This window comes from Heptranchias perlo, chromosome 24 (genome assembly GCF_035084215.1).
Source record: "Heptranchias perlo isolate sHepPer1 chromosome 24, sHepPer1.hap1, whole genome shotgun sequence".
Taxonomy (NCBI): Eukaryota; Metazoa; Chordata; class Chondrichthyes; order Hexanchiformes; family Hexanchidae; genus Heptranchias; species Heptranchias perlo.
Genome location: NC_090348.1, coordinates 23,902,324 through 24,046,502, shown reverse-complemented (window position 1 = coordinate 24,046,502; position 144,179 = coordinate 23,902,324). Strand labels below are relative to the sequence as shown.

The following is a 144,179-nucleotide window of genomic DNA, read 5'->3' as shown; positions in this document are numbered from 1 at the left end:
TTTCAAAAACTACCTAATAACATGTTCAGATGAAAATTACATGAAAGAACAATAAATCTTTGTTTAGCTCTGGATCTAGCTCTTATAATATGTCTAGTTCAGGTAGAGTATGTCTCCAAATTCTTCATAAAACTGGCTCCATTTGCTGTTAAGACTTTAATCATCCTCAAAGCACCAGATGTGATTTGGAGACTAACAAACTCAGTGCAGGTGTTTATAGTTACTTCAACTTGGTCTGGATTCAGTTTATTCAAACAAATGAAGCCAATAACTGAAACCAGGCTCACTGTGGGGCCAGGTAGAATTCCAAAGGTTACTCTGTAGATGATGTTGGCACAGTGCTGTGAAGGAGACACCAGTGGTGATAATGTAATGCTTACTGCCTGACTTAAAGCTGTAGAATATTAAACTTTGTATTTTCAAGTTTTATCAGCATGGTACTTAGAGAAATATATAAGAGCCAACTTTTATTGGGAAAAATTGGAGGTTCTTACACTTTGTTTAATTGAATTTTCCTAGAATAACCCTGTTTGAGTCCTTTTAACTTCAGTGTCTTCATGCAAAGTAGCACTTGTACATGTTATAATATCTCACAACTCTTGTTTTGAAGCTCTTTAATGGTGCTATAATACTGCACCTACTGGTTTTATGGTTTTCAGACAAGCACCAGGTTACATTGCCTGCTCCACACTACTGAAGAATCAAAGGAAAGGTTGCCCTGCTTCCAAATGCTGGTGGCATTTTTAATGCTGCAAAGTGCTGACCATTTGGATTTCAGTAGAGGAACAGGGAATATGATGGCTGCTTATCATCAAGGTAGCAGAGAGAATTGGTGATCCTATCAATTTCCCGGTGAAAGTTGGAAAATGATTAGGAACATTTTACAAATTCAGAAAAAAAATTGGCAAAAAGAACCTTGATATTAAGGTGATCATAATTATACTTATAATTTATGAAATGATTATATCAAACACTGGAGTCAGATTTCCGGTGTGCTAGCAGTAGTACATTTGTAAGTCCGTTCTTTATAAACGCATTTATGATTTTACTACAGATAATACACAAATGAAATCTTCCCTCATGGTGTTTAAAGCAAGACTTTTTCTGGGCTCGAGCACTGTTATGTGACAAATATGAAGCAGTTCTATCTTTTTTTTTAATCTGATAGCTGTCCCTTTGAAATCAGGCACAATACATGAGATTTTAAAAAGTCATCTGCCACCGCAAACTATGTTATTACGTTTTGCAAAGTTTGTTATTATGGTGTCCTGGTAACAGACTTGACAGGGAGTCTAACACACAAATAAATGCTTACTTCGTGATTGCTTCAGTTATACAGGGATATGCTCAGGATACGGGGTAGGACCTTTAGGACTGAGATGAGGAGAAATTTCTTCACTCAGAGGGTGGTGAACCTGTGGAATTCTCTACCACAGAAGGCTGTGGAGGCCAAGTCACTGAATATATTTAAGAAGAAGATAGATAGATTTCTAGACACAGAGGCATCAAGGGATATGAGGGGAGAGTGGGAATATGGTATTGAGATAGAGGAATAGCCATGATCATATTGAATGGCGGAGCAGGCTCAAAGGGCCGAATGGCCTACTCCTGCTCCTGTTTTCTATATTTCTATGTTTCTATGAATCGAACAAACTGGGAAAGGATGGTAGATTTTAGCCAGCTGATTATGTTGTTACATATGTATTTTTTCATTGTTTGTTTAAGAATTCTGCTTACTAGTTTAAACTAGAATTAGTTCTGATGTGATTTTCTATTGCTTAAGGAGGACTGGAAAAGAAGAGAAAAACTGATGAAATGAAGACTATAAAAGATTTGGCTTTAATACACATTCTTCAATAACCTATGTGAATTCACTTTGTTTAAAAACATACCCCTTAAACCAAAATCCTTTTTTGTAATGAAAATAATAATCAAAAATCCCAAAACCTGACAATGGAAAAGATAGTGAGAGGTTAAAAGAAAGAGAAATAAGGGGTAAATTTAGGAGACTCTGCTCCCAACATGAAGCCTCACTAGACAGAAGCGTGGGTTACAGAATCAGCTCTATTATGCCACAGCCCCAGCTCTAACCCATGGTCCTGTATAGCAAGACTCTGTGCCTCACAAAATTCACCCTAAAATGTTTGATTGTCCATGATCAATTAAATGATGACATGTGTTACATGGCATAACACTTCTATCATTTTTAAAGCATATCCTCCAACTCACCATGAACAATAACAACAACAACTTGCATTTATATAGCACCTTTAACGTAGTAAATGTCCCAAGGTGCTTCACAGGAGCGATTGTCAAACAAAATTTGATACCGAGCCACATAAGGAGATATTTGGACGGCTGACCAAAAGCTTGGTCAAAGAGATAGGTTTTAAGGAGCATCTTGAAGGAGGAGAGAGAGGTACAGAGGCAGAGCGGTTTAGGGAGGGAATTCCAGAGCTTAGAGCCTAGGCAGCTGAAGGCACGGCCGCCAATAGTGGAGCGATTAAAATCGGGACTGCGCAAGAGGCCAGAATTGGAGGAGCACAGAGAACTCAGAAGGTAATAGGGCTGGAGAAGGCTACAGTGATAGCGAGTGACGAGGCCATGGTGGAATTTGAAAACAAGGATGAGAATTTTAAAATCGAGGCATTCCCGGATCTAGGGAGATCTGCTAATAAAATGTTAAATGTATAGAGAAGGCAAATTAAGTCAGGCTATTCAGGCCAGTGGATAGAAATGGAAATTAGTGAAAGGTCATTTTATAACCGTTATCAGGGATAATTTCTTTACTCAAAGAATGATAAATGTTAGGAATAATCGGCCAGGTAGGGTAATAGAGAGAAAAACATTGGGCCAATTCACGGTCCTTTAGGATGCTATAATGGGAGAGTTAGGGTGTTAGACAGAAAGGCAAAATGGTCTTTTCATGTCCATGACTTTTCTTATGTACTTAGTCCCCTCAGGGGTACAGATTAGGCAATAAATATAGCATTAACCATATATAGCATGTAATATATAACATTAGCATTATATTGTAGTATGCATGAATATGATTTCCACTGTGTGGTTAGTCAGCTGCACATGAATATAAATTGTGCAGAGATTAGGTTGCAAGTAGTATTGCATTTGCCAATTTGTGAGTAACAAGTACTCAATACATAGCTGGAATATTCAACAAATACACTACAACAAATTTCACTTGACTAAGTTTTGGGCTACTCAATAGATTTTATGAATTAACACTTCCAGCACAGAGCATTGCAGAGCAACAAGAGGACATGTCAGGAAAGCAGACATGGAGGTCAGGGTGTCCTGTGGAATTGTCCACCCATTAATGGGTGGAAAATGGTGTAGGGGCTCTGAACTCCATGCCCAAATTCCCGATAGGTGCTACTGTTAGGTGATGCTCTTTACCAACATAAAATATAAGTTTGGTTTAAATTTTTAAAATCTGTACATTGTAGCTGAAGCCTGGAATACTGCTCTGATAGTTATTACCAGTAGAGATCTCGCAGTCACTTGGATGAAAATATAACTTTTATACACCACTGGTGTTCTATGCATGAATTTTTCAAAGGATTTTATCCAGTAATAGGAGACACAGGTCCTTTCTAGCTTAATTTTCTCCTTTACCTTGTTTGCACTGTACAAAAGACAGGAGACCAAGCCCAGGGGGTCCATTATCACATTGTGTCACAATGTGCTGTTCTACAGATTTGTCAGACTTCCCCACAGACTCCAATGTCTTTGTTCTTTATTGGCCCCATCAGCTACCATCTGCTTTTAATATTTCTTTTTCAAATTAAAAGCACTGTGCTTCTGTTTGCTGCCTGGGTTTTTGTTAGTCATATGCTTTTTTCCCCCTCCGTCAGGAAGTAAAAGAAAGAAAGGTTGCATAGTCATTTCACAGGCAGATTTCCTTTCTATAACCATTTGTTTCAGTGGAAGTAAAAAGGAAGAAACCCGTAGACAAAATCAGAGTACAGCCGCTGCAATCCGGTCAATCTTTCTTCTACTTTATCAAACTTCCTGAAGATTTAAGAAAGAAGTGAAGGTTTCCAGTTTAATCCAAAGATTCACACGAGCCACATAAATTCTACTGTGCTTCTGCATTTTCTCAAAGCCCTCTCACAGTAGAGTTTTCTAAAAATTTTCACGGATATTGTAGAAAAAAAGCACTAGTTGATCTCCTTTGGTGTTGCTCGCAGACAAAAATAAAAACATTCTCACTGCTTGTTTTCCATTCTAATTCATTGTCTGTTTTTCTCTATTCTTCTGTTTGCCTTCTACTCTTTTTGTCTCCATTTCTGTCTCTCACTCTACTTCTCTCTGTATGAGCCTCACACATGTCTGTAACTCTGTTAATCTTCAGGGTACTTTGGGAATTACTCTAGGGCATCACTGTCATTTTGTTCTGCAACTGAATTCTTACACGTAGGTTGGATTTTGCCACATTGACTTTCATTAACTTTCCTTTTGGAACGCCACATTAAATTTGCAGGGTTTTTTGTAGGCCATTTACTTGGCCAATATTGGAGGTTTTCAATATTTAAAGTACTCTATAGCCACTTGAGTCTATAATTATGTTATGGTAATCATACAGTTTTCATAATATTTATTTCAGTGGCACATTTTGCAGCTAGTGAAAATTGGGCCAATATTTAATGTTAGTCTTTTGAGATTCATTCTTCTGAGAGTCACTGTACCACTTACCTATCTCCGTAAGTAGTGCGGAGCTTAGCAGTTTGCGAGGCTGAGTGAGTATGACTCTCGGGTCAGTGGTGAGGATCTTCTGTCACTTTGAACTTTAGGAAAGACTAAGAGCCATTAGCAGGGAAGGTGAGGAGGGTTGGATTAAGCTGAGACTCAAGAGAGGGCTGTAGTACTATTAGAATTGTAAAGCAGTAGAATCATTTGGTTTTCCAGTGAAGGGCGGCAGGCAGCCAGTTTAGCCCAGTGTTTGATGCCAACTGTGGTAGTTGGCATCAAACACCGAGTGAGAAGGATGAGGAGGAAGCAGACGTGCAGAATGTTTGGAGCCAGCCTGCAGAATGGAGAAAGATGGAACTGGATGCATGCACATGCCTTTAGTTTGCTTACACATGCATCTCATTGAAATGTATAAAATTCTGACAGGGCTAGACAGACTGGATGCAGGGAGGATGTTTCCCCTTGCTGGGGGGGGGGGGGTCTAGAACGAGGGGTCACAGTCTCAGGATTCTGGGTAGGACATTTAGGACAGAGATGAGGAGAAATTCCTTCACTCAGAGGGTGGTGAACCTGTGGAATTCTCTACCACAGAAGGCTGTGGAGGCCAAGTCACTGAATATATTTAAGAAGAAGATAGATAGATTTCTAGACACAAAAGGCATCAAGGGGTATGGGGAGAGAGTGGGAATATGGTATTGAGATAGAGGATCAACCATGATCATATTGAATGGTGGAGCAGGCTCAAAGGGTCGAATGGCCTACTCCTGCTCCTATTTTCTATGTTTCTATGTGCTTATGAACGCTCCTAAGATGTTGGGCCTGAGTTGGGCAAGTTTCTGGTGGGTGTGATGCTATCTAAGAGTAGGGTAAGTATTCTTATTCCACTTACACAATCACACGCTCACTCATTTATGCAAATGCATACATTCCAGCACACCACCATGGCACATAGTACCATGACTACCAAGAACCAGTTCAACCTGCCACACAAATTAAACAAACTGGCACCCCATTGCAGTCTGCATCACTCACTCCACCTTTCATAAACACCAACAGAGGTACATCCATCCTTGGGGAGGGGGTGGGGTTCGAGAGCTAGTTTGAGGAGGATGCACTGGATGAATCACGGAGTATAGGTAAGAAAGAGCATGTCGCGGGGGCACTGGAGGAGCAGGAGTTTGATGACCAGAGGACTTCCTTGCATCCATCGCCAGCTGCAGAGCTTTTAGGTTTGAGACTTTGTTGATTCTGCACCTAAAAGAAGGCTGGTATGTGAGCATTACCATTTTATGCAGCCATTTGAGGGTATACCAAACACCCTGCAGGGGTGTGTCTAACTATGGACAAGTTCACTACATCCATCTGTGTAGTTGCACATGACTGCATAGCTGAACTACAATTCACCATGTGTGTGTGACAACTTCAGAGTCACATGCCATGGAGGCATCAGTGTCAGATGTCCTCTACACATTAGCTGTTTCTCTTGTGAATACTCACACTGCCGTTTTAGATTCCAATCTCTAAGAGGCTCTCTGCTCTTCAACATCCTGAGGAATTGAATAGTGAGGGACACAATGCTTCGGTTTAAAAATATTTTTTTTAAATTTTATTTGTTTATTTTTTCCTCATCAGTCTGCTGCCCTCTTCTCCCAAAGGCATTGACGCCTTGCTGAGATATAATTCCATGGGCTCCAGTCATGTCCCATGCCTCACTCAACTGGCAATTATTTATGTCTGAGTTTTGACAGTGAGTGTCATCAAGTTATTCAACCATGTGGACCACCATAGCCAAGCCAAGCACACTTCCACCAAGTATTGGCCAAATGCATGAATTTAGGCCAACTCTGTTTTCCTATCCCAGGAGCACTGAGACCAATTGTGGTGTCCTACCACCATCCTGGCTGAGATCAGCTAGCTCAGCACAGGATTCACTGGATAAAAGTGAGGAGCCTCAGGGAGCCATAAACAACAGTTTCAAAAATCTCTAGCCTCATAAGAAAATATTATTTTTAACATTATTCTCAAAATCACCTTGGAAAACTCTATAATCGGTCTTAAACTCAACATAGTGCCTCTCAGTTGAGGTCAGCTGTGGACTTTTGACAGTGAATGACTCTATAAAGTTCAGTGAAAATTGGTGTCCTTTTTAGTTTTGGATGCCAACCAGGGAGTATCTGAGACCAGAAAACGCAGTAACAACCAAGCACACAGCATCTCAATGCCTAGCCAGTGCTGAATTTTGTCAACTTGGATATCCCCTGATGGTCATGATTTGAGCTGGATCAGCTGTAGTAAGTTTACAACTTGAAATGCCATTTCTGTGACCTACATGATTAGAAATCATGGCCTTTTTAAATAATGTTTAAGCAACCCTCTCATCAAACATGACAAACATTAGCTAGAACTGTGAAGTAGACAAAATATCTAATTCACTGTGCCACATAGGTGCTGGAACCTACTGATTTACCAAGCATTTAACTGATTGCTCTTTTGGCCAGCCAACTTGGACAAAGTTGGAATAAACAGAGAATCAATGCTGTTGATTGATTTTGTGAATTTTAGCTTGCTGAGCTACTGCTAAGCCAAATTTATCAAAAGCAGTTCAAAGATTCATTATATAACATCAAAGGACCCTCATATTCAACTCAAAGTTAACATTACATTTCATAAAAGCTTTCACTACCATTGCAAATTGCACTTATCCCTTCCATTGGCTTCAACCTTTTATTGAGGAGGTTTTGTGTGAGAACTGAGTGCTGTAAGCCTTTTCATGTGCTTTATGGAGTTTACAATGCCAGTAACCTAGTATTCAATTTTTATTCATGGTGAACCCCTACCCATTTATCCCACTTTCCTACAAACAATGGTAGAGAAGGACATTATTATATGCCTGCTTTGTACTTCACCACTCTGTTCACTGAGCACTTCTCTGTGATTATCAAGATAATGGATTGCAGAAAGGATCGTAAAGGCTGTGGCTGGCATTGTAATAATCAGACTATGGTCTTTGGGATTAATTAGGAACACCTACTCCACTCATCAAAGTATCTTAACTTAATTGGAACAGTCATGGTGCTACACTGCACTACACCAGAAATAAGAGAACTACATTACTATATTTACAAAAAAAAAATTAAACTGCATTAACACCGAGCTTAAAGCAGTTTAAAGGGGTGACTGCTGAAGAATAAACTTATGAGGTAGAAATTCCATTGGGATATGATTCAGGTGGGAGCAGTGCTATGCAAAAGATGTTGTGTCTTTTCTTGCATGGCCGTTCCTGCCTTAAATTCATGATTTTCCTTTTGCTTGGCAAGCTTCCGCTAGCTCTGCAAGCTGTCTGTATGAGCACGCACACACGTGCTAGGAATTTTAAAGCACTGCTGCAGCTATTTAAAGGATGCATTCTGTGCTAAGCAGGAAGCTCAGGCCACTGAAGATAGGACAATAGTAAAATGGAGGATTCCGGACAGGGCACTCCCAGATTTATTGAAGACGCCTTTGCGGTGATGTTCCATGAAATGAGGTAAAGGAAGGCTGCCCTGTTTGGCACTCTAGACCACTCTCCCTAGTTCAAAATAGGTCACATTGGTTTTCAATTGGGAATACCCCTGATTTTCTTTTGGAGGAAGAAAAGGAGGAGCAACGGAGAGGAGTGGTTGCATGAGTCAGGCACCTGCTAGTATCCTCCTTCAGAATATTCCAACCAAGGTGTTCCTACCTCCAGCTGATCGAGGTGCAGTGCTTGTGAAGGTTGCATTTTACAAAGAAATCTGTCAATGAGTTATGCTACATGTTGCAACCCACCCTACAGCCCACCTGCACCAAAGGCATAGCATTGCCAGTAGCTATAAAAGCCACAACCCCCCTGAACTTTTCTGTTACATTGTCATTCCTGGCTACCAATGAGTACATCACTAACATTAGGCAATGGGTTATGTATAGAGCGATAAATCAAGTCACAGATGCAATGTTTGCTAGAATAAATCAGATCATCATTTTCTGATGAACATCCAGTGACTGCATGCCAGGGCACTGCAATTTGTCAGCATGTTAAGTTCCCCAAAGTCCAAGGAGTCATCTCACATGCCTACACATGCTTCCTTGAACAATTCCATTACCTGCATCAGCAGGAAATTATTTCATTTTCACAATGTCCAGCTCATTTGTGATTAGCAGCAGCAAATTAGGCAAGTGAATATTTGCTTTCTTGACAGCTGCCACCATGCCTTCATTTGAAAGCAGTCCATCATGCTGGCAATCTTTGACCAAAAAACGCAAGTGCCTGGATGGATCTTGGGAGATCAAGACTACCTTCTACAGTCTTGGCTGATGTCACCTGTCTGCTTACTCAGGACACCAGCTGAGCTCCATTATAACAAGACCATTCTTCCACCATACTCATCATAGAGCATAAAATTGGAATTCTGAAGGTTTTTTTTTATTCGTTCATGAGATGTGGGCATCGCTGGCGAGGCCAGCATTTATTGCCCATCCCTAATTGCCCTTGAGAAGGTGGTGGTGAACCGCCTTCTTGAACCGCTGCAGTCCGTGTGGTGAAGGTTCTCCCACAGTGCTGTTAGGAAGGGAGTTCCAGGATTTTAACCCAGCGACGATGAAGGAACAGCGATATATTTCCAAGCTGGGATGGTGTGTGACTTGGAGGGGAACATGCAGGTGGTGTTGTTTCCATGTGCCTGCTGCTCTTGTCCTTCTAGGTGGTAGAGGTCGCGGGTTTGGGAGGTGCTGTCGAAGAAGCCTTGGCGAGTTGCTGCAGTGCATCCTGTGGATGGTACACACTGCAGCCACAGTGCGCCGGTGGTGAAGGGAGTGAATGTTTAGGGTGGTGGATGGGGTGCCAATCAAGTGGGATGCCTTGTCCTGGATGGTGTTGAGCTTCTTGAGTGTTGTTGGAGCTGCACTCATCCAGGCAAGTGGAGAGTATTCCATCACACTCCTGACTTGTGCCTTGTAGATGGTGGGGAGTCAGGAGGTGAGTCACTCGCCACAGAATACCCAGCCTCTGACCTGCTCTTGTAGCCACAGTATTTATATGGCTGGTCCAGTTAAGTTTCTGGTCAATGGTGACCCCCAGGATGTTGATGGTGGGGGATTCAGCGATGGTAATGCCATTGAATGTCAAGGGGAGGTGATTAGACTCTCTCTTGTTGGAGATATGATGTGGAGATGCCGGTGATGGACTGGGGTTGACAATTGTAAACAATTTTACAACACCAAGTTATAGTCCAGCAATTTTATTTTAAATTCACAAGCTTTCGGAGGCTTCCCCCTTCGTCAGGTGAACGATTTCACATCGTTCACCTGACGAAGGGGGAAGCCTCCGAAAGCTTGTGAATTTAAAATAAAATTGTTGGAGATAGTCATTGCCTGGCACTTGTCTGGCATGAATGTTACTTGCCACTTATCAGCCCAAGCCTGGATGTTGTCCAGTTCTTGCTGCATGCTGACACGGAGTGCTTCATTATCTGAGGGGTTGCGAATGGTACATTTCAGGTGCCTGAACAGTCTCCTGCCTAGTAATTGAACACTTTTACTTGTTTTGTCATCAATAAAAAAAATTTGGACCTCCTTCCTAGTCCTTCTGTAAGTTGAGATAGTATTCAACCACTTTGTAATTTCCTACCAGGTTTGCTTCACTCCATATAGATTGCAGGTGGGGAATGGGGCTGCATTCCCATACCAACGATCATCGCTCTCTTCAACAGTATCTCTTCTACAATGATTCTGAGTTTCAAATGAGAAAAGCGGCCTTTCATTTTTAATATGCCATTATATTGCAACGTTCTGAATAGCACATTGGGATTACAACTCTCTTGATGTCTAGTGTGGGGAAGAGAGTCATTTCCTGACAGCTAATGTGCTAGACTGTTATTATTGTGGTCGAATTCTAATTGGGTGACTTAACTTCCTGCCAGCTATGAATCATCCTGTTGCCGCATCCCCATATTGGCAACTGTTGAAGGCATGTATTAACCAATAATTACATAAAGGTCTTTAATGACAGACAGATGAGAAATTACCCCATAATATTTGGCTACACCATTTATACTTTATGCTGCAGAAATACAAGTTTTAACTTTGTGCCTAAAGCTATTTAATAGAACACAAATTAAAATGTTTCCACACTTATTATCTTAGCACATTGGACCTTCAATTAGCCCTGATCATGCACTGTCCAAATTTGTTTTCATGGAACAAAAAGCTATGAAGAGGCTTTGTATTTTCTAAACACTGCTTGATCATGTCAGTAAATCTTCTGGTCCTCTCGGTCGGCAGGTGAGGTACTTCCCCTCTGGCGCAGATGCGGAAAATGTAGGCTAAGTCGTCTCTGATGTAAAATCACTGTCCAAAGTCCAGAATCTAGCATTAACTAGAATAATAAATATTATAGATTGGCAGATTTGGGAATATTAGTAATAAATGCAATGGCCCTGACAATCTGCAGTTACGCCTTGATCATGCCCGCTGCAGATCTCCACTGCTGACCCCTTCGTAGGAAGAGGCCTCGAACGGTGCCTGAGCATTGGGGGGAGTGGGGTAAGCTGTCTTCCCTCCAGAAAGCAGTAGTTGCATCAGGTGGGGACATAAAAAGTTTTATATAGAAAAAAACGTTCCCATTGATCTTTAGCAGTCCAGCCCTGGCCCCAGCCTGGACCCCCTAGTGGGTTCACTCCTAAAGAAGGAAACTGAAGGTAAGGCTGGGGTCCAGCATATCCCGGTCCTGGCAGAGTTTTTGGCTATTCCAGCAGACTGTCGCTCGAGTTATGGCAGGAGTTTTCTAGAATTGCTGTGCAAATTCAGGGCCACTCGACAGTAAAAATAACTTTATACTTTTAACCTGCATTTTACCTCAGTGTGGTTGAAATTCCTCTATTCATTACATTTAGTGCACTGATTAATTTGTTTGTATCAAACTCTTATGTATGACAAATGAGATGCTGATACTGGAATTTCATGCAAATGATTTAACCAGTGCGCTAAGAATAACCCATGGAGAAATTTCAATCCAATAGGTCAATAGTCTACCCAAATGTGCACTGAATCACTATCATTTTTACATGTATAGGTACTTGAAAGAAGGGAAACAGTTGGTCTATTCCCCAAACTAGAATGAAAGAAATGATAATGAATGGGATTAACAGACAAAGGAAATAATGCTGTTTGAAATAAATGAAAACAACTTATAGTTTTAGTGCCCCGAATGTAGCAGAATGTCTCCAGATGCTTCACAAAGGAGGAATGGACACAAGAGGTAGGAGTGGCGACTGAAAGCATGATTAAAGGAGATTTTTAAAGCCAGATAGAGAAGCAGCAAGATGGAAGGATTTAGGGAATGACTTACAGAGCACTTAATACCCTGACAGGTGATAAGAATCCCTACATTATGGGGATATTGGGCAGCACTGGTGTTGGCGAAGGTTCCTCACAATCACCGCTTTCTCAGAAAAATGAAAAGTGTTCAAAAATATTAGCAGAAAGTGTTAAAAACCATTTCACTTTGATTTTTGAAGTTATCCAACCAACCATCTGTTTCTTTTATTTGGCTGTCAGGAAACAGTAGGGACAAAATATAAAGAGTCAACAGACCATTCTTCATTAATTATTTCTTTGGAAACAGGAAAGAAAATACTCTACATTTGGTAAAACAGATGATGTTTCCACAAAATGATTTAATGACTGGCTCTTCTGTACCCCTTGAGGGCTTTCATATGAAGTTGAAGGAAGTGGTAAGAGTTGCAATGTCAAACCTCCTGAAAAAAACAGATCCACTAGGTTCTTTGTAATGTTTTCCCTCTAAATTAGGACTATCATTAGGCAGGGGCTCTGACCAGAATTCATAGGTGGTTGCTTATCCTTTGACCTGTGGTTGCTATTACAAGGTAAACATTAATTCAACCAGTGGACATTTGCAATCCATTAAGGGGCATTATTAGCGTTTTAAGAGTAGAATCATAAAGACGCAGAATTAACTTTGCAAGGCTGCGCTCCTGTCAAAGAGCTTCAGTGGTGATGAGCGTGGGTTAGAAAATCAGGCCTACAGTGTTGTGCCCATGTTTCTGCTGCCACACTTGATACTAGCCAGGGGCAGAGGTTCGCAAAATTACACTGTTGTTATTCTCCAATGCTTCCATTTTGTCAAAAGATGTTCAGCATTCCACATTTTTGTCTATTTAGATTTTTTCCATATGCATTTTCCCTACTTTTTCAACTGGGCTTCCATTAATCACATTTGTATTTCATTTGTCTTTCAGGGTGTGGTGATGATGGCAAGGCTACATTTATTGCACATCTCTAGTTGTCCTGAGAAGGCAGTGATTGGCCTCCTTCTTGAAATAATTGTATAATGGAGTGGCTTCCTTGACCACTTTGGAGGGCATTACATGTCAACCACATAGTGGGGATTTGAGTCATGAGTAGGCCAGACCTTTTTCTGAAAGACATTAGTGAACTAGTTGGGTTTTTACAATTTGGCAGCTTTCATGTGCTAGCCCATACATTACCAGCTTTATTTAATTCAGTTTCACATCTTTTTACGGTGGGATTTAAACTCACAACTTCTAGTTTGCCAATCTGGTATCATCACCGCTAAATTACCATACCCATGACCACATGAAGATGGCTTATAGCAACAAAGTTAATAAACCTTTATCAATCTCGATTAAATGTTTACCTTTTTTTACCTGCTGTAAAAACCATGGCCCTGAATTTACTCGGCCATTCCGGTGGATTGCTGCCGTAACTTTGATGGGAATCTGGTGGATCGGCTGGAAATTCTTCTGGGTTCCAGATTTGCTGGTCTTGGCTTACCCAGGAGTTTTGAGTGGCCTTGTTTAGGGGTAGAGTTACCAGCTACCCAAAATAATTCCACTGATGCAATGGCAGTGGTCCTAAAGTTGGGGACTCCTGCTTCTTCAGCCTTGATGTGACCCATTGTATGTTTGGGACCCAGTGTGGCAAGTGAATGAGGTAGGGTGCAAGTCAGTCCCTCCAGGAAGTCCAGGCCAGGATTGAGCCTGCACCACAAAGATCCCTTTTTTTTTTAAGTGGCCCCTGACACATGGGGCACTCCGATTCCTCTTTAGGGGGAGCAAGAAACCCCCTTCCTTCCCTGGAGCCAGAATCTTACACTGGTATTTCCAAGGTATTCGGTGGGGGTGCACTGCAGTTACACCCCACATCACGAAGGCCTGTTCCTGCAGCCTTCTCTCCCCTGACCCATCAAATTTTGGCAGGGCCAGCAGTGGAGTTCCACGGTGGGCACGATTCCAACGTAACTGCTGGGATTGAATCCCTGCAGATATTCACGGCCTATTTGTCCTCCGCCCTGATACACTTTTCCTATTGCTATAAACTATCATCTTATAGAGCATGGGGAGATGATTGCCATTAAGGGCTAAGAGCTTTCCATAAATTGGAAGCTGAAGTGAAAGCTTAGCTGATTGTCTGGGCTAATCAAATGGGGCCGACAATCCCTAGAAATCCAGGCCAGGTAACTCAGTTCTATCACCACTTCTACTTCTTACTTCTTGACGTGCTCCGTTAGAATTTCATGGGATTAAAGGTTTGGGAAGGGCTGTACGTAGCACTGTTATCTCATTGTCAGATAAATCCTTAATCTGATGACTAGAGGGCTATTAATATGAGATTGTACTGGCGGCACAGAAACTCAATGGCTGGAAATGCAGGTTATGCATTCGCAGTGGGCCACAGTTTGCTGTAAATAAAAAGGCCAGGATCTTTTGAGGCTTGGCTGATGGCCAGTGTACACCTCCAAATTTGATGTAAACAGATCTCTCGCTAGACCTTCCTTGTCACTTTCTCGCTGGCGGTGCTACTTTCCCATTTGTAACAGTGCTACAGTGTGTGGATGATCCTGACCTGAAGGGAATAGGTTTCTTCACGGTGAGTATCACTTTAATTTCTGGTTGGCACGTTTACTTATTACATTGCTTTGTATGCTTTTTAAAATTGCTGTGTAAATTTTTGTTACTGTCTGCACCTGATTCTTTTTGCATTGCAAGTCTTTACTTCCAAAACTATTTCTTACAATCCTTTGCATTCAGCAGTAATTTCGCTTGCAGCAAGCAAAGTGAGCAAGTTGGAAATTCCTTTGGGTATTTCATAAGCAGTCCTAGATTTGGAGAAGGACGAGTAGCTGCTGAGAGGATAACAAAGGCAGGTGTGACTGCACCTCATGCCTTAATTACGCACTGTCCTTACCCTATTTACTGGCCTGGAAAGTCCTTCCTGGCATGTCAGAGGAGATCTGTGTTTGGTGCCCTTGCTTCATTTAGCTGTGGTATCTGTTGAAGGCTGGCCTGAAGACAACTTGTATCACAGGAATGGCTCCTCCTATGGGCATGCATTTATGCCACCAGATCCTTCCAAGGCACCACCGATGACATATGTCAGTTGACAATCAGTTGGCTGTCCATAAATGCATCAAGCAAGTGACAAAAGTTATGTTTGAAAGGGGAAATACATTTATCACTTTACCTATAGAAAGTAGGCATTAGCTCAACAGGACATGGACCTTTTCCCTGGTGCAAGGATTCCCAAGAGCTCAGAGCTTAGTAGATAGCACCCATGTACTATACCAACCATTGATGTGGATCATCACCTCCTGACAGGTAAGGTATACTGTTGTTCTCTGGGGATGATGCCGTGAAGTGCCAAACAGGGCAATCCTCATATTTACCTCATGTAGTAATATGTACATTTTGCCAGTTGTCAAAAAGAGAGTTGAAAGCTGCACCACTCCCTTGCTTCTCCATATTTAGATATGTGCCAATTAATGGAAATATTGATTAATACTTTCTGGGCCAACAATGCAATCCCAGCTGTACAGTGGTGGGATCGTTGATCCAGTGGTGCTGCGTGTGCCTGTGCTTGTGTGAACCACCCTTCTCCACAATGCAAAGTCAGATCAAATTAAAATTGAAATGTTGTTCCTGGTGAATAGCACATTCTGTGCTGAGAGTGTGCCGAATTTGTAGGAGCAGGATTTCTGGTGCCAGGAAAACATAAAGCACTGCTGGTGTCTATGAAGAAAATGATCTTTTTGGGGGGAGGTGGGATGGAGCATGGCTTTCGAGGAAAGTTTTGACACCCAGCAAGTGAGCAGGAGGTAGGCTTGTTGGCCACCTGCAAGGTCAGGCCACCCAGGAAAAAGTGTAGTTTTTAATTGAATCTCCTGTTCAGTAGCTGATGTACAGGTGCCCCAACCACATTATGGGGAGCATCCTAATTTGAAAAGGTTTTGGGTTTATATAAGCTTAGCATACTGTTGGTGCACAGGTACCCTGCTTGCCACATGTTGGCCAAGATGGGGCACAGGAGGAGACCAACCCTGATGCACCCCAATATGTAGAGCAGGCTGTAGGTTTCCACCCTGATATTACGAGAAGCTGATATCTCATGCATTTCAGTGCAATGGACACCAGCCTTTACATATAATATGTGACATACAGGGCTCTGTGGTACTCACCTAAATGACCCTTTTTTGGCCATGTTACCATGTGAACTTCGATTATTGATTGAAATAATGTTCTCTCTTTTCCCCTCCTTTCCTGGAGATAGACAATGTTTGCTGTGGTATGTTTCAATGGATAATGGCAGCTCTTTGGTACTGTGCCTATGTGACTGGATTTGAGCTTTGAGTGTTGGCAAGATGAAGAGCCAAACCCTATCCTTTTCTCACCCAATGTTCACAGCACTGGCTAATTTTCCCCTCCCTAACCCAGAAGCTCTGGGGCCAATTGTAGTGGACCAACTGTTACCCAAGCTGAAATCAAGTAACTCACCACAGACCAAGGATCAAACCTGAGGTCTTTGGTCTCTGTGACTTAGTAGTACACTGGCAGAACTATCTAGGGAACATGAAATCATTTTGAGTAGGAGAATGTGCTTGATACTGTTTTTAAATTTTGTTTTCAATGGTGATGCAAAAGAGAAATATTTCAGATACATATTGCTATGGGTTCAGCAATATAAACTTAAATTGGGATTAAAAATATGAATTAGGATTAAAAAAGATAGTTGCCATTGCTAAAAATATAAGCCAAATGACTTACTCCAGTTGGTATAAACACTGAAAGCACAATGTTACACTTCTCCACCATGCCATTCTTAAAAACAAGCTGGTTTTTGGAGCCACAGGGGGCTTTTTGTCACTAGAGGACTTAGAAAAGTGATGTGGAACTGCCACAACTGCCCCCTACGTTTTACTGACCCCCTCATTACTTTAAATGTGCTGCTACCAGTGCCCATATCTTCCCATATTTATTTGATCTATCAATTAATAAGAAAACTATTCATTCACCTGCAGCTTTATCCAATGAGGGCAACACTCCAATAATATGTGGGTTTGGTTGCCTCATAGTATATTTTACTGAATTGCTATAAAAATGAATATCTGATCTCCTAATGGATGACCGCATTGCCCTGTATGTTACTTCACCTTACAGATGAGGATGGATCCTCGGTTAAATCCCTGGCCTCTGCTGAATAGTATCAGTAAAGTTCCTACAATTGGCCTCAGCACTTGGGGTTGGGAGTGCAAAAAGCAACCTATGCCTATTACTGATGATTATCCTATGACCTCTGGTGGAAGATGAGTAAGTGTGGATGTCAGCTAAGGACAGGGTCAGCTCAATTGTGATGCCCACTGTGATTAAATAGCTTGCCAATACTCACTGCCTAGCATCATACATGAAAAATGGTACCTTAGACAAGGCATCAGGGGGATCTACTGTCTGACATCATCGGGACTCGACTGCAATCTTTACAAGGAGACCTGTGCAGGAAATGGCAGTGAGCTTCCCGACAAGCCAACCCAACGAGGCCCAAAAGTTAGATTTTAATTTGTTTCTACTTTCCTTGTGGCCTGCTCCTCTGGGCCCCATAATAAATCTTAGGCCTGCCCTGCCATGATCTCGCCTCCTCCCCCACCCCTCCACCCCGATTGCAGGGACCCCCATAGGACGGGCCAGCAGCCTATCCTGCCACTTACCTGGTTTTGGCGTGCAGCCTCGGTGTGTGCAAATTTCCGCCGCTTCCTGCCGACCTCTCGCCCAAAACAGGTGGAACGTCGGCCGGCGGCAGTTAAAATACCCTAGGCCTCTTTTTCGTTGCGGCGGGTGAGCTTTGGTGAAATCTGGCCCACAGTTAAAATCGGAGCTTCTGATTTCAGAAGGAAACTCCAGGAAAACTTATTACACGGATTTGTTCTGTAGTTTTTTTTTGATGAAGTAAAATCGCTGGTAGTGAAACTGTTGGAGAAAAACTCACTCTGCAGCAGCTCCAATCATTCCACATTTCAGACGACCTACTGCTGAGTGAAGAGGAGGGTAAAACTAATTGGAAATCTAATAAAGAAGCGGTATTACTGATACTTGTGAAGTGCTTGCCAACCCAGATTATCCCATTCTCTTGGCTGAAGGACACAACAAACAGCTTCCATGGCAATACATAAAGAGAATGTTAGATGTGTGTGTATATATATATATATATATATATTTATATGTGCGTGTGTATGAAAATATTACATATAAAATGCCTATCATTACACTAATGGACTTTTCCCATGTTTGTAATGCAGTCAAGTTCAAGGCTAGGAGGAAAGATCTTGTAATTCTACCAATACTGGTAATTTTAAGATAAGTTATGTGGAATACATATGTGAAGATAATACATTTTAAAACCAGATGTACAAGATGCTTTTGTGCTACAGCCTAGATAGATAAGAAAAGTCAAGGACCAACAAGAAGCATTAAGCTGAATGAAGTTCATCTCTCTAGTACCCTAACTCTCCCAACCTAATATTGAACTGCACTTTTAACATCCCTATTATTTTTGTCTCCATTAACCTCTTTGCTGGATTATTTGAAATATTATCACTCTTTTTGAATAAAGGGGTTCTTCCTAATATATGGTTTCAATTTATTGTTCACTAATGTATTGTCCTCTGACCCTGTTAGCCCGACTCCCTTTGAAGCAGCATTCTCAGTTTACTTTATCTATATACCATTTAATATTTTATATACCCCAGTGAAGTTTTTCTCTAAACTGTCCTTTCTATAGACTATAACTTCAGCATCTTTAACCTTTCCTCATAGCTCATCCGCTTTATACATGGGATTATTCTTGTTGCTATTATCATCATCTGTTCCAATTGACGTCGATCTTTTTATTCATAGATAGGATATCTCTGCCTATCCTTAACGTTCTGCTTGTCTAATACATGGAATTCTTCACTTGACTTCCTTTTTTTCAAATCATGGTCTTACTATTATGAGTTTCAAAAGCCAAATTCACATTTTGTTCAGGCAGCAGTAACTGGCTGCAAACTTCAAAGGGTGCAAGGATTTATTAGTCTGAAGTAAAACCTTAGATGTTGAGTAGCCACATCAGTTAAACAGTGGATAGCATCATTTGCCAGTTCATTACTACAGGGTCAATTCCAATTTACAGATACTAACAGTTTTATGAAGAAACGACAGCTGAAGATAAACTCCACCCATCAGTACCCGTGAGTAGCTCTCCTGCACATATTGTAGGAGCTTTCTGGCAGTGTTTTTCTTATTGTGGCATGTGGTGCAATAAATTAATAATTTTTGCCAGTAAGATGACTGTGAAACTCATAAGTGATGAAATGATAGTTCAGGCTCACCCTCAGGATCTTTAATAAATCATGCACTTCATTTTTAATAATTGTTCCTATTTTACACAGGATTAGGGGAAAACCACATGTGACATTCTATGTTTTTGATCATTATTTATATACCTACAAGTTTGAGACCATGTGGTTGTTACAAATGGATTTATAATATATACAGGAACATGAGAGCTCTGCAAAATATAGTGTTTTATTTCTTATTAAAATCCTCTCTCCTGCCAGGTAAAACCTTGTTTTAATGCTGTAAAATACCCTCTTACAACATGACACAGAACCATGTAGAAAATGTGGCAGGTACAATGGTAGCTGTTGGCAACATTAGATATAAACTCTGATAGTTACTCTCCAAAAGGGAGGGTCTGAGGTATTATTCTTCTCCCTCCCCACTCTCCCATCCTCCCTGGCACTCTTCTCCCCCTCCCACCTACCTTGTGCTGACACTCTTCTCACTGTCCCCCTCAAATCAAACTGCTACATTTCTCCCACTTCCTTTGGTTCATGCCGGAACCTTTCTCACCTCTCGCCAACTCAAAGGGGGCGCGCTGTTTCCTCTTCAACTGTTGCTGGCACTTTTCTTTATCTCCCACCCGCCCCCCCATTCATGCTGACACTCTCCTTCCGTCTTCCTCCCTCTGATTTCATGCTGACACTCTTTTTCTTCCTAGCCTCAGTTCACGCTAGCACACTTCTCTCTCACAACCCTATTTAATGCTGGCATTCTTCTACCGCTCCCCCAACCCGCCCCCGCCCGTTCTCTCTTCAGTGCATGCTGGTGCTCTTGCACTCCTCCCCCTCAATTGATACTGCTATTCTCCTCACCTCTTCCCTGGTGCTGCTCCTGCCCCCCACCCCAACATGCCAGCAAAATTTCCAGTTCCTCCTTCCTGTTGCTGCTCTGGGAAATTGAATGCCTCTGCACAGTGTGGGCAGGAATTCCTGGTCCCGTGAGAATTCCTGCCCTCAGCTCTTGGAGCAGCAAAAAGAGGCTGAAGCTGAGAGCTGTGTTGGGAGGAGGAGCTGCAAGTAACAGTGAGGGAGGGGGCAGGGAGCGGTGCTTATTTTTGTCCACGGACGCAGTCAAGCAGACGGTGGTGGTGGAGAATTATTTTCACTTTTGTCGCCGGGCAACAAACAGGCGACAGCTAATCGGCCACCCGTTTTACACCCCGTCTGATTTGCTCTTCGATTGACTTTGATGGAAAAGCAAATCGGGCAGGGTGTAAAATGGACGGCCGACTCGCTGTCGCCCATGATTTCACCCGGCGATAAAAGTTAAAAATGACCCCCTGTCTGTGCGAAACATGGTCTGTTGGCAGCGGAGTGACAAGAGGTCATTTTACAACTTCACGGTGCTGTGAGGGAGATTCATTCGCCAGCAGCGCACATCGGAAATTTGGCCATCTTTTCCCATGATTTCCTGATTGCTATGCCCAGATAATCATGGCAGTGTATGAGCTCAATTTTCGCTATGTAGCACCGCTGGCAGCTTGGACTCATCATCAGCCCCGTGGAGACAGCTTTCAGGTTTTCACTCTGTATCGAGATAGAAAAATCTCAAGTTTTCTTTTGAAACTGTAATTATGGTGCTATGCAGAATTGAAATGTATGTTACCATTTTGATTCTGTAAGCAGGAATCAAGTGTTCAAACTCAGTAGAGTGAACCCATGGTTTAACTTCACTAAGTATATTTGGCAACAGTGAATAATCTATTTTAAAGGCAGACATCTCTCTGAAGAGAATGAACCCCAAACAAGTGAACAGTTTTATAAAAATTAATTTAATCTAGGGAACATTAAGACACACAAACCAAGTCTTGGAGCTAAAAGACTGTGCTGCAATCTGTTCTTTTTAGACCAGAGATGAGCCTATCAATTTGTAAGATGAGTCTCCTCATAGCTGGAGAAGCAGCTTGCAAGAACCACTGAGGAGTATTAAAGAGCCTTCTTTACTGTAATAGTCCTTATCACAGGTAAAATCGGAGTAGTTAATTTAAATTGAAATGATCTTAGTTAATAAAAAGAAAGGTATATATGAATATTATGAGCAGAGTGCTCAATGGAAAACTGCAGTATTTAGCTTATCCATGGGTGAAACATATGTAATAAATCACAGTAAATTCTGTATCCCACTGTTTTCCATTGAGTATCGTCTATTTTTATCATCGGTGTTGAGTGTAATGATTAATGTGCCAGCCAAACGACTCTCTGTAACCCATAGTCCAGCTGAGCCAACACAAAGTAGATGTGAATTCTGAAACAGGCTCTAAGCCTGTGACCATATCTGGATATTGATTCATCTAGACACAGAAATCACAGACTCGATTAAAAGAATGAAAGTGGTTGAAAAAGATTTTCCGCTTTACCAGTCCTGGTACTCGCTGAGAGAACGTCAGGAAATTTTACACCACCCACCTCCTCTCACCCCACCCCCCACCCCAGCCCTTTTCTGTCCTGCGAAATAATGGGCTGGGGCACACGATGATATGAGCCCCTGTATGTTCCAGGATCGCTGAAGTCGAAAATTTTCTCTCAAACTTCTCTTTTGTTTTTTTCTGTGTGAAACGTCTGTCCAGCCTTTGCCTGGCTCCTTCCCTGGTGAGATTGGAAAGCTCACCATGGGGAAAGTAATGCTGCCCACCAGAAAATACAAAACTCTCCACATCATCCTTCCATCATATGCCTGAGTTTGAACTGAACATGTGTGATAAATTCAGCTCTTGACTTATACAGACAGTCTGATCCCTGAGGTGGAAAAAGTTACACAACAGCTACAGAGTTGCCTTGCTGCCCCCTTTATAATGAGCAATACATTCACCTTACTTGAAGTGGAAACCAAATATAAGTATTAAGTGTTATATGCTGACCTGACTGACCAGCGGTGAGTTATAACTGAGTAGAAGCCACTGTGTGTTTCCGTATAAGTTTATTTCTCTCTGCATCTGGTGGCTCTGTTGAATGAACTGCTTAGCAGGAAATGTGGTGCTGAGGTTTTGGAATTAGGTATAACAGTTGCAGCATCCGTGTAATTCTGATGGGGTGTGCGTTGGGGGGGTGGAGTGAAGTGTTGCCCCGGACTCATCTAGAAGGAAGATACTCATTATTTCTTCTACCCTGCTGATGTCCTGCACTATGGGTCTCGGACCTTCACTTTGGTCTCTCAATATAACAAGAAGAAACGCCTCTGTAGGCTGTACATGAGGGCAGTGTGTTTCAATCAATGATTTTTGGAACCCCTTTCAAATAATCACACAATAAGTTAAAACTGCAGCTACGACAGCTCCATAGAAACATCTCCTACAATATCAGAATGAGGAAGTCCTGGGCAGGAGTCAGACATCTGCCTGAGGAGGATGCACCTCAAACAAGTGAAAACCTTTTTTAAAAAAAAATTCTAGAGGGAGAAAATTGAATTAAAATGTACGTTTTACTAAAATGGCACTCCCCGTGCAGAGCTTCACTCAATAGGAGCAGATTATCAGGAATTCAATCACAATGCGGGAATTGGAGCACAGGGGCCAGTAAACCTGCATTGGTAAATCAAGTGGGTTGTGCTGACCTCGGTGCCCAAATTCCTGATAGAAGCTCTCATCGCGTGAAGCTCTGCGCCAGAAACACTAATTCATAAAATCTAATGTATACAGATTACACAGTGACCATTCAACTGATTATGAGCATAGGTGGGAAGAGTCCTCATTTAATATAGTCTACAAAACTGACTCATGTATGGTGGTCTGGTTGGTCTGATTCATAGCCCTCATTTTTATTCAAATTATACTTATAATCTGCTTTCTAATTAATGGAATATGACTGACAATGGCCAGAATCCTGTTAAACTAAAGACATGTAGCTGTTCTAATTGTTGCTAATTGCTCACTTAAAAAAACCCATAACTAATAGGACCGAAATTGAAAAGCTGCAATGAAGGACTGTGGGAGAAGTCTTGGGTTAAGATGTGGAGATGCCGGTGATGGACTGGGGTTGACAATTGTAAACAATTTTACAACACCAAGTTATAGTCCAACAATTTTATTTTAAAATTCACAAGCTTTCGGAGGCTTCCTCCTTCCTCAGGTGAATGTCAAGAAATCCTCGAACCTCTCGCATTTATAAATCACAGAACAATACCTGGTGATTACAGATAGTCTTTTCAACTGCCCGTTGCCAAGGCAACCAAAGTGTTCAGACAGATAGGTGTTACCTACAGGGCCACCGAATATACAAACGGCCAGAACAAAAAAAGAAACAGAGAGAGAGAGGCAGAAACATAGAAACATTCGGAAGGAAAAGACAGCAATTGACCCGTTATATTAAAAACAGTTAACTTTTGTTCGCTGGTGGGGTTACGTGTAGCGTGACATGAACCCAAGATCCCGGTTGAGGCCGTCCTCATGGGTGAGAACTTGGCTATCAATTTTTGCTCGACGATTTTGCATTGTCATGTGTCTCGAAGGCCGCCTTGGAGTACGCTTACCCGAAGGTCGGTGGCTGAATGTCCTTGACTACTGAAGTGTTCCCCGACTGGGAGGGAACCCTCCTGTCTGGCGATTGTTGCGCGGTGTCCGTTCCTCCGTTGTCGCAGCGTCTGCATGGTCTCGCCAATGTACCATGCTTTGGGGCATCCTTTCCTGCAACGTATGAGGTAGACAACGTTGGCCGAGTCACAGGAGTATGAACCATGCACCTGGTGGGTGGTGTCCTCTCGTGTGATGGTGGTATCTGTGTCGATAATCTGGCATGTCTTGCAGAGGTTACCATGGCAGGGTTGTGTCGTGTCGTGGACGCTGTTCTCCTGAAAGCTGGGTAATTTGCTGCGAACGATAGTCTGTTTGAGGTTGGGTGGCTGTTTAAAGGCGAGTAGTGGAGGTGTGGGGATGGCCATAGCGAGGTGTTCGTCGTCATTGATGACATGTTGAAGGCTGCGGAGAACATGGCGTAGTTTCTCCGCTCCGGGGAAGTACTGGACGACGAAGGGTACTCTGTTGGTTGCGTCCCGTGTTAGTCTTCTGAGGAGGTCTATGCGATTTTTCGCTGTGGCCCGTCGGAACTGTCGATCGATGAGTCGAGCGTCATATCCCGTTCTTACTAGGGCGTCTTTCAGCGTCTGTAGGTGTCCATTGCGTTCCTCCTCGTCTGAGCAGACCCTGTGTATTCGCAGGGCCTGTCCATAGGGGATGGCCTCTTTGACGTGGTTAGGGTGGAAGCTGGAAAAGTGGAGCATCGTGAGGTTGTCCGTGGGCTTGCGGTAGAGTGAGGTGCTGAGGTGCCCGTCTTTAATGGAGATTTGTGTGTCCAAGAAAGAAACTGATTCTGAGGAGTAGTCCATGGTGAGCTTAATGGTGGGATGGAACTTGTTAATGTTATCGTGTAGTCTCTTTAGTGATTCTTCGCTGTGGGTCCATAGAAAGAAAATGTCATCGATGTATCTGGTGTATAGCATTGGTTGGAGGTCCTGTGCAGTGAAGAAGTCCTGCTCGAACTTGTGCATGAAAATGTTGGCGTATTGGGGTGCGAATTTGGTCCCCATGGTTGTTCCGTGTGTTTGGGTAAAGAACTGGTTATCGAAGGTGAAGACATTGTGATCTTGGGTTAAGGACATTGATGGTCAATGTTGCCTTTACATTGCATCTGACCAATGCAGCACATTACCTCATGGGAGGAAATCAGGCAAATCTTCCATTTTCAGTGAGGACTGTCATCTCTCACATTCCTTAGCGCACGACCTATGGCTTCTAATATTAGTAAACAGGGAGAACAAGAGATCAGGAAAAATGCATCTTTCCCTGGGAAAGAAAATTTCATGACCAAGTCAAGCCCACTTTCCTTCCATCTCCATATAGCTTCATGCATCATTCAGCAGTTTTCACCTCTTTCCAACTTTTCATAAAAGACTGTTTGAGCATTCAACCTGTTATTTCTCCTGCCCCACCCCCCCCCCCCCCCCCCCACCCCGATCCCTGCCTCTTTTGTTCAGTTCCATTAAGGAGCTTGTTTATCTTTCACTTTCCAGTTCTGGAGAAAAGTCTACACCCAAAATGTTAAATTGTCTTTTCTCTCTATCAAAGTTGATGGATCTACTGTATATTGGCGATATTTTTTGTTTTTAATTCAGATTTCCAGCATTTGCCAATCCTTTCTCCTTTTTCCTTGTACTCTTTTAAACAATTCAATTTAAATAAGATTTGAAAGGTTTCTATGATGAGTCATGTACATTGCTAAATGAGCTTCGGTGATTTTGAAATCCTAGGGGATGACTTGGGGGAAGAGGCCAGTCGCTCAGATGAACAGGGAGGTTCAGCAAGATCGACAAGTCATGCCCCATTCTCACCAACTCCGTCATGGACCAGCACCAGCTCAGATACACATGGTCAGGAGGCTGTAGTAGTGGAAGGGGAGAGAGTGCTATTGTTCATGGTGGTTGGAGAAATGATTGCCCTCAGCTGAGGAGCCTAGGTCTTCAGGTCTCAGAGACCCAGTCCTCCAAAGAGCAATGTTTTGGGAGCACAGATCTCATGTGCAGGCAGTGGAAACAGTTTCAATGTATATTTGGAGAAGACGGAGGATTCACTGCATGCATCTGCAACATATTGTACGAAGCTTCTCACAACCTGCAGAACACCCTGGTGAAAATGACAGACCAGGAGATTTCAGCAGCAACCAGGCAGCAGGAGGAAGTTTCAAGGGCATTGATGACTTCTGGAATGGCAGCTACCACTGTTTTAACAAGTTGCATTTATATAGCACCTTTAATGTGGAAAAATGTCCCATGTGCTTCGAAGCATAATCAAGAAAATGAGCAGGTGCTTTGCAGTTCAGCCTGAACAGGACACTGTCATAGGACTTCCAAGACTTGATTGGGACTATTTGACTAGTGATGACGCCAACAAATAGCACATCGGAGCCTCTGCCCAGCAGCAGTGGGCTGCAAGAAGTGGTAACAGAGTTGCCATCTCTCATGATAGTAACAGTCTGCATGCCTCTTTTAAACCTCCGCCAATGCCAACACATCTAGGAGCATCAGATCTGGACCTGGCACCCTTTGATTACTTAAGAGAATGGCAACCACAAACATGAGCCTCATGGACAACAGCTTCAATAAGATAGGAGTCACTTCAGTTCTCAAAGACTCCAGAGGAATCTTCTCAGCCACCCACCTCTCAACTTCACATCACTCATAGAGCATCTCGTAGAAGTAGTGGTTTAGGAGCTAGAGCATGTAAAGAGCTAGCACAAAAGCTGGACACAAGGTAAGACATAGTTGCAGTCGGAGTGCAAGAAATTATTGGAACCTGTTGAATTTTGTTCTGGAAAGTAAAAATTGTTTGAACATATAGACTTCAGAGTTCATTTATGTGGATGATTGCAATGGATGATGACATGTGAGAGTGTGACTTCTGTATTATAAGTAGTTAAGGTACAGAAACCTTTGGGAAACATATGTATTGTGGGTACGTAACAGATAGTAAGGACATTTTATTCAGTTTTCTCCATTTTTATTTACTGAAAGCAGTCAGTGGTAAGTTGCTGATTTCTTTGTCTGGTTTTAGGCTGATGGCTCTTGCTCCACCTCCTCTCCTTCCTATGCACCTACTTCCTGATGTGGGGATGGAGGGCCCTCTCTCCATCTTCTTCATCATTATCATCCTCTTCAGCTTCAAGAAGTAGCCTCCCTTTCTGTATGTTGCAGCAAGCTACAATCATTCTGGAGACTCGTCCTGGGCTGTATTGCAGTGGTCCACCAGATTTATCTAGGTCTAAAATGAGACTTCCTATGGTCTGCCCTATTAAAATTCTTGCAGTGCCATAGAGTTCAATATATTTATGTGTCCCCCCCCCCCCAAATGAATGTCTTACTGGAGAAATAAGCAAAGACTGCAGGGATATCCCTGATCACCAATCAACCATCCTGATACATGGTTCTGAGTCATAAAGGCTAATATCCCATTCACCAGACTTGAACAAAGAAAAGCAGATTGACCATTTTATTTTGTACAAAGCTGGCCTCATCAGAAGCACTTTAGAAATATCTGTTATTGGATGCTAAAAAGGAGCCCAATAGGCAAGATAACAAAAAATGTATACGGATGCAATCAAGCTTAAATTTCAGAGGAACCTAAAACCACTTACAGAAATGGCAAACACATCTGCATAGTGCACATGAGGTTTGTCGTTACATTTTCTAATCAATATTACTATTTTAAAGTGCATTCAAGTTAGCCACAAATACTTCTTGGGTAGTGCATTAGCACAACACCACCAGCAGAGGGCACCATCAACTTTTTACAGTGATATTTTGATGATGACCTGATTGTAGAGTAGGAGGCAAGGCATTTGAGAGCAGCAAGATACGCTGCAAGAATGTAGGATCACCATCTTCCTCAAAGATTTTGACAGACTTTTTCTTTGCATCCTACAGCTGAAAACAATCAATGATATAAATGATGTTGAAATGTGTTATCACATCTCTTGTATCTGACGGCAGCGAGTTAAAAATGTCGTGAGGCTCTTCTTATCCTTACTTACGCCAAAATGCACCCGCTGGGATCCTCCGCTGCTGACATCACCAGATTTTCAGTGGCGGAAAAGGATCCCTGATTAGGGCAGCAATGGCAGGCACTCAGCCAATAAGAGCCAGTCAGAGGAGGCCGCAAAATGCAGCAGAGCCTGACCGTTATCAGAAGATGCCCAAGAGATCTTTTCGTTATGAAATAAAAAATTTATGAATCTTTTCTTTGGGGTCTAGCCCATGACCCAGGCCTGGAGAGTGAATGGGCCCCACTTGTGCCCAACAGCTGGTACACCACCTTTTCCCAGGCATACCAGTCACTACTATTCTGCCAGCCCGGGCCCTAGGAACCTCCCAGCCTGGGAGTCCCCTCCCCCTGGACATGCCACTCTGACATAGGGGACCATTTTAGGGGTAGGCGATGTTCTGCCCCAAACAAGGCCTCACAGAAACTGGGCACAGGTGGTGGGACCCAATGTATCTGGATCCCGACTGAATTTACTGCCCGTCACTTGCACTGCCACCTGATCAATTAGTTATTAAGGAAGCTTAAATATGCAAGGGTCTAAGGGACTGAAGGTAACTACTGCTTTTCACCAAGGCACCAGCAATTGGGGACAGAAATTCTGCTGAGTACAACACAGACATTTCAATATCACTACAATATGAACACTCCCAACCTCTGGTGCCCAGCCGTTTCTGCAACAATTTATCCTGCAACATTTACTTACCATACTTCCTGCGAACCTCAATTCACTGGCACCCAAACCCATACACATGGCATTGTGCATGTCATCAGCCCTCCCAGGAGAAGCCAGCTCTTGCATCCTGATATGAACCTTCACAAATGCCGAACTCATGTTCCAGCTGCATAGCAGACTTCTGATAGTCCAACTCAACAACAGGTTCTGACATTATTTACCACAGGCTCAGCACACACAGCTAAGTGCTACTTCAATGCCTGTGGTTACCAGTTGACTTCATAGGGTTCTTTATAGTTATACAGGCACAAAATCATGTCCAGCTGGTTAAGCATTTTTACCACATGGCTCTCACCAGCTCTAATAGATTCAACACAAATGAATATAATCCTCTGTCCATCTTATTTACACAATGGCCCCAATTTTAACTCCGGGCGGATTTTGGGCAGAGGGGTGGCAAGGTGAGTCCTCACCCGTTATTGCAGAAATCAGCCCTGGGCTATTTTAACTCCCAGGCCTCATTAACATGCCACCAGTCCATTTCGCACCCATTGCGTGTGGCAACGTGGAGGAAAATCACTCAGCCCAGAGGCTGAGCTTGACACCAGGTTGGTGCTGGGATTAGGTTCTGGGGACATCTGCGAGGGCCTCAGGTTTGGGGACGAGGGGGAGTCTGGGGCAGGGGGGCCTAAGCTTTCCTTATGGGGAACGGAGAAGCACTCCTCCTTCTCCTGGCCCTACAAAGGAAAGAAAAACACTTACCTTTTTTGGCCTCTCACGAGGCTGATCCTCTCTGGTCCCGGGTTGGCCTGGCGGGAAACCCGCAGTGGCTTCCCGGCTCATTCCGGAGTTAAAATTGCAGATGGTGCAGGCTGTAACTGCATCAGTAATATCTCCCTGGCTGGTTAGTTTCTAAATTCAACTGTGCCAAGTAAGAAGTCTAGGCAGCTATCAATGGAGAAATAGGGAAACCCAGAGGGCAAGTTACCCAAAACTCCTCGTGAACTTCGCTACAGCTGGCTAAGGAGTGGCACATTGAAAGGGTACAGAATGGCATGTAGCAGAGGGGTCGTAGAAAAAGGTAAGAAACATAACATCATAATAGCAGCAGTGATGTTTGTGCACCCATGTTACTGAATTACAAGGTAGAAGGACAGCGCTGGAAGATTACAGATAGAGTTCCAAAATCACCAGGTAGATCCTGGAAAGGATTAAGCAAAGGAGAGAGTAAAACAGAAACAAAAATTAGGACTGGTGATGGACAAATGAAGAGAATTCCAAATAAAGGGAATAATCTCATACAGGGTAGTTGTAAGGGAGCAGCAATCCGATACAGTGTCCCACAGTTAAGGAGAGTAACATTATCCTGGGTTCCTGATTTCTATCCAGTGGTCTATGCTTTAAGTGTGCATGTGTGAAGATCAGTAGGGATAGGGTTGAGCGTAGCTGCGATGGTCCACATGGTAGAAAAGTCTGCTGGCATTCACTGTCAAAAATCTAAATTGAAAAGAGTCACTTGGACAAGATACTGAGGGCTTCTGCTGTCCCCCAACAAGAGGCACTGCCTTTACAACAGGAGCGGAGAAAATGAAAAAAAAAGAAAACGAAAGAGAAACAAAGCATGAAACAGGAAGAAAATAACTAATAAAGCAATGGAGAAAGAGAAATAATTTATGTTGGTTTTTTTTCCTCCACACAGAATTAGACCTAACTATGCACTGGTATTAGGGTAACCTGCTAGTAATTGGATGCTAACTAGTTAGTGAGGAACTAATAGAAGTACTGCCATTAATGCAGATTGATAGATTCCACTTTGAAGAAAAGCAAAACTCTTCAGTATCATTTCAGTTAACAGCTAAGTATCTCAGCCAATCTCAACACTTCAAAGAGAATGGCCTGTATTATGTAGAGATAAACAGAAAAATCTGCAAATGCTGAAAATCTGAAATAGAAACAGAAAATATTGGAAATACACAGCATCTGAAAAAAAAACAGATGTGTGTTTCAGGCAGATAAACCTGCAATACTGATGCCGCATCTCTCCCCAAAACATTAACATGTCTATTCTCTTTTCAGTTGCTGATGGACCTGTTGTGTATTTCCAGCACTTTTTCTTTTATTTCAGCCTGTACTATGCGATGCGATGCATATAATTAAAATGAATACTGAAATGTGTCACATATATACCATCATACAATAAAACCTAATGCAAATCACAAAAACTTGTAATCTTGGTCTCTGAAAAAACTTACTTACCCTCAATAATATAAATGAGCCTAATATTCATTGGTGTGGTGACACATCCCCACTAAAGACCTGTTGCCACATAACAGAGCTGTTACTGTAGCCTTATATTTGAGTTGTTGATGTATGATTCCTTTTATCAAACAGCAATACTCCTACAGAAAAACGGTGAAAAACCAACCCAAATTTTCTACGTTTCAAAAGGCCGATTACAAAAGATTTAAGTGTCAGTTTGCTTAGTTGGTAGCACTTTTGCCTCGGAGTCTGAAGATTATTGATTCATAATCTAGGCTGATACTTCAGTGCTCTACTGAGGGAGTTTTACATTGATGGAGGTGCTGTCTTTTAAATGAAATGTTAAATCGAGACCTTGTCTGCCTGTTCAAAAGATCCTTTGACACTTTGAAGAGAACAGGCAGTTCTAGTGTCCTGGCCAACATTCCTTAATCAACCAAACCCGACAAAAACAGATTTGCTGGTTATTCATCTAATTTACTGTTAGAAGGATCTTGCTATGTACAAACTTGCTGCCACATTGCCCTACCATAACAACAATGGGATGGATAATGCAGTCCTGAGACCACTGTATGTGCATTAGGACTACAAGCTGATCTTGCTCCATGATGCCAATTTAAATATATTGGCTGCATTCCCAATGTATAGCACATGATGTAGGTGTGTGCCAGTCTCAGGGTGAGGTTTCTGGCACAAATATCTGTTGGCAGCCCTTAAAGCTGTGCCTGTTTTTTAGCCAAATAAGAAATAGCTTGGGGTAGAATGGCTCAATTTACAGATTAGGCATTGGAGGCCATGATGCCGCAGATACTGCAAGGAAGGGTGTTCCTATTTGAAGGAGAGGACCACCCAACTATAAACAGTGTAACTTTTGACCAGGCCTCCCTTGAAGCACCCATTTCAAACATCTGGTCAGGGGCTTTGCCCCGAACATAAATAAAATTGAGGCCTTAATAAGCCTTACACATACTCTGCATGCTCAAAGTGCTTCCGAGACACATTGTCGTGCGCTATGCGCAGAGTAGGCCTCAAGCCTGCTATTGTGTTACCGGCCCCAGTTACCATACTTCAAAATTAATTCACTGGGTGTGAAGTTCCTTGGTTTGGGATGCCCGGAGGATGTAAGGAGACATTATATAAATATAAGTTCTTTCGTTCCCTATCCATGGAGTTGAATTTGTCCATAGTGCAGACTCACTTGTGTAGGCAGCACAGGAGGTGGGCTGCACTGAATTGTACAATGGGAGTCCCTCCCTTTAATCTGAATAGACTATTGGCACATGAAAATCTTGCACTAAGTGCCTGGCCAGCAGCAAACTCAGCTGAGGAACAAAAAAATGCTTTAAGCTATCAGTTCTCAAAGGCTGTGGCTCACCATTAAAGGGGACTGCATGGCAGTTCCAGAAAAGCAAACCAATTGTTCACAACAGAATAGAAACGTGGGCAACACTACTTCCGCTGATGCTGAAGACTTGGAGGTCCTTCTGGAAGCACTTAGCAGGTTATTGCAGCATGTGTGGAGAGAACAGGCAAGTTAACTTTCCAGTTCTGACGTCCAGGTACACGTGGTGGGGTCTATAAATGCGGGCCTTAGGGTAGTGTGGACAAAATGCTTGATGGGGAGGGTATATACCCCAGATCATTTGTACAATGCATTTGAATCACTAGTGGCTGCGTAGGACAGATGCATATGGCCAGTCTAGTTGTGGGTGCGTGTCTAAGCAGAGTGTAATTTAACTATACTTCTGCCCCAGGAGAGGCTTACAATCATACTGAACAAGGAGCCAAGGTCGTTTCATAGATTATGAATGAGAAATCTTGCCTTTGAGCAGTTCACTCTATGTTCATTGAAATTGATAAAAATGTTTTTCAATTCTTAGTTAAAAAATCACAAGTGGAGCTAATTCCAGGTCTGTGGGCCAAAAGCAAAGTACAAATCTAAATTGATTCATGTCAGGCTAATTCAGTTATGCTAAAAAAAAAATCAAAATTTTGGATCCAGAATAGCATGGACAACATATCTGAACTGTACTAAGCAGAAGCATGCCATGTGTTCTTTATTCACTGCAGGAGCTTAGATTATACAGACATTTTTTTGTAAATATGTAGTTCTTTGCATCCGTTTTGATGGTTTTAATCGTTAGACATCTGTTTTCTTTTGTGGTTTGGGTGTCCATTTTTACTGGAAGTTCAATTATGGGTAGCAGTCCATTCCCTTTAACTATGCATGTGACTCACTGGTGGTCTCTCCAGTCACAGTACTATCTAGATTTTGTGTCTCTGAATCTGGTCTGAACAGGGGAATTTATTGTTTAGCAAATGTACTAAGCAGCTATATTCCCAGATGCAGGGTAAGGACACCACCATGTGTTGATATGTGGGTACTGCTTTCTCACTGAGTTTAGCAGTTCTCAGATACATGCTCTATTTTAATGTTCCTGCATTTAAAATACTTGAGTTATTTTCTTATTATCTACAACAATCTTTCTTTTATAACACTAACCTTTCAGTTGTATTTTTTACAACTGAAGGTGCTCCAAATAGTAACATTACTAACAGCTATAATTAAATGCTAAAGACATGGACAATTTTAAATGAGTAATTTTTGCATGTAAACTAAAAAATAACAGCCCAGAAATTGGGCTCCGTTTCACCCGTTTATCAGGCGCTAAACTGCCTACTAAATCCCCAAAATGGTGACCAGAAGTGTGTTACCTGCTATGCCTGAGTCAGAAGGTTGTGGGTTCAAATCCCACTTGAACACAATCCAAGCTGGCACTGCAGTACAGTACTGAAGGAATGCTGCACTGTTTGAGGTGCTGTATTTCGGATGAGACATTAAATTGAGGCTCCGTCTGGCCTCTCCAGTGGACAGAAAAGATCCCACAGCACTTTTTGAAGTGCAGTGGAATTCTCCCCAGTGTCCAAGCCAATATTTATCCTTCAACCAACATCACTAAAAAAAAATCTGGTCATTATCACATTGCTGTTTGTGGGACCTTGCTGTGTGCAAATTGAATGCCACATTTCTACATTACAACAGTGGCTATATATTTTTTTTAAAAGTACTTCATTGACTAAAGCGACTTCGGAGGAGCTGAAGTCCTGAAAGGCATTATATGGCAAGAAATCAGGAAAACCCTGTGGAAATTCTACCCCGAGGTGATTTATCATCTATGATTCCTAGCACCCTTAACCAGTTTTACTCGAGCACAAATTGCAAGAACCGAACTGCTTTTTTTTTGAGGAAGTAGTGTTTAGGTGGTGCCAAGCATTAGTTTTAAAAGCCTGAAGATTGCAATAGGAAGGAAAGACTGAGGTAAGGATTCCACAGAGAATGAATGAGTAAAAAAAACAATTTGAGTTCAGCACTGTAGGGAGGAGGAAGAGAATGTAGGACAGTTGATGCGGTTGATGTTTTTTTTTTATTCGTTCACGGGATGTGGGCGTCGCTGGCAAGGCCGGCATTTTATTGCCCATCCCTAATTGCCCTCGAGAAGGTGGTGGTGAGCCGCCTTCTTGAACCGCTGCAGTCCGTGTGGTGACGGTTCTCCCACAGTGCTGTTAGGAAGGGAGTTCCAGGATTTTGACCCAGCGACAATGAAGGAACGGCGATATATTTCCAAGTCAGGATGGTGTGTGACTTGGAGGGGAACGTGCAGGTGGTGTTGTTCCCATGCGCCTGCTGCCCTGGTCCTTCTAGGTGGTAGAGGTCGCGGGTTTGGGAGGTGCTGTCGAAGAAGCCTTGGCGAGTTGCTGCAGTGCATCCTGTGGATGGTGCACACTGCAGCCACAATGCGCCGGTGGTGAAGGGAGTGAATGTTTAGGGTGGTGGATGGAGTGCCAATCAAGCGGGCTGCTTTATCTTGGATGGTGTCGAGCTTCTTGAGTGTTGTTGGAGCTGCACTCATCCAGGCAAGTGGAGAGTATTCCATCACACTCCTGACTTGTGCCTTGTAGATGGTGGAAAGGCTTTGGGGAGTCAGGAGGTGAGTCACTTGCCGCAGAATACCCAGCCTCTGACCTGCTCTCGTAGCCACAGTATTTATATGGCTGGTCCAGTTAAGTTTCTGGTAAATGGTGACCCCCAGGATGTTGATGGTGGGGGATTCGGCGATGGTAATGCCGTTGAATGTCAAGGGGAGGTGGTTAGACTCTCTTGTTGGAGATGGTCATTGCCTGGCACTTATCTGGCGCGAATGTTACTTGCCACTTATGAGCCCAAGCCTGGATGTTGTCCAGGTCTTGCTGCATGCGGGCTCGGACTGCTTCATTATCTGAGGGGTTGCGAATGGAACTGAACACTGTGCAGTCATCAGCGAACATCCCCATTTCTGGCTTATGATGGAGGGAAGGTCATTGATGAAGCAGCTGAAGATGGTTGGGCCTAGGACTGCCCTGTCCTGCAGCAATGCCCTGGGGCTGAGATGATTGGCCTCCAACAACCACTACCATCTTCCTTTGTGCTAGGTATGACTCCAGCCACTGGAGAGTTTTCCCCGATTCCCATGGACTTCAATTTTACTAGGGCTCCTTGGTGCCACACTCGGTCAAATGCTCGGTCAAATATAGGTTGATGTGGTGTATATGATTTCCAAAAGGCGTTTGATAAAGTGCTTCATAATTGGCTTGTCATCGAAGTTGAAGCCCATGGAATAAAAAGGGACAGTATCACCATGGATACGAAATTGGCTGAGTTACAAGAAAGAGTAGTGGTGAACATTTGTTTTTCAGACTGGAGAGAGGTATACAATGATGTTCCCCAGGGGTTAGTACGAGGACCACTGCTTTTCTTGATATATTAATGACTTGGACTTGGGTGTATAGGGCACATTTTCAAAATTTGCGGCTGACACAAAACTTGGCCGTTTAGTGAACAGTGAGGAGGATAGTAACAGACTTCAAGGAGGACATAGGCAGGCATAGAGTACAAAAGCAAGGAAGTTATGATGAACCTTTATAAAACACTGGTTCGGCTATAACTGGAGTATTGTGTCCAGTTCTGGGCACCGCACTTCAGGAAAGATGTGAAGGCCTTAAAGAGGGTGCAGAAAAGGTTTACTAGAATGGTCCCAGGGATAAGGGACTTCAGTTACGTGGATAGACTGGAGAAGCTGGGGTTGTTCTCCTTCGAGCAGATTTAATAGATGTATTCAAAATCATGAAGGGTCTAGAGAGCAGGTAGAGAGAAACTATTCCCATTGGCAGAAGGGTCAAGAACCAGAGGACATGGATTTAAGGTGATTGGCAAAAGAACCAAACGTGACATGAGGAAAAATTTTTCAAAAAAAAAGTTTGGAATACACTGCCTAGTGTGGAGGCAGATTCAAATTGTGGCCTTCAAAAAGGAACTGGATAAGTACTTGAAGGGAAAAAATTTGCAGGGCTAAGGGGAAAGGGTAGGGGAGTGGGACTAGCTGGATTGCTCTTGCAGAGAGCCGGCACAGACTCGACAGGCCGATCAGCCTCCTTCTGTGCTGCAACCATTCTATATTTGGAGGTTAGAATGAGCAAAAGATGAAAATCCTCAGGACCACTGACCAAGAAAGTTTGTGATGGAGACAGTTTGGAGGCTACAGTTGAGAAACATCTTTTCTTAGACCCTGTCCAGGAGTGAGAAATGCGCTGGAAGGGCCTTTCCAGATATAGGAGCAGTATTCAAGACTTGGGCTTAATAGAGAGCTAAGTGTGTAAAGGAGAAAAGTTATTAGCATGGAACAGGAAAGAGTTTTATCAATATAGATGTGGGAGTTCCATTTGAAGGTGGAGGAGATGATAAAGTCAAGATTGGCAATAGAAGAGTAATGATGGAGCCACCAAAGCAAGTATGTGGTAATTGTTGGTTAGACCTCCAACTGACATGCAGAAATTGCCTTTGGAGAACTAAAAGAGGTCTTCATTGCCCCATTGAAGACCACGGAAGAGATCACTAAAAGGATGCAGATGAAGGTGGTCATTTGGCCTATCCTAACTCATCCATCTAGAAACGCAGTTTATCACAGCAACCAACTGTTTAAATTTTCCACGGTTTTAGGAATATAGGACTGGACTAGTCTCTGCATTCCACCTCATTGGTCCCTCAATTTCCCCCTCCATCAAATTCTTCCTTAAACATTTTCACATTATCTCCACTGCCTCTCTGAGCAGTGTGAATCAGATTCAACACACTGCCGTGTTACCCCTTCAGTGATATCTTTCTTACCTATAGCCTCCAACCTGTAAGACTAAAAGACTGAGATGAAAGAAACAAAAGTAATTTTAAAACATTTAAACTTTTTATTTAAATGTCCAAAAACTCTTAAAATCTGAAAAAATGAGACACTTTTAAAAGTTAATTTTCAGTGCCAGAGAGGTTGTTTGGCAGTGAGTAATACTTGCACCATTAAAAGTTAGTTTAGACCTGATGGAACTCAGCATTACTTTTTTCTGGCGAGATTAGTTAGTTTCCAGCTGGGCAAGAGAGCAAGTTCGTATTGGTCCATTGGTTCCTGCCTGCGATATCCCTTTAACGCGAAACCGTCAGATCAGCGGGGAATCAGGAACAGCAAGTTCCAGATTTCTGCATTTGACTGCGCATGTGCGTTCTCCGGAACTTGCTTTTTCACTTGCCCTGAAATAACAGAGCACTGTTAACCTCACCGTTATTTTACAAGCAGTTTCCGGCCTATTATTTTACTGGGTATTGATGTGAAACTGATTGGACTTTATTTGCCTGGATTAGTTTTATCACCTTTTTGAAAATGACTATCAACTAGATGTAGCGATTCAGCTTTAGTCCTCAATGTTTTACAGCAAGATTTACATTAAATCTAATTCAAAAAGTCTGAAAACTGCAATGTAAATCATGAAGAAAATAATTTGGTGCATCAGATATAATTGGAAACATAGTTTTGTCCTCTTGTCATGGTAGTCCTCAGCGCTTACAAGATCCTCACCATGGCAACAGTGCCCCTTTAGTGAACCTCTTTGGAGGTTCTCTAAAAATGTAACTGGATTTTGACAGTACTTTAATCTGCACATGTTGTATTGATTTTTCACGAAACCAGAGACCTTAGCTGCACATTTACGGTAATCCAAGAATCTGCAGATATAGATCTAAAAGCTAGAGCACAGGAGAGAAATAAGTTAAAATGAGGAGTGGTAATCGGATCTGCTTTTTTAAAAAAAGTTTTCTTCAGAGTTCAATAAAATGGAAAGGTTTTACATGTTCTTATTGGGAGTCACACTGTCTGATCTTTTAGACTTTACGCCCCCAAAATCAATATCCAAGGAATCTACAAATCCTCAACCAACAACAGAGTGGAACAGTTACTTATGTTCAACAGACAATCCTGACCCTTCGACACATCAACAATACTTACCTAACTGGTTAAAGGGCCATCTGTCAAAAAACCCAAGAGAGTATGGTGAATACACTATGCAACCACAGCCTGCATCATTGACAGTGGCTTACATTTCATTACTGTGCTTTTAGTCTTAATACTCTGATAAAGCAGGCTTGTCTCCAGACTAAAAGAATTATGGGGCCTATTTTCCTCCAGTCATTTACTCTTTAAAAAAATTGAATTAAAAGATAATAATCTCTAAATTAATTTCCCTATGGAGCACAACACCTTGTAATCCTGAACACCCAGTTTTATACAGGTGGATAAATGAAGCAGTGTGAAATGGGCAGAAATTACAGAAAAATCCAATGTTTGACAATCACATTATGCACTGGCCCACAAACTTACTTCCTGCATCAATTTAAATGCTGCTTAGAGAATCGAAATGGGCAGCGATCTGGTGTTAACAGATCACCACCTAATTTTCCAATCAGCAACACCCAATAAAGAGCATTCCCAATGGGGACATATAGGCCTATATATCTACAACATCTTTGGTGCAATTCCCACATATTAGGCAATGTCATTGGAGTGCAGGAGGGTCACAAAAATTAACTGAAAAAACAAATCTTAATAATCAAACACAAAGATCATAGATCATAGCTGTTTTTAAAATAAAACTTAGTTTTTATACTCCAGCCACATTTTTAAAAGAGTGTCTTTTTGGGTTAGATTACAGAGATAGAATCTCACGTCATTGAATGATCTCTAATTCAGAAATTAAGGGTAAAGTACCAATAAATCCTGAAAATACCAAAATCTGAAATGAGACAATACTGGAAGTGATCAACAGGTAAGTTGACATGAGGAGAAAGCGACTGTTTGGATGACGACCTTCATTTAAGCTTAAATCAGAATCCAGAGTAGATGTAGCGACAAAACCAAAATGTTTCCATTTTGTAACACCCATTTTAAACAAAACTCTGACCTGCAGCTAAGATATAAAAATCACTTTTTAAAAAAAAGTAAACACACAAAGGCCAACTGAAAACTGTTTAGAATTTTAAATCTTTAAATAAGAGGCTCAGTGTCACTACACAAAGATCATGTATAAATGTTAAAACTTTTCAGCCTTCCAGGGATCAAAAGCACTACAAATAATTTTTTTTTAAATTGACAAATTTGTTCACATAAAAAGGATAGACAAGGTGAAACTAAATAGTTGTGACACAGAAATAAGCAAAGAGCATTTTGACCCAAGGAGTTTAAAATGGATACAGGCCAGGAACTGGTGGCTTTTGATCATGTAAACAAATCACATTGGCAACATGTTTAACTTTCCAGTTGAAAAACAACTGCCACATCTTTTATAAATGGCAGTCCTTTTCAAAATATACCCACAGATTTTTGTGCAAGACAAACCAATATGTTGAACTGCAGGTCAAAGGTCTTCATGTGGGTCAACATCTGCTAAAGCTTCAGGTTCAACATCTTTTTGCTCTTCAGAATCCTCCATTTCTACTGCAGAACACAAAAGATGAGTTATCAAACTGAAATCCCCAGTCAATACTGGTTATGTCCTGGCCTCAACTATTTTTGTAAAGTCAGAGTAATTTTGACAGTTAGTGTAAAACGATGAAAGCGATTCAGCAGCCTGTTTTACATCTCTAATATTTCTTCCCATGGAGTTCAAAATTTCTCTTTTCAGTAGTGGGCCATTCGTTGCAACCAAATAAAGTCACTTGCATTGGGGGATGCCATCATTTTCAAGCACATTTAATTGCATTTTTGCATCAATGTTACCCCTTTGGTAACACGGCCAAATATGATCACTATGCACATGCTGCAAGCAGGGCCTTCCAATATTTCTCCCGAAAAATCTCCCGCCAGGGCATCTCTTTATTGATTCATAAGAGGCTCATTCAGCTGAGCAGGATATTCTTGTAACATTGCATTAATGGTCAATCTCCATTCCCTTCTACCTTCACTATTTTAATCAGGATGATAACTAGGACTGGGAACACCAGAAGGCCCATGTGCCAAAGAAGGCACACCACAATGAGAGATGGTTTGTGTTGGCACCTCTGTTGGCAGCACTACTTCTGACAACACACTGGACTTGCTGTTGGAGGCAAAGACAGACTAGCTTTTTTGTTCAGCAGTGGGTGGAAGAAGCTAAATAGCTTCCACGCATCTGGTACAGGCCAGAGATGCAGTGCTTTGCTTGTTGATTTGTATGGACCTTCCCAGTCTTTCCTTCCTTGAGGGAGGTATGGTGGTCAAAGCAAACTAAGATTCACTTTCAAAATAGCAACACATGCAAACTTCTGTTGCTGTTTCTTGAAGTGGTTCTGCAAGAGGCAATATACAGAGGCTTCTGTGACTAGTGGAAAAAAAATGCCAGACTCCTAAGTTTGCACATGAATTGGAAGAAATGTAATAGTCAGTTTCCCTGCTCCTCTCTTTAATGTCATGATTAGAACTTAGGGTTTTTATTACTTTCCTCCTCAAAAAAGCCAGGGATGCTACCTACACAACTGTGGACTCAAATTCAAATGAACAGATTTCAATCTTACATTTTATATCTAAGTGGATGGAAAAGGGTAGACAAGGGTAATGCAGTAGATGTAATACATTAGGATCTTCAAAGGCCTTCAACAAGGTACCGCATATTGACTCACGACTCAGGTCCCTTGACTCCACATGCTCTTACAAGTAGCAGAATGGATAGCAAGCTGGCTACAAAACAAAGGGTCAGGATTAAGGGTAGCTACTCAGACTGGCAAAAGGAGGGATGTGGTGTTCCACATGGATTGATGCTGGGACCACTGTAGTTCACTATTTACATAAACGATTTGGACTTGGGAATCCGATGTACAATTTCAAAATTTGCAGAAACACTAAATTGGGGTGTATAATTAATACCAAGGAGGAGTGTGACAAAATACAGGAAGATATTAATAAAATTGCAGAATGGCCATGTAATTGGCAAATTAATTTCAATATAGATAAGTGTGAGGTATTACATTTTGGTAGGAAGAATAAGGAGGCCACATACTGCTTGGATAATAACTGTCTAAATGGGGTAGAGCAGCAGAGAGATTTGGGCGTACAGATACACATATCACTAAAAAGTAGCGATGCAGGTTAATAAGGCCATTAAAAATAAAGCAAACCAAGCACTGGGGTTCATTTCTAGAGGGACAGAATTGAAAAGCAGAGAAGTTATGTTAATCATGCATAGAACCTTGGTTAGACCACACTTGGAGTACTGTGCACAGCACTGGAGAAAGTGCAAAAAAGATTTACTAGGATGATACCAGAACTGAGAGGTTATACCTATCTAGAAAAGAAGACTGAAGGATGACCTAAGAGAGGTCTTTAATAGGGTAGCTTAGACAAGATGTTTCCACTTGCAGGGGAGACCAGGACTAGGGGCCATAAATATAAGATAGTCACTAATAAATCCAATAAGGAATTCAGAAGAAATTTCTTTACCCAGAGAGTGGTTAGAATGTGGAACTCGCTACCACAAGGAGTAGTTGAGGCAAATAGCATAGATGCATTTACGGGGAAGCTGGGCAGGTTGCAAATAGCTGTGTGTGCGTGTGAGAGAGAGAAATAAAAAATGATTTAGCTGAGGGGACAGAGTGTAACGTATCCAAATTTGCTGATGATACGAAGCTAGGTGGGAAAGTAAGCTGTGAGGAGGACACAAAGAGGCTGCAATGGGATATAGACAGGTCAAATGAGTGGGCAAGTGGAGTATAATGTGGGGAAATGTGAGGTTATTCACTTTGGTAAGAAGAATAGAAAAAGCAGAATTTTTTTTTAAAAAGACAAGAGACTAAGAAATGTTGGTATTCAGAGAGATTTGGGAGTCCTTGTACATAAAAATCACAAAGTTAACATGCAGGTACAGTCAGCAATTAGGAAGGCAAATGGTATTTTAGTCTTTATTGCAAGAGGATGGCAGCATAGAGGTCTTGCTGCAATTATATAGGGCTCTGGTGAGATCACACCTGGAGTAATGTATGCAGTTTTGGTCCTCTTACCTAAAGGAAGGCTATACTTGCCTTAGGAGGGGGTGGGGTGCAACAAAGGTTCACAAGATTGATTCCTGAGATGAGTGGGTTGTCCTTTGAGGAGAGATTGAGTAGAATGGGCCTATATTCTCTGAAGTTTAGAAGAATGAGAGGTGATCTCATTGAAACATAAGATTCTTAGAGGGCTTGACAGGGTAAATACTGAGAGGCTGTTTCCCCTGGCTGGAGAGTCAAGAAGTAGGGGTCATAGACTCAAGATAAGAGGTCGACCTTTTAGGACTGAGATGAGGAAAAATTTCTTCACTGGAGGGTTGTGAATCTTTGGAATTGTCTACCTCAGGGCTGTGGATGCTCAGTCGTTGAGTATATTCAAAGCCTGAGATTGATAGATTTTTGGAAATTAAGGGAATCAAGGGATATGGGGATAGAGCAAGAAAGTGGAGTTGAGGTCGAAGATCAGCCAAGATCTTATTGAATGGCGGAGCAGGCTAGAGGGGCCATATGGCCTACTCCTGTTCCTATTTCTTATGTTCTTATGAAAAGGTTTGATCTGAGTCAATCTCAACTCTTTCCCACTCAGTTGCCTATGCATTCCTATAAATAACTTGCAACAAAAGTACCTGTCAGTAGTACCTACCATTGCCAGGATTCTGAATGCCAACAATATAGAAAGGCGTTCTAAACTAGAAGAATCAAACCAGCTAGCTATTTCCATCTTAAAAAGTTTACTAACCTTAAAAGGGTTCAACACTGTGACTCAATTTTAGAGTAGCAATATTTTTGAAGTGGTGATAAGGATCTGACTCAGTTCTGTATATTCTTTTAGTAAAATTAAAATACTTCTTCAATTTTATTATTAAGCAGCTTGTTCACATTAGTTTCTGAGTTAGATAAAAACAACCACATGATTTAAGTGGAATTTGAAACGGATCAGCATACCTGGTACTTTAACTTCTACACAGGCGCCATCTCGGTCTTCGTGGCCTTCAGCACAGACACATTTAAAGCTGCCTTCAGTATTAACACAGTCTTCGTTTTCACGTGAACACACTTCAGACAGATTGCATTCATTTATATCTAAACAGGAAAATGGAACAAAATTCTAAACATTTTAGCATTGCATATTTTTTCAAGTTAAATTTTTTTTGGAAGCCGAACTCTAAAATTAGCATGAGATGAGATTCCCTTCTCTCCCCTCCACAGAATAATCCAGTGGGGAAAAAAAAAATTGAAAGAAAAGGTGAATATGACTTAAGCTTCTAAGCAGTTTCAGTTTTGTTCTGTATGTTATTTTTTGTATTAGGAGTATATCACAGTTCAACATTGCTGTGAATCACCTAAACTCAACAGGGGACTGAAACACATTGGATTTAGGGCTATATTTATCAAAGTCCGCACCGTGGTAAAACCAATTTATTCAGCATGCTTTTTTATTCCTATGAAAGGGATTTTAAAAGTTTCAAATGGTACGACAGCAGTGTTGTCCAATACATTAGCCACACATGGCTAATTAGGAATCCAGATGTGGCCAACTACATTTCTGATTAGTAAATAATAAATGAGTAATAGGACATAGGATCTCAAATACTCATTCACATGGCATGTGCATATGTACTTTAACCTTTTTGCACATTTGTTAATATGGTAAGACAAAAAGCAGAATTTTGTGATCATTGTAAGTGCTTTACTTCCTTGGTTACTGAATGGTGGCAGATGTTTAAGTAAATAGACACAAAGTATACTTACCTGTATTGTGCGAGTGTATGGAAGGCATTTTCTACTAAAATTAGTGCACGTGGCTAAAACAGTGTCGCTGTAGCCACGTCTGTGGCTAGTCAGCAATTTCTATTGGACAACAATGGGATAGCACATCACTTTGCAGGTCTAACAGGCTGTACATTGGAGTGGGAAAAGGTCTTTGGTTTCTACCTACTGTTTTCTATATGTAGGAGTTCCCAATCTCTGATGCGCCAACATGGGAAGGCACCAAGCAAAGGCCAAATGCTTACCTATAGAAGGATGGTGGGGGAAAAAAAAGGGGGAAGTCAGAGAGTCACCCTGGATCATTCTGTTGCACTTTCTAGTGGCCAATTATATTATTAGCATAGGCCTGGGAATAGGCTTTTCTCAGCCAAACAAATGCATGCCACAGGGAGGGAATGAATTAAAAAAAAATGTAGCCAAGTGGCACTAATGGGTTTTGATATCAAATGTTTGGGCAAGCATCTCACCTACCCCACCGAGCACCAGGGAGTCACTAGGCACCATTTTTCTAAGCTACAGATGTTAGTGCCCACGTGTGTGACTTTTCTTATCTTAAATGCAATAACTGAACAGGCTAACTATGGGTTGGAAAGGAGAGAAAGGGGCAAGAAATATATTTTACAGCCCAAATATTCAGCAATCTCAGAACAGGCTGAAGTGAGAAAGAAAAACAGCCAGAGCCAAGCTGGTAAACTGAACCTAGTGTACACTGTATGCAAATATTACATGTATTCAAATGCATCTTTTCCTGAAGTGATAGCTTCTAAATTGATTAAACTTCTGGCCCATAGCTAGTTTAGATGATTGGGCAGCAGGAGGTGAGATTAGGTCCATCAATCTACATTAATAAATGTTTTATTTTAAACTTAAATATTTTCTCTACTTCCACTATTTTGCAGTTGATTTTTTTTAAGCCAGTCACGTGCTCTCCTGAACAAGAGTTATGCTATCATGCAACACAAATACACACGCGTTCTCCTCAATTTTCAAGTTGCCTGCTGGAAATGACAAGTTTAAAATTTAAGTTTAAGAAAAAGTGATCTCTACATTTTAGGAGATTTGATACCAAAAATCATGCACATCTAAGATAAGCTACAAGACAGAGATTCCACCATCTCCTACACAATTAATTGAAAGCTGATCTCACCAGCCGTAAGTACATCACATCACATACCTATGCATTTTTGCTCCTCCATTGTGTACCCAGTTGTGCAGTTGATACATTCTTCTGGGCCTTCTCCAGTACATGCATCACAGGCATCATCACAAGCTGAACAGTGTGGCAAAGAAAGTTAAACTGGCAGATTGCTATTACAGTATATTACCTTATTGTAAATGTGACCTCTAATAGCATACATTCATGGAACTCCTGGCAATGGGACTTTAAGAAACTAATAAAAACAGTTTTCATTATTCACAATCTCTTCTTTCTGGGTTATGTTTTAATAACTCTTTTTCCCCTCATTAAAATGACATGAACCTACCTGATCAAGTCATCGGCAAGAGTATATAGAAAAGCTCCCTTTTTAAAAAAAAAAGTATTTTTTCATTGCAGTTAACATGCAATGATTCAGAAGACAATGATCACTTGAACTTTAAGACAGAGGTGCCTAACCTGCTACCCTAGGGTCACATGTGGCTCTGAGTTCTGGCAATCAGAACTTTGAAGCAGAGGTTACTCAGTTCAATTTGCATTTATATATATTTTATTTTGTGGGCCTGGAGGTTTGGAAAGTCTTGTTTTTAGTCTGTTGCCACACTGGTGGATAAACACGGACTCAGAACACCAAGATCTGTTCGTATCAGTTACTTGCAAGTAACTGATAACAGGGAAATACATTTTAAAAAGGGGTAAAAGTTCCATGTTATGGGTCTCAGATGAGAAGATAAGGTGTAGATGTGATGCCTCTGGCAATCAAATAGCTAGTGAGCACTTTATTTATCAAATAAATTTAAAACAGCCATTATATCGCTTCTCTGGAGTTTACGCCCAAGTTACAGCAGGAGATCGGGAGAACCCCGGTAGAAATTCTACCCCTATATATTGCCTGAGGCCCCATGGTATGTACCTATGTGGCCCTTGAAAACAAAAGCTTCGACATCCCTGCTTCAGGACAGCAGAAGTTCAGTTGTTGACACACTTCTCTATGATAATATTAGTACTTCTTCATACATTTGGCTTTGATCAGTTGTGATCAGCAAGTTCTTCTTTAAATAATCTGCTGGCATTCGTGTTTTCGTCACTAATTTCTGTCCTCTCCTGAAGAGGTTGATTTCTTGCTAAAAGGCACCGCCACAGGCACCAAGCACTGTCTGGATATGATGCTTAAGTAGCCATTCTTCATGTAAACCTAAATAGTGAGTGCCCATTAGCTATTTGACTGCCAGAGGCATAGTTTATCTTCTCGTCATCTGAGATCATGTATTTCCAGCATGGGTTAGAGTCAGGAGAGAGCGCCTTGGGCAATTTTCCCTTGTCTTCCCCAATCCAGGGATGTCCTGACCAATTGTAACATACCAATTCTCTTTGTCTGAGACCGATCAACTCAACACCCAATATGGATCGAGGCAGAGACCTTCCTACTTTGTATTTTGTCTTTCTTGGTTCCATGTTTTTGAACACAAAGATTATAAAAACCACACTTACACTGAGGTTTTTTTTTTATTATTATTAAAAGAGCAGATAGAGAAACAAAAGGCTGCAAAAACATGCTTGCTCCCTAGTGAAGGGCTGAAGCATTTCTGTACAAAGTTGCAAGGTGTTTTTAAGCTGTTTTCACCTGTACGGAACCTCAACAATGCGAGACATTGAAAGAACCAAAGAGAATGACTTTATCTGCAAAGTAGTGACTTCCACATGTGCTTTGAAAAAAAAAGTTTAAACCTGTGTGTTGACTCTCTTAGCTGTCCCAATAGCTTGGCAAGCTCTTTTAGGGGCAAGTGATTCCGAAACCTGTATAGAGGGGAAGGGGAAGAGTACGTCACATCTTCACCCTGATGGGGGCCATATTCTTCTTCACCTCTGCCTCCAGTTTCTTATGGTTTATATTAATAGGAGGTAATCCTGCTATCAGAGGAATAAGTTAAGACTTGTGGCGCTTGCTGCCTCCAAATTCCAATTTTCCAGGTTGGGGAGGGGGGGGGGTAGAAAAAGGAGGATAGGAGGGGAGAAAGAAGTTATATGTACTGTCCGCCTTCATCAATACTACTGGTGCCAAACTGATAGTGTAAATAGGTTATTAGTGTGACTATAACCAGATACTTGAAAATGTAAATGAGCTTTTAATGGTGTCCAGTGAAACAAAGCTCAAAAGTGAACAGACATACCTTTGCAGAAATAGGACCCTTCTGTGTTTGAACAGTGCTCATGTTGTTTGCAAGGTAAGGTCTCTGCCGCACACTCATCGACATCTACAAGTAATTGGAAAGAATTAGTCGTACAGTTGATATGAGAGGGAGGACAGAACAAAAATCTTATTTGCTGCAAGAAATCTTTCTGAAATGAGTTTAATCAAGTTTATGGATCCAAGAATAAGGAGAGCAGTAAACTTAAAGAATGCTGTGAAACATTTGCAAAGGTGATTTACATCAGCTATATAATTGGGCAGACACTTAGATTCAAAAAAAATATAGAATAGGGACATTCCTTTTTCATAAGTGTTTTTTTAAATAAAAATATTAATTGGAAATGGTCTCCCTTACCAAAATTCAAAATGGAGGGTAGCAGACTGTTTATGGGAAAGCAACAAATGCCATTGTTCAGAATCCAATCAAGTCAAAAGATTTAATTTAAAGGGATGAGCTGCTTTGGGATGAATGGCTGGTCTCATCCCTAATTTTTCTTTTGTGTTGTAATCTTAATTCAAACAAGATCACCATCAATTCTGATCTCTCGTTAAAGACATTGAGGAACAAACATTCAGAAAGTGTACCTTTAAAGACAATGTTGGTGGTAATTAAAAGATGATGGCCAGTAAGATTCAGACATTAAAAGGTCATATGACCCACAAGGCTTTGCCTAACCAGTTTTTGGATTATAACAAGACTGGAATGTTTAAAGACACTGTTCTGTTTAGATTCTCTGAAATGAAGGTTTAAGACAATGGCTTTGCAAGTCTTGAATAGAAAACTTTGCCTCATTATAAAGCTTTTAAAAAACTTCCACTTACCTAGTGATTGATGTTTACTATTTAACAAATGCTACATTAAATTGAATAGAAGTGCACAATAAACACATGGGGCTCTTTATTTTATTACCAAGATATATTATTAGGATCGCCCCTGATGTCAGTGAGCCAATGAGTTAGAATTTGGCACTTTGTGAATGCTTCTGTAAAGTACATTAATGTCATCTGCTGGTAGAAAAATGGTACTACAGTCATTTCCAAATTAGTCTGTACTGAATATGCATTTAATAGCACTTCAAGGTAAATGAGGTTATTCAATCAGCTACCAGTCCAAAGACACTTGTCACCTATTTGTCTGCTAGAAATGCCAAATGGTGGGGGAACAAGTGTATAGTAACATTTTAAAGCAATAAAAACAAGCCAAATTACTCGTGTGGGGAACTATTAATCAGCCACAAAGAAACATTTGGAGAGATCTTCAGATCACGTTACTCACAGGACCTACCAACATGTGTCTTCTTCAGGAACAATTGAAAGTTTGGTGACTGAATATTTGTGCTGTCCTTTGAATTTACACAAACATCCTTAAGAGTAAAATAAATTGTATCAGCAGCATTGAAGGATTTATTTTGCTCATGTCTACGGTGCTAATGAATTCTGGAAAAGAGACTAAAAGAGGACTGCACAATGTTATGCACTGTATCAATAAGCGTACTTACCCACACAGACGACCCCATCTTCATCAGTGACTGCTTCTACCCAGCCGCTTGCACATTCAGTGCAGTTCTTGTTCGACAGGCCAGTGCACATTTTGCAGGCAGGGTGACAGGCTGTACAGAGTTCAAAATGTGTTATATAAATGACTGCAGGGCAACTTTCACACCTTATAAAACTTGCTATGTGGCACATCTGTCCAGTTACATTGTTGATTTGTATCTATGACAAAGATTGAAATAGTTGGACAGAAGGAGGCCGTTTCACCCATCATATCTGTGTTAACTCTTCAACTTGAGCTATTTATTCTAATCTTGTTTCCCTGCCTTTCTCCTCCTCCACCCCCCCAAATATAGTCTCTGCCTCAATAGCCAACTTGTGGTAAAGCTTTCCATATTCCAATAATTCTCTGCGCAAAAAGAACTCCCATTTCTAGTGATAATCTTCAGTCTCTGGGGAATTGGTATCAGCAATCAATAGAAACAATCTTCACTATTTGCTTCTCAAACTTTCAGAATTTTGAAAACCTCCATTGATCCCTGCTTAACTGTCTCTGCCGCAGTTGAAATATTACATGCATTCTTCCTGTAATGGGGTGCCCACTATAGGAAGAATGAATGTAATATTTCAACTGTGGTCTAACCAATGTCTGACGAAAACAATTTCCTTACTTTTATATTTAATGCCCCAATGTATAAAATTTAGGACCCCACATGCCTTTAAGGCCTTTTTTACCTGCATTTTTATCTTTAAAAAGTTCCATGCCTGCACCTCTAAATCTCTTTACTACTCCATTCTGTACAGCTTCACATTTCTCTGCGTCTGCCACCTATCTGACCACTCTGCAAACTTGTTTTTCTGTAATTTCTTGCATTTTTCCTCAGATATGCCTATTCACCTTCTTGGTCTCTGACATTAGCCAAAGTCACCTTTAGGAAATTGTTGCTGCATTGGAGTCAAGGGCACACCAGGTACAGCTTCAGAATGGGAACAGAGGTTTTAAGCCAGTGCACAGGCTTGCCCAGCATTGGGTTTGGAAGACTGGTTGATTTCCTGAGTGCTGAAGCACCTGTCCTTCTACAAATTAAAGCAAAGTAGCAACATCAGCACTGAATGTCAGAAGATCTACTGCTCCCACATTGAGCAACACTGACCCATTAAAAGCTCTTCTCCCAATCTGCAGTCATGTCCTGCTGTATCCGAGTCACTAGCAGCACATCCCTGGGCACCAAGCACAAAAGTAGCACACTTCTCAGATTGCAATTCAGCAATTTGTTGGAGCAGAGTTAAGGGATCTTCGTTCTGCCTCTAGCTGTGCTATACTTGACCTGGGAGTATTTTAATGCAGACACCAGATGACAAAAAGCATTGTATTCCCTAACACTCACCTTGAGAACTACACCAAAAAAAACCGTCAAAGTTTGAAGAAAGCAGAATGTCAACTGAAGCATTTTCCTCACAATACAAAAACTATTAGTCTTTTCCCTTTTAGGAAAACAGGAACCTCAACATGTTGCTTTTTTGAATGTATCAAATGGATAATTGGGTACAGCAGCATCAATGACAGCACTAAACCAAATTAACTAGTCATTATCTCATTGCTGTTTGTGGGACCTTGCATTGCACAAATGGCTCCACGTTTGCCCACATAACAAGTAACGACAAATCAAAAAAGTGCCTGGCAGCCATTGAGTATGTGAAAGAACTTTCATTTTCAGCTCAGAAACTTACCTGTGCAGACTGAATCGGTTTCATTCCGGAATTCACTGTAGTAGCCAGCAGCACAGTCTAAACATTCTTCTCCTTTGTACTCATTTGTACAGCTGCAAGAGCCATCACCAGTCCGTGTACCATCACCATCGCATGAACCATGCCCATTGCAGGGCCTATCTGCACCACCAGGACATCCTAAAATAATAGGTAGCTGTATTAGACAAGTAGTCACTTCAGAAACACAGGTTGGATCCATCAAATTACCCTTTGCCATAATTTTAAGCTCTGCAGAGTGGGGTATAGTTCCAGCTAATGACAGATTTTTTTTTTTTTTAATACCCCCTCCTAGTGACTAGTCTTTGAGTTCACAAGAGGAGTAGTGGCAACTTTTTTGTTTGACTGTGGGAAATATTACAACTGAACCTGATCCTCATTACTTAACATGCACACACATGCAGTTACCAGCAGAGGCCACTAGACAGTGATCAAAAGCAGAAACCCAGGTTATTGCCCATGCACACTGAAGCTAAATGTACTGGGCTCCCATGGCTATCCTAGCTGAAATCAGCTTAGCACACAGAAAGGGTTACTTGATCCATATCACTCAGTACTACAACACACTGCATTTATCCACAGCCATCAGGAAGGCTCACTCAATCCCATCTAAAGAACATGGAACTGTTCCACAGTAAAGCTCAGGAATGTCTACTGTACTTGCATCAATAGACAGGAAAATCACAAATGTTTCTGCTCAAGTCCTAATTTTAGGATTCCCATTTCTGAAGTTGCAGCAAATATGAAGATCATACAGGGTAATTTAGGCAATAAAAATATTTTCCATGCCAATATTTAGATATTGCAGATATGTTTTAGTTCTGCAGATTGTTAGCAATGTACATTTATGACTATAAAGATTCTAAATGCATAAAACATAGAAGCAGCTCCACTGATACCTCATTTAGGAAAATATGACATTTGAGCATACAGATCTGTCTGCTGAGGAGGGTGATGAGTGCAATAGGAGTGTTTCAATTGGCATCAATGCCCCTTGGATAGGGAAGGGGTGGGAAACACTGCTGCTAATTACTATCCGGTGACCCCTGCTGGAAAGTGTGCAAGTGCGTACGGCTAAGAGGATCAAACGGCCAAGCTGACACTCACCATTGAGGCTCATACCTGAAAAAATGGCCACATGGATGAGGTACTGAGGGCAGCCTGCACCTGTGAAACCGTACCCCAGCATGAACCAATGCCCCCTGGAGAGGATGTCAGAAAATTGAAGTGAGAGGAAAAAAAGAGTTCATTCATAACAAGTGTGACCAGTCTTCATAGTTATGGAAAAAGACAACACAGCAAAAGGAATCTCCCTCCCCAGTCACTTCAGCAAGCCTGCTCCAACTAGTTGAATACAGTTCAATAGTGAGAACTGTAATCAGCTTCTATTTATTCAGGGGGTATGACCTTACAGGTGGCCTACACCCCATTTTAAATTCTACTCACTTTCAATGATCGCGTGTTGAAGTGATCTCGTTTTGATACATCAAAAGCATGCTGTATGTCAAAATTTCATACTAGGAGGCCTTCCATAGCTGTTTAGGAGGGACTTGGGTGGCATATTAGAATTTGGATTGAGGAAGAAGTGGATGAAAGTACAGAGAAGTTATACATTATTTTGAATTGAATACTAACTCCTAAATTGATCCGTAGGCCTGGTCTGCAATGTTGTATCTACCTCAGTTTTGCTCTGGTTGGCTTTGTAATGCTTTGCTCTCATTCTCAATTCTTTTGTCAGTTTAATTTATCAGTAGATCAAGTGATTTTGGGGTGGGGGGTTGCAGGAAAACTTCTTTTAAGAAAAAGTGGAAGAATGCTAATTTTTCTCCATAAATCACCCCCTAATAGATTTGTAGGAAAATAAGGCTTTGAAACAAGTGGTTTCGGAGAATGATGCTTGATGGACCAGCTGGTCTTTTCCAGACCACTCATTCTGGGGGAAAATAACCATTTAGTATTTTGTTCAGAGGAATTTTGCTCCTGGGTTTCACTGAAACCTCATTTGACTGCCAAGAATTTCATGTTTCAAGGACTACACTCAGGTTGCCTTTAATAATGTGTGGTCTTCACCCTGGAATTAATCTACCTCTAGTGCAGTGTCTGCCAGTCAATGTCATGCTTTGCACACAGCTCAACATAATCAAATGGCTCTTGGTAACACTATTACATTATACAAGGGGCCCACTAAACTATTAACAGGTTAGTTAATGCATTAACACTGTAAAAGAAATCATTTTGTTAAAATGTAACATGCAAGCTTTTTACATTGGGAACATAAGAAATAGGAGAATTAAGCTGATCTACCTCAACTCCACTTTACTGCCCTATCCCCATATCCCTTAGTGTTCAAAAATCTATCAATCTTAACCTTGAATCTACTCAACGACTGAGCATCTACAGTACAGAATGCCAAAGATTCACAATTCTGAGTGAAGAAATATTTCCTCATCTTGGTCCTAAATGGCCAGTCTCTTATCTTGAGACTATGACCTCTAGTTCTAGACTCTCCAGCCAGGGGAAACAATCTCTCAGTATTGATCCTGTCAAGCCCTCTAAGAATCTTATGTTTCAATGAGATCACCTCTCATTCTTCTAAACTCCAGAGAATATAGGTCCATTTTACTCAATCTCATCCCAGGAATCAAGCTAGTGAACCTTCGATGTACCCCCTTCTAAGGCAAGTATATCCTTCCTTAGGTAAGGAGATCAAAACTGTACACAGTACTCCAGGTGTGGTCTCAAAAGAGCCCTGTTTATTTACAGCAAGACCTCCTTACTCTTATACTTCATTAAAGGCCAACATAACATTTGCCTTTCTAATTGCTTGCTGTGCCTGCATGTCCACTTTAAGAGTCGTGAACAAGAACACCCAAATCTCCCTGAACACCAACATTTCTTAGTCTCACCTTTTAAAAAAAAATATTCTGCTTTTCTATTCTTCCTACCAAAGTGAATAATTTCACATTTCCCCACATTATACTCTGCCAACTTCTCGCCTGCCTACTCACTTAACCCGTCCATATCCCTTTGCAACCTCTTTACGTCCTCCTCACAGCTTACTTTCCCACCTAGCTTTGCATCGTCAGCAAACTTGGATACATTACACTCGATCCCCTCATCTAAGTCATTGATATATATTGTTAACAGCTGAGGCCCAAGCACTGATCCTTGCGGCACCCCACTAGTTACAATCTGCCAACCCGAAAGTGACCTGTTTATTCCTACTCTCTTTTCTGTCCGTTAACCAATCCTTAAATCGATATAATATATTACTCCTAATTCCATGAGCCCTAATCTTGTGTAACAACTTATCAAATGCCTTTTAAAAATCCAAATATAAAGGGTTCCCCCTTATCTACCCCTCAAAAAACTAAGATTTATCAAACACTATTTCCCTTTCATAAAACTATATTGACTCTGCCTAAAATCATTGAGTGCCCTGTTACTATGTCCTTAATAGAGTCTAGCCGTTTCCCTACTACCGACGTCAGGCTAACTGGCCTCTCGTTCCCTGTTTTCTTGCTCCCTCCTTTCTTAAATAGTGCAATTACATTTGCTACCTTCCAATCCACAGGGACTGTTCTAGAATCTAGGGAATGCTGGAAAATCAAAACCAATGCATCCACTATCTCTGCAGCCACCTCTTAAAACCCTAGGATGTAGCCCATCAGGTCCAGGGGATTTGTCAGCTTTTAGTCCCATTAATTTCTCCAGTACTTTATCTTTACCAATTTTAATTACTTTAAGTCCTCCCTCTCATTAGACCCTTGGCTCCCCACTATTTCCAGTATGTTTTTTGTGTCTTCTACGGTGAAGACAGATACAAAATATTTGTTTAACGTCTTTGTCGTTTCCTTATTTCCCATTACAATTTCTCCGTCTCTGCCTCTAAGGGACCCACATTTACTTTTGCTAATCTCTTCCTTTTTACATACTTCTAGAAGCTCTTATGATCAGTTTATATTTCTTGCTAGTTTGCTCTTATTCAATTTTCCCCCTCTATCAATTTCTTGGACATCCTTTGCTGATTTCTAAATACCTCCCAACAAACCAAATATACAGAATTTGACCAAATTAAGTGCATCGTGTAACACAGCCATCAAAATTATTGTGTCAACAGTTATACTGTGTTTCATACACTGAAGTTCATAATGGTCACAAAAAGTAATTACAGTACCAACACAGTCCACACCAAAGGTTCCATCAGGGCAGCAAACTTTAATCATATCCACACAGAACCAGAGGAAGAAATTAGGATGATTTTTCTGCCTGCAATTAAAAAAAAATTAAATTTATCTTCCACGTATTTAAATTTGAATGCAACACAAACTGATCATGTTAATAGAATTTTACAGAACAGAAGCAGACCATTTGGCCCATTGTGTCTATGCTGGCTTTTTGAAAGAGCTATCCAATTAGTCCTGCTTTTTCCCCATAGCCCTACAGATTTTTCCTTTTCAAATATATATCTAATTCCCTTTTGAATGCTGTTTTCTGGTAAACAATCAATAGACTTGCAGCAATTACAACACAATCATTAATCCTTCAGGTGAAAACATTATCTGTTCAATTTTAATTAAACATTAAATTGGTTTGGAGGAATTAATTTGCTTTTGAACCAGTTTGAATATGCAAACACATCTGGTATGAAGTCCACTCAATGTATGTAGTAGACTATAAAGGAATTTCTGAGGACTTACAAAATGAGTTACAGTCTTTGTATTTAATCAAAATGGGATATTTTAGATCTACAAAAGAAATGACACTGGTGACCTTGGTTAAAAGTAAGGAAACCAGCACCAAGACATCCAAGATCTCTATAAGAAGCAAGGGTATATTATTATGCTAAGACAACCAAGGTCTGGAGGTTCTATTCCCAATCTGTTTTGAGTTTCCTGATCTCAGTTAGGCCAAGTGTAGGGTACTATAATTAGCCTCAGCCTTCCTGGGCTAGAGAGGGAAGAAACAAAACAGATCATCCAAAATTCCTGCTCCTGAACCCTAGTCAGCAACTCCTATTGGAAAGTGAGTGCATGTAGATATCAGGCAAAGACGGGGTCAGGTCAGCAGTGATGCCTTCCTGCCCATGTAGCTTGCTGACAGTGTAGGCTCACATCAAAATACAGTTCTACAGTGCTCATGTGCTGGAATGTGTTTCAAAATACTTTATAATTGGAAGAAATGGTGTATGCTGAGTTGGAGAGGGGGCAAAAGGGGCCAAAGGCACAGCATAAGGCAGGGAAGAAAGTGTCAAGGCAGAGGGAGCTATGCAGGTAATTCCTGAGAGTGGGATGTAATGGTTGTACATGCAACTACTGATAACAAAAGGGAGTGCAGAATAAGGGGACGTTTTGTATTAGAGGAGTGGAATGTGTGGACATGAATGTTACAAACTCAAAAATTATTGGGTTTGTTGTTATATCATAGATTTAGCGATAATTAGATATAAAAGACACTTACATTGTGAACCACCAGTTCTCAATATGATCTTCATTGGTTTCCACCATGAGATTACATTCAAACTCAGCATTCTCACACAGGGATTCAATAATTTCCACAAGACGAATCTCACTAAATTAAACACAGTTAAAACAGTTGAGAAAGTCTGTGTACTACAAAAACTGTAGCACCTAATTCAAAATCTTCTCAAATATATGATTTTAATTAGTAACATTTCAAAATTCATAACTCTTCATATATACTGACATAATAGCTAAACAGCTACACATAGGGTGATTTTTGCAATGCAATCTGCCTTTCGCACAAGTATGTGCGGCAATTCCTTTTGTAATGTCAGTGTTGTTCCTGATCCAAACTCCCAGGACTAAACTGTTCATATCAGTTCTGCCAACATTGGTAATAGCTAGGAGTGACATTTAGGAATAATATGGAGTAACTTAGCTTGCAAACCCATTTAAAAGTAAAAAAGAATAATGTTCATTTCTAATATATCAAGTCAAATAGCTCATTTTTTTAAAACCAAAATGACTAACTCAAGGACTGATACGGGACAGGTCTGGGTTTGGGTAGCTGTGCTCCTTACTAAACTAAAAATAATATGGAGTCTGTTTCCCAATTCCAAAGTTTAATGATGTATTCAGAACAGAATGATTGCATTAAATCTCAAATACACACTACCTACCCAATGAGGTTAAAGTGCATTTCCTGAAGCACTGTGGCTACTTAATTTGTGGCCTGTTTTTGTCATGTCTCCTCATCTACAGTAGCCCAATTTTCCATTAATGAGATTCCAACTAAGGGAAATTAATTCAATTCCTTGACAAAAAATCTGAGAAAACAAACCAACCAATTTGCCTGCACAAGAACACAGTCACTGCACTTCAGAGCAATTCATTGTATGTGAAGTGCTCTGAGATAATGCAGGAGGACAAGTCACCAAGACATTACAGGCCCAACAGCTTAGGGTTTAGAGGCCTCACTGGGCCCATGGACAATAAGTTTGGACACCTCTATATTACATTACATCATGCATTGCAATCCATAACACACAACTGGCTAGTACTACTGTTAGTTATCACTGCCCAGGGCATCAAACACATTCCAGAACCCTTGACATGTGCTGTAAAAGGCAAAGTTCTGTAATTCAGTAACATACTCCTCTTCCCTATCTACATGGCACCCTTAGTGAATTATCTGGAAGTTGATGACGACACATGGCCTTACCTTGATGCCCCTTCACTGACCCAAAGGTTGTTGCCAGTCTCAAACTGCCTGACTAATATTAAAACCTGGATGAATTAGACGGTCTTCCCACTGAACATTGGCAAAATCAACACCATCCCTTTCAGCAACTTTGTGTCTCTGGCCTCAATTCCATCAACTTCACTGGCTGCCATCTGAAGCTCAACAAAGCAATGTTGAACCCTGGCATCCTGCTCAACCCCAAGCTCAGCTTTTCTACCATATGGTCACTCCACTACCAATACTGCTTTCTTCTACCTCCACTCTTACAAATATAGTCCGTGTCTTCATCTCAAGCCTCGGCTTCTCTAACAACCTGTTTGGTGGGCTCACTGGCTCAAGCCGGCATCCTCATCCACACCAAATCCTCCACTCCCAACCGCTCCACTGGCTTCCTGTGCCTCAGCAGGTCGATTTCAAAATTCTCATCCTCGTTTTCCAGTCTCTCTATGGCCCCACCCATGGTTTCTTTTGATCTTGTCCTGTCTTATTTGTCCACATACCTTATCAGCTCCTCTAACACTAGACTTCCCAAATCCCTTGTTCCCTCCACTCCACCAATGGCAGCCATTCTTTCAGCTACTATGCTCCAGCCCTCTAGAAATTTCTACCCAGTTGCCTCCACCTCATCACCACCCTCTGTTTCAAAAATCTTCTTCAACTGTGTCTTCAATTCCCCATTCATTTTTTCCTTCCCCCTTTTTCCATGCTTGATGTCATTATATATTTATCTTCCTTATTGTAAAGCACTCTAGACATCTTCCTACACGTGGGGAGAACTATATAAATGCAAGTTGTTATAATCTAATTTGCCATTTCCTGTTAAATTCATCAAGTGTATATGAATGGCTAGATCAGCAGCAAATAGTAAATAGATTACACTTATTACAGAACTATTAAAAAAAGGATTGACTATGAAATTAGTGCTTAAATTGCTCGACCATTTTGGCACATTTAGTTTTTAATTTACTACACTGGTTCTTCCATTAACAGTCAAAACCTGGTTATTCACATTTTGCAGTAATGGACAGGCATAAGAAGAGAGTTCCTACAGTTATTCTTACAGCACAGACTAATGTCATTAGAATCACAGAATGGTGACAGCGTAGGAGGCCATTTGGCCCATCGATCCCATGCCGGATCTTTGTAAGAGCAATCCAGTTAGTCCCATTCCCCTGCTCCTTCCCCATATCCCTGCAAATTCCCCCCTTCAAGTATTTATCCAATTCCTTTTTGAAAGCCACGCTTAAATCTGCTTCCATCATCTTTTCAGGCAGTGCATTCCAGATCATAATTACTCGCTGCATAAAAAAGTTTTTCCTTATGTCACCTTTGGTTCTTTTGCCAATCACCTTAAAATTTGTGTATCTGGTTCTCAACTCTTCCACCAATGGGTTTACTTTTTCTAAACCCTTCACTATTTTGAACAATTCAGTCAAATCTCCTCTAAGGAGATCAAGCCCAGCTTCTCCAGTCTATCCACGTCACTGTATCCCTGGAACCATTCTAGTAAATCTTTTCTGCACCCTCTCTAAGGCCTTCACAACCTTCCTAAAAAGTGCAGTGCCCAGAATTGGACAATACTTCAGTTGTGGCTGAACTAGTGTTTTATAAAGATTCAACATAACTTCTTTGCTTTTGTACTCTATGCCTCATTTATAAAGCTCAGGATCCCATATGCTTTTTTAAAAACTGATTTCTCAATCTGTCCTGCCACCTTCAAAAATTTGTGCAAATATACCCCCAGGTCTGTTCCTGGATCCCCTTTAGAATTGTACCATTTAGTTTATATTGTCTCTCCTCATCCTTCCCACCGAAATGTATCACTTCACACTTCTCTGCATTAAATTTCACGTATCTGCCCATTCCACCAGCCTGTCTATGTCTTCTTGAAGTCTATCACTATCCTCCTCACTGTTCACTACATTTCCAAGTTTTGTGTCATCTGCAAATTTGGAAATTGTGCCCTGTACACCCAAGTCATTAATATAGTACCGACCCCTGGGGAACACCACGATATACCATCCTCCAGTCCAAAAAACAACCGGTCACCACTACTGTTTTTTTGTCACTTAGCCAATTTCGTATCCATGCTGCCACTGTCTCTTTTATTCCATGGGCTTCAATTCTGCTGACAAGCCTATTATGTGGCACTTTATCAAACACCTTTTAAAAGTCCATATATACATCAACCCTCTCTGTTACTCATCAAAAAACTCAAGTTAAACACGATTTGCCTTTAACAAATCCGTGCTGGCTTTCCTTTATTAATCCACATTTGTTCAAGTGACTATTAATGCAGGAGAAAATTGTCATTTCTAAAACACAGAAATTCAATTCCCGTTTCAACGGTATTGCAAAGCTTGATCATAGAAACACATCAAATCAGAGCTATTATATAGTAGAACAACAATTTCATACATAATCCATTTCCTTTCTTATCTTGTTTACAATCCATTTTAAATCACTATGCGAGACTATATATCTATTGTTGTATGCACAGAATGGCAGAGCTGCTAAATGACTATTTTGCATTCATTTATACTCCTGTAGACATTTATACTCCTGTAGACAATGCTTATGTTTCAGATGGGGGTTGTTCCATTTTTAAAAAGTATTATTAAAGTGCATAGTAACATCATCTTTGATAGATTAGGAAAGCACAAGATTGATAGGGCTCTAGGTCCGGATAATAATCATCCTTGGATGGACAAAGAGATGGGACAGGTGCTCTGTGCGTGTCTAATGCTCCAGCCATCATGTGTGGGGCAGGCTTGATGGACCAGCTGGTCTTTTCCTGCCCATCAATTTCATACATTGGTATTTAAAAGGCAAGATACAACCAGGGCAAGCTGTATTACAAACCACATACATACCTGAATTCATATTTTGACAATTTCCTTTCTTCCCACTCTGTATTTCCACCACCAAAATTCTTTCTGGAAGTATCTTCTACACCCTAATTTTGAAAAATTATTTTGATCACTTGCATTAATTTGTACTTAACCCAGTTACAATAGACACAAGCATTTAGCTGGAAACACTACATTCTAGTTTATCAATACACATTGGGAGAGTTCATTATTTGGCACATCACAAATCACTGTGCAAGGCAGGAGTGTCTGCATCTCTTTCCCCAGTGTCTTTCCTTCCCTGTCCCCCCCCTCCCCCCCCCAAAAAAAAAATCCTCAGCCAGACAACCATACACATATTCTTGACCAGCTCAAAATTAAGAGGAAGCATATATTCAATTGCCCACAGCCATTAAACCTCTATCTAGCTTTCGTTTTAATAGTTCACTATCTACAAAAATTCCCAGATATTTGTGCTCCTAAAGAACTCTAGATATAAGGAAAGCTCAACTTACATGTTTCAATTCAAAGTTAAGTTAATGACACTAAATATGTCTTACCCAATGAATTTTCTGGAATTTATTCCATTTGAAAGGGTTCCCCCCCACCCCAAAGAGAGGATTTTTTTTTAAAAGGTTGACAGCCCTGACTCTTAAATGCTACTCTAGACATGATGTGGAGACAGATTAGTATGAGCTCTCTGGTTCTGGATATGATACATAGAAGCTGAAAGATTATATTCAAAGATGCCTCTTTTCCTTTCATATCTATTCATGATAAATCTGATAAAATGCAGTAATCAGGTATGCCACTGAGTTTAGCACATTTGCATTTTCTCTTCTGAATTATTCAACAATCCTACTCTAGATACAAGTGCCTAGAAAACAAATGGACTCCACAACTTTCAAACAGTTGAGATCCCATTAAGTAGGTAATCAGTTAACCATATACCATGGAATACAAAGCTACTGGCCAACTGCCCAAAAAGCCATTAAACACCATGTGTTAAATTCAAATCTTGTATAAACACTAAAATCTAATTCTAGAAAATACAGAGTATATATTGTTATGCACCTATATGAATAGCCAATATTTGGAAACAAGTTAAAGTGGTATTGAGTCTTTGATATTTACCTGTGCAACAGCCATTTAAACAGAATTCTACTGACTGGACTCCAGTGATGCAAGTAGGCTACTTTTAGTTCCAAGAAACTCCATCTGGATGTCCAGGGCAGGGAGGCACTCACTAATGTTGAGCCTTAAACTACTTCAGGTCAAAACTCAAACACATTAGTTGAGTTTTAATTTTCAGAGAGACAAATTTGCACATACACATCACAAAGAGAATGGTCAATGTAGTATTGCTGAATCCCCTGTTACTCCACAGTGAATGAGACATGTATAATTCATTTTGATGCTTATAAGCTACAGTCTTCTACACTTGTGAAACTTGATTTACAAAGAGTTAGGAACAGGAATAGGCCATTCAGCTCCTCAAGCCTATTCTGCCATTGATCTGTAGCTCAAAGCCTTGGTTCCATACCCCTACCTAACAAAAATCTATCACTTAGTTTTAAATTTTTCAATTGATCTAGCCTCAACAGCATTTTTGGGGGGGGGGGGGGCTGGGGGGGGTAAGAGAAAGAGTTCCAGATTTCCATAACCCTGTGTGTGAAGAAATGCTTCCTAATATCATCCCCAGGCAGCCTAGCTCTAATTAAGGTTATGCCCCCTTGTTCTGGACTCCCCCCCACAGAGTAAAGTTCCCTCTACACCATCCCATCAAACACTCCCAGTTCAGATGCACATCTATGGATTTCTTAAATACGAGAATTTTCTGATACCAGTACATTTTTACTTTGTTCAGTACTTAATTAGTCATTCCTAATTCTTTACAATTAGGACATTCTAGATTAGCTATGTCTATAGACCAGATGAAAACTGCAACTATCCAGCATCTACTGACCCTAATGTTATATCAGATAGTTCAAATAAGTCCCTGATAGTGACCCCTAGTCCAGAAGGTGGGCGTTACAACTGCTGTGAAATTCAAATAGCACGCAAAACCATCAATATGATTACGAGTACTCACCTTTAAGAAATTGCTAACTATTTTTTTGCAAGTGGGACAAGACAACTTGTCATACCCCGATGAAAGACGACATAACAGCAGCAATCCAAGTAACAGCAAAGAACGGAGACTTTTGCTGGAGTGATCCATTTCCTTACTATGTATATAATACAATTCTCACTTTAAAAAAAAACTAGGTTGAAAACATGAATGTGAGAGCCAGCATGTAACACTGGGTATGAAAAGCCAACAGATGAAATGCCAGTAGTACTGTTTAATTATAACAGTGACTAAACTCTGAAGTGCAAACTCAAACACCAGTGTAAAACATGTAATTTAGTGTTTCGTTTACACTGGATTTATGTGCCAGTATGCAGGCGTGCTAGGGGTGTCAGGAAGTCGTAAGCAGATAGCAGTGCCTCTTTCTTACAACTGCACAGTCCCAAACTGTAGCTAGCAATGATTGCAGTGCTCAGGATACAGGTAACGGTGTCTCTTTACTGTGACTCGAAGTAATCCCCTTAGGACAAGTAGCTGTGATCTGATGCAGTTCTTTAATTACAAGTAGCCGTCCCCGGGGTCCGAGTGACTCTGACCCGCTAGATCACGGTCCGCAGGCACTGCCGTCCCATCGCGTGCAGAATCCGGACATTCCGGCTCACAGGTCCGCCCTACCGACCGACGATGTGCAACACGATTGGTCCATGTCACTGTCCATCACGGAAACCACCAACCCGGTTACGACACGCTCAGAGCGATCAATAACCCACGTGTAGCTCGTGTGAGCTCTGCTGGAACAGGGATAGCGTGAATTAATGCAGCAGTATATGCAGACAGTCAATGCATAAGCACAGGCAAACGCAAGTCAATGCATAAACGCAGACAAACGCAAGTCAATGCATAAATACAGACAAACGCAAGTCAATGCATAAGCACAGGCAAACGCAAGTCAATGCATAAACGCAAACAAACGCAAGTCAATGCATAAATACAGACAAACGCAAGTCAATGCATAAATACAGACAAACAAGTTCATGCATAAACGCAAGTCAATGCATAAACACAATGAGTACAGTCAACAAGCAGACTGAGTTATTGCTGATAATGCAGAAACATGACATAAAAGGAGCCCGGGCTTTTAAATACTGAGAGCTCGGGACTCAATCGCAGTTAATGCACACTGGGGTAGTGACATCCTGTGTAGGTCTCCTTTGAACTGGATGTTGTTACCAGTCTCCGGGGGCCTGCGCTGGGTATTTGCACGTGGGGGATGTCATGTTCTGCATTTGCTTTGTTTTCTTTTATTGCTTCGTGCAGCACTCTGCCTGAACTCATCTCCAGCACGAGGAGAATTGTGGGATATTCGGATACTAAGTGCCTCTGCAATGAACACACAGACCAAATACGACAGTATTCCTTCTGAAATATTTGCTGAACACAGTCTGTTTCAGGCAGCGATTTTGCAAGTGTCCAATGTTCTAATTATGAAGTGCAGCGCGGTGGTGATAACTTTGGGTTTGCATTTGCTGTTACATCACTTTGACTCCTGTCCTGTCCTTTACTCGCCTCTGACCCCTTGACTCTCCACGTGAACACAACATGGCTGAGAGGAGCGGGGCTGTGCAGAGGGAGCTGCTGCTTCTGGCGCTCGTCACTCTGGCCGCTTCCATCCACCTGCTGAGCTGTCCTTTTACTAAAGTGGAGGAAAGCTTCAACCTGCAAGCGGCGCACGATCTGCTCTACCACCGCCTGCACCTGGAGAAGGTAGGCCTTGGGTCCAGAGGCTGTTCACCAGCTCCTCTGGGCGCATTGCGTCTCTTCCTGTTTTTATTATTTCAATTTCTGATTCTCCCTGAGAAAGATGTGAAGCTCTTTCGTTGGCATTTTTTTTTTTGTAGTACGATCACCACGAGTTTCCCGGTGTTGTTCCAAGGACCTTCGTGGGGCCGCTTTTTATTTCCTTGCTATCTGCACCAGCAGCTTCCATCTTCTCGGCTCTTGACGTGTCCAAGTTTTACTCGCAGCTTCTAGGTATGACTGTCTAATTCAGGTTAAATCGTCGTGCACTGCAGTCAATGCAGTTGGGTTCGAAAGTGAGAAAAAAATCTTGGAGGGGAAAAATGATCGAAGCACATTCTGCAAAAACTATAATTAGTTTTTTTTTTGCATTAAACCAGACAAGGAATAGTTTGATTAGAACCCTTTATATGCTGTATAGAATATACAAGCTTTCGGAGGCTTCCTCCTTCCTCAGCCTCCGAAAGCTTGTAGATTTCAAATAAAACTCGTTGGACTATAACTTGGTGTTGTAAAATTGTTTACAATTGTCAACCCCAGTCCATCACCGGCATCTCCACATCATGTATAGAATATAGGCATCTATTTTTACTATAACTAAGAATATACATTTCTTTAAGTGATCTGTTATAGGTTGCAGTTATGCTGCCACTTTTGTAGTGAACAGCAAAAGCGGCAATTGATACTCGCTCAATTGCTAAATTTAAATCTGAGATAGATAGCTTTTTGGGATATGGGCCAAAGGCAGGTATATGGAGTTAGATCACAGATCAGCCATGATCTTATCAAATGGCAGAGCAGGCATGAGGGGCTGAATGGCCTACTCCTGTTCCTATGTTCCTAACAGTATGTGAGACCCGCTGAAGGAGGCACTCTCACTCCAATTTGACTAACACCCCATGGAGTATAAAGCTAGTGCTGTGATCTTATTGATACCACATCAGGAATCTCTCTGCACCCTCTGCTTCTGCCTCACTGAAAATACTTTCAATATTTGATCTAGTTTATTATTTAAGTGTGTAAATCATTATAGTAACTGAACATCTTGTCAAAAATCCTATTCTAATCAAATGGAAATGATTCCTGAATATTGTTGGTTCAGCTCATCGGGGCATGGCTTTCACTTCCTAATCCTGTTTGTGGCCCAAGAAAACTGTTAATATTGGCACATGCATGAAGAGTAGTAGGTTGTACTGCACCGTCTCTGTAGAAATGCTCTTTTTGCCTGTGTTAGGACTGGATATTCATTTTTTGGGAATCAACTACACATTAAGATGAGGATGATTAGGAAAATTCTAATTTCCCAATAGCCACAATCAATAAACAAAATATATTGGAATTTATCTTGTATGTCTAGAGTTTAATGTGTGGTGCCAAATGTGGCTTATTGGGTTGTCTTAAATTGCCAACCTGAATGATAAGGAAATATTCTGCCAGTCACCTGAAGAAAGTTCAGCATTGATTGGAAACAGTTTAATTGTTGGCTTACCAGAGATGAAGGAATGAATGGCGCACAACGTTGTTTTTGTACCATCACTTATTTTCTTAACTCTATGTGTGCAAAGACATCATGGTTATCGGTGTGACCATCGCAAATAGTACAAAAACTTGGTTTTGAAATTGCAAGAGTACAGTTTAATTTAACATAAGGTAACATTGCTCGGTTTTAGAATTTCAGTTTGAAGGATTACACTTTGTATAGTCTTTTGTAGTTGAATAATCAAGCAAACAATAGCATTTATATTGCTGCAGGAGTTCCTCAAGGCAGCGTCCTATGCCCAACCATCTTCAGCTGCTTCATCAATGAACTACCCTCCATTATCAGGTCAGAAATGGGGATGTTCGCTGACGATTGCACATTGTGCAGTTCCATTCGCAACCCCTCAGATAATGACGTGGTCTGTGCCCGCATGCAGCAAGACCTGGACAACATCTAGGCTTGGGCTGATAAGTGGCAAGTAACATTTGTGCCAGACAAATGACAGGCAATGACCACCTCCAACAAGAGAGAGTCTAACCACTTCCCCTTGACATTCAACGGCATTACCATCGCCGAATCCCCCACCATCAACATTCTGGGAGGCACCATTGACCAGAAACTTAACTGGACCAGCCGCATAAATACTGTGGCTACAAGAGCAGGTCAGAGGCTGGCTATTCTGCGGTGAGTGACTCGCCTCCTGACTCCCCAAAGCCTTTCCACCATCTACAAGGCACAAGTCAGGAGTGTGATGGAAGTCTCTCCACTTGCCTGGATGAGTGCAGCTCCAACAACACCCAAGAAGCTCGACACCATCCAGGACTAAGCAGCCCGCTTGATTGAAACCCCTTCCACCACCCTAAACATTCACTCCCTTCACCACCGGCGCACCGTGGCTGCAGTGTGTACCATCCACAGGATGCACTGCAGCAACTCGCCAAGGGTTCTTCGACAGCACCTCCCAAACCTGCGACCTCTACCACCTAGAAGGACAAGGGCAGCAGGCGCATGGGAACAACACCACCTGCACGTTCCCCTCCAAGTCACACACCATCCCGACTTGGAAATATATTGGCGTTCCTTCATCGTCACTGAGTCAAAATCCTGGAACTCCCTACCTAACAGCACTGTGGGAGAACCTTCACCATACAGACTGCAGCAGTTCAAGAAGGTGGCTCACCACCACCTTCTCAAGGGCAATTAGGGATGGGCAATAAATGCTGGCCTTGCCAGCGATGCCCAGATCCCATGAACGAATAAAAAAAAAAGCTGTCTTTTTTTTAAGTCTGTGGTATCAGTAAAAAGGCTTATGACTTCCTTGTCTGGAAGTGGTTACACCATTGAGTCAAAGTTGAATCCTCTCCTACACCAATCTGCGGTTGTTTTTTCTTACAGTGGGCTGGCTATGTCATCTAGGTTATGCCTTCTGCGAGTCTTCCAGAATCATCAGTTATTCCTGGTCTTCTGTCTCTCTCTTCTGTAAATTTGAACTCATCCAAAACTCTATCACCCGAATCCTAACTTGCACCAAGTCCCTGTGCTCACTGACCTACATTGGCTCCCGGTCCGGCTATGCCTCGATTTTAAAATTCTCATCCTTGTTTTCAAATCCTTCCATGGCCTCACCCCTCCCTATCTCTGTAACCACCTCCAGCCTTACAACCCTCCGAGATCTTTGAGCTCCTCCAATTCTGGCCTCTTGCGTATCCTCGATTTTTATCGCAGCACCATTGGCGCTGTGCTTTCAGCTGCCTAGACCCTAAACTCTGGAATTCCCTCCCTAAACCTCTCCACCTCTCTATCTCTCTCTCCTCCTTTAAGACGCTCCTTAAAACCTACCTCTGACCAAGCTTTTGATCACCTGTCCTTATGTGGCTCAGTGTCAAAATTTTGTTTGATAACATTCCTGTGAAGTGCCTTGGGACGTTTTACTACGTTAAAGGCGCTATATAAATGCAAGTTGTTGTTTGTTGTTGTTTATCTAATTCATGTATTTATACATTTATTCTATATCTTTTGTACCATATATTACGGAATTAGCTGATCAGTTCTGCAAGATCGACTTCTCTTTCTCTCTCAACTAAACTAAGTAACTTTAGACTCCTTTCCTTTCAACCTTAGCTTGAGCCTCTGGCTAACTGATTCTTTCTCTGAATAGAGTAAGACAGAAAGCTCTCTTTCTCTTGTTTACTTTCTCCAACTAATCTTTTCCCAAATTAACTCAACTTACAAAATGGGATAAAGTAATGCCTTTTTCACATCAGACATCAAAAGCTATGTTGTTTACCTCATGTACCTATTTCAAGATTTGGGCTTTGCTTTTTCTTTTAACTTGTGAAAAAATATTCCTTTCCAGGCTTTTGGAATGTTTATTGATGAGGTTTGTAGTGATAATATATCTAGGTACCCAACTGTGATCAAATAATTACATGTTGCAAAACTTGTCAATCGAAGAGGCTGTTGGAGGAAACATTTCCTTATAAGTGTCAATCAGCCACTGACCTAGTAAAAAGGATGCTATTTATTTTCATGGGCTATGGAGGATCATTTAAAGCACCTTTCGTGGCTTGTACTTTCAAATCACAAAAATTCTCGCCTTTTAAGAATTGCATAATATTGACACAAAATTGAGTTTTAACCCTATGCTATCTTAATGGCCTTGCTCCTATTTTTCGACATGGCCTCTCTTCTATTAACAAGTATAATCTGGAAGTCAGTGGGTACCAGAGAATTGAAAGTGGAAGAATTGATAGAATTTCTTGTTAATGAGTAGTTCCAGTTGACAAATAGGGGGTTAACTGGACTATGTGCTCCATTTATTTTGATCTTCAGCTGCCTAGGCCCCAAGCTCTGGAATTCCCTCCATAAACCTCTCCATCTCTCTACCCCTCTCCTTTAAGACACTCATTAAAACTTATCAATTTGACCAAGCTCTTGGTCACCTGTCCTCATACCTCCTTATGTGGCTCGGTGTCAAATTTTGTTTGATAATTGCTCCTGTGAGGAGCCTTGGGACCTTTCACTATGTTAAAGGCACTATATAAGTACGAGTTGTCGTTGAAGTGTTCTAAATCTACCAGAGATGTAATTGCTATTAACAAAAGCATATTTAATTGTGTTCAGCTTCCTTCCTTTGTTTTTTTTTTAAACAGTCCGAGGATGCCTGGGTCTCTGTGTGATTTATGCACTGTGGAAGCTTCAGAAAGAAGTTAGGAAACAGTTTGGCTCAACAGTAGCTTGTTTCTACTGTTGGATCTCAGCAACTCAGTTTCATCTTCTCTTCTACTGCTCAAGAACCCTCCCAAATATATTTGCATTTCCTATTGGTGAGTGTAGCTTCGTAATTCTTTACTGTTTATTCTTTTGTGGAGATGGGGTCTACTGTAACCTGGTTTGCCACTACAATAAACTTGGAAGTGTATGAACTATATTTCATATTTATAGTGGGGATAGTAATGTCCAGAAAATAGCATGAATTCTGAAATATGAGTGTATATAATTCCATTTTGGCAATAAGTTGAGAGCGCTTTTATAATATATTTATTAACAATCTCTTTAAATACAGTGAAACAGTGTAGTGATGGAAATATATTTATTTTGCACCATTCATAATCTTTCCTAGTGCTTCTTGACATTTCATAGAAACACAGTAAAATAATGGAACGTATGAAATTGAAGTGGTTTCTATCATATGGCTCAAACCTTAGCAGAACCGGGGGTGGGGGGGATACAGAAGGCTCAGATTGGAGCAGACTCCATTTTTTACACCTACTATACAGTATCACCTGAAATTAGAAGCTTAATAGACTGAAATCCAATATATTACAAAAAGAAAGAACTTTCATTTATATAGTGCCTTTCACAACCTCAGGACGCCCCAAAGCACTTAATAGACAATTAAATTATTTTGAAGCATAGTAACTGTTGTAATGTAGGGAAGCATGGCAGCCAATCTGCACACATCAAGGTCCCACAAACAGTAATGAGATAAATGACCAGATAACCTGTTTTTAGTAACATTGGTTGAGGGATAAATATTGGCCAGAAAACTAGAAAAACTTCTTTGAATAGTGCCATGCTATCTTTTATTTCCACGACAGAGCAGAGAGGGCATCGGTTTAACGTCTCATCCGAGAAAGTCGGAAGCTCTGACAGTGCAGCACTCCCTCAGTACTGCAGCATAGTGTCAGCCTACATTATGTGCTCAAGTGCTGGAGTGGAGTTTGAACCACAACCTTCTGACTCAGAGAAGGTGCTATCACTGAGCCAAGGCTGACACCTGAAGGTGGTGAGTGAGATTATACATACATAGAATGGTTACAGCACAGAAGGAGGCCATTCAGCCCATCGAGCCCGTACATGTAACAATGGAACTATGCTGGACTAAATAAAAATTTTAAATTGCTCTAATGGATTAAATGTTGATGTGCAAATTAAGCGAAGGTTTAAAAAAATTCTTGTAACATTTTTATAGGCATGTAGCCTGTAAGGAGCACACTAATTTGACAGTTGTATATTTCATCTTTGTTGCAGTTCTCTTGGCTTTTACTGCCTGGATGCAGCAGAACCATGGCACCTTTATCTGGCTTTCTGCTTTATCTATCATTGTGTTCCGATCCGAACTTTGCATTTTCCTGGGCCTCATGCTGCTGCTATCATTAGTGAACCATCATATTTCTGTTTTCAGAAGTCTGTGCCATGCAGTACCAGCTGGTTTAGTGTGGTTGGGTAAGTAACATACTGTTTGTTCTTGGACAGGGACTTGAATTTAAAGACTTGTCCATGCAACTAAATAAACACATCTATTAACATTCCAGCATGTTTCCTTTCAGGTCTAACTGTGTGTGTGGATTCTATATTTTGGAGACGCCTCCTATGGCCTGAGGGAGAAGTACTTTGGTACAACACAGTCTTGAATAAGAGCTCCAAATGGGGACTATCCTTTTTGCAGCCTTCAGATTACACTATAGAAGAACTCAAAAGCAAATTCAGAAAAAGTGGAAAATGTTTATTTTAAATGTGATTGACTTCACTGGGAATATATAGTTTAAACAAAATACAGTCCTACTACATATTAGGCTAAATATGAGATACGCTGACTGTCTTATTTCCATGCAATCGATGATTATCTCTCGATAACTTGCAACTTAATAATGGTTCATCCATCAATGCGAGTGTAATCACACATTGACATGAAGAGCAAAGGCTGTTGGCGTCACCATAACAGCAGTTGCCAGCAAAAAAAAAATCAACACGAACTAGAATGATTTCCAGACTAAAATCTTATCTTGGAGTTTAACTGAAGGTTATAAATCACGAGAGCTTGTATGATACCACCTCATCCGTGCAATCAGATTATTGCCTTTATGATTACTCCCAGACATTCATTGGGGGTGATTTTAAACCCCAAGAACGGGTGGGTTGGGGGCGGATGGGAGTTGAAAATAGTTGTCTTTTTGGGTCACGACCGCAAAATGTTCGGACTTTGCATTCCCGGTGGGAAGCCTGTACTTTTCCGCGCAGACGTTAAACCCGGAAATAAAGCCGGGTTGCGGTCGCGAGTCAAAAAACAACTATTTTCAACTCCCACCCGCCCCCAACCCGCCCATTCTTGGGGTTTAAAATCACCCCCATTATCTCTATATTGTCAGTATTAGGTTCAAGAGAAAAAAATTATTGGGCTCTTACTTCCCATATGACTTTGAGGATAATCAGTAATTATAAAGCTATGTGGGTGGAGTCACTTTCTACCACTTTCTACCACTTTACACCAGCATTACCCTAAAATTAATGAAGGCAGCAATTTCACCCCAATTGTAACTCAGTGTTTACAAAGTTTTGTCACATTTTAAGATTTTTGATAAACCTTTAAGAGTAAATTTTCTAACTGCATGCATCTGAAATGGCCTCGCCTGCTGGGAACACATTTTAGGAAATTGGGTGTGTGCAGTCCATGATTTTCCATCCATTAAAATTAGTAAGCCAAAAATCATGAGCTAGAAGTGCATGATTCCTTATATGCAATTTCTGGCAGATGAAGCTATGTGCCGGGAATGCGTAATCGTAAAATTTACCCTTAAAAATGGTGGCCTCACTGCATTTATCAAGGTGCTAACTGTGGCGTTCTGATTCATTCAGAGAAGTGTGAATTACTCAACAAAGTGTTGTGCTTCTCAGTACCGAATTGCTTTGAGATACAGATTGCTTTTTTAAAAAAAAAATGTTTAAATTTAGCAGTGATGTTAGTGGAACTAGTTGGTGCCATGAGTTAAACGCCCTGTCCTTTTACCTCTTGGGTGGGGGTTCAAATCCAGTGCAGACCGACCGATGTTACAAAAATCTCTGTTGCCTTCTGGCCATAAGCGCCTGTGCAATCATTCTAATTGCTAATGGGCATGAATCCACAGCATAAAACTTTCCATAATTTGGCACTCACTGGCAATCTGACTTCAGGGAGCCACAAGTATGGCAGATCTGGGAAATGTCACTCTGCCTACTACTTCCTGTGGGGAAAAAAACACATTTTTGGAACAGAGACGAGGGAGCTTTTCTCTGCATCTAATCCATACCATATCTGACCTGGGAGTACTTGGAAGTTGTCACTGGAAGGAAATTTGAAAAGGTGACTATTTCAAGTTTGAGGCTAAATTCAGTTCTATGGGCTTGATAATCCTGCAGTATACTTGGCTAATTTTAATTGATTTCCATTAGATAGACTGTAAATTTGCACAATAATAGTTGCAGTGTTACTTGCTGGCTCCTCAAATGTAGATACATGTCACACAGAGGGTTGTTAAGATCTGGAACGCATTACCTGAAAGGGTGGTGGAAGCAGATTCCATAGGAACTTTCAAAAGGTAATTTGACACGTACTTGAAAAGAACTAATTTGCAGGGTTATGAGGAAAAAGCTAGGGTGTGGGACTAAATTGGACAGCTCTTTCAAAGAGCCGTTAAAGGCACAACGGGCCGAATTGCTTCCTGTGCTATAAGATGCTATGATTTTTTTTTGAGTTTAATGGCTGAAGTAACAGATTACAATTTTTTGTGTTTCCTTGACTGAGAATGTTTTTAGACATCACCCTTTTTCTGGTATTTTTATTCGGTACTGCCTCGTGCTCTTGGTTGCAGTATAATTTTTCTGCCTCTTGGGGCTCGGGACCGGAGGAGCTGGAGGCTACTCTTTCCGACACTTGGTTTCATCTTCTTGTATTCGTTCCTACCTCACAAGGAGTTGCGCTTCATAATCTACACTTTTCCTGTCTTGAATGTCGTTGCAGCAATAGGGTGTTCATACCTGTAAGTATTCAATTACATTGTCCTTAAAAAGTCAAGAGTTTAAGTTGACTGCACTTTTTGTAAAGCGAATGTTATATAGGTGATTTTAGACATTTATAGTGCAATAAAATTAGTCTTGCATTACTAGCATGTTTTATTAGGATCGTTAAGGCCGCATTGGCATATGCTGTAAGGATTTCTATCTAGCTGTGCAACACTGAATAAGTATGCGTTAATTTGTTCTCATTATTATTTCCCTCATAATAATCCTGCTCCAAATATTATTCCCCAACCAAAGGGGCAGATAGGTGCCCATTTAATTACTTTTGGAAAAGACTGAGATGGATAAAGAAAAAAAAGCAAAGACCTTGTATGGGAATGTACAATATTTTATTTATACCCTTGTTGCATAATTTATATTCTATTGCAGCATTAGTTTCAATCAGGATGGCAAAGTGCTCTAACTTTTTATATTATATAGAGAGAAATGAGAAACAAATTTCTGAGCTCCAGTCTTTATAAAAACCTAGTGCAGTCGAAGAAAAAATTACCCGTTTTGTGCTTGTGGATGAACTGGAATGATACCCAGTATCTATGAACTATTGTTGTATAAGGGCGCAAAAGAGTGCACGGAATTGGAGGTAGCCTTATGACATGGGCCGGTACAAAAGGTTGGGAGATACGAGACAGAGAGTAAGGATAAAGGGTTCATTCTCTGATTGGTGAGATGTGACAAGTGGCGTTCTCCAGGATCTGTACTGGGGCCTCAGCTTTTCACCCTATATATTAATGGCTTGGATGAAGGAATAGAGAGTTGTATATCCAAGTTTGCAGATGACACTAAGTTAGGAGACACAGTAAGTTGCATGGATAGGAGCAGGAAGTTACAAGGGGACATAGACAGACTAAGTGAGTGGGCAAAACTATGGCAGATGAGGTTCAACAGGGGGGGGGGAAAGTGTGAGGTCATCCTCTTTGGATCTGAGAAAATCAAAACAATATTTTCTTAACGGTGAGAGACTAGGAGCTGTGGAGAAGCAAAGGGATCTAGGTGTCCATGTACATAAATCAGTAAAAGCTAGTGCACAGGTACAAAAAGTAATCAAAAAGGCTAATGGAATGTTGGAATTTAAAAGTGAAGGAGTGATGCTTCAGTTGTACAGAGCCTTGGTCAGACTCCGTCTGGGGTATTGCATTGAGTTTTGGGCACAACCTCAGGAAAGATATACTAGCCTTGGAAGGGATACAGCGCCGATTCACTAAAATGATATCAAGGCTTAAAGAGTTAAATTATGAGGGCTGGTTGCATAAACTTGGCTTTTATTCCTTTGAGTTTAGAAGGTTAGGGGGTGATCTCTTTGTGTTCTTAAAATGATAGAGATTCGATAGGGTAGATGCAGAGAAACTATTTCCTCCAGTGGGGGAATCCAGAACAAGATGGCATAATCTTAAAATTAGAGTTAGGCCATTTTGGAGTTAAATCAGGAAGTACTTTGTCACACAAAGGGCAGTGGAAATCCAGAACTCGCTCCCCCAAAAGGCTATGGATGGTAGGGTCAATTGAAATTTTCAAGACTGAGACCGATAGAATTTTTTTGGGTAAGGGTATGAAGGGACTTGAAAGAAAGGCGGGTAATTGGAGTTGAGGTACAGATCAGCCAAGATCTGATTAAATGTTGGAATGGGTTCGAGGACCTGAATGGCCTACTCCTGTGCTTGTGTTCCTAAGTGTAATGAGTAGTAAAAGCACATCACTAATTACTCATGTTTCTTTTGTTGCACAGAATGATCAATTACCGTAAATCCTTTCTGTACAAATTAGGATCCTTTGCTGTGATTGCACATCTAGTAGCAAATGCCTGCTACACTGGGATGCTACTGTATATATCCCACTACAACTACCCTGGTGGAGTCGCTATGCAAAAGCTACATGAAACTCTGCCTCCAACAACAGGTCTGTAACCCTGCTATGATAACAAACCTTGATATAGGCAAACCGCCTAGTGAAATCCAACCACCTAGTGAAATCCATTGTACACAGATGCAGGATGTGGAAGGTGACTGGGGAGGTTGCTACAACTGCTTACCCATGTTTTGATCTTTAGTACATGCCCAGGTGACTGTGGTATACGAGCATGTGGTATCCACTGGTTCATTACAAGTTTCCCACGATCAGCGGGCACCGCAGGATATTGAATCTTTTATCGACACCAATTTTACAATTGTGTAAAAATAAATTCAGGGGTAACAACTTTTAGTTTGGACAGGTTGTCCATTTACTATTAGTGGTGTCTTCCTTTTAGGGGATGCCTAATGTCAGCCTTTGCAAATTAAGATATAGGCAAACCAAGATCATAGGTTTGACTGCAGTGAGATTGATATAACAACATTAAAGAAAGGAAATGCTGCATTTACATGAATTGTGCTCTGTACATGCCTGTCCAAATATTCTGCTTATTGTAAGTAGCTCATTACAGATTTAACAAGTGTCAACTTGTCTCAGTTGGTACTCTTGCCTCTGAATCAGATGATGTGGGTTCAAGCCACACTAAGGACTTGAGCACATAATCTGGGCTGACCTTTCAGTGTAGTATTGAGGAAGTATTGCACTGTCTGAATAGCCTTCTTTCAGGTGAAAAACTAATTCAAAGCCCTGTTTGCCTGTATAGGTGGATATTAAAAAAAATGTTCTCCCAGTGTCCTGGTCCTGGTTAATGTTCCTCTTTCACCTGACACCACAAAAAACAGATTATCATTCATTTGCTGTTTGTAGGACTTTGATGTAAACAAAATAATAGTATAACATGATCATTCCACTTATCTTACAGTCAATATCTCTACATTTTTCATAATATTTCCTTAGTCTTAAATTATTTTGCCTCTTGTCACCTGTTTTTTATGACTAACTCTTGGTGGCTTCGATTGTTTTTAAAACACAGTATGTTCTATATCCTATACATTCTGATTTCATTAAATGATCATATTGAAAGCAGAATGTTGCTTAATGATGGTTCTGAAATTATTGTCAAGTGAATGTTTGATGAGGGGATTTTTCCTAGCATCACTCTCACCTTCATCTTTCCCTGCAGCTGTTTCAGTGCATATTGATGTGGCTTCTGCACAGACCGGTGTTTCCCGATTTCTTGAACTCAATCGAAGTTGGAGGTGAGTTATTTCCTAATGGATATTCAACACTTTTTTAATAGTAACCAGAATTTTCCAATGAAGCAAATGCCTTCTCTTGCTTGGAATAATCTGCCATGTTTGTTGCTTAATACCCCCACACCCTCCCATCCTTTTGTTCTCCAGTTCCCCTCCATTCATTTCATTTGTATTCTATTTTGTCCATTTTTCTTTATCTTTTAATGATACAGCTCAGACCAACCATCGAACAAATGTATAATGTTACTGTCCATATCAGAATCAGTAAACATTTGTTTTGTATGATGTTGCAAATGAAAATTTTATACCAATGTTTTCAGTAGAAAATTAAAGGTTCAAATCCTGGGTGGCAGTGAAGATGCAATTAGCATCAACGTCCCTAATTTTGGGGTGGGGGGAAAGGAGAATCAGCATGGGTTCCCACTCATTGACCACTCGTGTCAAAGCATTGAACTTCTTCCTGCACTGTATCCATTTTTGTGGTGCTGTGCGCCTGACATTGACTTCGTCCCCTGCTGCCTTCCACTGCCTTTTGGGCATATGTCTGGAGGGCCATTTGCCCCCCCAACCCGCAGATATAGGATGTCCCTCCTTCTGTCCACCTCTTGCACCAAGGCCTGTAGTGCATCAGCAGAGAACCTTGGTGCACGCACTCTTGCAGGCCTGATACCAACTCAGATTGGCAAGGTCTGGCATGCAGATTGGAGGATTGGGATTTAGTAATGCGCAACCTTTATTCAATGTCTTAACATAACTCATCATTGTGTAAATACAAGGACGGGACCTGCATCTGTGTTTTACGTGTGCGATGTCTGATCTCCGTTCAAACTCTGTGCAGACAGCAGACCATTTTTATTTTAGCAAATAACATGTACCGGCTATCTTTGAGATTTGAAGAGACATCCTCCCTTTTAAGTGATTGGGGCTCCCCCTGCTAGTGGAAAGTGCAAATTGCATTGAATCGACATGCAAGGCCTAGGTTTCAATGCAGATTGACTGTGAGTACTGAGGCAGGACAAAGTTCTTGTCCTGCCTGCGCAGGGGCCATTGGGCGCGGGTTAATAGCGGATCACGCTACCTGTGCCTAATAATAGGCCTATCGAACTTTTCCCCCATGACGTCCATGAGTATTCAAGAATTCCACCCATAAATAGGACATAACTGTCTTTACTGGGAAGAAAAAAATGGTTCAGGACTAGTAGTTTTAAAATCTCTAAATTTGATATTGCGTTATAAAGAAATTCAAAAAATCTGGCTTAAATTTGTTTTAGTGTTTTACTATGAAAAGATTCTGTAATTTTGATTTTTTTTTTTCCTTTTGGTATATAGGTATGATAAGAGGGAAGATCTTAAGCCGGGAGATGTTGAAAGTAATGCACATACACACTACCTAATGGAAATGAACCCAACCTATGTATCGCGGTACAGAAACACCCATAGAATAATGTTTAATATTTCTGGCTTTAGTGGAATTGGATTTAACATATCTCAACTACCTCCATTTTACATTAAAATTGAAATAAAATTAGTGGCATTAGAAAAAATATACACACATCATGAGAATATGAGAAAAGGATAAAAATATCCAGCCCATTTTGTCATTCTGTTCAATATTTAAGACTCGCAGACAAAATCCTGATAGATTCTTGAATAAACAGGGACTATTTGCTTTTTCAGTGCTTGCACAAAATCTTAATTCACCGTGCTAAGTGGGCGCCTATGAAATAAGGTAACTACATGTGTGAGGATGTTGCTCCTTAACTTGTCAAGCTAAAAAACATGAGACATAGTCTAATTGCACAATTACTTCTAGTTCTACTTAGCGTTTCCACACCTATCCAGTTTCCTTCCTGATTTTAAAACCTGCATCGTGTCTTCCTCAGTTTTACAATAAACTGCATGGGATAAAATTTCCGCTTCTGCGTTTGCCAGCCTATAATTTTCCATCTATTGAAGTGAATGGGCAGAAAATCACATATTGACGAGTGCAGAAGTGGAATTTTATTCCCTGTATGTCTTTCAGAAGTGCAGCATTTATTGCACAACATGATTTCATGATAATTATGCATTGCTGTAATACAAATTGTATTGCACATAAGACAGGTTGATTTGTATAGCTGTCCAATCTCTTTTCCACATTCGTCTGCCAAAAAGCAGCAGTAAATCACACTCATGGCCTATTGGATGGAATTGAAACAATAAAAACAACTATTTCAGTGTAGTCTATAGTAACTGGAACATTTTAAAGTTGTTTTTGAGTCATAGGACTAAATATTATACTGGTCCTCTGATTTACTGGTAAAGTTATTCATATTTTGAACTGAAATTTTTGATAAATGCAGCATAGACCTGGGTTGCAAAAGCAAGCCTCAACCTCTGTCAACTCATTTCTATTTGAGCTTATATATTTCTTATTTGTTGCTTTGTCCTGTTTGCATTTTGAGAGTCTAGAGGTTTGGAAAGGGCTTGTTATCTTGGCGGATAAATTCTAAATCAAAATACTGTTAGCATTAGTAACTTGAGATTTTTGCAAAGTTAATGGGAACATAGATTTAAACTTCATACATAGCCCTTGAGATGCCATCGTATGCACCTCTGACATGCATCAGTAAATATAAAATTATTCCACGTGGTATAAAAAGACAACTTGGCATATTGGAATGTCCAATTCATACCTCTGAACTCTATGGTTGATCATTTATGGCTGTATTCGATACTACTAGGGGAATTCAATACTATACATTTGTTTAAATCTGAGACAGTAGCCTTGTTGCAGGTACACACAGCAAATCATTTTGACAATCTGGATCTGTAATAAGTTTTATCTTAAAAAGAGCCACTTGAATAGAAATCAATCACTTCCAAAGGCGCCATAATCTCTCAGAAAATCACTGGCGTTTGCAAAAGTTTTGTTACCTTCAAATGGGGGAGAAAAGATTATGAGCATCCAGGTTAGTTTTTAAAAGAATGGCATTTCTATTTCATTACCATTTTTACAGTTGTGAAGCAGCCTTGGTCCATTTCCAAGAAAACTAAATCTCCTGGTGAGAGTTGCTTAAGTTATCTATTGTTCATCTAATATGGGATCAACATAAATGAATATTCTCACAATGATAAATTCATTGTATTTATGTGCACATTGATTGCAGTGCTTGTATTTATTTTAAATTGAAACTTTCAAAAGAACGTTCTCCATACCAGACTATAATACCAGTATTTATAATATGGATCTTTTCCGCAGATCCACATATACAACCAGGCTATTAAAAGTGGACATATTTGTACAGTTGTAGCATCGTCTCTTCAATCCTAACCAACGAATCCACAACTCATTACTTCTAGAACTTCCTGCAAGGCTATCCTCTCCAATTTTAGGAAGCAGCTCAATATCATCGCTGTGAATAGTGCCACCCGCGATAACCACAAACTGCCTATGTGCCTCTGCGTCGCATGTGTGCAATCGATATTTGGTTGCGCATGTGCAGACGCTGCAACGCTCGTGACCGGACTCTCCGGTTCGCGCATGTGCAGTTGTGTCGCGCATGACTGTTCGCAACCTTGGTGTCCTATTTGACTCTGAAATGAGCTTCCGACCACATATCCATTCCATCTACTTCCACCTCTGTAATATTGCCTTTCTCCGCCCCTGCCTCAGCTCATCTGCTGCTCAAACCCTCATCCAAGCCTTTGTGATCTCTAGACTTGACTGTTCTAATGCTCTCCTGGCCTCCCATCTTCCACCCTCAATATACTTGAGCTCATCCAAAACTCTGCTGCATGTATCCTAACTTGGAGCAAGTCTTGTTCACCCATCGCCCCTGTGCTCGCTGACCTACATTGGCTCCCAGTCCACCAACACCTTAATTTTAAAATTCTCATCCTCATGTTGAAATTCCTCCATGGCCTCACCCCTTCCTATCTAAACTCGGCAGTGTCAGCACCGTGCGTTCTCTGAACTCGGCAGTGTCAGCGCCATGCATTTTCTGAAATCTGTACTGTTGGCACTGTGCCTTGTCTAAACTCTGTAGCCTGCCTGCCAATGACTGGATCAAATTACACATTCCAAAACTTGGGTGAGTAGTCTCCTCCCACATCCTGTCAGTGGCATTACAAGAATGTCCTACTGCCATTACGTGGAGCCACTGCGGCCAACACCAGTAGCCCTAGATGCAGCCGTTTTAGGCGGCCATCCGAGACGTCTGCAAACTTGCCTTAATGAATACGGCATGGGACATTGTGCCCTGAAATTGGTCCTTTTTGCTGGAAGTACGAGTTGATAACAGTGCGACGAAGTTAACCTTGGTGAACGACCAGACCAACAGTCTATCTCCTTAGCCAATTAAATTTAAGGATACAGAAGAACAGTCAAATTAGATACAGAAAGAGAAACAAAGAGGGCGAAAGAAAGATTCGATTGAGGGAGAAAAAGAGACAAAGGAAAAGAAAGATTAAAACCTCTAGGAACAATTTACTACCTGCAGGCGACTCCACGGTTTCAATTGTTCCCTTTCTGGGCCTCCGCGGTTGAGTGGCATTGCAGGAACATAAATCTAGTTATTAAAAGGGTCCTTACATTGTTAAATACCAGCCCTAACTTTCTGCAGTGAGTTTAATTCATATTTACAGCGCAAATCTAGCAATTTCTTGAAAGTCATGAGGAGATCCCATTTTTGCGAGGCTAACGGCAGAGCGGCCCAAATCGTCCAGCAATTTGTGACGATTCACAACTCACTGTGTATATCTTCCTATCTTCCTCACCATTAATTGCTGCATTTTTTATGCACTAATAACAGTGAACGCCTTGAAATCGCCATTATTTTCCCTGCAAATTCTGGGCCATTGTAGCTTATAAAACAGAAACAAGAACTAGCAGTTTAGTATTAGACTCGATCCAGTTTGCATAACAGCTATGATAATGATCTACAGAACATGATGTGCATTTTTACACTTCCTCTTTTGAATATTAAAAGTGTTATAACTTCCTCGTTTACGGTCAATTTACTTGCCCATCAAATTACCCTTAAGGCAACTGGAACTACTTTACGACTCAATGTAGTTTCACACAAATGTGTTTACTTGAAGGGCAGTTTAATTGTCCTCTGAGGAAAGAAGGAAAAACTTAGCACCTTTCATGATCTGACATCCCAAAGCATTTCACAGCCATTGAAGTACTTTTGAACTGTAGTCATTGTTGTAATGTGGGTAAACATAGCAATTTATGCACCATAAAAGGTCCTACAAACCCAATCTCCAATTTCCCTTCCCAGATCCATGCTTGTATCTCCAGCAACTCCCTGATTAAATCCCTTTAGTCAGGTTTCCATCACTCCCACAGCACAGAAATGGCCCCAACCATAGTCACAAACAGTATTCTGTGATTATGACCTCTCTGCAGCCTTTGACACTGACAACCACATCATCCTACTCCAACCCCTTGCATCTGTTGTCTACCTCGATGGGAATGTCCTTACTAGGGTCCACTCTTACCTACCCAATTATAGCAAGAGCATCTCTACCAATGGCTGTTGGTTGGTGTGTGTATTCTTACAAATCAGGTTTTATTGGTGGTCAGTGTATCCAACAATCCCCTATCGCCATCTAATTTTCAGCCCGTAAATTAGATTAGCACATTGGATTGACAAGACTATAGAGTCATACGGCACGGATAGAGGCCCTTCGGCCCATCGTGTCCGCGCCGGCCATCAAGCCCTGTATACTCTAATCCCATATTCCAGCATTTGGTCCGTAGCCTTGTACGCTATGGCATTTCAAGTGCTCATCCAAATGCTTCTTGAATGTTGTGAGGGTTCCTGCCTCCACAACCCTTTCAGGCAGTGAGTTCCAGACTCCAACCACCCTCTGGGTGAAAAAGTTCTTTCTCAAATCCCCTCTAAACCTCCCGCCTTTTACCTTGAATCTATGTCCCCTTGTTATGGAACCCTCAACGAAGGGAAAAAGCTCCTTAGTATCCATCCTATCTGTGCCCCTCATAATTTTGTACACCTCAATCATGTCCCCCCTCAGCCTCCACTGCTCCAAGGAAAACAAACCCAATCTTCCCAGTCTCTCTTCATAGCTGAAGCGCTCCAGCCCTGGTAACATCCTGGTGAATCTCCTCTGCACCCTCTCCAAAGCGATCACATCCTTCCTGTAGTGCGGCGACCAGAACTGCACACAGTACTCCAGCTGTGGCCTAACCAGTGTTTTATACAGCTCCATCATAACCTCCTTGCTCTTATATTCTATGCCTCGGCTAATAAAGGCAAGTATCCCATTTGCCTTCTTTACCACCTTATCTACCTGTTCCGCCGCCTTCAGGGATCTGTGAACTTGCACACCAAGATCCCTCTGACCCTCTGTCTTGCCTAGGGTCCTCCCATTCATTGACTTTATTCAAGTCAGTTATTTTTTCCCCAGTAAGTGGCAAATCCATAACAGCAGGTGCTATATTCTGATGGAACAATATAGGAGACATCATTCTGATGCAATTTTAATTGAACGCTTCCAATGTTGAAACTAATTACAATTAATTTATCTACTGATATATGTTTTGAAGCTCATAAGGTTGAACTTATACTAAAGACAATTTCACTAAATCATTCTGAACACTGTATATTTACTATATTTAAAGTAAGTACACAGCTTGATTTTTAAATTGATTGAGATTTGTACACTAACTTTAATTTTTTATTACCATACAAACAAGAAAAGCTTCACCATTGGTACAGATAAATATTGTAGGTGAAAGCCTTTTATTATGTTTACAATGTATTTTCCTTCATTGGAACACAACTAATGGTTTGCAAACATCTCTTTTTATTTATTCTTTAACATAACTATTTACTGTTTAGTGTTCAAACTTTTACCACTATAGTATTTATTTTCACACAATTTTAAATTGATGTAGAAAAGTGCTATTTTGTGGAGCTGCATAAACAAATCTTGCTTACCCTTTGCTGTACTTTGCGAATGTTAACTTTAAACAAACATACCTAATTAACGCTAAATAAGGCACAATGAATTGAAGTATAACCACTGAAGCTATCCTCGATGGCTTAAAACACCCACTGAACAAACATGTTACAGCACTAATTTCAGTCTTGGATTAGCACAGTATCCACAAATGAAGACTGCACGGCTCAGTAACTACGCACAATTTTAGCATCATCTTACATTGCTTCTCAGTTTCCAGAATATATTTGCAATTTTGCCAACTTGATGTATCAGTGTTGATATTGAAATATAAATAGCAGGTTCATTTTCAAAAAAAGGAGTCTTTCCACATTTTCTGGCAGTGGCCTTGAATAATTTAGACTGGAATTGTCAGTAGTAGTATTAAATATTCTTTCAGGAGCAAGAGCACAAGGAGGACACCCAAGGAAAATATCCGCAACCATTGCAAGCGCTGGCCAGACAGTCTTTTTCAGCTTCCAATAAAGTAGAGGGTCACCGCTTTGATCAAATATCTGTTCCTCAAAATACTCTAATACCATTCTCTCTGGCGACTTTTGTATGGTAACCTGTTCCACTGCTGCCATTTTTATATTAGACACGAGTGACCACAAATCATCCTCACAATCATCAAATGTCTTATTTGAAGAGGATTCAGAGATACCGCTAGTAGCATCTAAGTTATCATCCCATTTCAAGGTATAATAAAAAGTTTCAACCTCATTAATCAGTTCCTGCCTATACTGCTCAGCTTTCTTCCCTACAAAGATGGATGTCTTATAATGAAGATACGCTTTGGGCCGTGAAGTGCAGGTGAAAAGCAGCAGACCATTGCTTCCCTCAGAGACTTTAACATAGTCAATGCCTACGGTCTCCTCAAATAAATTACCTATCTTGTGCATCAGAATTTGAACTAGTGGGATTACTTGACTAAGTGCTGCAATCAGGATGCTCATTTCTTTACTTGCAACTTCAAAAAGGTTTCAGCATGTGGCAAATAGATTCCATTAATTGCTAATGATCATGGTGGATAAGTTCTCCAAAACTGTACTCCAGGGATAACTCTTCAACAGCCTTTTGCTCAATAAGACGTTCGAGCATGTAAAATGAGGTGGCCCACTTAACTGGAATGTCTTGAATCAGTCGGCAACGAGGCAAATTATATTTTTTTGTAGTTCATCTAGCCTTTCTTTTGCTTCTGGTGAGTGACAAATTTGTTCACACACTTACCATGCAACACTGAGAAGATTTTGAATGATTCACTGAGTCTTGATGGCTTCACTGACAATTATATTAATACTATGAGCAAAACAGTGAATAACTGCACGCCCACTTTCCTCAGTGTTTTCAGTACCTATTGCTCATTATGAGCAACAGTGAAACCAATCTCAAGGCCAGGTGAGGCAATCCAAGCTGCCCACAAAGATTCCAGACGCTTCTGGATGCTTATACCATTGTAGTCACAGTCAATCTGTAATACATTTAGTAAAGCAGAAGTGATAATCTTTCTGATTTGGTGGACATATAGAAGAATCAAACGTTACCCATTGAGCAGTTAGTGTCATGTATGCCCTAGTTTGGTTGCTTATCCATACGTCAATTGTAAAATGCACTACTCTACCCTCTGCTTCTTTCAGATGTAAAGCTATAGTTTCCTTCACACACTCATACATTCTTGGCACAGCAATCCTGGAGAAGATGGAGATGGTAAGGAATATTGTGGCTGTAAATATGATAGCAACCTATTGAATCCAACATTCTCCACAACAGAAAATGGCTGGAGGCCTAGTGCTATCATTTCAGCAACTAGGCTTGTAATTTTTTTTGGCACTTAGTAGAGAAGTCCATTCATTATTGCTCTCAGAGGCTGCTGCTCTAAGTTGTGTTCTAAATGGCAGCTCTGAAACAGAGGGATGAGATAGAAATGTAAGTGGTGAAAATGAAACATTTGCACAAGAAAACAATGAGACTGTTGAAGATGTCGAAGCAAACAACGTAGTCAAGTGAGATGTTTGCTTTCCTGAACTTATTTTATAGTTACAGTGGATGCACACTATTTTGGTTAGATCTGAAGAACATACAGAAAAATGCTTCCATAATTCTGACTTTTTTTAATAGGTGTGACAACTTGTTTAATTGTTGCAGCAGATGAAAGGTATTCAGCTGTATTATCCATAGATGGCAACCTAAGACTGGGTTTATTTGTAGCCAAATTTTGTGAACAGGATGGTAAGGAGGACATAGAGTGGGTATATGCGAGAGATGTTCTCAATGCAAGAACCTTCCTATGCTAAAGTACAGAAGCATGATACCGATATAGGTGTTTCATCAAACAACTGGTACCAAGATTATCCCTTTTCTTTCCTCTGCTTATCACACGGTGACAATGCACCTTTGTGCAGTCTAATGGACACACAGTAAAATGATTCAATGCTTCTGAGGTTTGTCGTCTTGATATTTTTTTTTGAGTAGTAGTTTCAATTGTCCGCTGAAATGCTAGAGATCGCAGGGAAGACAAAAATGTTGGTAAAGCTGAGACCATGAACTTGCAGCATGGCCACAATCATGTACAAGTACAGATGGATGAGACCGCGCAAATGCCTCATTAGACAACTTGTACCATTTCTTACCTCTGCTAAATCCTTGATTGCAATGCACGCAAATCGTCTTGGCAATATCTGTAGTGGACATAATAAAATGATTCCAAACAGCTGATTTTCTTCTGGAACCTCCACCACTAATAGATGGAAGAGAAATAACAACTGTATCAATATCAGTATCGGCATGAAGAGGGCTTGTGAACATTGTAAATGAAGAATCACTTTGTTTGTCACCAATAGTTCTATAACTTTCTTCCTTCTGATGTCTCTCATCGCTGCTTTTACTGTTAGTGAAATTTTCCCAATCGCTTTGGCTAGTCATGACTTTTGCACTATTACAATAGAAATAGTTTAATACTGTATCAAAGATAAAGTAATTTCACTTGTCTACTTTTAAAAGCATTAAGACAATACTATTTTAAGTTTCTTGAAACAGAAGTAAAGCACAATCCTCAGTACTTCAACCATATATTAAGATTCCACTATCCACGCCCCCATTGTCAAAATAACTGCAACTTAAAATCACATTTCCACAATAATTATGGTTATGCACTGTAATGTAAATTCTATCACTATCAGATTCTTTGTTTTATAACATTATTCAAACAGAAATAAATCTCAAGGCCTTCACAAATTCCAGGTTATTTACGTTAAAATCTAGATTAAGCAACTTCCTGAAATTTAATGTAAATAAAGTAATACAACCTTCCCATTCCTTTAACAGATGTTTATCTTAATAGTTATAGTGATTCCACCACTGTTCTGTATCATGATGTAAAATGTAAGCAGTATGTAATTTATGAGTTTCCCTAGTGTAAGGTGAAAAGCAGGACATTTGACTAAACATATTTATGATCCATCACTGGGTATGTGGAAACAAGCATATACTGCAGGCTGGATTGTAAACTCGATGCAGGATTTGCAACTTTTCAACTGTAGAGCAAGCAGTTTTCAGTTTCAAGTAGTAAAACAGTACAATGCTGCATGGCCAGCCACATCCTTCAGTTGCCAAACGTCTAGAGTTATGTTCAAAAATATATGGAGATCTTCAGAACAGAAGAGAGTTAATTAGGTCATTATGGTGAAATATTTGGATAATCTTCCTTTCTAACCTAAAAGAGAAAGAAAGAAAACCTTTTACCAACTCCAATTATGATCATCCTATAACAAAATTCAAAATACGCAACTGAAAGTGCAGTTGTTTCAGACAGTAATTTCTTTGGACTTAAATTTATCATTGCTTTTAAATTACATATAAGAATAACTTGCATTTATATAGTGCTCTTAATGTAAGAAAATATCTCAAAGCACTTCAGAGTCCTGATCAAAAAATGCGATCCAAAGAAGATATTAGGATAGGTGACCAAAAGCTTGGTCAAAAAAGTAGGTTTTTGGGAGGAGGAACACGGTTCAGGGAGGGAATGCCAGAGCTTGAGGTCTAGGCAGCTGAAGGTATGGCCGCTAATAGTGGGGCGAGTACACAAGAGGCCAGAGTCGAGGAACAGAGAGTTCAGGGCGTGGTCGTAGAGCTGGAGGAACTTACAGAAATAGGAGGGGCAATGCCATGAAGGGATTTAAATGCAAGGAGTTGGGGTGCTGGAAGCCAATGTAGGTCAACGAGGACAGGATACAGGCAGCAAGGTTTGGATGAGCTGAAGTTGAAGGGTGGAGGATAGGAGGCCAGCCAAACGAGAATTGGAATAATTGATGCTGGAAGCAACAGTGGCATGGATGAGGGTTTCATCAGCAGACAAGCTGAGTTAGGGGTAGAGGTGGGCAATATGGGTGTAAAATTAGGCGGTGTTTGTGATGTAAAGGATATAGGAACACAGGAACAGGAATAGGCCATTCAGCCCCTCGTGCCTGCTCCGCCATTTGATAAGATCATGGCTGATCTGTGATCTAACTCCATATACCTGCCTTTGGCCCATATCCCTTAATACCCTTGGTTGCCAAAAAGCTATCTATCTCCGATTTAAATTTAGCAATTGAGCTAGTATCAATTGCCGTTTGCGAGAGAGAGTTCCAAACTTCTACCACCCTTTGCGTGTAGAAATGTTTTCTAATCTCACTCCTGAAAGGTCTGGCTCTAATTTTTAGACTGTGCCCCCTACTCCTAGAATCCCCAACCAGCGGAAATAGTTTCTCTGTATCCACCCTATCTGTTCCCCTTAATATCTTATAAACTTCGATCAGATCACCCCTTAACCTTCGAAACTCTAGAGAATACAACCCCTGGGGTCAGAAGCTCAGCTGAGTCAAATAGGACGTTGAAGTTGCAAATAGTCTGTCTCAGCTGGGACAGTGGCTGGGATGGAATTGGTGGCAAGGGAATTGAATTTATGACAGGGATCAAAGACAAATGACTTTGCTTTTCCCAATGTTTAGCTGTAGAAAACTGGAGCTCAAGACTTGATGTCAAACAATCTGATAACACAGACAGTGGAGGGGCACAGCTTGTGTATGGTAGCTGACACCATTTCTGCAGATGGCATCACCATGCGGAAGTGTATAGATGAGGAACAGGACGTGCCAAGGATAGATCCTTGGGGAACTCCAAAGGTAACTGCACAAAGACAGGATGAGAAGCCATTGCTGGAGGTGCTCTCGCTACAATTGGAAAGGTAAGAATGGAACCAAACTAGGCAAGCCCAACAAGGTGGAAAACAGGAGAGACATGGTCACTGTGTCAAAGTCTGCACAGAGATAGAGGATGATTAAGAGGGATAATGCATCACAGGTACAGTCACATAAAATGTAGTTTGTAACTTTGGTTAAACTCCTGTCAGTGCTGTGGCAAGGGCAGAAACCTGATTGGAGAGATTCAAGAGTTGCAAGAGAGATGAACATGGTATTGGGAGGCAATAACAAATTCAAAGGACTTTGAAGCAGAAAGGAAGATTGGAGATGGTTTGCAAGGACAGAGGAGTCTAGGCTGGGTTTGAGGAGGGATTAATGATGGCAGTTTTGAATGGGAGAGTGGACAGTACCTGAGGAGAAGGAATCATTTACAATGTCAGATTTTAAGATTCTCATCCTTGTTTTCAAATCCTTCCATGGCCTCACCCTTCTCTATCTCTGTAACCTCCTCCAGCCCTACAACCCTCCGAGATCTCTGCGCTCCTCTAATTCTTGCCATTTGCGCATCCCCGATTTTAAGCGCTCCACCACTGGCGGCTATGCCTTCAACTACCTAGACCCTAAGTCTGGAATTCACTCCGCCTCTCTACCCTGCTCTCCTCCTTTAAATGTAAGGAGTTGCACAACACCAGGTTATAGTCCAACAGCTTTATTTGAAATCACAAGCTTTTGGAGCTTTGCTCCTTCGTCTTGTGATTTCAAATAAAGCTGTTGGACTATAACCTGGTGTTGTGCGACTCCTTACATTTGTCCACCCAGTCCATCACCGGCATCTCCACATCACTCCTCCTTTAAGACACTCCTTAAAACCTACCTCTTTTGGTCACCTGTCCTAATATCTGTGAAGCACCTTGGGACGTTTTACTATGTTAAAGGCGCTATATAAATGCAAATTGTTGTTAAAATTATAAATCATATAGTTTGCACTGCAATTTTACGCATTGTGTAATGTTAACTTCAGTAATTTACGTTACAAAGCTTGGACATTTCAATGCCAATTTATTGGAATCTACACAATTAATTGGAATCTAGGAAAAAAAATCAATAGGGTAAATAATGTACATCAGTAGACGCGGAACTTCATTCTATAAATTGACTCATTAGACTGTGGTTTTCACGTGTTGCACCAACTGTTACAAATATACTTAATTTTTACAAGAAAATGTTTTGTTAGATTCTCAGACCACCCACCTCTTCATTAGAACAAAGAAACTATCGATTACTTTTGACCAGTATCGCCGATGGTGCTTTGCCACTGCAGCTCTTTGCTAAATATAGCATAACAATTTTTTTTAAAAACACTGCTTACCAATGGGGATTAAAAAAAACTTCATCTAAATCTAGGGCACGGAAATAAAACATACTTTTACAATTATTTTAAGAACCATAATTTTCCAGAGTTTTGTGAGCAATCCCAGAAACGTCGAGCATCAAATAAAGATCGAAGCAGTCGCGAGTGTTTTTATTTTTCAGCAGCTTTCCCCTTTGCACGTCCGAGTTAGTAACCGGACACAGCCACAAGTGGAGCCTCCCACCCACCCGATACCCCTAAATATGAATGGTCCAGATACTGGGCCGCCCCATTTACCTCTCACCGCCAGGCTTCAGTACCTCAGCCCCTGCAGCCAAGAGCACTGCCTCCAGACCTGCTCATTGTTAAAGTGCGCGCTTCACGCTACCGGTCGTTGCAGAGAGGCCCCTGTAATTGAAAACTAGAGAGTCAGCACTTCGTGGCTGAAAACAAAGCCGCCATGTGTGAGTGTGTGACGACACCGAGGAGGAGGCGGTTTAAAGGGCCTCAATGTCACGCACACAGTGTTTGATGGCTACTTCCGCTAGAACTGGGCTTTCCCTCACGGTCATGGACACCGCACTCATACAAACCAGAGAGAGACAAAGTATCGTTACCACCGGGGTGTGTTTTTTTTTAAAAAAGGATGCAACTACACTTATAATAAAAGCGGGACTTTTTCCTCTAACTATTATTAAGAACTCTTCCCCTCTTCCCGTATCGAGCTGGCCCGCAGCTCGAGCTAGCCGGCCACGGGGTTTCCCCTCGAAACCCAGGGTCAACCGCGCGCGGGGCAGGCGGGCGGGCGGGGGGGGGGGAGCACGAGAACGCCAACCGAGCCTCTCCTCGCGCGCTGATTGGTGCTGACGGCCGGGCGACGGTCCCATCTCCAGCCAAGTCAGCCAACAGCAATTGGCTGCCAGCCGCTCGCGCGTGACGTCGACGCCGCCGACGTCTTGTGTAACCGAAACGGTGCATTGTTGTTGAAGAAGAGCTGAGCTGAGCGAGAGAGAGAGAGAAATAGACGGAATATTTGATAGCGAATGTTCGCACGTTCCGTGACAGTTGGCTGTAGAACGCGAGGCTGCACGGTCCTCCGGCTGAAGGCCGAGTCGCACGGTGTTTTTTTAAAAAAAAATTAGAAAGAAAAGCGTCTCGAGAGTGCGGTCCGTTTCATGAACGTCTCGAGAAGCCGAGTGGACCTGGGGCCTGTACGGAGAGGGCTCGTCAGTACAGCCCCGTGCTTGGTGACATACACATTGTGTGTGGGGGGAGGGGAAAAAACAGTAGGCGGTAAGTTGGCCCTTAATAACGCCGAACGCGTCCAGAATGGGAAGACTCGATGGGTGAAGTGACTGTTAATCTGCCCCGGGAAGAGAGGTTGTTTGGTTGGGGGTGGGTGGGAGGGAGGGAGCCCCTGCCAGTACCTTTCGGTCCTTGTTTTGTTGGACGCCATTTTTGTCAAGATTATTAGTTTCCCGGAGCCCTGTGGGTTCCGGGTGTCGGGATGTGCCGAGTTCAGGACGGTTGCTGAAGGCGGGACGGATGGCGCGTAGCTCGTGGGAGGAGCCGTGACCACTTGCATTGCAGGGCCGGGCCTGTCGGTGGTTACTGGTGAGGTCGGGCGCGCTGCCGCTGTTCATTCAAACAGGCCCGGGAAAGTGCTTGGTGCAGTGACGTCATTGTCCCTCCCTCCCTCCTCTTCACTCAGACTTGGATTGGGAGTGACTTCCGTGTTTGCAAATGCTCCCGCAAGAGAGTGGTGGTTTTTGGCCCGTCTCTCTCAAGATTCAAATTAAAGCTCTCTTCGAACCCACAGCGGAGTGTAAGAGGCTTCACCCCACCCATTTCCTACATCATGTTATGAAAATAAAATCGTTTATTTGTCCTACTGACCAAATTCAGTTGCTGAAATGTGCGCTGGAGCTTGTTTCCTGAACTGGTCCATAAATCTACAGGGCTACTTTTCTTTAATAAGCATTACTTGGTACTTGTGTATAAATGATTATCGTTCTATAATGGGAATAGGCTTCTTTCAAGAATCTTCCCCCCCATATTAGTAGCCACTGTGGCTATTACTTTAACTTTTAAACAAATAACATTTGTTTACAGTTTGTGGAGGATATATAATTCACTGTTATGGATGATTTCCTGATGTGAAATCATTCACAACATTGGCATATGAATCGTTAACATCCTCACCAGCACTGTTCTATTCATGCCCCAGACATTTTTTAATGAAGTGTTCTTAAATTGTTTTGGTCAGAGTAGATTATATCAACAGTTTGTTGATTAAACTTAGTACACTTTGAAGGAAGTTTGTCTTCATCTGTATGCTTACTTCTATGCACTTGGTTTGCAAAGGAAACAGCAACCTTTAATATATCCTGGGTCTGTTTCAGCCAGTTAACACATTGAAAATTCGAGTTTTATTCTTTGTACAGATGCATAGATGAAATCAACTATGCAAAATGTTGATTTCTGAAATTTTGATGACTGGTGTCACATTCCTTTATTTGGCTTTATGTTCTAGAATTTTGAACTCTGATACTAAGATTGTTCATTCCCATGTTACAGTTTGTTACAGAACTCCTGAATAATCACAAACCATGTCCTGGACTCAGAAGCTCTTTATGTTGAATAATGTTTGGAACATACATTAATCAGGTTGTGATACTGTGATAACTTGTTCAATTGTCGCACTTTATAAATTTTGTTCCTTTTAAATGGCCCTCTTTGAGTGGTTCACTTCAGTTACATTTACAGCAACAGTGTTTTTAACTTAATTTAAAAAAAATTTCTTGTTACTTGAACGTCCATCAGTACGGACTTCCTCATGGGCCGTGTGGGAGAGGATCAGTTGTATCCTAACAGGATAAAATGTGCTACGTTGTCATTGCCACTAAAGATCTGTCTGTAATTCTGTTGTTTTTTTCAAGTCCAAGCTCAATTTGAAAAATCCCCAAGTCCGAGCTAAATTTGAAAAATCCCCAGGGTGAGAGAAAGCATCTGTCTGTCCGTAAAAGGAACCTTGAAAGTTTGATAACTTTAGCAGGTGACTTTAGTTCGAGGGAACTACAAATGTGAAAGGCTTCCTACCAAATACATTGGGTGGAGTTTATTCACAAACAAATAAGTACTTAAACATCTGAAGATTCAGTGGACGGTGCTGAAGCTAATGCAGGCAAACTACTGCATCAATCCATTTTAGGTGTCTTTAGTGCTGGATTCTGCTGCCCAAGGTGTTCTAGTTCCAGATAGGCACAGCTAAAAATCTTTTTTTCATGCAGATCTACAAAGTAAACTGTTAGTACTTTTTCTTTAGGAGCTGACCTCTTTGGGGCCAGATAATTAGATACAAACTTTTGGAGCAGCGGAGTCCAAATTGTAACCCATTCATATGTGTTAAGATTCCTCTTCTCTTTCTCTTTCTCCTCCTCCTCCTCCCCTCCCCCCCCCCCCCCCCCCCAAATCAAAAGCTCAGCATGCAATCTGCTGCTTTAACTTGATTTGCCCGCTATAAGAAGTGGGCAGTAAAATTTCATCTTTGCTACTGGTTATTATAACGACAACACTCTGATAGCTGGAGGAAGGCTACAAAAGAAAATTGGTGCCTGCAAGAGGGTTAAACAGTGTATTCTGTAGCATCTCTTAAAAATGATCTAGTTACATCTCTCGTCTGAGGTAAAGTGTCTGGGGACTGCAAGGCTTTAATTCAGCAAAGGGCTGAAGTGGTATAAGCAGTAGGATGTTATCCAATACCTTTTTTATGGGATGACTTTTTTGATATTCATGGCCCAGGTATATTGGTATTGTATGTCTGATCTGCCTTTGCCTGAAATAGCTGGTGTTCAGACTCCCCTCTCTGTATTCAATACTCTGTTTGTATTTGTAGTCAATCAAAAATTAACATTGGCTTATTTAACTGTAGATATGATCTTCCTCATTCTGTGAATATAGTTTGACTCTATGTACAAGGCTCTTTCTGTGAAAGTATGGTTAGAACATCTTTTGCTTTGAAGTGATTTGTGCCTATCCTCGTTGAATACTGTGGCATTCTACTGGCTTAGAACTGTGGAAACAGGTCTTAGGAGACAAGGATAGGAAAGCAATTGATTAAAGTCTACTAAAGATGTTAAACAACAATGTAAGTGGAGTGCTCTTCTTTTCACCCTATAGGATGTTAGCAGTTGTCTTTTTGTGTGTAGATTTAAGCGTAGTCATTGGATGAAAAAGAGCGTATCTGTGTATAATGGCTGAATTGCACCCCCTCTCCATGGCACTTCAAGTTGCTTGCAGCTGAACTTGGGTGATCTGTTGAGATCATTATTGAACCTCAGTAACAATAATTAATAAATAAATTTTTAGTGTGGAATTTAGAAAAATAATCTGAATCTCCTCTGATGGCTCAGTTGGTAAGTGAGTGGTGAGTTAATCTCAGATGGGGCAGCAATTGGGCACTATAGTGGGGTTCTGTGCTTATGGTCTAGGAAGGAGAAAATTGACACGTGTTCCCATTTCTAATCATCTTCCAGTGATCCCTTCTGGAAAGTGCATACATGTAGATGTTTGGTGAGGATAGGATTGAGCTTAACTGTTATGACGTGCTCAGTTGACGAGTCTGCTGACACACACTGTCAGCTTGTACATGAAGAGCGGCCACTTCAGAAGTTACTGCAGGCTAGTGCCTGTGGTAGCACATTCTAACGCCAGTCAGCTGTTTGAAGAAAGGCAGCAAGGCAAAATTAGCAAGAAACAATGTTATTTGAAAAGCTATCTATTAAGCATCCTAACCCTAATTTTTAATAACACTTCAATAGCTGTTTTTGACTCTTGGATTTTTTTTTTCAGTATACTTCCTTATTAACAATGAGAAGGAAAGGAAGGCACCAGCGAGGGACAGCAAGGCGTCCAGCTTCACCATGCAAGCTAAAACATTCGCCAAGCCGTGAAATGCTGACATATGCTCAAGCACAGCGAATGGTTGAAATGGAGATTGATGGCCGGCTGCACAGGATCAGTATTTATGATCCTTTGGAGATTATTTCAGAAGATGACTTAACTGCCCAAGAAATTGTTGAATGTAACAGCAACAAGGAAAACAGTGAACGTCCACCTGTTTTCATAAAGACTAAAAGGTACAAATCTAATAAAGTGAAAAAGAAGGATGTCACTATTCAGAATACACATGGAGCTCCAACACAGGTGAATGCATTGCCAGAACCCAGGTTTAGAATAGTAGATTATGACCCACCTTCTGCTCCTCGTCGGCCTTCATCTTATTACAGGCTCATTGAGAAATCCCCAGAGGAGCTCAATAATGAAGTTGAGTACGATATGGATGAGGAAGATTATGCATGGTTGGAAATGATTAATGAAAGGCGTAAAAGTGATGGTTTGAGTGCAGTTTCGCAGAATGTGTTTGAGTTCCTTATGGATAAACTAGAGAAGGAATCTTACTTTGAAAATTCTAATCAAGGTGATCCTCAGTCTTTAATTGATGAAGATGCTGTTTGTTGTATTTGCATGGATGGAGAATGTCAAAACAGTAATGTAATATTGTTTTGCGACATGTGTAACTTAGCAGTACATCAGGAATGCTATGGGGTTCCTTATATACCCGAAGGACAGTGGTTGTGCCGTCGTTGTTTGCAATCCCCTTCTCGACCGGTTGATTGTATCTTGTGCCCAAATAAGGGTGGCGCTTTCAAGAAGACAGATGATGGTCAGTGGGGACATGTTGTATGTGCACTTTGGGTTCCTGAAGTTGGATTTGCTAACGCTGTATTCATAGAGCCTATTGATGGTGTCAAGAACATTCCAGCAGCCAGGTGGAAATTGACATGCTACCTCTGCAAACAGAAAGGGCTTGGTGCTTGCATCCAGTGCCATAAGGCAAATTGTTATACAGCATTCCATGTAACTTGTGCTCAACAAGCGGGTCTGTACATGAAAATGGAGCCTGTTAAAGAAACTGCATCCAATGGAACAACAACATTCAATGTGAAAAAGACTGCTTTTTGTGCTGTGCACACTCCTCCAGGGTGCGTGAGAAGGCCACTAAACATTTACGAGCCAGCTGAAGTGAAAAATGGCATATGTAGAAAAGATTCACCTAACAAGGCAACTAAAACAAAGTGTAAGGCGAGGCAGAAGACAAAGAAGGCTAGGAAACTCTTAGTTGAAAAATGTACTGCTGTGCCTGTAGTATCTGTCCCATGCATTCAGCCTGATAGGTGAGTGTCTTCACAAACTTGGTAAATAATCACCTGATTTTCATTTGGAATTTTGTGATGAAATCTGTAGATTATTAAATAAACCTAATGAAAAGTAAAAAGAAAATGTAATATCTATCTAAAAAATTATGCTTCTATGTCCTTGTGTTTGTGTTGTAGAGTCCCTTAAGCCAAACAGATTGGGAAACCTGAGATCACTTTCAACCTTTTTTGCTCAGCCAATTGGAGTTATATCACTGGTTCAATCAGATCCTAGAACCAACTCTCATACTATTTCTGAACTAATCACATTCCACCAAAAAAAAACCTGTCTGGCACATATAGACGTTTAACACAGAAAAATGCAATAATAATTCATAGAACAAAATGAAATTTCCCTATGCCTGCTTCCAATCTCTTCACTTTCCACTCCACGCAACATCAACAGCCTTGAATTTGTACACCCTCCTCTGGTAGTAGATAGCACCACACCCACGCACGGCCCTGCACTCCAGAGCTCAGCCCAACTACGATTTGATACAAAGAGTATATGTGCAGACCAAAGACATGTGCATTGTAGTGATTTCATTTGCCCTGCCCTCTGGTGCAGGCTAGGCTGCTCCTCACTTTCACTCCTGCAGCTCTTATTGCAGGAATAGAGAAATACAGAAAGAAAAGAGGGAGAGTGACAGGAACAGATTATCGGTGAGAAAGGGGAAAAGTAACAAGAAAAATAAAGAATAATGGAGAGAAATCCAGCGAGTAACAGAGAGAAAAGGGGAGAACAACACCTGAGATCAAAGCAGCTCTCCTAGGAAACTCCTAAAATTCTTTGCCCAGCCCAGCATACTGGGCACCTCCAACATACACAAGCTGCACTGCAGTGACATGTCCCCCTGACACCCAAATGTTTACCATCCAGAGCGCATGAAGCCTTCCACCAGTAGAGCCTTGTCGGTCTAAAGCCCATTTCCGAGAGCTTCTCGTCTCCCTTCACTCCAGTGAGACACCATTACAAGACCTCGATGACATCATCAGCTCTGAAGGTAATCTATACAGAGCTCTATGCCCCAAATTACTCATGAGTAATGCGATGGGAGATTTACTAGTACCTATTGTGAGTACTTGGATCTTTGTGTCTCTCTTTCAAACTGGACAGAAAAATACAAAAAAAAGTTTTCTTTTTTTTTCTCCCTCCCTTCCCCCCCCCCCCCCCCCCCCAACCCCCTGACAAAAAAACAAAAATAAGCGTTACAGAAGTTGCTAGTGCTTGAAGGACAAGTAATGTCTTAAGTGGCATACCTTTTATACAAGAAACGACAAATAAATTTATTTGACAATTTTCCTGCTGAACGAAAACCTAAAGCAGCACTTTTTTTCTTTGCTAGTCTGCTCTGAAGTCATCAATTATATACTCAGCTGGCAGCAATGTTTCTCCAAGGTCAAACAGTCCAGATCTGTTGAACCAGTTTGAAGTTGTACCTCCCGTTGTGTGTAATGGGAGTCACTAGAACATTTCTGACATCAACTGGAGTGGTCTTTGGCGAGGAAACTCTGCTCGTGTCCCTCCATGATAACAAGGAATTGACGTTTTCCAAACAAGTCAAATAAATTTGCATTAGACTTATCATTTGATTAAGTACACTCCTTAAGCTTTCCTATTTCTTTAAGCTAGTTTCCATGTCTGTCAACAACAACAATAACTTACATTTATAAAGCCCCTTTAACAAAATAAAATGTCCTAAGGTGCTTCAGGGAATGTAATCAGACAAAAATTGACACCAAGCCATGAAGATGACATTAGGACAGGTGACCAAAAGTTGGTTAGAGGTGGGTTTTAAGAAGGACCTTAAAGAAGGAGGGAGAGGTGGAGATGTTTAGAGAGGGAATCCCAAATCTTGAGGCCTGGACGGCTAAAGGCATAGCCGTCAACGGTGTGGTGCAGGAAATGGATGCACGAGGCCAGAGCTGGGAGGAACACAGAGGAGGAGATTAGAGATAGGGAAGGGTGAGGCCATGGAGGGATTTGAACATGAGGATGAGAATTTTAAAATAGAGCTGTTGGTGGACCAGGATCCAATGTAGGTCAGCAAGCACAGGGGTGTTGGATGAATGGGACTTGGTGCGAACTTGTTAGGAACACATGGGTTGCTCCACCTACACCTCGCAGAATGCCTGTGAAACCCACTCCCAGACTGGTACTTGCTGTGTAGCAGAGTTACTGCACTGTGACTTAGTTGGTGAGTTGAGTATAGGGATTGTTTGGTTTGAGAAGATGGAGTGTCCAGTGAAAATAGCAGGCAAGTTTTTCACTCTTAACATTCATTTCTTGAAAATTATTTAATATTGTTATAAAGGTATCATAGCTGTAATCCAATAGAGAACATGGGCATAAGGGAATATATATTTTTTTTAAAAGTTGCCCTTTGGGGTATTGATGTGCCTTGGACCCCCCCCCCCCCCCTCAATCTCTGTAACCTCCTCCAGTACTACATTGCCCCCTTGTCCCACCATTGGCAGCCGCTTAGGTCGTACATTTTAGAATCCCCTTCCTAAACCCGTCCACCTCCCTTGCCTAATTTCAGATCCTCTTTAAAATTCACCTTTGTTGACAAGGCTTTGGGAGACCCTTCCTAATATCTTCATCTTTGATTTGGTACCCTTTTTATTTTTCCTTACGCCTCTGAAACTCCTTGGGACATTAATCTTCGTTAAACTACTAAACAAAAGTATGGGTGGGGTGGGGGGAGAAGAAGGGAAAAGTGCATCAATATTTCCCATCCAGCTAATTTTACTGTTCATTAAAATATTTCTTCTGCTCCAGATAAATACAGTATACTGTTCAGTTCCCAGTAATAATAGCAAAAAAATCATACGTTATTAGGTCTACTCATATGGTACAAAAAGTCATATGTAATTTTTTTTTTGCTTTTAAATGTTTTTGTACCGTTGGTCTAATTACATTTTACGAGGATGTAAAGTAAGATGTACTTTGCTAATGTCTCGCTGGACCAGCTAAAACTCTGGTCCGGACTTTCCTGCAAAGTTTTGGCGTAACTACAGCATAAGAGCAGAGTTATGCCACTTCCCAAGGAAATTCGCTCGTTACTGATTTTCGCCGAAATATCACTGTGTGAATATCCTCGATCGTTTGTGCCATTCCTCAGTTATTGAAACCCCACTTGGCTCATTAATATAGCTCCACCCCCATGCAAAAGACCAGAGAATGCAAGTTTCCTGCATTTACGCCTGTTCTGAATGGGTGTAAATTTTATGCCCGAAAGTGTACCGGTAATCATTATTTTCTGGTGTTTTATAGCTTTTTAAGCAATTTTTTAAATTTCTCCTGAGACCTGCACTGTGTTTTCTATATCTTTGCATGCTTCTCTATGGCATCAGAATCTGTTACATTAAAAAGGGAAAAGCTTCCACAATTGCATTTTCTTAAACATGCTGTGCTTAATGTGCATAAAGTATGGTTTATGACCTTAAACTTAATTTTCATAACATTAATAAGATAAAGTGGAACTTAAAGAAAATGTTCTGCATTTTCCTCAGTCCTTGATTGTTTACGCTGATTTTTACATGCTGGTGTATGCTAACATATTCTCAGGAAATTCCTGCCTGCAAAATTGGCATAGAAACCAGTGTAAATTTCGGCATAATTTCTGCACAAGTGCGAGCAAGAAAATTCCAGAACGTGATTTTGTACGTGCACATGCACAGACCTTTTAACCTTTCATGCTATTTTTAATGTGTAATTTGTGACTAACTGAATTTTTCTTCCTTTTTTCTCCTTATTTGGTATTTATGATCTTAAAGAAAAGAAAGACTTGTATTTATATAGCGCCTTTCCATGACCTCAGGACGTCCCAGAGTTCTTTACAGCCAATGAAGTACTTTTGAAGTGCTGTCACTGTTGTAATGAAAGAATCGCAGCAGCCAATTTGCACACAAGGTCCCATAAACAGCAATGAGATAATGACCAGATAATCTGTTTTTAGATGTTGGGTGAGGGATAAGTATTGGACAGGACACCGGGAAGAACTCCCCAGCTCTTCGAATAGCGCCATGGGACTTTTTACGTCCAGCTGAGAGGGCAGATGGGGCCTCAGTTTAAAGTCTCATCCAAAACACTGCACTTCCGACTCTATCTAATCTTTAATCTTTAATTTCTTGTTTCTTCTTTGCATATCTTGTCTGGTTCATTACCAGTGTTGTATTGGTTTTAGTTTCATTTTTGGCTGAGACTGTCTTCTATGACTGTCATGAAAGAAAAGCTTACCTTCAGTGCGAGGAGGTTTCATCTGCTGAGCATGTAGCTTAATTGTAACAAAATTGGGCACTGAACAGTCTACTATATTTATCTGGGGCAGAATAAATACTATTGATGGGACAGTTTGACTATTGTAATGAACAGTAAAATTAGCTGGATGGCAAATAATGAAGCATTTTCTTCCCTCCCCACCCTCATACTTTTGCTTAATAGTAAAAAAAAAAATTGCAGTGGTACTTCAAGGTTCAATTATTCAACTGCACATTAAAATAGAGGGAAAACACAACGAACGCTGTACCTTTAAGACCTCTGCTGTGATTACATCAGATGGTCATTTCCACCTCTATAAATAAAGCCTTATGACCTGTATCTTAAGTTCTTGTTTAATTTGGCAGGAGTCACACGCTGTGGTCACGACACAGGAGAAAGTTCTCCTGATTTTCAATATACTTTTTTTTTTAAGAAGTATGTTATGTCCATTTTTATTTCCTCCTCTTGAACAAATTACCTACTCGCTGTGGTACAGTTTCTCCATTACTTCAGCAAAAAGGCAGGGTGGATTGACAATCTATTTGGTCCATGAGGACATTGTAGCCCGACCCCACCCTGTATTAAGCTGATCTACACATGTGAATTTACAGTGTAATAATGATCAGAATGGGAATTTTTGCTAATTTTTCCCCTCCTTAACTAGAAGTTATTAAGATCAATTGTAGTATCTGTACTTGCACCTTGACTGAGGTCAACCAGCTCAGCACAAATCAGGAATCGTACAGGGATGTTCCTTGTTTGTATGACTTAGCCATTCACTGGATACCCTCAATGGGCAATTGAAATGCCAGTGATTTTTTTTTTAAAGGAGTTCGGTAGGTATGGGGATGATATAAACTTATTTTCAGTGCATTATGTTCATGGTTAGTCACTGACTCCATTTTCTTCTAAGGAATCTTGGTTGGTGCATATGCACCTTGCATTCCAAAGCCAGCCTCTGAGACCTTAACTCAGGCAAATCTCTTACATTACAACAGTGACTACACTTCAAAAGTATTTCATTGGCTGTAAAGTACCTTGGGACCATCCTGAGGTCATGAAATGCACTATATGAATGCAAGTCTATCTATCTTCCAGATATTATGTTGACATTGTTCAATGCTTATGCCCCATTTCAAGATCTGTGACATTCTTTGCAGGTCCTTTCTAACCACTGAATACTTTTATCAAGAAAATCTAATAGCTTCATAATTAAGCAGCTAGAAGTTCTATTTTATTGTATAGTCATTTGATCCAGATGTTCCTCCATTTTTAAAAAGAAATGTTTTAATGAACAGGACTCTAAGTTTCTGTAACATAAATGTGTGTCGTTTTAGCCTTAACATCTGTAGTTGCTTTACCATGTTGACAAGCCCCAACAGAGCAATACACATGTATGTAGTTGAAATTACAACTTGCATTTATATAGGGCCTTTAATGTAGAAAAACATCCCAAGGTGCTTCACAGACATGTTTAAAAAAAATAAATAAATTGATGCTGAGCAGTGACCAAAACTTGGTCAAGGAGGTGGGTTTTAAGGGGGTCTTAAAGAGAAGATGAGCATGGTGAGGGATAGAATATGGACAGCAGTGTTTTGGATGAGCTGTAGTTTTCAAAGGGTGGAGGATGGGAGGCCAAGCAGCAGAGCATTGGAGTAATCAAGTCCAGAGGTGACAAAAGGCGTGGATGAGGGTTTCAGCAGCAGATTTGCCGATGTAGGGGAGGAGACTGTCCATGTTAGAGGTGGAAGTTCACAGTCTTTGTGACGGAGGGAATTTGGGGTTGGAAGCTCAGCTCACATTTGATTAGGATGTTGTGGCCTGAGATAGTGGCTGGGTAATGGGCATGGAGTTGGTGGTAAGGGTACTGGGTTTGTGCTGTGGGCCAATGACTATGGTTTTAGTCTACTGAATGTTTAGCTGGAAGAAATTTGCGGCTCATCCAAGACTGGATGTCAGATAAGTAATCTCATAGCACACAGGACTATGTTATAGATATAAAGTCGAACTGGTTATAAGTAAATTTTAATTGATTTATATTGGGACCTTAGTGAATCTTTCTAATTAGCTGGCATATAGCAGTCACATCTGTCTTGCATTACTGAGCAGTATTTTTCCTAAGCAAACCTGGTCATGTTATGTGGTCACTAGTGGCTTTACTGCATGAGTCTGAACATGTAAAATATTGCATGCTTTATTCTTATGATTTGTGCATTAATAATTGTGTTCCCAGTATTGTGCTGTGCCCAGACCTGGGCTGTAGAGTAAGAAACTTTATTGCACAGTCTGGTTTTCCTTAAGAGCCCTACTTTAAACAAGTATGTGTACAAGAACATTCAAATTACATTTTTGAGTTAAACGTAACATGCAAAAAGCATCTTTTTTTCATTCTACCTCCTTTTTCCCCCCTCATATTCACATTTTCCTTCATGGTTCTATTGGATACATTTATACGAAAACTATTAGTTGTCCACGGCTTTTTTTTTATTTCTGCTAGTAAGAGAAAGGATTTGTAGTACAAAAGATTACCAAAATGGTCACTATAGTCTCCAGTACTTTCCTATTAGTTTAAATGAATCCATAAACATTTACAAAATATATTTTGCCCACACAGAATAAAATACTGGGGAATGTGCTCTGACTAAAAGGAATCTAAAATAATTAGTAAAGAGAAAATAGGGTGCAGTATTAAATAAAGCATCTTCACCACTTGGACTTAGTTTCCCAAGACATCTTAATGACTGTTATATTGTCTGAAATAACTACTTTAAAACAAGTTCTTTTCTTTGCAGGCTAAACAAAATAATGAGTCAGGTGTCATTGCCACGAAAAAAACAGTTTATACAGAGGTTGTATGTTTACTGGACACTTAAACGACAATCAAGAAATGGTGTACCTCTACTTCGACGTTTACAGTCACACTTGCAGTCTCCGAGAAATACACAACAGGTATAGATTATGCATTGTTTTTCTATCCTTTCCCTCACTACTGAGACTTGTCAAACAGGCTGTTTTTGGAAAAAGTACAGATACATCTGATTTGGGATGGTAGTTGATCTAGAAAGTTGCACTTTTTTGTTTCCTGTTTTGGCTGACTCCCACAGGGTCCATTTTGAGTTTAAACTGTAAAGATATTCAATACTCCAACGCAAGCTGTATATGCTAATATTACAAAATAGCAAGATTTTTAAAAGATGTGGTTGCTTTGGCACAGCATGTTTGAAGTGTGCTGTGGTGAGCAGGGCGGGAAAGAGGTTGGCAAAGTTAGCTGGGTAGGAAGGTTGGCGAAAGAAGAGAATGGGGCACTTGGGACTGCTGCTGGTAAGCAGGAAGCAACAAATGCCTCGATGGGCTCTTTAGAGAATGCACAGTGAGACACAGGAAGCTGTGGGCTTCCAAGAGGGAATCAAGCCTGGGAGGGCAGGCAGGAGTAAGAAGGTAGAGAAATTATAACTGGTTAGGGTATGGTTTTGGGTGGGGGCGAAGTATCCGAGAGGGGAGAAATGAATGGAGGCATGACGGTAACAAGAAAGGGAGGAGACAAGAGAGGAGGTCCCAAGAGGTGTAAAAAGAAAAGAATGAGAAAGGAAGATAGAAGTAATGGGCTGGGGTCTGGAGCAGTAGCCAAAATGAGACCAGGAAATTGATTACCAACTCATTGAGCTTGTATTAATTTTTAGTTAATGCTGGCCACTAGATAAATAAAACTTAATCTTACAGTTGGATTTCATCCAACTGTTTCTTAAGCATAAGTTTTTTTCTTGATCTCTGTAGAAAACTAAACTCTGATGCATTTTTGATTATTTTCATGACTATTGAGCCCTAAGAGTATTTCTACAGTGAGATATATAATAGTTTTTCTTTCCTTGAGGAATCAGATCTTGTGATGGAAGGGATTGTAGATTTTGTTCTAAGACAGTTTTGTGAAAGAAAGTACTTCACGTGTAGGAACGAAGGGAGAATTAGTAACAAACAATCATGATTTTCATATACATTGAATCCATTACTGTTACCATAGTTATTCGTCAATTATTTTTTTTACAGAGAAAATTCTTTTCTGAATTCTTAACTTTTTCCCCCCTTCTCCTTCCTCCTGGATTGGAAAAGAGAACAAATGACGAACAGAAAAATGGCTTGAAAGAGCAGCTGAAGTACTGGCAGAGGCTACGCCACGACCTAGAAAGAGCACGATTACTGGTTGAACTTATTCGCAAACGTGAAAAACTAAAACGTGAACAGGTATTGTGTAATATCCATTCTTGTCAAATTCAAAGGATCATTTTGGTTTAATGGATGCTACTCAATTTTTGTTTGTGATTTATATTTTAGCTCTTGGTGATTTTCTTTTAAATCTGTGTAATTAAATATTGGCAGGTCAAAGTTCAGCAGGTTGCTATGGAGCTTCAGCTAACACCATTGACAGTTATGTTGCGCTCAATTTTGGAGCAGCTTCAGGAGAAGGACACAGCACATATATTTGCTCAGCCAGTGAGTTTGAAAGAGGTGAGGATCTCCCTACTTTATTACAAGAGTCCGTTCTTTGTTTTGGCCATAATCATGTTATTTCCATTTAAGCACTCAAGATTGCTTTTAATATGGCTTCTTATGAGTAATAGAATTCATAATAGAATTATGAGTAATAGAATTCATACATTTTCCTGAATGAATTGCTGTATACTTTCAGATGGGGAAGGGAAGCTGGTTACCCCACAATAAGAGCTGTTTGAGGACGCTATGCACATTCATTTGCTCAGCCACCTCTGATCACTGTTGCTGGGCAATTTGCCTTGGCACCCATCTTTCATCAGCAGAAAACAGGACCTCCTTCCCCCTGCTGATTTCCTCTACAAGGACCTTCATGGTGCTGTCTGAAAATCTTGGGGCCCTTGCAGTACTCATTCTGACTGTATTCTCCATGTTCAGGTACAGAAACATGCAGCACAAGCAAAGTCCACCTCCCTTTTAAGTGGTACAGCTGCCTTTAAATGGTGTTTCTCCTGCCCTCCTTCAACCCCACCCCAGAATGGGTGAGCTGTCAATAACCAGCCCAAATAATGCTGACAGCTTGCCATCACATGGAGTTGAGGCACAAACCTGAAAATGGTCTGTGCCTCTCGCCAACATCATTAGGTGGGCATCGGCGATGCCTTGCCCACTTAGAGCTGTCCAATTCCCCTGCCTTTTCCCCATAGCCCTGCAAATATTTCCCCTTCAAGTATTTATCCAATTGCCTTTTGAATGTTGTTATTGAATCTGATTCCACCACCCTTTCAGGCAGTGCATTCCAGATCATAACTTGCTGCCTAAAAAAAAATCTCCATGTCGCCTCTGGTTTTTTGGCCAATTACTTTAAATCTGTGTCCACTGATTACCAACACTTCTGCCACTGGAAACAGAGTAAATAAGGAGAAACTATCAAAACCCTTCATGATTTTGAACACCTCTATTAAATCTCCTCTTAACCTTCTCTGCTCTAGTCTCTCCATGTAACTGAAGTCCTGCATCCCTGGTACCATTTAGGTACCATTTTGGATGCAAGTTGAACATCCCCACCCCCAAAATGAGTTTTTGTTACCTGATTACTTTTATATGTTGTAATTTGTTGAGTGGTTATTTTATGATTTCTATAAGTGGCAAGAGGAGGGAAAAAAACTAGAGGTAGTAGAATTCTCTTCGCAAAAAAAAATTACAATTCTACTATCAACAAAAGGCCAATGAAAAGAAATGGAGTAGCTATCTTGTTCCTTCATGTGCACTGGAGTTTTAATTGACATCCCTAGACTATACCTCCATCTCCAGGCTGACTCTTTTCATGGGCAGTGTAGGACAATGACACAGATACTGTTTATGCAACCACTTCAGCTGAGTCTGTTCACTCAGTGTTCTTTTCCCACTCCCCCTGTCCCAAACCATAAGGATTGACCAGGCCTCGACTCTTAAACCTTACATACTGGTGATAGGAGGACAATGTCCTACTTCCCACAGCATTCTCCATAGTTGATGGCAGTAATAAATGTATTCTTGACTGGATTTAAGTGATCATCTGTAAGGCAGCTGGGCACAGGGCAAGTAGACCATGTAGTAGTCCTCCTGGCTCTCTTTCTAGAAAATCTACAAATTCTGTGCCTCATGCTTGTATATTCTAAAACTTGGTTTGTGAAACCAGTTTTAGTTTGCCAGAGATGTACATGTCTTTAAAATATTTTTAGCATCTTTTGCAGTCAGCTAATATTTGTACTTGAGACACTTAAGAAAAACCCATTATTAACTAAAAATGTTTTTATTTTTCAGGTTCCGGACTATTTAGATCATATAACACACGCTATGGACTTCTCCACAATGAGAAAGAGGATAGAAGATCATGGTTATAATAATCTGGATGAGTTTGAAGCTGATGTTAACCTCATTATAGATAACTGTATGAAATATAATGCAAAGGACACCATATTTTACCGAGCAGCTGTGCGATTGAGAGATCAGGGAGGTGTCATACTAAGACAGGCTCGCCGCGAAGCTGACAGAATTGGTTATGACTATGAAACTACAATGCATTTGCCTGAACCACCAAAGAGTGAAACAACTAAAGCTTTGACATGGGAAGAAGGTATTTATTTTTATTTTTGCTTCCTAGGACTGTATTGATCCACTGCTGCAATACTTTGCCTATTATTTTGTAGGCTGATCAACAAAACAAAATTTACCAACTTGATTTGGATAGAGCATGTAGAATTATGGATATTATTCTGTGTGTGCTTTTATTTCCTTGGACAAATAACTCCCAGCATATGATTGTTCCCTGGTCAACAGCTGATTTTTCCTGGAGATGTGTGATCACAATTTCTCTGAGGGTGAAATTCAACTTGAGTTGAAAACAGGTGTGAAATGGGCATGGTGGCTGATACATATGCCCGATGATGTCGGCGAGAGGCATGGACCAAATTGGTACTCATGCCTCCTTTGATTATTGGTGAGCTGCTAGCGCTTCAGTGAGCTGTTTATTGGCAGCTCATTGAGTGCAAGGTGTGGGGAAGAGAGAGGAGACAATCGGGCAGCAAGTGATGCCTTTTAAAGGCAGCCTGCACCTCTTAATGGGGAGATGGACTTTGGCTGTTTTTAATCATAGCTCTGTCATTGCTGTAAAGTGAAGATGGTGGCTAGGAGAAGTTCTCCCAGCAGTTCCAGGTCTCTCCAATGTGACATGCTGCTTTTTCTCCTCCTTATCTTCCAGCCCCAATGGCAGACTGAGCAGCACATTCATGCTGGCAGAGTAATTTTGTGCACAAGCCCCTGGGCAGAGATTGTCCTGCCGGTCCAAAAATCTAAAAGTCACAAGCAGTTTAAAATGACTAACACTGATGCAGCCTCCTTCCCGACTGTTGCCACCAAGGATTGGTGGGTGGGTTTTAGAATGAACGAATGCAGCGCTCCCAAAGTTCAATTTGGCAGAGGGGTTCTTGACCAGGAACAGGACCCTAATTTACATATAAGCCCCGATTTTTAAACCCCTCCAGCCCCCATGCCTAATGAGAACGGGCATGCTGGGGGTTAAAATATGGACAGAGGACTTGCCTCCCCATTCACACTGCAGGCAGGCAAAGGCCTCAAATATTCAAAAGTGGGGGTCTGATGTCATTCCGACCCTGACATGAATTTAACCCCAGGCTGCACATGTCGAGCATTCCCAGGAAAGCAGGTGGTGGATGGATCCAGGGCCAGAAGAAGCCCAGCAAGGTACCCATTTGTGTGTTTTCTCTGGGTCTAGAACACCAGTTGTCAGCATGTAAAACGGATTCAATAATAATTGTAAAAAGTTATACCATATAAATGGCATGCATCGGCTACTAAATTGAGTTCACCCACTGTCCTTTCGTCCTGGAGCCTTTTTAAAATCTAGCTGAAACTGTTAGATGAAATATTTCTGTAAATTAAGGCTCCTGAGTGAAATAAGTGTGAGTAGGCTCAATTCACCTACTAACGGTATAAAGCCACAACACAAAACGACCTGCAGTTTGGAGCAGAAACCACAAGGTAACCTTCTACGAGGCTGAAAGTTTCAGCTTGTAACAAGGCACCCTTCTGAGATTAAGACAAAAATAGATTTTTAGAGCAGTGTGGAGAGAGGTTTACGCTACATCTAGCATGTGTCATAAGTGACATAGAACTGAGAGGCTTGATGCTGCTACAGAAGGCAAAATGAAGTGAGAACATTTTCTCTTCTTGCCCTAAGCTCACGTTCCTCACCTTAATGAGGACAATAATTCACTTTGTTCATTTTTAAAAAAATTTTAGATACCAGCAATATTTCTGGAGCACTAACCTAGAAACAAACCTAGTCAAGCATTAAAAATTAACTAATTTGCTTGGAATTTCCACAAGGGTTCTCCCGCTCGTCTGCCGTAATTGTGACAGAAACCCTTGAGAAATGGCCTGGTTGTCTCCCCAGAGATATGTGTGAACAATCGGGAGAAGCCCTGCAAAAATCCGAGACACTTGTTTTTACTTTCGATGGGAAAGGGATTTGGATTTTACCAGTCCAGGTTAAATGTGGGAAAGGGATTTGGATTTTGCCAGTCCAGGTTAAATGTATCAATGTCTAATTTTACATGTGGGTATGTTGACAAAAGAGCAATTTGTTTTGAACAATACTAGAAACCAATTATTTTAATAAAATCCAAAATAAAACAAAGTTCTGGCTGAGCAGCTTCAAGGTAGGATGTGATAGTTTATACATCCTGTACTTCATGATTCACTTCAACTGGTAGTATCACAGCAGTATTGAGGGATTATATTTTGCTAATAGTTTTACTTTAGGTAACATGCGATCCAAATGCTAATATGTTTAGTAAATAAAAATATGCATGAAATAAAAAAAATTCAGATCCTATCACACAGAAAATATAACAATGCCCTATTTATAGAAGTTACAACATGGAAACAGGCCCTTCGGCCCGACATGTCCATGTCGCCCAGTTTATACCACTAAGCTAGTCCCAATTGCCTGCACTTGGCCCGTATCCCTCTATACCCATCTTACCCATGTAACTGTCCAAATGCTTTTTAAAAGACAAAATTGTACCCGCCTCTACTACTGCCTCTGGCAGCTCGTTCCAGACACTCACCACCCTTTGAGTGAAAAAATTGCTCCTCTGGACCCTTTTGTATCTCTCCCCTCTCACCTTAAATCTGTGCCCCCTCGTTATAGACTCCCCTACCTTTGGGAAAAGATTTTGACTATCGACCTTATCTATGCCCCTCATTATTTTATAGACTTCTATAAGATCACCCCTTAACCTCCTACTCTCCAGGGAAAAAAGTCCCAGTCTGTCTAACCTCTCCCTGTAAGTCAAACCATCAAGTCCCAGTAGCATCCTAGTAAATCTTTTCTGCACTCTTTCTAGTTTAATAATATCCTTTCTATAATAGGGTGACCAGAACTGTACACAGTACTCCAAGTGTGGCCTCACCAATGCCCTGTACAACTCCTGCATTCAATGTTCTGACCAATGAAACCAAGCATGCTGAATGCCTTCTTCACCACCCTATCCACCTGTGACTCCACTTTCAAGGAGCTATGAATCTGTACTCCCAGATCTCTTTGTTCCATAACTCTCCCCAACGCCCTACCATTAACGGAGTAGGTCCTGGCCCGATTCGATCTACCAAAATGCATCACCTCACATTTATCTAAATTAAACTCCATCTGCCATTCCTCGGCCCACTGGCCCAATTTATCAAGATCCCGTTGCAATCCTAGATAACCTTCTTCACTGTCCACAATGCCACCAATCTTGGTGTCATCTGCAAACTTACTAACCATGCCTTCTAAATTCTCATCCAAATCATTAATATAAATAACAAATAACAGCGGACCCAGCACCGATCCCTGAGGCACACCGCTGGACACAGGCCTCCAGTTTGAAAAACAACCCTCTACAACCACCCTCTGTCTTATGTCGTCAAGCCAATTTTGTATCCAATTGGCTACCTCACCTTGGATCCCATGAGATTTAACCTTATGTAACAACCTACCATGCGGTACCTTGTCAAATGCTTTGCTGAAGTCCATGTAGACCACGTCTACTGCACAGCCCTCATCTATCTTCTTGGTTACCCCTTCAAAAAACTCAATCAAATTCGTGAGATAATTTTCCTCTCACAAAACCATGCTGACTGTTCCTAATTAGTCCCTGCCTCTCCAAATGCCTGTCGATCCTGTCCCTCAGAATACCCTCTAACAACTTACCCACTACAGATGTCAGGCTCACTGGTCTGTAGTTCCCAGGCTTTTCCCTGCCGCCCTTCTTAAACAAAGGCACAACATTTGCTACCCTCCAATCTTCAGGCACCTCACCTGTAGATAAAGCTTTGCTGTTAAAACAATGTTCTATTTGTTACAATTATGAAAAAACAGAAGATATCAATGTTGATGTATTGATGCCAGCCTTTAATTAAACTCCATGGGGTAGAGTTTCTGCTTTGGGCATAATTTCCCGATTGTGCCCAAAATGCGCTTGAAATTGGGCTAGTTAGGTTACAGGTCAAGTTTCCGCAAAAATGAATTTGCACAGTCACAAACGTAAAATCTTCCATGAGCCAGCCCAATCGGGCAGCGTAATAGAACATAATGGTTTCTTTTTCTTTCCATGAACAAAGTATTCCTTGATGTATTTGAGTTGTATCCTGGTGCAGTTTTATTAACATAGCTGAAAATGGGTTTATCACCAAAAATTAAAATTTTAATAAGGGTGTCCAGTCCTCCACCTGTGAGTAACCTGATTTAAAATCATTGAAAATGACTTAAAAGAACTATACTGAACCATTTAACAGTTTCATTGGTGTACATAGTCAGTTTCTTAATAAATTAAATATTTTTTGATATGATAAAGCTTTTAAAATGTGCCGACTAATCCCTGTGCACCTAAGAAAATAAGTGCAATTTGAAGAGCTTTCCCGAACCAGCGTAACCTTGCAATTTTGACCTGCGGGCGGGGCCTGATTCAGGCAAACTGAATCTTGAACCAGCGTAAAAGATGCGGAAAACACGAACATAAGTGTTCTTGAGCGAAACTCGCTTACGTTCTAAATTCCCCAATCTTTTGCGTGCTTCAGCCAATTGCGCTGGAATCTGGGCACAAAACTAGCGGAAACTCTACCCCATATTTGTCATGTAATGGTGGTTATTTTCATGGTAGTAATTTTAGGAAGCCTGGAGCTCTTGACTTAAAATAGAAATCTGTTAATTGATCCTTTTGCTTCCTTATAGTGGATAGATTACTGGTACCTGCAAATAGAGAGCACATGTCCTTGGAAATGCAGCTTAAGGAGTTGCTGGACAAACTGGACATGACATGTGCAATGAAATCCTGTGGTGCCAGATCTAGACGTGCCAAGTTACTGCGAAAAGAAATTAATAACATCCGCTTGCGGTTAAGCCAACAGAAGGCTCAGAATGAACAGGCACAGACTGAAAACAATGTAGTTGAAGATGGAACAAAATCAGAACAAGATGGTGAGGAATACGGTGAATATCATTATTGAATACATTTGATGCAATTGGTTTTAATGCTTTTCAGGCAGCATGATTGCCAAATGCCACCTTTATGCTTCTTAAAGTGAAATATTACCACATGGGGATGAGAAAGAACCCCCATATATTAAAAAAAAGCTCGAATTGTTGGACTGTATCCTCCACTTGAGCTGTTCTTAGTTTATCTTATACAAAAGCTCCATAGAAAGCAGTCACGCAAGTGCTAAAGTCAGTACCCAGAAGTGCTAAAGGATATTTATGCCTAGTTAGCACCAAAATTCAGCATGTTTCTATTCTGCAGTTTAAACTTTAGTTGTGTTTAGGCATTTCAAAACCGGGAAGTGAATTAAGTACAGATTTATACAGAGTAAAACAACACTTCAATAGTGCCAGGTTTTCTTAACCCACGCTTTCAATGTAACTATTTTGTGACGGTGCTGTTTAACATGCGCAAATACTAGTTAACCAAATACCTGATGCAGGCTTTGTATAGTAGAAAAGTAGAGGACAAACTGTTTCAGCTAGTATTATTAAACCAATAATGCAGTTATTTTAAAGATTTTGTAAATTATTGTACATACTGTTTCAGGAGATTCAAAATCGTCAGTGCCACCTACTCTTGAGCCATCTGATTCTTTGCCTCTTCTGCCATCTTCAGAGACTCCATCAGAACCACCTACCCTCAAGCCAATAGAACCTAGCACTGACCAGAGTAGACTACACAAAAGAGTTAAGTTTGACAGTGAAGTGAGTAACACTTCCCTGCACAATGTGACAATGAATGGACATACTGCAGATGACCTGAGTAATGGTGATGTCAGTAGCTCAAAAACTACTGTCGTTGATTTGTCAGTTGACGTTGGTAGATGCACCTCTGTTCTTTTCCGAAAAGCCAAAAGTGTGAGCCCTCAAAAACCAGCAAAAAATGCAGAAACTCAACCACTTCAGGGGCAGCTGGGAACGAAAACCTTCTTATCCGTGGTGATTCCCAGACTGGAGACACTGTTGCAGCCAAGGAAGAGGTCACGTAGCTTGTGTGGTGACTCTGAAGCAGATGGTGAAAAATTGCCCCTCAAAAAACCTGACCTGGGTAAATACCTGAAAATCTTTTAAGAATTCTTGCTATTTGAATATTTTAAAAGAGGGATTATTTCAATCTAAGACCAGGGCTTTTTGCAACATTACAGTATATGTACACAACTATTGCTTACAATTGATTTACTTTTAGAAAAGCAGCTTCTTGACCATTTAAAAAAGATTTCTATAACCCCTTAAGGGCCAATTGTTTGTAATGTCTGCCCAGGAACAGGCAAAGATCCTTGGGGCCAACAAGTATTTCCAACTGGCACCTTTCTAACTATATCCCTCAATTCCTTCACTTTCCAAAAACCCATTTAGTTGGATCCCATTTATACTATTCACACAGAATCATAGAATAGTTACAACGCAGGAGGAGGCCATTTGGCCAATCGAGCCCATGCTGGCTCTTTGTAACCCTGCAACCTTCCTTGGTAACATTGTTCTACAAGTCCAATATCAGTTATTTTATAAAGTAGACTTGCCATGTGAAATAGTTGCCCTAAGTTGATCCCAAAGGTAGTGGTCGTAAACCAACTTATTAGCTTTGAAAAACAATACTCAAACACTGAAGCTAGTATAGCATGCATGATTTCGTAAAATTTATTTGGTAGGCATTTCATGTAAGACTGCTGGGCATATTGCAGGCCTTGATTTTAGAGACATCAGCCCTTATAATGGGTGTAGCACCAAATAACGGGTGTAATTCCAGCTGCTTGCAGCGACGGCGCACGGAACAGAAAGGCCCAAGAACTATCCTAAATTTGTCCTTGGACCTCATCGTAATTCAGGCGAGCAGCTCGCCTGTTGCAGCCTTACCAATTTCGCCCCGTGCCAAGGCTCACTGGTAAGTCCGGGGAGGGGAGGCCAGCTTGGAAGAGGTCGAGAGCATGCTGGCAGTGGCCCGCAGTGACCAGTACGCTGTCCTCCAGCTGGGGCCAGACCAATCCTTTGTACAAGCTTAATATTACTTTCTAAGACTTGTTTGCTTTGTTTACTGCTGTTTCACATGGTACAATTAGTTTTTGTGAGCTAGCCATGATGTTGCACATTGTAGTGATAGTTTTACTGAGTATACATGAGTACCCTTAGATCCATATCGTGCAAACTAATATGGTTTAACTTATATTCCATTGCTTATTCCCCTTCTTCACACTCATTAATCTGCTGATACCAACGTTAAACAGTATCTGCCTCTTGCCGGCCCTATTTCCTAATTTGTCCCAAAACCTTTTTAGTTGCAAACCTGACTTCCTTTACTGTTAATATGAATTGATACATAATTAGTTTGAAAAGGCAACTAGATATTTTTGTGGAAACCAAAGGAATTGTGCGAAACGAGTAGTTAGGTGGGGTTGAGATCTGTGGAAAAGGGAAAGGTTTATTGGACATAATGACCTTATTCCATTTCTTAAAAATAAAATCAATCCTGTATGAAGCCACAAATTTTATAATGCGCTAACTGTGGATACCAAATCTTTGGTGAGAGTTCAAGTAAGATCTCTCCATTGGGTTAATTTGTCAGATCACTTGGGTCTCTTACTGTTGGATCAATAAAAAATTAAATCCTGGAAGTTCTGAAAGCTTTTCAAGGTATTGAACAAAATGTTGTTAATTTTGCAATTAACTGCATTTTAATTTTCCAGCATTATCTAATGGATTTGGTAATGAGGAGAAACCAGAAACCACACAAACCAATCCAGTTGATCACCTGCGTCGTCGCTGTGCTTCAGAATCGAGTATATGCACCAGTGTCAGTGTGGTTTCCAATCATGCAAGGTAAGTATATTACTATATGAACCAAAAGGCTTTTTTATGGAGGGGCAGAGGAATTATTCATTTGATGCTGAATTTAAAATAAAAATGTAGCAATGACTTTGATTTAAGTCAATTTAGCCTTCATTTTGTGAAACTGGATATTTTACCTTTTCATGCAGTGTATTTGCTTAAGGGCTGTGATATATAATTTGTGAGGAAGTGTTCCAAAGATACAGCATCAAAAGAAATCATTATTCTACACAATATATGAACTACATGAATACAATACTCCAGCCCTTAAGAGAATATGCCACCAACAGCAGGAGGTCTGAAGGCTGGTATAGCATGCTGCTAGGATCAAGGACATAGTAAATTCTTTTAATACTTGTAGAAGGAAAATAAAATATTAATAATAAATAAAAGCAGAAATTGTTAAATTAAAAAATTTCAACAAAACTTACCTGAGGAGAAATTACTTTCGGAAGAACCACTGTGGCATCTAAATTGGCAGAAGCAGTTCAGGAATTTGGCTCAGCCACCCAGTAACCAAATTGTGCAGTTACCAGAAGTGGAAAGTTTATATAGGCTAATTGTATTCTAAATGTAGACATAGGAATTTTTTTTTTAATGATTTGTTCTCAGGATGTGGGCAAGGCAAGGCTGCATTTATTGCCCATTCTTAGTTGCCATTGAGTAGGTGGGTGGTGGGCTGCCTTAGAAAAAGTATATTTTGGTCCTCACACTAGAAGTCACACCGATGCAAAACCACACTCTTTTTTCATATTACAAAAAAAAGCAAGCCAGTCACTTATTATTTCACAACTAAAAGTGATAGGCTGTTCATGACATTTCAACTTGGTGACTCATTAACTGCTTGAGAAGCAGGAAGTGATTATATTGCATCGTAATTGACTGCTAATGATCCCATAATCTCCCGTACCTTACATTCAAACCCATTGGTTTACGTGATTTTATTAGTGCTACACTAAACAGAACAAAATATTCTCCCGCTTGTCATTAAAAATATTGCTCTTTAATGCTTCTGCGGATTTGTAAAAAGGAAATAATTTTCTGGGTACTTCTGACATGGAGCCGGAAGCTTGCAAATGTTTTTCAACTTGCACAGTTCCCTCACTATTGTTAAACACTGATTAACCTGAGGCTTTGTTTACTTAACAATTTAGAGTCTGTGGCCTCAAAGGGATACAGTAGCAGCCGAATAATTCATTGTGCATTATTCGGTAAACACTCCTGTCCCAAGTGTACTGTTTGACTTGCCATGAGCAACACCCTGGCAGATCCACTTTTTAAAAAAAATTACATTGGATTACAATTTTCAATGTAATTTTTTTACAATAACTATTCTGGAATTGTTTCTCTATCTTTTTTGTTTTTATAAAATAAATAGCCTTTCATTTTAAGCAGAGATTGCCAATGCGCATGGTTTGCGCCTAGTCCTTTCATTCCTTCTGTGTAATAAATCTGTCTCCTTTATAATTAATGAAGCACTTTTTTCATTAGAACAGTGCAGCAAGGATATTGTAATGTTTGATTCAATGTTGAGACTGTCTATATGTGCTCGTGTATTAAAATTAAATATAGATTTTCAGGATTCTAGTAATCGATTTACTTGTGTATTTTTTTTAAAGTTTGCTCCTGGCAGTTTTAATTGGGGAAATGGAAACATTTTCATCCATTTTTCTTTTTTGTTCCACTAATGTTTACAGATTTGTGAAGCGCGATAAGCATTTTAAAATGTGACATCCTTTCTCACTACATTATCATTTTAGGGTCTCTCAAACTAACAAAGAAAAAATAATTTTGTGATTTTTTTTTCTGTCAGCACAATAAGCCTTCCAAAATGTGGCAAAGGAAAGCCAGCATTAGCTCGAAGAAACCCCTTAGAAGACAGAAATGAGTTGATTGCTTGCATTGAAAATGGCAACTTTGCCAAAGCAGCTCGAATTGCAGCAGGTAAATGATCTAGAGCTATGCTAAAGACCGTTTCACCTTTCAAAGACAAATTAATTGGACTTTGCCATGTCAGTTAATTTTATATATTTGGTGTTTTCTATATTGATAACATCTGAAAAATGTAAAAATGCTAATGTTTATAGATGCTGGAATACTAGATAAATTAATAGTGGATGCTGACTACTTTATGTCTAGACTGAAGTTTAGTTTCCTCATAGGGAAAGTAATTGTACTTTCTGAACTTTTTTTTTAAAAAAGTCATTAAGAAGTTATTGAAAATTATTCTGTACATTAAATACTTAAGTATCTTTACAATAAAATGTACAAGAAATGGGTAGTTGCTCAGCAAAGCCACTTCCAGTTTTCATGCACAAAGATTAATTTGGTCTTGTCTGACCTGACTGTCAGTCTTAAGAAGGTTTAATATTTAATTGGCTGAAAAGTTAGCCTTGAAAGTTGGTTTTCAGCCAATGAATCCCTATTCTTTGGAGGTTGACCCCTCCCCCACCTCCAAAATGGATGGTGGAAATCAGGATGTGAAAGAACATAAGTAAAAAGTTTGTTATTTAGAACTAGAAAAGGGGTCTGCCAGCAAGGTCAGGGTGAAATATTGAATTTTCACCTAAATATACCCAGTAGCTAGAATTTGATCTGTTTGGTCCTTTTATTGAATCTTATCTGATAATTGTGAGGAGCAAGTTTTTTTTTGTTGAAGAAATGCGTGATTTTAGTTATTACAGAATTCTTTTTTTCTAGAGGTTGGCCAAAACAGTATGTGGACTTCTACTGATTCCAGTTCTATCTTGGAGCCCTTGAAGCTGATTTGGGCAAAGTGTAGTGGTTATCCATCATATCCAGCATTGGTGAGTTAAACTGCATGGTAGAATTTCTTATGGTAATGAAGTAAAAATAAAACCAAAAATGCTTTAGTTTGCTCCAGAAATGACATTATAGTCTACTGTGTATGGATTCCAAAGCTGCATGTCAGAATAGTGGGGTATAGGTTCAGGATACTATTTTTTTTTTTTACACACATATCTTAGTGCCTCCCAGTCACAGCATAATGAAGTGGATGCTTGATACTTCCCACTTGGAGATAAAGATTGGAAGGGGCGTCTCACTAGACTCTCTTGTACCTCGTATTTGCTAATTATGGAACACAGAGGCTTGGCAGTAGGTTATTTGCTTACCCTTTCAGCTGGAGATGTGTGACAAATAAGACCATAGGGAAAAGGAAAGCAATTTTTTGGAGCAAAATTAACACATTGATATAGTTATATAAATTTAAGCATTAAACCACAAGTATTAGAGACTTGTTTATAAATGTTACCATGTGATATTGATAAGTTTCTTACATTAATCTCAACTAGTCTATGATGCACAAATTAGAATTATGCAAAAGTTGTATCTCGGAGATTACTACGTTTTATTAGTGGTCTGCAAATTGATTTCAAAATATTTCCCCTTTTTAATTAGGTAATTGATCCAAAGATGCCTCGAAGTGGTTTTCGCCACAATGGAGTGCCTATATCTGTACCCCCTCTAGATGTACTGAAAGTGGGAGAGCAAATGCAAAGGAGAGCTGGGGAGAAGCTTTACCTTGTTCTGTTCTTTGATAACAAACGAAGCTGGTAAGTGCCTAGTCACTATGGGAATCTTTTGTAATAAAACTTGAACTTTAGTATTCTCTGTAGGTTAGATTTATAAAAGCTTTTTGTTTGAATTAGTGTTTTTAATTTGCTGCTAAACCATTAGAGGTGGCACTGAGAGCAGGATAAATTGAGTCTTTGAAGCGAGTAACCTGATATTGCATTTGGCGTACTGCAAAAATATGTTGCTTAATGGTGGCGAAATCTACTACGATATTGTCGTCTTCCTCCTCTTGCACAATATATTAGAAACTAAATGGAGCCACAGTCAGTTGTTTTCTCCTTCAGTAACAATTTCTCTGTGTCCATTCTGGTGTGAGTTGTTAAGTTTTGTTCAATGAGGTACAAGTACTTTGAAAAGAAAGAACAAACTTGCAATTATATAGTGCTTTTCACAACCTCAGGATGTCCCAAAGCATTTTACAGCCAATGAAGTACTTTTGAAGTGTAGACACTGTTGTAGGGTAGGAAACATAACAGCCAATTTGCTCACAGCAAGGTCCCACAAACAGCAGAGATAATCTAGAGTGCAGCACTTCCTCTGTACTATCGGCCTAGATTTTGTGCTGCAATCCCTGACTTAGAGTGCTACCACTGAACCACAGCATATACCAGAGACAAAATTGGCACTACAGAAATGTTTAGGATGAGTGATACTAAGTTAGCTTTCCAGTTATGCGTTGAGTGCACAAAAGCAGAGCTGAGGCCCCAGATAAAGGAGGAGGCTTGTGTAAGGAAACTGAGCAGATTTTTTTTTTACATAGAATTTACAACACAGAAACAGGCCATTCGATCCAACTGGTCTATGCCAATGTTTATGCTCCACACGAGCCTCCTCCCACCCTACTTCATCTAACCCTATCTGTATATCCCTCTGTTCCTTTTGATTTCCAAATCTTCATTTATGTCATTTGTTGAAGTGTGACATGCTATGTAAGCAGGACTTTTAATTATATATACCCACCAGCAATTCACTAGTGGCAAATAAAACTTCCAGAGGTTGAGATTTGAAATCACAGGGAATTTTCAACTTATGGAAGTTTATCGTCACTTGCCTATAGTAAAATAGTTTTCGTTCTTTTGAGTATTCTACCATTCTGCGGCCCAATTGATTTCCACCTTTAGGTAATGTTCACTTTATAATCACTAAACTATACATTTTTAAAATATGGGTCAAATGTAACTACTGTAATTTACTAGTCAGTAATTATTAAATATTCAGGCATCTCTAATACGCCACTTCAGCAGCTGCAAGCTTTGCATTTCAGATCACACAACTGCATAAGGCAGTAGGGGGCAAACTTTTACACAAGATAGCACATTTGCCAACCTCCGTAAACTGAGAAATCCCCTGAGTATTAACCTAAACTTCTATAGATTTAATTTGCCATGCTGAATCTTAATAAATATAAGATTCACAAAAGCACTTAAACTGTGAATTAATATAAAAATTGAGTAGTATCATTTGTATTAAACTATGAAGTCCAGAATATTAAAAATGTGTATAGAAGCTGTTTTGCAGTCCCTTGCAAGGGTGTAATAAATTGAATTTCCAAAGGCATTATAAACTGCAAGAACAAGCCTTCATTTTGTGAAAGTCAACTGAATCCCAAAACATTGTTTCCAACATTGTTAACTTCATTCCATTTTTTTTGTATGAAGTTTTGTTTGAGTAACTATACCATGTAAATTTTGTCATCATTGGAAAATGTTCAAACTATCATAGTCTTCTGAACAGCAGTTATGTTCATTCCTCTGGTATATCTTGTCGCATTCTGGCAAAAGACAGTGCTGCTGTGATACCAGGAAATTGCATAATAATCACTTTGTATTGTCTGGTGCTCCCCTGATAGCTCTGTATGTAAATGATGGTGTTCTGAGCACACCGATAATTCCCTGGTCTGTGTTGTTGTGGCTGATATCAGCAGGGACTACGGTGAGGAACTATAATTAGCTTCAGAAGGGAAACATTGATAGCAATACGGAGCTTAAACTCCTATCCAATGTCCCTGTTGGAAATTATGTATGTAGGGACTTTGGGTAAAGAAGGATCAGATTTCACTGATGCTGCCATCCCTCCCTAACAGTCAGAAAGCCTGTTAACACTGGCCGGGCTCTCCCATCAAGACAGAGGTGGCTTAGTATAATTTTATTTTATATATTCATTCTCGGGATGTGGTTTCCTTCCCTAAAGGACATTAGTGAGTCAGTTAGGTATGTACGACAATCCGACAGCTTCGTGGTCAGTTTTACTAATACCAGCTCTTTATTTCCAGATATTTTAAATGAATTCATATTCTAACCACTACACCAATAAGCTGCCAGCAACCATGGAATTATATGATCCTAGCATTAGTCACCATTTTTTTTTGATGAGGGAAACAGAAAATTGAATAAAAGTATTATATTTGAACCACCCCATATGTGTCTCAATTAAAATGTTGGCATTGACATTGATAAACTGTAACTTGTAATTTACAAGATGATCACATCACCCTGATTAAATTTCAATCTTGTTGCTCCCAACTATCTAAAATTCCATGTTATGTTTTCTTAATGCCAAATTACATTAATGAATGCATAGAAACTTTGTTTTTCTCACCATTTTAATCTAAACCAATATTTTAACCTGAAAGATCTGCTTGCTAGTTTTATTGTATTATAACTGTGACATTATAGCTAACATATTTCTACAAATACATAAAGGGCAAAAGAGTAACTAGGGAGAGAGTAGGGCCTCTTAAGGATCAACAAGGTCATCTATGTGCGGAACCACAAGAGATGGGTGAGATCCTAAATGAATATTTCACATCGGTATTTACGGTTGAGAAAGGCATGGATGTTAGGGAACTTGGGGAAATAAATAGTGATGTCTTGAGGAGTGTACATATTACAGAGAGGGAGGTGCTGGAAGTCTTAACGCGCATCTAGGTAGATAAATCTCCGGGACCTGATGAAATGTATCCCAGGACGTTATGGGAGGTTAGGGAGGAAATTGCGGGTCCCCTAGCAGAGATATTTGAATCGTCGACAGCTACAGGTGAGGTGCCTGAAGATTGGAGGGTAGCAAATGTTGTGCCTTTGTTTAAGAAGGGCGGCAGGGAAAAGCCTGGGAACTACAGACCGGTGAGCCTGCCATCTGTAGTGGGTAAGTTGTTAGAGGGTATTCTGAGAGACAGGATCTACAGGCATTTGGAGAGGCAGGGACTGATTAGGAACAGTCAGCGTGGTTTTGTGAGTGGAAAATCATGTCTCACGAATTTGATTGAGTTTTTTGAAGGGGTAACCAAGAAGATAGATGAGGGCTGTGCAGTAGACGTGGTCTACATGGACTTTAGCAAAGCCTTTGACAAGGTACCGCATGGTAGGTTGTTACATAAGGTTCAATCTCACGTGATCCAAGGTGAGGTAGCCAATTGGATACAAAATTGGCTTGACGACAGAAGACAGAGGGTGGTTGTAGAGGGTTGTTTTTCAAACTGGAGGCCTGTGACCGGCGGTGTGCCTCAGGGATCGGTGCTGGGTCCGCTGTTATTTGTTATTTATATTAATGATTTGGATGAGAATTTAGGAGGCATGGTTAGTAAGTTTGCAGATGACACCAAGATTGGTGGCATTGTGGACAGTGAAGAAGGTTATCTAGGATTGCAACGGGATCTTGATAAATTGGGCCAGTGGGCCGATGAATGGCAGATGGAGTTTAATTTAGATAAATGTGAGGTGATGCATTTTGGTAGATCGAATCGGGCCAGGACCTACTCCGTTAATGGTAGGGCGTTGGGGAGAGTTATAGAACAAAGAGATCTGGGAGTACAGATTCATAGCTCCTTGAAAGTGGAGTCACAGGTGGAAAGGGTGGTGAAGAAGGCATTCAGCATGCTTGGTTTCATTGGTCAGAACATTGAATACAGGAGTTGGGATGTCTTGTTGAAGTTGTACAGGACATTAGTACGGCCACACTTGGAATACTGTGTACAGTTCTGGTCACCCTATTATAGAAAGGATATTATTAAACTAGAAAGAGTGCAGAAAAGATTTACTAGGGTGCTACCGGGACTTGATGGTTTGACTTATAGGGAGAGGTTAGACAGACTGGGACTTTTTTCCCTGGAGAGTAGGAGGTTAAGGGGTGATCTTATAGAAGTCTATAAAATAATGGAGGGGCATAGATAAGGTAGATAGTCAAAATCTTTTCCCAAAGGTAGGGGAGTCTATAACGAGGGGGCATAGATTTAAGGTGAGAGGGGAGAGATACAAAAGGGTCCAGAGGGGCAATTTTTTCACTCAAAGGATGGTGAGTGTCTGGAACGAGCTGCTAGAGGCAGGTACAATTTTGTCTTTTAAAAAGCATTTGGACCGTTACATGGGTAAGATGGGTATAGAGGGATATGGGCCAAGTGCAGGCAATTGGGACTAGCTTAGTGGTATAAACTGGGCGACATGGACATGTTGGGCCGAAGGGCCTGTTTCCATGTTGTAAACTTCTATGATTCTATGATATTTATTAACCGACTTAAATGGTAAAAACATTATTTTTTAAAACTTTTTTTTTACTCAACAGGCAGTGGCTTCCAAAATCCAAAATGGTTCCTCTTGGTATTGATGAAACCATAGACAAAATAAAAATGATGGAAGGTCGAACTTCTTCAATTCGGAAATCTGTTCGCATTGCTTTTGATCGGGCAATGCTCCATCGAAGCAGAGTCCAAGGTGAACAAACCAGTGACTTTAGTGACATTGATTGAAAATGTGTCAAGCCTGGGAGATATACCCATCTGGCTTGTAGTTAAAACCAAGAAAGCTTTACAGAACCATTTCTCAGTTCTTAAAGAATGTACTTTACTTTCCACTGTTGTCTCGATCATTGTTCCAGCAGTTGTGCTTAGAAAAATGATGGCACCTGCTGATTCACTGCCAGCTGTAATTATGTTTTTTGAACATAATTTTCTTTCTTGTAAACATACAAACTTTCCACTATAATCTTTTGACAGGATTAACTTGTTCATAGTGTTTATAGGTCACGGGGGAAAAGCTGTAAATACTTGTACATTGCTCCACACCCTAAATTATTCTGTTAGTCAAAATTGGTTACTATCTGTTTCTGGTACTTTGTTGATTTTTTTATATAATCTGAATGTTCTGTAACTTATTAAATGAGCAGATAAAAGCTGTTGATGTAACCAAGTACCATGCAGCAGGTAATTTTGGTGCAGAATATGCTGGAAAAGTTAATGGTCAAAATCAAGATAACTTTAAATGGTGTGCAATAGAGCAGTAAAATGAGCTTTTGTATTTCTCTTACCAAAAGAAACTTTGATTCTCAAGTTTGTTGTTATATATTTTAGGTTGGGTTGTGTTTCATAATATTAAAAATCAAACACATGCTTGTTTATCAGAATAAAGTTTCCCTGCAGTGTACCTCGATCACTCTAGGTTTTATTCAAAAACTCCCTTAAAACAATAATTTTAACCTGTGCTAATTATAATTGTAATGTCAACCAAAGCATGTGAAAAGACTATAGGTATATCTATCTTAACCAGAAAGCAAAATACCTTTCACTTTCACAATTTTTTTTGATCATATACATTATTCTATCAAAAACCATGTGATGCATTTAAAACATCTGATTAGTTTGAAGATGAGAGAAGCAGAACAAAGACACTTCACATTCTAATACTGTTCTCAGGATGGGTTAGTTTAAAGAGTACACATCCTATTACTGTGAAAGGTGGGTGAGAGATTTTTTTCTTTATCCTATTTTCATTTCCCCTCCAGCCCACTCTGGCTGAAGTCTTCGACCTTGAACTTGCTAGCTTAGTGCAATATTAAATGAATACCTTGCCTTCTGTATCGCTGCTCTAAGTTTGATTTCATTCATGGTGCTGAAAAATTGATTTACCAAATGTAGCATTATCCTTAAATAGCATTTAAAGTAACTTTTCTAAAATGCTTAAAGTGAAGGTATGTTAAAAGGGAAATTGGTGTGCAGGTTTGATTTTGGGTATTTATGAAATGTAGCTTTTTTTAAGATTACCCCCCCAAAAAGTTGCCATTTACTGCACTGCCCAGAATACCTGATATGCTGGAGTGCTTGTTGTACTAAGTGGTTTTGTAGCCTGTGTATAATTGTATATGAATTCACTTCAAACTTGTAACTTTTTTTACTTTGGGAGGGGTATTTTAATATTACATTTCTTTTCTGCTGTGATTTACTATGGGACCTGTACACAATTTTTTAAAAACAATTTGTGCCTGCATTTGTGTTTTTTTAATTTATTGTAGAAAGTGTACAGATTTGCTTTGTAGTAACTTTTATAAGCAGCTGAACTGGTTTGAAACTGAAATTTGTAAAGTGTTATAACTGTAGAACAAATGTTTGGTTGACCACAGGCACATCAGTTTAAAACTGTACTTTGGGAGGAATAAATGTGATGCAATCTGTTTGTTGCATATTCCGTAAATAATGCTTTAATAACTTTTTTGTGCGTTCAGTGCTTGTCGAGATGTAAGGGTTGTTTGTAACAAAAAAGTGTAAGATTCTGCCAACAACTGAGAAGTTGGATAGCAGTAGAATTTTTAAATGCATTTTGTATGGTAAAATGTGTTTGTAAATTGAATTAGTATATTAATTTTCAATTTCTGAAAGTTGTATAAACATTTTCTTTTGGACAAAAAAATGAGGGCAGGATAGGTTACAAGTATTTTTTTAAATCTTATTTAAAAATAAAAATGTATTACAGATTCTGTGAACCATAAAATAATCCCCAGTGACCGATGGAAGTAAAATAACTTTTTTTGCCTAAATATGTCAGGACTAGCTAAATTAGGGCCACAAGCTGAAACCATTTTCACTGTTGCAGAGTATCGTAAGGATTCTCTAACCTAAAGTAGTAAGTGATATGGCTTACCATGAAAAGCATTTATAGTGATCACTGCCGTAACAATCAGAATGACATTTGCTAGTAGGTTATGAAGGTCTCTTAATAGCTTACTAGATAAATATGCAGATCAGAGGGGTACTCAGCCACACAGGTCAGGCAGGTCCTACATTCAATCCATCTATAATGAGTTACCTAATCTCAGTTGGTGTGGCACTCCCTATACTAAGGAAAATCAGCCATGGTTCCCACTAATTTGTTATCTAGTGACACATGCTGGCAGTGCTTGTGTGTAAATGTCAGTGGGATTGGGCTCAGCTATAATACCCCTCACCCAACTGCCAAATAGATGGCTGATGCTCACTGCTAGGCTGATGCATGAAGAATGGTTGCTTGGGTGAGGTACTGGAGGACTATTGGCACCTGTTGAACTGTATCCAACAGAGGGATTTGGGGACACATTCACAGGTTGATAAAGCCATAAAAATCAAAGTTAAAGGAATTCTAAGTTTCATTGAGGTATAGAATATAAAAGCTGAGAGTTGCCAACTTTTCTTTTGTATTCCTGGAGATTTGAACATGACGTTTGATCACGTGGCATTCTATCACACGACATTGCTCATTAGACGTCCTGTGATTAAGTAACATTTGCCCCGTTTGCGAATCATAGAAGTTACAACATGGAAACAGGCCCTTTGGCCCAACATGTCCATATCGCCCAGTTTATACCACTAAGCTAGTCCCAATTGCCTGCACTTGGCCCGTATCCCTGTATACCCATCTTACCCATGTAACTGTCCAAATGCTTTTTAAAAGACAAAATTGTACCTGCCTCTACTACTGCCTCTGGCAGCTCGTTCCAGACACTCACCACCCTTTGAGTGAAAAAATTGCCCCTCTGGACCCTTTTGTATCTCTCCCCTCTCACCTTAAATCTATGCCCCCTCGTTATAGACTCCCCTACCTTTGGGAAAAGATTTTGACTATCTACCTTATCTATGCCCCTCCATTATTTTATAGACTTCTATAAGATCACCCCTTAACCTCCTACTCTCCAGGGAAAAAAGTCCCAGTCTGTCTAACCTCTCCCTATAAGTCAAACCATCAAGTCCCAGTAGCATCCTAGTAAATCTTTTCTGCACTCTTTCTAGTTTTAATAATATCCTTTCTATAATAGGGTGACCAGAACTGTACACAGTATTCCAAGTGTGGCCTTACTAATGTCCTCTACAACTTCAACAAGACATCCCAACTCCTGTATTCAATGTTCTGACCAATGAAACCAAGCATGCCGAATGCCTTCTTCACCACCCTATCCACCTGTGACTCCACTTTCAAGGAGCTATGAACCTGTACTCCTAGATCTCTTTGTTCTATAATTCTCCCCAGCGCCCTACCATTAACGGAGTAGGTCCTGGCCCGATTCCATCTACCAAAATGCATCACCTCACATTTATCTAAATTAAACTCCATCTGCCATTCATCGGCCCACTGGCCCAATTTATCAAGGTCCCGTTGCAATCCTAGATAACCTTCTTCACTGTCCACAATGCCACCAATCTTGGTGTCATCTGCAAACTTACTAACCATGCCTCCTAAATTCTCATCCAAATCATTAATATAAATAACAAATAACAGCGGACCCAGCACCGATCCCTGAGGCACACCGCTGGACACAGGCCTCCAGTTTGAAAAACAACCCTCTACAACCACTCTCTGTCTTCTGTCGTCAAGCCAATTTTGTATCCAATTGGCTACCTCACCTTGGATGCCATGAGATTGAACCTTATGTAACAACCTACCATGCGGTACCTTGGCAAAGGCTTTGCTGAAGTCCATGTAGACCATGTCTACTTCACAGCCCTCATCTATCTTCTTGGATACCCCTTCAAAAAACTATTGTTGCATTTACCTTAGTTGAGTGTCTGTCCCACCAAGCCCCAAATAACACATTTGACTTTGTTTTGTAGCGAATAAAACATTTATAAATCACAACACAAATGAATCGAAAGATTTAAGGATAAGTAATGTTTAAAAATTTCTGTGGTGTTTCTACAGTATCATCCGCACTGAGAAACACCAAGTAAATTCCACTGATTCAACAAAAACATCGCTATAAGTAACTTCTAAATTTAAAAAAAAAATTTTTTTTACAATACACAGCAAGTCATAAAAAATGAATAAAACCAAACCTAATTCAGTTCACGAACTCCCACCACGGAAACCCACCTCCAGGGAGATGAGGCTGAGTCCTCCGAGAGAAGCGCCAAAGCTGACTGACTCCGGTGATAAAATACATTATATAACAGCGCACATCCTTCCCTCCTTCAGTCACTGGCTACCAGGTCACATTTAAAGGACGCATCGTCTGCTTCCCCTCCTCACCCTGCCCTTACTGATCCTCATGGTATGATCATGAATGTTGCAGGCTGCACTGGTTAGTAGACAGAGTTGAATTTCTCAGACAGGGAATTTCTTTGTAGCTGGTTGCGTTCCATCCCGGAACTTCATTGGGAGCGCAAAGTTACAGGACGGGACCAGCTAAAAAGAAATTCCAGACCAATTCTAGGAGGCGGGGAATGGCTGACAGAGACAGCCTCCTCAAGCAGGTGTGATGATTTTGGGGAGGGGGAGACCGCAGGAATTGCAAGTCATGACGGCTGAGGTGTGATAGCATAAAGTTCTGCGATCTGTGGGTGTAAAGTGCTTTTCTCCCGGGTTACTAGCAACAATGCCCAGGAGAACCTTCAATTCTGGGAGAGATCTAGCAAATGGGAGGGTTGGATACCCTAGTTGTGATCCTGTAATAAGCACTTTTCATCAGAATGCTGTCTGGTACTATAAATATCAATGTTTTAAGTCTTTCACCACAGATGTCTTTGTCATTGTCTCTACTGTGTCTCTGATTCCAAGCAGATGGCATTTTTACTATAGTTTTGCAAGGTGAGCAGGAACTGTAGCAAGTGGCCTTGCATTACCAGTGTGCAGTGAATGAGTCAGTGGCATTGGGCCAGGCTGGTTTTTGGGTCAGATATGGTCAATCACCTTCATACAGGCAACATTTTATGCTACAGATGCAAGTGAAGAAGATTAAAGTTTATACAACAAAAAGGAGCCTATTTGCATAACATTTATTGGTTAAAGTTGTTAAAGGATGGACATGAAAATGTTATGATGTGGAGATGCCGGTGATGGACTGGGGTTGACAATTGTAAACAATTTTACAACACCAAGTTATAGTCCAGCAATTTTATTTTAAATTCACAAGCTTTCGGAGGCTACCTCCTTCGTCAGGTGAACGATGTGAAATCGTTCACCTGACGAAGGAGGTAGCCTCCGAAAGCTTGTGAATTTAAAATAAAATTGCTGGACTATAACTTGGTGTTGTAAAATTGTTTACAAATGAAAATGTTATGCACAGTACCTGACAAAAGGAGGCACAGTGCAGAAGCCAGCTACTTGTCCCATGGGGAGGAAGGAAAAAAATCATCAGGTGAATCACCTCGACCAAAATATGAGCACTCTTTAGAATATGGATTAAGCTCAGCATTGTCAGAGGTCATAATGATGTCTCACTTTCCCTGTTTCATTGTAGAGGATGGCGAAAGCCTTGAGAAGAGTCATGTAGCAATAGGCTTAACAATACAGTGTTTCCGGTACTGAGGTGACTAGCAGGGCCTAGGCAATGAGGATTAGCTGCAAGCCACCACAACCAGCGTACAGCGCGTGCGTGAGCCGCACATACAAGGACCGTTTCTCCCAGGGTGCCAGCAGCAGCGGCCAGGAGACCAATTGCCCATTCCGGGAGATTCCTGAGCAAACCTAGAGGGTTAGCTGCCCTACTGAGAGATAATGATGAGGCTTTATAAAATCTTATGTCCTCTGATACAGTACTGTATTCAGTATTGGGCTCCACATTTCAGAAAGGATATTGAGGCTTTAGAGTGGGTACAATGCAGATTCACCAGGATGCTGCCTGGTATGAGGAAATACAAATACAAAGAAAGACTTGAAAAATTGGGGATTTTTGCATTAGAGCAATGCAGATTATAATACGATGTGATAGAATTGTTTAAATTAAGAAATGAGGGGATAAGGTAGATAGAAGCAGACTGTTTCTGGTTGTTGAGGGGTCTTGAATGAGGAGCTGTAGATACAAAAATAAATGCAAGTGATGTAGAACAGACAGCAAGAGAAATGTATTTTAGAGTAGAGAGACTGTGGAATTCACTTCTTGGCTTATTGGTTGAGACAAATAATATCAGCAATGAAGATTCCATTGGATATAGATAAATAGATATGGGAAAGTGGGGGGGGGGAAATGTGTATAGTATTGACCGTGTGGAGAGTAAGCAGCGACACAGACTGATGGGGACAAATGGTCTCTTTCCGTATTGTAGGGAAGGGACAGGAAATATATTGAACTTAAAATCCTTGTCCTCCTATCCGAATCTCTTTATGGCCTCACCCATCTACTTCTGTGACCTCCTCCAGCCTTGTGTGCCTTCGGTTTTCTGATTTGGCCTTCTGTGCGTTCACTTTTTCTCCACTTTACATTTGGTGGCAGGGCCTTCAGCCATAAGAGCCTTACTCCTTTAAACTCCCTCTCAAAACCTATCCTCTTCTCTCTACACCTCTAAAAGCCTTGAAAGCCAATCTCTTTGACAAATCCTTTGGTCACCTCTCTTAACTGTCAAAGGCTTGGCATCCATCCCTTTCTTCCTCTGAAGTGTTTTGGTGTGTTTTATCTTCATTATCGGCACCATATGAATGAACTTTGTTTTGAGCTTTCAAACTAAGGGGTTCTCTTGATCTGTTCTGAGTTGGTTTTTTTCTTCTTTCATTCTTGCAGTTTACAACAGACTTTTTTTCTGTCTTGTTACCTTTTCATCTCTTCAACAAGTTCATTGTAGTTTACAATGTTTTCTCTGCAGTTTTTGATACTTGGCTTGACCTATGTGAAAAACTTATGTTAATGATTAGTGGAAGTTTAGTTCAAATACAGTTCAAGGACATGTTGGTAGGGGGGTGGGGGGGTCTTGTTCAAACAATGGAATTCATAATCTATTCAATGGCAGGAGTACCTAGAATGAAGGAAATTAGCTTGTAAACTCCTGGATGGAATTACAAATTAAAATTGTACCTATGAATTTATAACTAAATTAAACCTTCAACAAGGATTAAAAAGAGAATTCTTAGATTAATAAAAAGACTGGATGAAGGAATGATTCTTTATCATACAATATGGACAATTATTAAGAACAGTGGTTAATCTCATCATCACATAGGTACACACTCAAAAAGACAATCTATATTGGAATGTTTGCAATGTGTTTGCTTATGCTGCTCATGTTGTGTCATTCCTTAAAGTAAATTTAATACCAAAATGAATCATAAAGGGAATACATTCATTGAAGGTTTATTAGAATCTCTATTGGTTTTGTGGTAGCACTGATACCCATGAAATTCCTTGTGATCCTCAGTTTTGTTAAAAGCCAATTGTCACTTGGAATTTACATATTATGAAATGACCACACACTCTCCCAATTTGTAAATATTCTAACAATATAGTTGCTGGGCATAAATGTGTTTTCACACATGTACTTCTGGGAGGAGAGCTTTATGCAAAATCAATAGTTTAATTTTTACTCAGTGGGTTCAGACTTTCTGGGGCCAATTGATTTTCCTGGTGTTTTTTTAACTTTTTTCTGTGAATCTTGTGCTCCTGAAGATGAGGAAAGTTAATGCTGGTGAATAGAACTCTTCCCATTTTGGGCAACCAATGTCCTCATCAAGCCTTCTTAGGTCAGGTGTAGCACGGTCAGATTCAGAGTAATGCTCCCTCTGCTCTGACCCAGAAATAGGATGATTTCCTCTAGATTATGTAGAACAAAGAATGGATTTACGATTTTCATCCAGATACCTACAGAGGAAATCTTCCACCAGCGTGCCTTAGGCCCAATTCTCACCATTCTATGTCCAACTATCCTATGCCTCTTCCACACGAAACTGTGAATGATAACAACTTGCATTTATATAGCACTTTTAACATAGAAAAACACACAAGGTATTAAATAAAGGCAAAAAGAAAATGGATGGGGAATCAAAGACGGAAAAACTAAGGCGCGACCAAAAGAATGGTCAAAGAGGTGGGTTTTAAGGAGGTTATTAAAAGGGGAGAGGAAGGTGGAGGGCTTGGGGAGGGAATTCCAGAGAGTGGGACCTAGGCAGCTGTAAGCACAGCCACCAATGTGGGGTGAAGAGAAGGGGGATGCAAAAGAGGCTGCAGTCAAAAGACTGGAGAGTTCGGGGGGGGGGGGGGGTGGGTGGAAGTTGTAGGATGGATGAGGTTACAAAGATAGAGAGGAGTAAGGCCATGGAGGGATTTGAACACAAGGACGGAAGTTTTAAATTGGACGCATTGGGGGATCCGAAGCCAATGTAGGTCAACGAGGCTGGGCATGATGGGCAAGTGTTCTTTGTGTGGGAAGGGGTACGGGCAGCAGAGTTTTGGATGAGCTGAAGTTTATGGAGGATGGGAGGCCGGCCAAAAAAAATTAGAGGAATCGAGTCTGGAGATGAGAAAACTATGAATAAGGGCTTTAATGGCAAATGGGTAGAGTTGGGTGATGTTACAGAGTTGACAGTAGGTAGTATTTGTGATGGAGAGGATATTGGGTCAGAAGCTCAGTTCAAGGTCAAACAGGACATGAGGTTACAAACAATCTCATTCAATATTTCAGTGGCCAGGGAGGGGAATGGATTTGGTTGCAAAAGTATAGAGTATGTGGCTGGAACTAAAGATGATAGCTTAGGCCTTCCTGGTGTTTTGTTGGAGGAAGTCACTGCTCAATCCAAGACTAAGTGGGTAAAATTAACCCTACTTACCCGGCGAAAACCGTGCCGGGGGTGGGGGCAGTTAAAATTGCCCAAGTTACTGAACCATCTTCGAGCTACCAGGAGGCGACAGGTTTGGATTTTCACCTCCTCTCCTGCGCAAGTGACAAAGACACCTGCCCAAAGCCAGCGGGATCCTTTTTAACATGTATATTGGATCCAGATGACATCATCAAGACCCCAAGTGAAAGTTTTATGATGCAACATGAGTGGAATGCAGCATTGAGTTTCCTGCCAAGCCAACCTAATGGATTGGGGCCAAAAGAGACACAAAACGGTACATTTTAAAACTTTTCTTTAAGAGCTTTCTTTGTAGGGCCAGAAGGAGCAGAAGTGGCCAATTGTGCCCCTCAGTCCCCAATCAACTGGTTTTCCAAGATCTGATTGGATTAATGAACCCTGTGATATTAAAAAAAGACACCCTCAAAAGGATATTAATTTAAAATGGTGAAACTTTGTACTCCGTTTTATTTGTAATGGCTCCTAGCAGATTTCAGACTCAATACCAAATGTCTTTTATTGAAGCCAATTACTTCTGTAGCATGCAATGTTATCCACAGATTTATCAGATCCCTTTAGTTTGAGGAAGTTCCATGGCTACAATACTATGCTGTTTGGTGTTGAGATGGAGCCAAGATGGGAGATGAAGGACAGGTATGAATTCAGAGGCACAATGGAAAAATTACAGAGACAGAGCAGGCAAGAAGAAAGTTGGAGAAAAGGAGCTAGGCAGCATCTTGGATAGATTGAAACATATATGTCAATCTGGAAAACTTATTCATTGTATATTCACCGGTGTGAATATGGCTGTGCATACTCAATATGACTTACCAAAATAAACATTTGCGCAGTGATAAACAGCTAAGGACCTTAGTATTTTCACCAATCTCATTCAAAATAGTCTTAAATATAGGCCTAATGAGATGTGATGAGCAGCTAGATTATAAGTGCAGTGATATACGACATGGGTTTGTCACAATTTAAACTGGAGGTGTAACCAATATGTCATCGCTTTATTGGAAGAGAAGAAACCTTAAAAACATAAAAGTGCAGTTTGCAGCATGGATGAATTTAGAACTTACTGAAGAGAAATGAGAGAGCAGAAGGCGGGGCTATCCCCAGAAAATGTTGACTCTGTATTTAGTGTATTTTCTGATATTGTAAAGCCTACTGAAATTCTGCTTTTTAAAGCAAAATTAATATCTCCCGGAAGGGTTACAGATATTTGAATATGAAAATAAAAGTAGTTGTACAGACTTCAGTACAACTATATAGGGTCCAGTAAACCTGACCTGAAATATATGTTTATTTGTGAACTGAAACGTTTGACAACCTTGCATTCTACACACTAAAACAAAATAGCTCATAATTGCATCTGTCATTGTCACTGACCATATAAAAGCCCAGTGTGCAACTTATCATCACAACTTAAGTTTGGTAATTGTATCATTTTCAATTATTACAAGATTTTATAGTGCAGTTATTGTCGAAATGCTAAACAGCTTTTGATAGGCATCTAAAAGCAAAAAAGGCCCTCATAGGACGTTGAAAATACAATGGGCCAGAATTTGCTGTCAAAATAACGGTGAGGCTAATGGCACTCGCCATTATTTATGCATAAATGGTACAGCGACTTCAGGCGAGGGGCAGATTCGCAGTTAAATGCAAATATCCAAAAGTTGCTGTCCACGATGCGCCACTCTGCCGTTAGCTTTGCAAAAACGGCAGTTCACTGTCTGCCTCACCATTGACATGCATTGAATGTCGTAAAGTTCCTGTATTTGCGCGGTAGATACGAACTTAACTCGTCACGGAAAGTTAAGTCTTGTCATTTCAAGCATAAGTACCCTTTTAATGACATAACTGTTAATTACTGCCAATCAACCTCTCTGACACTGAAAATGAACTATAACAAGTGTGGGGTCTCATTCCTTCAGGTATTAATTGTTGTTGGAGATTTTAAAAATGTCAAATTTTAAATTTTAAAATTTTAAAAATTTTTTTTACTTCTACTCTTTTTTCTCCCAATCCAATCTTTCTTTCCCTCTCTCTATTTCTCTTTCTATACATGATTTGACATTGAAGTCACCCACTCTAATTTAAACTTCCTTCTCAGTCCTTCCTCTGTTTATTTCTCAATTCTTCAATCTTTTTGGTTAAGGAGATACATAGTTGGTTTCCCTGATCACTGGGGTCCTAGGTGCCCTGTTTCCCTCGCTGCGACGTTATCAGCTCGCACTTCCAGCAACTTAGTGGGCAATAATGTTTTGAGCTGAAGGGCGTAGGGGCAAATCTAACTAATGGCAGATGCTGTTAGAAGATGCCCTGCTACAGCAAAATTTGGCCCATTATCATTGAAACAAAACTGTAGAATGGAGTTCTGATGAGGGGTCACATCCAAACATTAAATCATCATAATAAATCATTGCCAGAGACTTGATCACAAAATATAGGCTGACACCAAGGTTCCCTCTAATTTTTTTCGGCCACGTGCAGAATGAATTTGGGTTTGTGCACCGACATAAAGGCTGTGTGTGCCACCGTAAAAAAATCACAACTTTAAATAGAACACCTTTTTAGAAAACATTATTCAGGATGAATAACAAATAGAACAAATGTACAAAATAATGGATAATTGTAATAATTTAATGTCATATTGGCTGATAAATTTATATAGTTTATAAAATGGGTTTCTTAAGTTGCACTAGGATTGAGCAGACTGGTCTTGTTATATTTTATTAAAAATTATCTGATGGGAACGATTCCAATCAGCTTTTTGTTGAATCAGCTTAATGATTCTGATTGCACACGATTTATTTCTGTTTGAATCAGAATTTTTAAATTGAGTCAGAAATACAAAACAGCTGTCAAATCAGTCAGTGTGAATTTGGGGATAGGGAACAGTTTAATTAAAGCTCCCCCCTCCTCCCCTCCATCGACTCCTCAGCAGGGTTTAACAAATTATCCCATTCCAATTGTACATCTTGCCAGGGTCTCATTAGTTTTGGCTGCCTCTATATATGGGCCCCTCATCTGTGCTTGGGTGGAAGTGCCTGGTCTCTGATTGGGTGTAGATGCCTGATCTCTGATTGGGGAGAGGTGCCTGGTCTCTGATTGGGTGAAGATGCTTGGTCTCTGATTGGGGGGAGATGCCTGGTCTCGAACTGGGGGGAGATGCCTGGTCTGTGATTGGGCGAATAGGTCTGGTCTGTGATTGGCCACTGACAAACGCATCGGTTTCATTTTACTTCCTCGTCTGGTTTTCGCGCAGCCAATCAGCTGCTTGCTGACTGCATTTCCTAGCAACGTGGTAAACATTGCGGCAGCTGGGGCCGGAGCCACAGGATCGGACACTCGGATCTCCGGACACTTGGACACTCCTGAGCACCAGGGGCAGAGCAGCGTGCCTGGGGCTGGAGAACTGGGAACTGGGGAGGCAGAGCTGGATAAGGGCATGGGTCCAGGCACTGATCAGTGTGAGAGAGGGGCCTGGGGCTGGTCAGAGTAAGAGAGGGGCCTAGGACTAGTCAATGTGAGAGAGGGGCCGAGAGCACTGGTTTGGTGCACGGACGGAATGTTTAAGTGGGCAACCCACAACAGAATGCTGCGCAGCCGTACACGCACACAGCTTAGAGGGAACAGTGGCTGATACTCCAATCCAGTACTGAGGGAGTGCTGCATTGTTGGAGGTGCCGTCTTTCGGACGAGACGTTAAACCGAGACCGTATCTGCCTTCTCGGGTGGACATAAAAGATCCCGTGGCACTATTTCGAAGAAGAGCAGGGGAGTTATCCCTGGTGCCCTGGCCAATATTTATCCCTCAACCAACATCACTAAAACAGATTATCTGGTCATTATCACATTACTGTTTGTGGGAGCTTGCTGTGATTAAATTGTCTGCCACATTTCCTACGTTACAACATTGACTACACTTCAAAAGTACTTCATTGGCTGTAAAATGCTTTGGGACGTCATGAGGTCGTGAAAAGCAAGTCTTTATTTTTCTTTTTAAACTGTAGTAAAATTCTAAATATGGGGTTCTCAATTGTAATTCTTTAAGTTAAGTATAACTTATTACCATTCCAATTGACTCCCTAAACCCTGGTAATTCTGAAGTGCAGTGACAGGAATGCTCAAATAAAATCAGTTGTTGTATTCATACCAGGGAACTTCTTCCTATCTCAAAATAGTGTTTTGAAGAAAATAAACCTTTGTATATGAAAACTGTCAGATATGCTCCAGAAAGTTCCTTTGAAGAAAATGAACATTTCTTTTAAAAGCTAGATTTTAGCACCTTGCTTCTTATGTATAACTTCTTTGGGGACAAACACTAAATAAACACAACTGTAATTGAAGCTCACAGAAATCATCAGCTCAGCTGAAAACATTCCTGCTTCAAGTTCCTGCATCAAACAGTGGGAGAAAGTAATGTCTGATTGATTGCTACTAATACATATGATGTGGAGATGCCGGTGATGGACTGGGGTTGACAATTGTAAACAATTTTACAACACCAAGTTATAGTCCAGCAATTTTATTTGAAATTCACGAGCTTTCGGAGGCTTCCTCCTTCCTCAGGTGAATGTTGTGGAGGCCGTCCACAACATTCACCTGAGGAAGGAGGAAGCCTCCGAAAGCTTGTGAATTTCAAATAAAATTGCTGGACTATAACTTGGTGTTGTAAAATTGTTTACTAATACATAGGAACATAAGAAATAGGAGCAGGAGCACGTCAAACGGCCCCTCGAGCCTGCTCCGCCATTCAATCAGATCATGGCTGATCTTCGACCTCACCTCCACTTTCCCGCCCAATTCCCATATCCCTTGATTCTCCTAGAACCCAAAAATCTATCCATCTTAGCCTTGAATATATTCAATGACTCAGCATCCACAGCCCTCTGAGTGAAGAAATTCTTCTTCATCTTAGTCTTGAATGGCCGACCCCTTATACTGCGACTATGCCCCCTAGTTCTAGACTCTCTAACCGGGGAACAATCTCTCAGCATCTACCCTGCCAAGCCCCCTCATAATCTTATGTTTCAATGAGATCACCTCTCATTCTTCTAAACTCCAGAGAGTATAGGCCCATTCTACTCAACTCTACTCAATAGTCTTAATCTCACCATTCAACCAATCTGATTGGTTGACACCACACCCATCCCAGTAGAAGAAGACTGATTTTTCTTGGAAAAGACTGCCGAGCTGCTTGTGGGTTAAAACGCTTTCAATTTAAAGAAAAACAGATGGTTGGCCTGTATATAGAAAAGGAGCTGTTGAAGAGATAGAGGGTAGGAGAAATTTCACAGGAAAATACTGCTGCATAATTTTTAATCTTTTCCAGTTATGTAATTGAAGTTTTAAAGTGAAAATTCAAAAAATAACAAGCTCTAGTGCTGACTTGCATAACTGCAGCTATCACTACGGATACTTACACTGCTTCTGGTGTGAAGAGTCAGACCTGCAACATTAGCCTATCTTTGTCTTTCAGAGACATGCTGACCTAAGTATTTTCAATTTTTATTTCCGATTTCTTTCACGCTGCAGGCTTTCTTTTTAGCTCCTTTACTAGACTGCCTGACTACCAATGCAAATACTGAATGCTGAATGATGGAGGCAATTGCAAAGAATGAATCTTATTTCTAGAGGTGGCTAACCACGAGTCTCAATTTGAAAAAAGCACATTTTTGTTATTCGTTGTATATTTCACCTGCGTGATTATGGCTATGCGTACTCAAAATGACTTACCGAAATAAAATTTGTGCAGAAATCTGTGATAAACAGCTAAGGACCTTAGTATTTTCCCCAATCTCATTCATATGCTAATTAGAGCAGAAATGCATCCAGCGCAATTGGAGAGCAACTGAAGCATGAAGATCAATCTTTCAGATAAATTTCATCAAAAGGCTTTGACTGAAGTGTCCTAATTATCTAAAGTCTTTGCTGTTCTTCAATCCGAGTAGTTATATCATGAAATTGCTGATAAGTCAGCAGGTGTGCCTCAGTGCGAATGTAATGTTAAGATGCATTATTTTGTACAAAAAAGAATTACCTCAGTTGCACTGTGAAGGGTGTTTCAATAACAGAAGTGAATACAGTTGCATGCTGCCACGTTTTTATTTAAAGCGTTACTTTCCAAGAGTTGCTCATATCAGTTTCTTGATTTACATATTTATAATTTAAAATATTTTTTTCTACAACAAATAAATATCATTTCTTTATAGCCTAACTATATTTGCAACACAATCTAGTCACTAAAATTCCGAAACTAAGAATCTATTGGGACTCCATTACATAATTTTTAGGAACGCAATATTTTACCCAAAGAATCAAAGAAAAGATTCTTTTTACTCTGTAAAAATATGATACTTAATGTGCTTGTAAAATCTAACGGTAGAATATCAGCACCATTTTACATTGATGAGTTTCCAGCTTGATGTTAGCAGGTGTTTGTATATCCCAGCCACTGAGGGTGTATTGGACACTTTCAGTAGAAGGGAACAATGTTTTCAGCCCTAATGGCATTTTTTGATTCTCTCTCACTTACGCATCATAAAAGTAATATGAGGAGGGAGTAGCAAAATATGTGAAGTCAGAAAGGTTGGCAGATAAATTTAAGACATAAGGAAGATCAAAGAGTGGAAAATTGAGGCTTCATAGGGATGGTGGGGCAAATAATAAAATTGATGCTGTGTCCATATTTCCCCAATTAATTCAATGCTAGTGTACAAGCAACTTAAGAGATCGTAGAGATGGTGTTAGAAGGCTGTTTCTGAATTTGATGATTTATTTCACTTAGGATCAGTGAAATAAATATGTCAAAATAGATTTATTGTAATGGTTCTTATGAAAACAACAAATTTGCAATTTCACTAACCTCATTTTATCAAAGTTAGAAGTTTAGTACATTATTGATAAATATCTCAGTTTTCAGTAAAGTATTAATGATAACACAACATTGCTTGGCTCTGATTAATGGTATTTCATTTCAATAGGAGCTTCTAACTTGATAGGCTTTTTTAAAATTCAAAAATGTTTCAAGGCTCGTATTCTCAAATCCATTCGACTTAAAAAAATGTCGATTTTGTCATAGTTAAAATAGTGCAAATGTCATTGAGCATTTTAATCTGTTTAATTAAATACTTAAGTACTGATTCCTATAATTAGATTGAAATGTGTGTGAACCTAGCTTTGTTACATTTGTTTTATAATTAAGACAATGAATGCAGTTTAGCATTTTCAACAAATAAGAAAATATTTAAATATTGCTTAAAGTATGGCATGTTTCACATTATTATTAATTAGAAGATTCAGTAAACACTGATTCAGCATACAAAAAAATACATAACTGGAACTCAGGTGTTTCAACAGTATGTTTTTGAAGCTCAGTTGAAGGACGCTAAGGCAAAACACAGCCACTTCATCTTAATAAGAATACTCTAATGTGTGCAGAATGGGCTGCTTACCCACTTTGAATGTGCTGGCAATATTCCCAGCTCAAATATGATACCTAACAATGGCAATGTTGTATGTTTTTAACAATGCACTAAAATTGCAGCTTGGATCAACAAAGCCGAGAGAGCACATCTTTCATTAAAACATCTATTTGTATTCACTGTGCTTGTCCGTGTTCTGTTCAGGGATATTTGTGTACTATATATTTATTATATTCTCCTACAGAAGCACGCTGAGGAGGGCCAAATTAGTTTAACTTGTGACTCCTAGCTGTCGTGAGTAAGAAGAGACTTTTGATCTCATTCTTGTCCATTACAAAGTAATCACATTTTGGAAAAACTTAACATAGTTCAGGTTCACTGCCAAGTTTTAACTTGGTCTAGAATTTTTTTAAGAAGAAAGCCAGTGATAAACAAAGTGCATCTACAGATATGAGGTTTGAATTCAGAATTCTCATTTTCACATCTTTCAATCCAAAATTTGGATTTGCACACCTCCCCTAAACTAGTTTCACATTTTTATGTTGTTACTCCTGTGCTTAAAACACCTGAAGCTTTTCTTAGCTCAAATGGTCACCCATACTGTCTGAATTTTAATAATTAGATTATTAAAAAGTGGCTCTATAGTTCTGTTAGCTCACACTATTTTTACTTAGCCCATTCTGTTTAAAAAAAATCCAAGACCTTTCAGCTCCCTCTTCAGTTCAATCTGTGGAATTTACTGATAAAGAAGCTAGAAAGGTAGAAATTGAGCTTCTTAGCTCCAGTTTTACACCTGCAGCGACCTCTGAAGAATCCTGATCGGGCCAGGCCCAAGGCCTGCCCCACTAATCGCTGCCCAATTTCTGCAAGGGGACCTAAAACAGAAGTTAGGCCCATCATTTACACATGTAAGGAACCTAATACCTGTTAGGTTCCTGTAAAACTGGTGTAATGAGGCCCAATTTTGGGACCACGGTCTTGGGCCCCAAGAACTCCTGAAAAACATCCGACCCAAAGTTCAGTTGGTCTATTTTCCAGGTGCTCTGACAGCTGCCTAAAACAGGTGTTAGGTTCCTTACATATGTAAATAATGGGCCTAACTTCTGTTTTAGGTCCCCTTGTAGAAATTGGGCAGCGATTAGTGGGGCAGTCCTTGGGCCTGGCCCGCTCAGGATTCTTCAGAGGTCGCTGCAGCCTTAGGTCACCTTTTTCAATAAAACATTTTTTTTAAACATTCCTGTGGAGCCAGCAGAAGCAGGAGTGCTCCTCCGACTCCACAGTCCTCCTGATTGTCCCCTGCTCCCAGGTCTTAAATTTGGCCACTGCCGGTGAGGCACAATATTGTTCTAAGTAAAATGTGAGAGCTGCCTGCGGAGGCGACAGGTGCCGGCAGCTCGCACATTTTACTTAGGTTCAATTTTGGGCCTGCCTTGTTGCATCTTCTGTTTGGGACACACACTTAGGATCGCCAACCTCCCAGGATTGCCCTGGAGTCTCCAGGAATTAACAACTAATCTCCAGGACACTGCTATGAGCAACCTAGGAGAAAAATCCTAGGGGCAATAAAAAATTGATTTTTAAAATTTTCTTTAAACGCTTTTGTTTATTAATTATAAAAATATCGGACATGGGGAAAGAAGGGCAGTTGACTGACTGAAGAACCATCCAATCGGATAATGAAGAGTCTATTCACTTTCCGATTGGCGGAGGAAAGTGGTGCACCACGAGGATGGACATGTCGGCTCACCAATGGCGGGAATGTGGGGGTGGAGCAGTTGGAGGCAGGAGGTCATGTGATGAAACCTCCAGGAATACGTCCAACCAGAGTTGGCAACCCTACACGCACTGCATGCGTAGCGCTGATTATAATCAGGCAAATTTCTAACCCAAGAAATTAGATTACCTTTTAGGTCTTTATAAGAACTGATAAAGCAAATTAACACTGAAGTTTGAAGATTATTGTAAGTGATGTAATCATACGACTGCTTAATGCAATCATATTAAATTCCTCTCTCTGCTATTGTAATGGAGGAATTTAAATCAATTAAAATAAACAGATTACCACTGTTACTAAAATAGCAGAGAAGAATTTGATATGAACGTATTAAGTATGATAACATCGCTCACAGTAATTTCCAGTCTTAAACTAGTGATCTCAGTCAAAAAGGCAATAAGTGTGAGTAGCCAGTGTGGGAAATGCAAAAATCACACCACTGCATTGCGTTCTTCTAAAATCAAAAAGAGAAAATGCTGGAAACACTCAGCAGAGTAATCGTCATCTCTGGAGATAACAGATGAGTTAACATTAACAGGTGCAGACCCTTCGTTCTCTCCACAGATACTGATTGACCAGCTGAGTGTTTCCAGCATTTTCTCTTTTTGTTTCAGATTTCCAGCGTCTGCAGTTTTTCCCTTTTCTTTATATTGTATTCTTCAAAAATTTGAAGTTGTTACATTAGCAGAGTAGGAGGACTTTTATTTCATAAGTGGCTGTTCTATACTTGACCTTGGGAAGGCTTGCTGCTGATACTGGATGCCAAAGCTGGAAGAAAAGCATTTTATTCTCAAGCACTAACATTCTTCATAATAATTGGAGAGTGAGAGAGAGAAAAAGTAGAACAGATTTACATAAATTTTGTGGTTCTAATATTTCCCAAAACAATACTGTTTGGTGAATGGAGCAATACACAATCCTGTTTTCTAAAGAGTGGAGGACTCATTAATGGGGTCAACTTTGGTCAAGTGAACCATGAGGAATATTGCCTACACAGACTTTCAAGTGTGATTTGAGTATCATCCACTGCAGGTACTGATCCTACTCAGCACTGAAGGTTTTACTACTTTTTAAACTGCTAGAAGGTACTGTCAGTGTTTTCAAATGAAACCTATTTGAACGGTAAAGATCTTTTACAGATAGAGTCATAGAATCATAGAAAGGTTACAGCATGGAAGGAGGCCTTTTGGCCCATTGAGTCCATGCCGGCTCTATGCAAGAGCAATCCAGCTAGTCCCACTCCCCCGCCAGATCATTTCGGCCCCAAACTGGACACCGTGAGGCGCCCGTCACAGGTTTCCTGGAGTTAAAATAACCACTGATTATTTTGATTAGTTAGAAATAGAACCTGCTGCTCCAAAAGGGCATTGGTGATATTTTACTGTTAACAAGGCACAATCGTTTCATTAATCACTTTTTTTGCGACTCTATCTTTTACCTGCAAGGTTATAGAAGCTGACAGTGACACATTGAGTCTGCATGAGACCCGTGTGTAGTTAATTAACTACATGAGTCTACCACTTTATTACCTGTCATCCTAAAATTAGCATGGGGGAAAATCATTAATTTATGCTATATTTAATTGTATATTTTATTATAATGTTCATGCTAAAGGTTCAGTATGATCATATTGATAAGATAGCCAATTCTACTTCAGTTGTAATAAATATTCAGTGGATATTTAACCTATCTCTAATATGATGCTATGAGGTGTCTGACCTATAGAATCATAGAATCATAGAAAGGTTACAGCATGGAAGGAGGCAATTCAGCCCATCGAGTCCGTGCCAGTTCTATGCAAGAGTAATTCAGCAAGTCTCACTTCCCCCACCCTTTCCCCGTAGCCCTGCAATTGTTTTCCTTTCAGGCACTTATCCAGTTGCCTTTTGAAGGCCATGATTGAATCTGCCTCCACCACCCCCTCAGGCAGTGGACGCAGTAGTGCAACCATTAAGAATTTTATGTCACAATTTTGTGATGATAATTTGAATTTTCAGCATTGTCTAATGTTTGAATTCTTCAAGCTCACATGCATTGAGTTTTAATTACTTCTTGGACATGGGATGACAGGAGAGATAGCAGGGTGACTAGTACAGGCTAACAGGATCTACAACAAATACATATCCTACTGGGTAAACACATTAAGTATCAGAAGTGAAGAAGTCTCTCCTCACAAGCAAGATATATTACGTTCACTGGTGTGGAAAATAGGTGAAAAATGGAGGCCAAAATGGAAGTAAGGCTACACCGAGAGCATGGAAGGGGGGCAGGGGTGAAATTACATACGTACCATGTTCAATAATTGGGCATTCAGGTAACTAAACTGCTGAAACACTGAACTCCCAAAGAGAGGACTTAGCTTCACAAGGATTTAGCTAGACAATTAAAGGACGCTTCATGAGTGAGGAAAAGCTCATTTCAGGAATTGAAATTTTCAGTCACCTCTCCTAACTCTTGCAACAAGACTCAGTGTCCTCTCTGTCATTCCTATTACCGATATTTTTTCTCTTCTTCCCCCTATAAAAAGTATCATTGTATGTTTACTATGTTAAAACCACTACATAAATGAAAGTTCTTATGAAAGGTCATTAACCTGAAATGTTAACTCTGTTTCTCTCACCACAGATGCTGCCTGACCTGCAGAGTGTGTTCCAACATTTTCTGTTTTTGTTTTAGATTTCCAGCATCTGTAGTATTTTGCTTTCGTATAAATGAAAGGTGTTGTTTTTGTCCTATATCTATCCATTTGTGGACAAATATTAACATTGACCATGGAAAAAATACAGTCCACACCTTCCTGAATCCCAAGTGATGGATGAGAATAGTGGAAGCAGATAGCAGTAGAGCTCTAAGAAGGGGGAAATGAATTTTTTTTCAAAAAATATACTTTATTCATAAAATTTGCAGCAATACATACAATACAGTTGTCATATCACATTCTAAATGTACACAATACAGATTATACAATTTGCAGGTTACATCAAGTACAGTTCAATGAACACATTGTACATAATTACAGTTCATGACACTCTAGGGTGCCTCTTTGCATTACGATAAATACAGATTATCCATTACAGATTCATTACAGGTGCATTACATCTCATTACATCAATTTGAATTTTACATTCTGCCGGAGGAGTTTTTCCCCAATTGCAGCCCCTCGGTATACAATGGCGGGAAGGCTCGACACGGTTGCCTTTCCCCACAGAGCCTTTGCGGCGGCCGCACTCAGCTTCAGTGCGTCCCTGAGCAC

General features: G+C 40.5%; 3 protein-coding genes and 1 long non-coding RNA gene across 15 annotated transcripts; 2 read left to right on the top strand and 2 right to left on the bottom strand.

Annotated features, from left to right (window-relative positions):
* Positions 1 to 37,124: 37,124 nt before the first annotated feature.
* creld2 (cysteine-rich with EGF-like domains 2) lies at positions 37,125 to 63,119 on the bottom strand. Of its 3 annotated transcripts, none has more exons than XM_068004916.1 (10): positions 62,261 to 63,119; positions 60,193 to 60,275; positions 56,075 to 56,185; positions 54,792 to 54,883; positions 50,579 to 50,755; positions 48,853 to 48,963; positions 47,334 to 47,417; positions 45,181 to 45,276; positions 43,182 to 43,319; positions 37,125 to 39,714 (listed from the first exon to the last, which is right to left on the bottom strand). In XM_068004916.1, the coding sequence occupies exons 1-10, from the start codon at positions 62,387 to 62,389 to the stop codon at positions 39,638 to 39,640; spliced, it is 1,098 nt and encodes a 365-aa protein (XP_067861017.1). In that variant the 5' UTR covers positions 62,390 to 63,119; the 3' UTR covers positions 37,125 to 39,637. The 3 variants fall into 3 exon arrangements, with proteins under 3 accessions (XP_067861017.1, XP_067861016.1, XP_067861018.1); XM_068004915.1 differs by having other exon boundaries at positions 37,125 to 39,717; positions 62,261 to 63,113; XM_068004917.1 differs by lacking the exon at positions 62,261 to 63,119 and adding an exon at positions 61,303 to 61,417 and having other exon boundaries at positions 37,125 to 39,717.
* A 364-nt stretch (positions 63,120 to 63,483) lies between these two features.
* On the top strand, positions 63,484 to 79,239 carry alg12 (ALG12 alpha-1,6-mannosyltransferase). The gene is made up of 9 exons (XM_068004918.1): positions 63,484 to 64,003; positions 64,138 to 64,270; positions 68,669 to 68,842; positions 70,050 to 70,244; positions 70,349 to 70,454; positions 72,593 to 72,814; positions 74,578 to 74,747; positions 75,883 to 75,958; positions 77,285 to 79,239. The coding sequence occupies exons 1-9, from the start codon at positions 63,839 to 63,841 to the stop codon at positions 77,532 to 77,534; spliced, it is 1,491 nt and encodes a 496-aa protein (XP_067861019.1). The 5' UTR covers positions 63,484 to 63,838; the 3' UTR covers positions 77,535 to 79,239.
* LOC137341620 (bromodomain-containing protein 1-like) lies at positions 75,887 to 124,408 on the top strand. Of its 8 annotated transcripts, none has more exons than XM_068004908.1 (13): positions 75,887 to 75,958; positions 94,289 to 95,673; positions 102,751 to 102,907; positions 104,003 to 104,197; positions 104,333 to 104,461; positions 106,250 to 106,562; positions 111,222 to 111,479; positions 112,075 to 112,575; positions 114,209 to 114,341; positions 116,164 to 116,294; positions 117,051 to 117,157; positions 117,771 to 117,925; positions 122,505 to 124,408. In XM_068004908.1, the coding sequence occupies exons 2-13, from the start codon at positions 94,307 to 94,309 to the stop codon at positions 122,686 to 122,688; spliced, it is 3,630 nt and encodes a 1,209-aa protein (XP_067861009.1). In that variant the 5' UTR covers positions 75,887 to 75,958; positions 94,289 to 94,306; the 3' UTR covers positions 122,689 to 124,408. The 8 variants fall into 8 exon arrangements, with proteins under 8 accessions (XP_067861009.1, XP_067861013.1, XP_067861008.1 ...); XM_068004912.1 differs by lacking the exon at positions 75,887 to 75,958 and adding an exon at positions 90,387 to 90,730 and having other exon boundaries at positions 111,222 to 111,467; positions 112,144 to 112,575; XM_068004907.1 differs by lacking the exon at positions 75,887 to 75,958 and adding an exon at positions 90,388 to 90,730.
* On the bottom strand, positions 82,655 to 90,222 carry LOC137341624 (uncharacterized). Of its 3 annotated transcripts, XR_010967073.1 has the most exons (4): positions 89,735 to 90,222; positions 86,212 to 86,618; positions 85,537 to 85,643; positions 82,655 to 85,402 (listed from the first exon to the last, which is right to left on the bottom strand). It is a non-coding gene; the product is annotated as an uncharacterized lncRNA (long non-coding RNA). The 3 variants fall into 3 exon arrangements; XR_010967071.1 differs by having other exon boundaries at positions 85,537 to 86,618; XR_010967072.1 differs by having other exon boundaries at positions 82,655 to 84,806; positions 85,537 to 86,618.
* Positions 124,409 to 144,179: the final 19,771 nt, after the last annotated feature.

Bases quoted from the DNA above. Each gene is read 5' to 3' on its own strand.
- creld2 (XM_068004915.1), bottom strand. From the start codon at position 62,389: ATGGATCACTCCAGCAAAAGTCTCCGTTCTTTGCTGTTACTTGGATTG. The intron at 56,186-60,192 runs GTATGTATGTGG...TGTTTAATTTAG, and splicing joins TTGTCAAAATATGAATTCAG to TGAGATTCGTCTTGTGGAAA. The intron at 43,320-45,180 runs GTATGTGATGTG...TTTCCTGTTTAG, and splicing joins GGAGGAGCAAAAATGCATAG to ATATAAATGAATGCAATCTG.
- alg12 (XM_068004918.1), top strand. From the start codon at position 63,839: ATGGCTGAGAGGAGCGGGGCTGTGCAGAGGGAGCTGCTGCTTCTGGCG. The intron at 68,843-70,049 runs GTGAGTGTAGCT...TCTTTGTTGCAG, and splicing joins TATATTTGCATTTCCTATTG to TTCTCTTGGCTTTTACTGCC. The intron at 74,748-75,882 runs GTCTGTAACCCT...CTTTCCCTGCAG, and splicing joins AACTCTGCCTCCAACAACAG to CTGTTTCAGTGCATATTGAT.
- LOC137341620 (XM_068004908.1), top strand. From the start codon at position 94,307: ATGAGAAGGAAAGGAAGGCACCAGCGAGGGACAGCAAGGCGTCCAGCT. The intron at 102,908-104,002 runs GTATAGATTATG...TTTTTTTTACAG, and splicing joins CTCCGAGAAATACACAACAG to AGAAAATTCTTTTCTGAATT. The intron at 116,295-117,050 runs GTAAATGATCTA...CTTTTTTTCTAG, and splicing joins AGCAGCTCGAATTGCAGCAG to AGGTTGGCCAAAACAGTATG.